The sequence below is a fragment of the Denticeps clupeoides genome, unplaced genomic scaffold (assembly GCF_900700375.1).
Source record: "Denticeps clupeoides unplaced genomic scaffold, fDenClu1.1, whole genome shotgun sequence".
Taxonomy (NCBI): Eukaryota; Metazoa; Chordata; class Actinopteri; order Clupeiformes; family Denticipitidae; genus Denticeps; species Denticeps clupeoides.
This window is the reverse complement of record NW_021630104.1, coordinates 12,397-145,032: the sequence shown is the minus strand read 5'-3', so window position 1 is coordinate 145,032 and position 132,636 is coordinate 12,397. Positions and strand designations below refer to the sequence as shown.

The 132,636-nt window shown below is 42.2% G+C and overlaps 7 protein-coding genes across 16 annotated transcripts in view; 2 read left to right on the top strand and 5 right to left on the bottom strand.

The window, feature by feature from the left end:
- Window positions 1-5,855: 5,855 nt before the first annotated feature.
- Window positions 5,856-26,022, bottom strand: LOC114783602 (PQ-loop repeat-containing protein 1-like). 2 transcript variants are annotated; one of them, XM_028969109.1, is made up of 5 exons: window positions 25,418-26,022; window positions 25,099-25,232; window positions 23,671-23,721; window positions 14,553-14,769; window positions 5,856-7,987 (listed from the first exon to the last, which is right to left on the bottom strand). In XM_028969109.1, the coding sequence occupies exons 1-5, from the start codon at window positions 25,618-25,620 to the stop codon at window positions 7,780-7,782; spliced, it is 813 nt and encodes a 270-aa protein (XP_028824942.1). In that variant the 5' UTR covers window positions 25,621-26,022; the 3' UTR covers window positions 5,856-7,779. The 2 variants fall into 2 exon arrangements, with proteins under 2 accessions (XP_028824942.1, XP_028824943.1); XM_028969110.1 differs by lacking the exon at window positions 23,671-23,721.
- A 16,364-nt stretch (window positions 26,023-42,386) lies between these two features.
- LOC114783604 (tRNA-dihydrouridine(47) synthase [NAD(P)(+)]-like) lies at window positions 42,387-48,272 on the bottom strand. Of its 3 annotated transcripts, XM_028969120.1 has the most exons (15): window positions 48,239-48,272; window positions 48,151-48,157; window positions 47,938-48,022; window positions 47,601-47,844; window positions 46,641-47,132; window positions 46,034-46,075; window positions 45,110-45,262; window positions 44,684-44,800; window positions 44,494-44,559; window positions 44,220-44,330; window positions 44,019-44,115; window positions 43,674-43,749; window positions 43,384-43,572; window positions 43,032-43,160; window positions 42,387-42,893 (listed from the first exon to the last, which is right to left on the bottom strand). In XM_028969120.1, the coding sequence occupies exons 3-15, from the start codon at window positions 48,015-48,017 to the stop codon at window positions 42,821-42,823; spliced, it is 1,869 nt and encodes a 622-aa protein (XP_028824953.1). In that variant the 5' UTR covers window positions 48,018-48,022; window positions 48,151-48,157; window positions 48,239-48,272; the 3' UTR covers window positions 42,387-42,820. The 3 variants fall into 3 exon arrangements, with proteins under 3 accessions (XP_028824953.1, XP_028824952.1, XP_028824951.1); XM_028969119.1 differs by lacking the exon at window positions 48,151-48,157 and having other exon boundaries at window positions 48,239-48,267; XM_028969118.1 differs by lacking the exons at window positions 48,151-48,157; window positions 48,239-48,272 and having other exon boundaries at window positions 47,938-48,134.
- A 734-nt stretch (window positions 48,273-49,006) lies between these two features.
- LOC114783606 (transcription termination factor 1, mitochondrial-like) lies at window positions 49,007-51,851 on the bottom strand. Of its 2 annotated transcripts, none has more exons than XM_028969123.1 (2): window positions 51,814-51,851; window positions 49,007-50,413 (listed from the first exon to the last, which is right to left on the bottom strand). In XM_028969123.1, the coding sequence occupies exon 2, from the start codon at window positions 50,345-50,347 to the stop codon at window positions 49,235-49,237; it is 1,113 nt and encodes a 370-aa protein (XP_028824956.1). In that variant the 5' UTR covers window positions 50,348-50,413; window positions 51,814-51,851; the 3' UTR covers window positions 49,007-49,234. The 2 variants fall into 2 exon arrangements, with proteins under 2 accessions (XP_028824956.1, XP_028824957.1); XM_028969124.1 differs by having other exon boundaries at window positions 51,653-51,832.
- Window positions 51,852-53,965: 2,114 nt separating this feature from the next.
- Window positions 53,966-110,325, top strand: LOC114783603 (A-kinase anchor protein 9-like). 6 transcript variants are annotated; one of them, XM_028969115.1, is made up of 54 exons: window positions 53,966-54,193; window positions 59,967-60,182; window positions 62,571-62,615; window positions 62,937-62,996; window positions 63,370-63,543; window positions 63,933-64,088; window positions 64,174-64,371; window positions 64,492-66,891; window positions 67,590-67,682; window positions 69,052-69,235; window positions 69,351-69,430; window positions 69,671-69,806; window positions 69,918-70,015; window positions 70,229-70,328; window positions 70,658-70,880; window positions 73,964-74,018; window positions 75,168-75,467; window positions 75,768-76,091; window positions 78,131-78,217; window positions 78,601-78,701; window positions 79,908-80,116; window positions 80,578-80,762; window positions 84,823-84,985; window positions 87,152-87,364; window positions 88,505-88,543; window positions 89,357-89,589; window positions 90,576-90,695; window positions 92,246-92,422; window positions 93,254-93,358; window positions 94,043-94,174; window positions 94,507-94,593; window positions 94,855-95,814; window positions 95,994-96,119; window positions 96,522-96,614; window positions 97,070-97,114; window positions 97,189-98,712; window positions 101,862-101,922; window positions 102,104-102,228; window positions 102,343-102,522; window positions 103,176-103,343; window positions 103,742-103,904; window positions 104,143-104,320; window positions 104,438-104,588; window positions 104,706-105,059; window positions 105,217-105,597; window positions 106,358-106,572; window positions 106,683-106,791; window positions 106,936-107,118; window positions 107,214-107,408; window positions 107,972-108,204; window positions 108,300-108,394; window positions 108,499-108,628; window positions 108,937-109,073; window positions 109,805-110,325. In XM_028969115.1, the coding sequence occupies exons 1-54, from the start codon at window positions 54,146-54,148 to the stop codon at window positions 109,846-109,848; spliced, it is 12,591 nt and encodes a 4,196-aa protein (XP_028824948.1). In that variant the 5' UTR covers window positions 53,966-54,145; the 3' UTR covers window positions 109,849-110,325. The 6 variants fall into 6 exon arrangements, with proteins under 6 accessions (XP_028824948.1, XP_028824945.1, XP_028824949.1 ...); XM_028969112.1 differs by having other exon boundaries at window positions 96,477-96,614; XM_028969113.1 differs by lacking the exon at window positions 53,966-54,193 and adding an exon at window positions 59,752-59,852 and having other exon boundaries at window positions 96,477-96,614.
- Window positions 110,326-110,740: 415 nt separating this feature from the next.
- Window positions 110,741-116,087, bottom strand: LOC114783605 (lanosterol 14-alpha demethylase-like). Its single transcript, XM_028969122.1, has 10 exons — window positions 115,878-116,087; window positions 115,469-115,567; window positions 114,667-114,843; window positions 114,454-114,580; window positions 113,994-114,168; window positions 113,406-113,525; window positions 113,023-113,218; window positions 112,314-112,409; window positions 111,996-112,164; window positions 110,741-111,531 (listed from the first exon to the last, which is right to left on the bottom strand). Exons 1-10 carry the CDS (start codon window positions 116,043-116,045, stop codon window positions 111,353-111,355), a joined length of 1,506 nt encoding a protein of 501 aa, XP_028824955.1. The 5' UTR covers window positions 116,046-116,087; the 3' UTR covers window positions 110,741-111,352.
- Window positions 116,088-116,888: 801 nt separating this feature from the next.
- On the bottom strand, window positions 116,889-118,662 carry LOC114783599 (alpha-tectorin-like). The gene is made up of 5 exons (XM_028969107.1): window positions 118,624-118,662; window positions 118,320-118,377; window positions 117,890-118,176; window positions 117,217-117,796; window positions 116,889-117,076 (listed from the first exon to the last, which is right to left on the bottom strand). The coding sequence occupies exons 2-5, from the start codon at window positions 118,360-118,362 to the stop codon at window positions 116,889-116,891; spliced, it is 1,098 nt and encodes a 365-aa protein (XP_028824940.1). The 5' UTR covers window positions 118,363-118,377; window positions 118,624-118,662.
- Window positions 118,663-129,065: 10,403 nt separating this feature from the next.
- The window catches only part of LOC114783608 (collagen alpha-3(VI) chain-like), a gene marked incomplete at its 3' end in the record, with an annotated part of 15,140 nt that continues 11,569 nt past the window's right edge, over window positions 129,066-132,636 (top strand). The window contains 1 exon segment of the mRNA XM_028969129.1: window positions 129,066-129,433.

Here is a 132,636-nt window from a genome sequence, read left to right as displayed (position 1 = left end):
GCATTCTATCACAGACTGGGATGCTCAGAAGAACCTCTCTACCTTTTGTGGGGTAGTTTCACCTCATTTACCACACCGAATTCTAATTCTCACCCAGTTTCTGGGTTGAATCCAGTGTGGTGGGTTGGAGATACCTGCTCCGGGCAAGGCGTCTGTCCAACCTCATGCCCATTTTGCATCAGCAATTTAGGCTGCTGGAAGAAACCAGCGCACCAGCAGGAAAATTGCCTCCTTGTAAAGCAGAGCTGCTACCCTCTGTGCTGCCCTACATTAAAAATTGATAGTAGCAGAGAAAAGAGGAAGCATAATTACATTCTTTTCATTCATTGAATGTGCCACGTTTTATTTGAGGCTCTAATCTGTAAAAAGTAACTACATCCAGTAAAAAGTACTTGATGGTCTTCATAAACCATTCATCACATTCTCCATATACCTATAGTGGTAGCATTTACATTAGCTATTTGTGCACTTCAATACACTTCAACGGAAATGATTTCAGATTCATTCTGTGCACGACTTCATATCTTTGGGGTTAGAGCCAGAGGGACATTTTGTTTTGTACATGTACATCAAATCAAATGATTAACACGTTACACTGCCCAACACATACATTCTCTATCGATTATTGATTTGTACACAAGCTAGGCTCTTTTTTGGTGTGGTGATGGGTTAAAAACAGAGGACACGTTCTAGGATAGCTTAGAGGATAGCTTTCTTATATTCAGGTCTTTGAGGTGTTAAGAGGTCAAAGGAATAAATTGATTTATTGTATTCGTATGTCTTGCCCATGTCTTAGTGTTATTATGAACAGTGTGGTTCCTGCGATAACAGCCCCCGAACACAGTCGAGTGTTGATCATGGACGAGGTGGATTTGACAGGGAACAGAGAGATGAGATCAGATAAGGGCGAGTCAAATAATATCTGTCAGTTCTGAAGGCCAGGTCTTTGAAGGCAGCTGAAAAGCCTCTTTCTCTCTTCAAATCTATTCATAGAGCTTTGAAATGAAGGCATTGGTGAGCAAATTCTATGATGTTACTGCTGCAATTTTTTTTTCCAGGTGGAGCGTCAAGCAAACACACCTTGTCAAAAGGTCTCGTCTCACCTAATTACATTGCATGTAATCATGGTTGTTCTAGTCACCAAGCAGTGGACCAAACAGATGGACCAATCGGAATATTAACTGGGCCATAATTTGGCAGATAAATGATCCTGCAGATGAACTGAGATTCCATCTCAGGACAGTGGAGGCAGAATATTCTATTCAAATTGTACAAATGACCCTGAGCAAAAGACGTGAAGGGACAATTTGCGGCTGCTTGTGTTTGTTTGTGTACTCAGCCGCATTGCGCGAGGAATACCAATGGCGCGCAGCAGGCCGGGGGTGCTCGCTCAAGTTCTGTTGTTGTGCAGGAACTGCGAGGACGCGGGGAGGGGGGCGCTGATTGCTTGTCATACTTCCACATTCCTGCTTTGGACCCAATTCGAGCAGGAAGACAGGCAGAGGCTCAGAACACGGCACAGATGGATGACTGGGGGGTTCGGCTTTTTCACCATCAGAAAGGGGGACACAAGAAAAGCACGTGCGGGTAAAAAGTGGTCTCTCTCCCACCTCAGATACTGCTGAAGACATCATGGAACTACAGCCTAAGGGTAGTTCTGGGCACTGAAGCAATAGCTTTAACTGGTCATTTTTTGTACAATTATGTCTAATGTATGTGATTTATGGCCAGGGACCTATGTCTCAGGTTTTCAGGAAGTCACAAAAAAAACCTGTAGTGAGGAACCTTATCACTTCTGTTGTCCAAGTCTGGATTTAAATTGAGTTTTATTAAAGGTCCCTTATTATGATTTTTTTTTTGCCTTTATATATCAGCCTTAATGGTCCACTAATCTGTAGTGTAATCTGTAATCTTAAATCCAGCCTAGGTGCAGAATTACAGCCACTTTGATCCAGTCCCACAATGATTTTCCCCCAGGACTGTGTCTGTAGCTTTAAATGCTAATGAGAAGGAGAGAGGCGGGACAAGGAGGAGAGTGGCATATAGGAGTTGAGGGGCATTTGTGGAAATTAACAGTCTCGCGTGACGGAACAAAAAAAAATTTTAATTAATTCATGCTCATTTTTACATCCAATCACCAAACAACTGCAATGCTTCGCAAGTTTGGAAGCCATGACGATCGGTGGAGATAATGTATTAGGGGAGGGTTGGGAAATTATCTGGGTGGACAAAGCATGAGAAATGGGAGGTAACCTTTCCCCTTATGATGTCATAAGGGGACAAATTCCAGATCCAACCGTCTGACCTGCTGCTCTCTGTACAGTGAAGCAGAATGTCCAAAGCATTCTTCACACCTATCACCCTTTCTAGCCGCTGTAGGACCATAGACAGGCTCGTATTAATACAAGGAACTCGTATTATTGTTAAATAATCTCACAAAGTGAAATTTTCATGATTGGGTAAACTGAATTAATTTTTCTTTTGAACTATTCTACAGTTATGTGAGAAAAATGGGACACCCCATTAAATAATCAGCTCTTTATTAGGAAATGTTCACATATCAATGTCCAATCAAGTTTTTATGTATGTCTGGAAAAGAAAGTGACTTAATTACAATTAAACAACAAAAATTTACTTTTTTACACATCAAAAAATAGATATGAACAAAAATGTATGTTTTAATGGGAGAAAAAGTTAGGACACCCTAATAACTAATGTTGCCCCCTTTGGCTGATATAACTTCTGTGAGACGCCTTTGGTAGCCTTTTACCAGTCTCTGACATTGATCAGAAGAAAGTTTGCCACACTCAACACTGAATTCTTTCAGCTGCGAGATGTTTGAGGGTTTTCTTGCATGTAGAGCTTGTTTCAAGTCACCCCACAGCATCTCAATGGGATTAAGTTCAGGGCTTTGACTTGGCCATTCCAGGACTCTCCACTTCCTAGTTTTTAGCCAGTCCTTGGTGGATTTACTGGTATGCTTTGGGTCATTGTCATGTTGCAGTATCCAGTTCCGCTTTAGCTTTAAATTATTTTGCAGATGGTTTCACACGGTCTTCAAGCACCCTCTGAGACACAGTAGAATGCATGATGGATTCTATGATGTTGAGCTGGCCAGGTCCTGCTGTAGCAAAGAATCCCCAAACCAAGATACTGCCACCTCCATGCTCCATGTACAATTGGTATGAGGTTCTTTTCTTGGAAGGCTGTATTTGGTTTACACCAAACATGTCTTCTGTTCTGGTGTCCAAATAATTCAATTTTAGACTAATTTGTCCAAAGAACATTATTCCAGAAGTCATTGTCTTTGTCTACATTCGCTCTCACAAACTTCAGTCTGGCCTTAATGTTTCCTCCTTGAACACCTCCCAGGAAATTCAAACTTGTGTAGTCTCGTGCACTTTCACATTGATGGTAGCCAGGGCCTGCAGTAGTTCCTGTGATGACATTTTAGGATTTCTGATGACTTCTTTGAGCATCTTACGGATTGCTCTGAGGGTCAATTTGCTTGGACGGCCAGACCTGGGCATGGTGGCAGTTGTTTTGAATGTCCTCCACTTGTAAACTATTTTTCGGATGGTGGAATGGCTGATGTCAAATTCTTTTGAGATCTTTTAAAGTCATTTACAAGACTCATAAACGGCCACAATCTTCTTTCTGAGGGCATCAGACAGCTCTTTGGATTTTACCCTGACTTCAACTGTCAGGAGCACACCAAACTAATTTGAGGTTTGACCAGGGCAAGGCTCCTTTTCAATGCTGGGTAACAATGTACTGATCATATGCACCTGACGTGGGATTTTAACCATTTTAAGTGGGATAATATGTGGGGGTGTCCTAATTTATTCCTCACCAGAAATTACATTCTTTTTAAATAAAATTTCACAGAAAGTTTTAAAAATACTTTTCTTAATTTTTAATTGTTTAGTTATATTATTTGATATTATATTATTTAAAATTGATATTAAGTATTCACATGTCCAAATATATTTAAAATATACAGGCTTTCATAGGGTGTCCTAATTTTCTCACATGACTGTATAACATTTCTGGGATCATTATTTCATATCAAGTAATTATCACTATTCTTATCATTGTTTTCAAATCTCCCAATTTTTCTTTTTACATTTCTAGTATTCCATTTTCTCCATTTTTTTAAATAATTTTTTAATAATTCTTTTACATTATTTAATCATTTCTGCTTAACCCCTTCACTGCTTCTGGTGTTTCTTCATATAAATTTATGATTGAATTTCTTCAGTTCCTGATCCTTCTGTATTTGTTGCTATGTCTTTATTGCTCATTTTATTGTAATTATTTCAAGTTTGAGTATTCTATTACTATGATTTTTATATACGCACAAAGCACATTGTTTTACATTGAGTTTGTATGAAAAGTGATACATATATAAAGTTTGATTTCTTATTAGTCACAAATATGTACTACAGGTGTATAGTTACCAGAAGTACATTATATAGCACTGTAGGCCTGAGTGGTTTGCCTGAATAGTTCTGAGGCCGTCCGAAAGGTATTTTTCATGGAACAGCCTTCCTCATTTATCTTGATAAACATAATGGATGACTTAGCAAAATAATTGTTTTCTTTTTTTTCCCATTTCTGCCAGAAGTCTGTAATGCTTCTTACTTAAAAGTGGAATAAAGAGCTGGGGGCTTGACAGTAGGGTGCTGTGTTTCTGTGTAACTTTAAAATATAGATAAGTTGAGCTGAGAGATGAAAAACAAACATGTTGTAAAGGAACTGGGCCAGAAGATTACACGTTTTTAAGTATGGCATAATATTTCTAGCATATTTTTCTGCCAAACCTGCACTGCAAATGAAGATTTAGGGGTTAATCAGGTGAAATATTGTAAAGTACATCTTCCAGGTCCTTGCTTTCCTCCTGATTGCTTTGGTCCTACCTCATCATTTACCTGCTTCCTTGTTCTTCACCATCTTGGGTCACTGTTACATGTACAATTTTCAGACCAATTACATACAAAACCACTTTACATTTACCTTTACAATAGTGTCTTCAGCTTTAGTGTCATCCTTGAAACTCATGTACAATGAGTTGGTTTTTTATAAAAAAAAGAAAGAAACAGAGGCAGTATTTAGTGTGGACATTGAAGAGATGGACAATATATAAGGGAGCTAGTATGTAAAGCAGTGAAGGTTTAAAGATTTTAGGTTCTGGTATGGAGGTAAAGTGCAATTTTAAGGAGCTGCTTAATCATGAGGTTAAACTACATTAATAAGGACTGTTTAAAATGCCACAGTGCTCACTGTTCTCTTGATATATAAGAAAAAATATAGGAAAAATGTATGAGTAGCTAAAGCAGAAGGGGGAGGGGGGCTTTGAAGAAACAGCTACCACAGCAGTAAACTGACTTCTGCCTCAGATCTGCACTGCACTACGGCAATGAAATAAATTTAAAAGGACACCCACACAAAGAAACAATACATTCTCCTTTTTAATGAGTCCAGTCGTTCCATATGTCTTTCAAACATTTCTCATTGAAAATAATGAGCTGTGCAAGGAGCATTATAAAAAAAAAAAAAAAAAAACAGGAATTTGTATATTTACTGTATACAACATGATCTGATCGTGGAATAATGACTTTAAACATACAAAGGCAGTGGAATGGCAGTGGGTACTACTACTACTACTACTAATAATGTCAGTCTAGCTGAAGTGTGCATAAGTCATAGTGTAAAAATACAATAATTCTTATAATAAGGTATAAACCAGCAATCAAAATATAAGGCCGCTTGACTCCAAACACACAAACATGAATATAACAGTAAAGGAAAATCACTTACAGCATAAAAAAAAAAAAAAAAATATTTTTGTGGAAAAAGAGAATGGAAATAATAATAATTATTATTATTATTATTATTTGTTTTCTCCCATGCACACACACACCAAATAACACAGCGGGATTTGGCCTCATAAAATAAACATGCATTGACTAAGTGCATGTGTGCAAGAAGCAACAAAAAAACATTATTATTATTATTATTACTACTATTATTATTGTTATTATATGCAATGGTTTTGAAAGCATGCCCATTAGACATACCATGTGCAGGAATTCAGAAGGGCAATTGAGCTGCCAAATTCCATGAAAACATCCTTGACTCAAAAGTAATGGATGTGTGAGATGGGGTTTTAACAAACAAGCCATTTAGCAATACCAAAAAGGAACGTCAAAAATACAAGGTATCAGATGCACATAAAATGTAAACATGATTCACAAGACAATCAACAAAAACAATAAAAAAAAATACAACAATACAAATAATAAAAGGAAAAATAAGAAAAAAATATATATTTTTTCAAATCACATACATATAAAGACTTGCCCATAACAAATCACATTACATTTGAGGAAATATTTATCAGTATATTTCTTCAGTGGCCACCATTTATGAGCAACTCTCTTCATGTGTCTCTTCATGCCAGTACTGAACATGGTTATATGACAAAGCCAAAAACTGGTAATAATACAAAGGCTGAGCAATAGAAACACAAAATAACAAGAATGGATATAAAAAAAAAAACGTAAAAATGTACTGTGATTGGAGTACCTAAAGCTAGATTTGTTCCTGAATGGGTGCCACTCACCCAAACACAATCCCTGACCTACAACCACTCAGACAAAATATCTACTGTACCTCATGTACCGATGAGTCGAACTTGTGGGGACCTGGGATTTCCCAGATAATCATTCCAACACTTTTTTTTTTTGTTTGGTTTGTTTTAATACTGGCCACTATTACCTTTTGCCTAATCACCTGTATTTCCAAACGTAACATTTAAATAAAAAAATAGTCAGTCCCATATGACACATACAGTGGAGTGTAAATTTAAAGCGAAAGAATAAATACCATAAAAACATCTTATAAACGGCAGGGTCTCCATAAAACAACAATTTTTCTGACAACAAAGTAGTCACGAAAGAATAAATGTAGTACGCTGTTTGGGCATATTTTTTTCATAACTTCTAAATAGGAAAAGTTTTTGGATTTATGCCAAGGAATCTTTATACCTTTGTAAGCATTATTTGGGACATTGGCACCCAATTACTAAACTAAACTAAAACTAAAATAAAATTAATTAATAAATGTTTGCCAAATTAATGTTGGTCCAGTTTGTTCATTATTCGACGCTTTACGATATAAAATTTTAATAGTGTACATTTCACTGAGGGTTGCTGGGACAAGCTTGTGTGGACATACATTTCTTCCTCTGAAAGCGGAAGGAGCCCTTGTCAGAATGTCTCTAAGGCAAAGATTTCCACGCAACAATAGTCAGTCCTGAGCCCACATTTGTAATAACAAGTATTTTCTCTTTCATAATTACATAGAATAAGAATAGTGTTTTTGTCGAGTACTAAGACTGTTGCTGCCACCAGCTCAATAACGGATATCATTCATGCAATATGTCCTTAAAACCAGTGTGCATGCTCAGGTGCATAAATATATGCACACACATATTTATTTGATGCCCACTTTAATGCGCATTACAAATATAGATGCATGCGCAGTCCAGTAAATATCAGACTATATTCACTTGTGGCAAATATGTTTTTAAAAAAAATTATAAAAAAATAGTAACAAGTAGTCCACGAGGTCATCCTTGAGGGACAGTCCTGCTGACCTTTGACACCATTCAGGTGCAGGCGGACTGTGTGTGCCCATACCTGCTGAGCGTTGTGTGGTGTGTGTGTGTGTGTGTGTGTGTGTGTGTGTGTGTGTGTGTGTGTGCGCAAGTGCGTGTCAGAGAGCCTTGGCACTGGTGGGGTGTGTGGTGTGGGACACGGGCTTCTGGGGGTAGCGGCTGTAGTAGTAGACCTGGAAGAGGATGGTGACGTCCACGCACACCTGCAGCAGGCCACAGATCCAGAACTGCACGGGTGCCTGGGTCAGCAGGAAGTAGCCAGTCTTGAAGGTGTCGCCGCTTGTCCACATCAACACCATCTTTATGCTGTGGGGTCGCACAGAACGCAAGACGTCAAAAACACTGGTGCTGGCGTGTTATTCCACACAGCGGCAGAGGAGCAGGACTGGAGAAGATCTGCTCTCCTTCCTCAACACGTTTACAGCAACATAGTCAGTGACCCCCATACTCAAGATTCTTAAACGAGTGTTCAAGAAGGGATTAAAATGAAGACACACAACAATGCATGTGCAGCACAAGCCTCTCTGCCAACCACTATGGCCATAAAAAATAGTCTGCGGATCGCGCTCGTCCCCTAAGCGCATCTATTTGTATGCATATTTTACAATGGCTGTGTCAGAGCAATTTAGCTTCCGAATTCTCTGCAAAGTGGCTCTGGCTTCTTTCACAAAAGCTCACGGGACACGGCGGAGGCCAAACCGCCCAAGGATGGAGGAGGAAACCTCTTTTACGTTGCCGCTGTGGGCAGAGGACGTGCCAGTCGGGGCGGCACTCCGAAGCGTTCTGAAACAGGCGGGATGGGGGCGGGGTTTCCTGCAGCTCCTACAGGAGCAGAAGACGGCACGCTGCCACCAAGGCGTCCGTTTCAGAGCCAGGCGTGCGGCAGGCCGCAATTTTGGAAAAATGGAGCTCGGACGCCTCTGCGCAGCCACAGGCGCCCACAGCTGTCCGACGGGGAGCCTGCAGTAATATAAAACATCGCGTGCGTTCGGTTGTACAATAAACCATATTTGGCCAAGCATGAAATAACATGCTAATGGAGAACAATAAATAGTGGAGTGGAGCGGAGGCTTTTCAATGCTAATGTCCATCGGAAGACAAGCGCATAGCGGTGATTTGTACCAGAGAGATCATAAAATACCTAAATATTGATTGGTGATTGGCACAGTAATATTTTCACCAAAAACGTGATTGGTTATTGGTTCAGGAACTTCTGGCCCATCTTGCAGATGAAGCTTTGTCTCTGATGAACCCTGTCTCTGCTGCACACGCCCCGCAGATGGCTGCGGTTCAGTGAGTGCTAATCCATACCCACAAGTGGTAATTCTCTGGCCAGACAGTGAGCAGTTGTCTTGACTCACCTGAGGGAAGAGCACGGGGAAGAAGGATTTTGAGTACCAGCTCATTTCAGGAAACTTTTTTTTTTTTTTTTTAAATGTAAAACCAACCACATAAAATATTTAAATGCTATGCATATTATATAAAAATGGTTAAAATAATTTGTTCCAAGCAATAGATGAAAATGCCGCATAACATCCAACATTTTTCCCCCCCCAAACACTTTTTGACGTCAAATTCATCTACTGTCATGTTATGAATGTTGCACAGGCCTAATTTTCAGACGAATTTATGTATTACAATGAGCTGATAAATCATTATTAGATGCTCACATCCCAAGAATTTACAGATGAAACAATATCAAATCAATCATATACAAATCATATTTTTTTGCCAAGGACTACCCAGAAACACAGAAAGGCATCGGCATCACAGGAAGCCGAAATGGTCAGCGGCTGGTAAAAAGAGCGGCAGCAAAGGCCAAGGCGTTCCTATGGATACAGTCTTGTGACACAAGGCCTTTGGCAGATGGACGTTTCTATGGCTACGTGGCTCGGCGTGTAAACAAAGTCAAACTCGCAGCCCATCTTTCCATGACACTCCGGGGCATCTGCCCAACGCAGCAAGCGGTTGCTACAGAGACCTATGCACCATGACAACCAGGAAAATCATGACAGCCAGTGATAAAAGGCTTACGTAAGGTTGGCCACGGTGGTTGTGAAGAGACGGAAGCGGCAGCCGCTGCGGTGCCCGAATTCTGGAGAGTGGGCTCTCTGGAGGTGGATGTGACAGCACAAGCACATCTCCAAAAAAAAAAAAAAAGGAAAAAATTCCCAAATTCTTTTATTGTAACCTGATTAAATGGAATATGAGAAGGTTGCTAAGAGACCGTTTTTAAGGAACACATCGAGGGCAGCTTTAGGCGTTTTACACATATAAAAGGACTTTACCTGGGAGAAGCCCAATGATTTACCGCTCTCCCACACATCACTTCCTCGTTCTGGATTAATTGAACTTGTGACCACCCCTTCAGCAATGTCTGTCTGTGTAACTTTGGTATGGAGGGTTAATTCCATGCCTTCTTCACATCACACCACCGTCGAATTTCACTTTTTTCCAATTTTGCCCAGTCTCCCTGCTCTAAAATCACTGGATCGCTCTCTATGCGACTGCTCCCATTCAAACATGGAATAAATCACAGGTATAACCTTGTTTGGACCTTGACTCTGGCTAGATTATCCCAGATGTGTTTTTTGTAAACCTTCAATATTCATTTGAATTCCCATATTCATATTTGCACTCCATGAGACAGCAGGACTAAATTTACAAAAATTCACAGATACAAACAAGAAAGGACATCTTAATAGTTGTCTGCACCTCGAAGTGGTGGAACTAATGTTGCATTTAAACTCAGAAGATGAAATTCACTCAAGTTACCAGTTGGGGAAAAAAAAAAATAAAAATCGGGTTAACAGCCAAGAATTCCACAAGTTGGATTGGTTCCACCATCCCTGACCTCATAACCCAAGATGGCTGCCATTCTGTAATATATGTCTCTCCAAAGGAGACCTGTGATTTAAGAGTTCGTTATGTTTTGGTTGACCTCTTTTAATGGCCTAGTCATGAACGTTGCCTTGTGTGCTGTGCACTGATTTAGGTAATAAAGCCTGCCGTTGGACTTGAAAGTCCTGTGTCTTTTTGCCTGACCGTTTCCCTGCCTCTCTACAAACTGACTGCCTAAACAGAAGGTCTAATGATGAACGAGGATTTGATGCAGCTGCAATTGAGAATTACAGCGCAGTACTGAAGTAATGAGCTGAAAACATGGATAAAATAATTTGTTAATTGAAATAAATAACAATTGGGCCTTATTTGGATTCTAGCAAATGCCTCCATGTTGCATCTTCACAGCAATTTGTCAGCTGAGTTGCTTGGCCTGCCAGAAGCTCCTCTCTATATCCGAAAGAAACAGTAAGCAGGGCAAACCAACGTAACACACCGACCTCTGTGACTTGCCTCAGCACAGACATGCATGTCCAATTACTGATCATTATAGCTGGATAATAAAAGGGAGCTTGAGGTCCTACATGACCAACAATTTCTAAGATGTAAGAGCAAAACGCCACCCTACAACCTTCTATGGACATGAATATCATAACAAATGTGCATAACGAGTAAGAACTGTAATATACATGATATTACGGTACATTTACATTTAGAGCATTTATCAGATGCCCTGTATGGTACATTATGTTAACATTTACTAAATTGATAAAGTCCATCTATTATTTAAAATGACATATGCTGATACTGTAGAGTGATCTGTATCAAACTAATTTGACGTGAATGACTCCAGCTGTACAGAGCCACACCTACTCCCTCAGCTCCTCCCACATTTTTTTCGCGCTGTGGGTCGATCTAAGCTCCTTTTTTTTTTATTGTGGGGATAAAACATAATTAACTGATTGTGGTGCAGTGATGAAACGAGGACGTTCACATCACTCAAGAAGTTTAAATGTACGCTGCATTTCAAGGGTGCAGGGTCAGTGTTTACATCACACAAAAAAGAACCGAGGCCCACTTTTACTTTAGAGGACAATGGAAAAACTACATAAAAAATATTTTAAATTATTACCACATAAAAAAATAAATAAATGTAATAAATAAGCATATTTGTCAGCAAAATGTCCTTACTTTCACATTTTCCATCCAATTCTTGATACAACACACACACACACAACACAAATGCAGAACAGATCAGAGAATTTCTTCTACCAACACACACCCACACACACTTCTTTCTGCAGCACTTTAAGAGATGACATGTTGGAACACAGTGGGCACCTGTCCCCATCTCCTTTGCCTGTCACTGTCCCAGTCGCCCCAATAGCCTATGTCCCACGCAGTCAGCTGGCAGGAGGGCACAGAGCACGCGCGCACGCGCACACACACACACACACACACACACACACACACACACACACACACACACACACACACACAGGAATTCTGCATTATCTAATGCAAGGGACATGCTCTGGCTTTATATATCCCTCATTTTGGTATATATCTAACTAAAAAAAAAAAAAAAAAAAAAGTTATATACAATAATTAAATCAATTTTGAAAGTCAATCTTAATTATTTTCAAAACTCTGCAGTCGAATTCAATTAATTTATTTATAACCCACTACTGCAGTGCATGATATTGGACTACATTGAAATCTAGATCAATGTTCTAATCTATAGCTGGGCCCCTTCCTCCCACTGCATGCTGGGAACAACCCACAAGACCTGCTGTTCTGGAGATGGTCAAATAGAATCACAATTTGGTCAAACCTGGACATAACGATCTTCTTTCTAGCTCTAACCTGCTTGAAGAAACTTCCCGAAATGCTACCAATCAGACATAAAAACCTGACGCAAAGTTGTTTAACAACTCTCCAGCAGCAGACCAAAACTCTTCAGCCCCCAGAGGAGAGGAACTTTAATGAGGAAAAAGTGTGTGAAGTGTTTTAAAAAAAATGGGTGCGCATTTGGTATGATTGCAATCTACCATAGTATTTGGAAGCCGTGAAACCCCTGGCTTAGATCCTGCTAATTCTTTGAAGGTGCGTTTCCTAATAAATGCATGTTTTCACAGTTCCAGGTTCTGGAAGAAGCTGGATGTGACAAAGTAGCGGCAGAGGTGGAAAGGCGGCCTGCTGCTGGTTGGCCTGAGGGCAGAGGTGGATGAGTATTGGCTGTGAAAGCCCAGAGAGGGACCTGTCCTGAGAGATTACAGACACACAGTACATCAACATGGCACTACAATATTGTTTATGGCACACTGAGAAAAAATCCTATTTGGTCATCTGCGGCCTTAGCAGTGCCAGATCCCGAGAGAACGACCTGATGCTCGGACAAAAACAATATTTCACATGGTATATTTAAACTTACTGCATTACAAGGGAAATTTCATGACTCAAGGAAGGGGAGACTTATGTGCCATAAATGGAAAGATGTGGAGGAGGCAATGGCCAATGGAAACATGTTTATGAAGGGGAAAAAAATTATAAATATGTTTAGAATGTCAAACGAACAAACAAAATTGCCAGAACCTAAAACTGTCAGGCAGAAATGGGTGTAAATTTAAACTACCAGTCAAAGGTTTGGACACACCTACACATTTCTACGTTATAAAACACAACTGAAGTCACAGGACTATAAAACACCACGTAAGGTTATGTAAAAATAGCAAACAAGGCAAAAAGTCTCTCTTTTGCTGTGATGGCAGCATTTCACACTCTTGTCTTCTCTCCACCCCTTAAATTGGACAACGGGGACAGTTTCCATCAGTCCTGAAGGTAAACACTTTCTTATCATTCACTCATGTTAATGAACATCTCATCAAGCTGCTTTTAATTATTACAATAGTGAACAAAGCAGCCATGAAGGTAAAAAGAGGAGACTCTGAAACAACAGATTCTAACATACTTCACTTTCTCCTGATACGACAAATACTAAATATGTTTCTTGCATTGGTATCTTCAATATGGCTTTAACTACTACATAGAGATGTATCCAAATTTTGACTTGTAGTGCATACAATCTATTGGCCCTGAATTATGAATGTACGAAGGAATCAATGCAGGTCATAATACATTAGGAGTATAAAATTAAATACAACTAAAATAATGTACACACATAATAGCAGATTACATATTAATCAAGTGCTGAGTAATGGCATAAGTTTAAAAATTACTAATTCAAAAGAGGATTAAACTAATATATCTGGCCCCCAAAATTGTATGCAAAAGCTCTGAAGTTCTGAAGCACATAACTAATGCATTGAACTAATAGCAGCACATAATAACTATGAATATTTATTACAACACAAACTTTGCATTAAATGGGTGTTAACTAATTTGTATGTTTTTAACCAAATGATTGAGCACGTCATTTAATTTAATATCTTAATTGCTTGCATAATTCGTTTTATATAATAAGGATACGGACTAGGGCTGTTGGCATTCTAATGGTAGGTGAAAAGGATAATTAAAAGAGCAGAATTAAATGAGCAGAAACGTAAAAAATGTAATACTTTCATTAACCTACTCTTAAAATCAATTCAGTTAATATTGTTCTTGGCTAATGGAAAATAAATATTCACCCCTGCGTGTTATGGGCTATATGAGAACCTCATCCTCAACCTCAGTTGACAAATCACAGCAGCGGGAGAAAAATCTATACATCTGATATGCGATACCAATATGTAAAATAAAGTAGGCAAGTATTGTGACTGTAAGGTTATCAATATATAAACATTTAAACACAATGTTGATTCATGCAATTGGCCTCCATTACCATGACACTGAAGAAGCAAGTCTTTGAAATAGATATTAATAGGCAGATATATATATGTACACAACATAATGGCATTTTTATTTCTCTGGTTAACTTTCATTAAATGAGAATTATGTGCAGTAATGATGAGAGATGAATTATTCTGGAGGTTGCTTTGTTCGATTCTATGACTGGTTCTCCAAACCTCACCTCATGCCTTCTGTGGACTTGTTCTGGTAGTTGCAGAAGAGTTGTGGTGTGCCCAGCATGGCCTCGGTGAACACAGCCAGGAAGCCCAGGCTCTCCACAAACAGGACCGAGTCCAACAGCAGGTAGGTAAGGTAGGCGGCCACCGCTGTGAAGGCCAAGACGCACTGCAGGTAGTCCACGAACCTGCTCCATGACCAGAAGTAGTTCCAGTCAAAGTCTGAGATGAGAGGGGAGAGCAAGTAATAAGTTACATTTCTGGTGCTAAATGGCCCATCGAAAAATAAAGCACTGTTTAAAACCAAACCAACTTGACTTGTAATTTACACTGTCGATTTCTCTTAACATGTAAAGAGTGTTACTGGTGTGTGAGTGAATCTCATTTTTCCGAAAGCTGTACTGTACTTACATCAACAGTACAGAATATGTGAAGTAATCGGTTTTGCGCGCCATGAGATTATGGGTAGAAAAAAAAAGGAAAAACTCTTGCATATTAAGAGTAAGGAACATTTACAAGAATATACAGGGTGGGCAATTTCTATGGTTACACCTTGACAATCCAACACAATGGGCAGCACATTGAACACATTTTATAAGTGGTCAGAAAACTCATGAAAGAATAAAGTTACATTAAAACCATTGTTTTTCTTGTGAAATTACCAATACATTTTATGTGTCACATGACCATCTTCCTATTGAAAAAACAAAAGTTGGATCCATATAAATGGCCCACCCTGCAGAGTTGTATGGTTAATTCTTTCAGTTAAACCACACGTCAAACATTCGTGGCCCTTGGGCCACATCCCACAAGATGGGATGGTGAAACACTGACAACACACAAACTAAAGATCCCAATATGCAGTGCGCACTTTGCTAACAAACTGAGTGCCGGCACTTTGGTGACTTTGAAGCATGAAAAAAAATGTTGAGCTGCTTCATAACCCATTTGCAGTCAATGTGGAAACTGCTCATGTACAGATTGAGCTGCAGTGTAAAGATCACAGCATGGCAACTGAAGCACTGCATTATGGGATCTGTAGTTTGTGTGTTATCAGTGCTACTTATCACCGGGCCATAATAATCGATCTATATAAAATGGTCCCGCGGGATGTGGCCCGTGAGCCGCAAGCTTTACCCACCTGATGTAAACAAATGAAATTCTGACACGCTGTCACTTACTGGTCACAAGTTCCACTTTAAGTTCAGTTGAGCTTTATACTCATTTCAGCTGAATAACATTTCATGTTATTCAGTACATAGTGAAACGAAACAATGTTTCTGCTACATGTGACATTTAAACAAAGATACATACTGACAAAGTGCACATATGCAACATCGAAAACCGGCTACATAAAAAAACATGTTGACAACAAAGACAGCTAGACAGCGCAAATAAACTGAAATTGGTAATTAAGGTGCAGAGTAACAATGTGCAAATGCTGCTGGAATTCAAATGTAATAGAGATATATTCTGAACATAGGAGGCAGGTTCTACCAATCACTTGCTTGATAACTGCTACAACAGCAATAGAAACTAGTCGGTCATTCTAGTTGCTTTTTGGAGATTTGAACACACCAACCTTGAAATGTCCTTTTACACACCAAACATAGACTTCATTAAAGAACTCGGACCCGAGAATCGCTCATTCCTGAAAATATGTAATGATGTATGCAGCCCATCCAAAATATGCCCCCCCCCCCCCCCCCAATGATAATCATTAATTTCCACAAATATGCATTCACACAGCAAACGCCTGTCAGTTGTGCAGCAAACAGACCTTCCTTCACGTCAGGTGCTCACGGCACCAGGACAGACACCCAGGCTAAACCCTGGAGTGAGGGCTGGGTTGAACCAACCTGACCCAGAATAATCCTTTCGGCCAATTAGCTTTGCTCCTTTGTGCGCAGGGCCATGACAAGTACAGGAAATAAGCCTCATCAGCCCAGTCCTTGAGTGCGGGGAAAGAGGACGAGAGACCATTAGCCCCTCGCGCAATTCAGCCGCAAACATCACGTTACATTTTTACGCAGCAGCATCAGCTTACAAAAGTTTCCAACTATTCAAATGTAAGGAACGAACATGGATGAGAGAAACCCAACCGCTGCATTTTCACAAACATTAACGCCAAAGCAAGGATCCCAGGAAGTACACATACATGATCAGGTCATAGATGGGTCACAGAACACACATGGACAATTTTACAAGAACATGGTACTCGTAAATACTTCATTAAACATAAGGCTAGAACCTACTGTAAAACAATGATTAATGTCCCTGCACAATCAAGTGGGACCCTGAGGTCACATGGTGACTGAACGGGAGACATAAATGATGCTGCATCACTTAACCACCCAAATCTATGTTTGGCCTCATTTGGACAAGAGTACCCACTGCTTACTACTACTTACCAAGGGTAATGGGTTAAATGCAGAGGGCAAATTTCACTGTGTGCACCATGTGCTGTGCTGCTGTGTATCACTTCTTCACGAGATGCTCCTTGAAGAGTGAGTGAAGGAAAGTGGTAAATGTAGGAACTCCGATTTCAAAGGAGTGTTGGGAAAAACATCCTGTGGTTTTTAAGCCTTAAATTTGAAACATTCATCTTAGTTTACAATTTTTGGTTTCCCCACATAACTTCATGTGTGTTATTTCATAGTTTTGTTTGTGTGAGGTTAAAAAAAAATAAATAAAAATGGTCAAAAGAAATTGCAAAAGGATACAACATGTAACAGCAAATCACCACAACTTTCTACTGTACTCGCAAAACAATTCAAATGCAAGCCGCCTGGAGCTCCTGACAACAAAGTAATTTACTTTTCATTAAAGTCTGACTTTATTATCTTTACTGATGCTTTACAGCCATTAGCGCTGTAATGCTGCTTCAAATGTTCAATATTTTAGAACTTACAGAGAGCAGGAGAGAGATGACATGCAGCTCAAAATTACATTAACGGAGAGATAATAAATGGAGCGAACACAGTCAGCACTAAAACAGAGAGGCACTGCTGCACGAAAAAAAAACAAAAAACATGACTTGTTCTCGAACTCTGAAATTATATTACTATGAGTATTAATCCACAACTCTTTTCTTTCTTAAAGACTCACCTTTCCCCCCCATACGCATTCAAAAAAACTGGATAATTGTCTTATACTTGCCCAAACTGTATATTGAATATCTCTAGCTAGTATTTTTTATTGCTCTATTCAGCATCTTCCACACTGGAAATGTGCTTTATAAACTAACCTAACCTGACCTGCAGTGTGACTGCAGCAACTGTAATATAATACGGATTTATTGAATTACTGACTGTAAATGCTACCGACATTTCAGTGGACTTCAATTAGAGTGTGTGTGCACGCATATCCAGTTATCACCCTGGAACTTGTGCTCAGATCTCACAACTCGCCTTGCAAAAACCCTCATCCTGCTGCACATACAGGACAAGATAAGATAAGACATAAGAAAGACAGAGAGGAACGTGGCTTTAAACCCGCAACGTCTGCTGTCTCCACTATCACGAACAGGGAAGCAGGGGGGAAATAAAGGCCTTCTGCTGGACCTGCGTTTGTGACAAGGCTCCCTTCACGCTGCCAGAGCCACTGAATGGCAGGTTCTCGGCAGCCAGGACCTCCTGCTGTTAAGCAATCCCTCATTTACCTCGGCCAGAACGCGAGTCGCACACGCCGGACCGGGCTAGGGGACTGCAAATCGTACCCAGGATTATGGCGGAATGGCAGCGAGTAAGTGCATCTGGCTGGGCTGTCTGCGCCAGGCCGATAACAGCTCCAGAGCATGATGGGAAGGGGGCGCCACCAGGCTGATGTGAGGCAAGGGCAGCCAGACCCGGCTGCACTTTTATCAACACAAGAATGATACTTGCCATCCAAAAGACCAGCCTCTTCATTTTCACGTCAATTTCACTAAATCACACAACCAAGCAGGTCATGTGATAGGAGAAGGGAAAGGCACAAATAAGGGCGTAATAATGCCAATTCGGCATTCTCGCCCCATGCTCTTGTAAAAACACATGAAGACCATGTGGTGTTGGAGAAGAGAATAGAGAAAAAAACTCTTTCTCCCTCCACACAAAGCACTGTATTCAACCACTCCAATTTGATGTTACCTGGCAGAAAGAGGCATGGCACAATAGAGGTTAAAAATGAACAGTTTCTAATTTATTAACACGGTAGATAATTATTGTAGTTACATGTGAATATTGAATGTAAAAAGGTACCAAGGTTGCAGAGAAAATAAACATGAGAAGAAAGAGTAAAGAGGGAGAAGAGAAAAAGAGGGGGAGAGAAAGACTCAGAAACCTTCCGGTTTCCGATGGAAAACCCTCTGAGCAAGAGAGCCCAAAAGTCCCTCTTTCCACATGTGTGCAGACTTTTATACCCCTGGCCTACAGGAAGTTGTCACTGGCCTACAGGAAGTTGTCACTGACCAATCAGAACCTGTTGTTTCTGATGTCACGCCCCCCCGGTGCCTCCCATTTGGGGAAGACAAAGAGGGTGGGCGGTCCTGACGGCTGATACTTCACACGTTGATGTCGGACAAAAGGCATGTAAAAACCGGGGTGTCGAATCTTCACCCACAACCATCGACACAGGAATGTCACACTTCCCCCTGCAGACATCTGTTATGCAAGACAAAAACAGGCTCCCACGATGTCCATTCTTACACTCTCTCATCACGGACATCAGTTACAGACAGTTAATGTGAAAGGTTGTTGCAGCATAGCTGCAGATGCAGAGCTGCTTACCCTGCCTCTCCCCAGATGCCAGAGATGATGATGAATTGCCCTTTTTATGCAAGTAGTACATATATTAAATGATCTTTTCTGTAATGTACAGCAAAAAACTACTTTAACTGTATAATCCATTTCAGAAATCGATTATATGTGTACAAATAAGAAAAAAAAAAAAAGTACACAAAATGATAAATGTTTTATAAGCCAATGTAAAATATAACACGTTCTTTACATTCCTCACTAATCTGCTGGTCACATTTGAATCAAATATTCTAGATGACTTAATAAAAACTATTTCTGAAGTTAATCCAAATCAGAAGCTCATCATGTTGAATGTTGTTGCTACTAACAATATTAATAAGAGAGCTCTGTATAATGTTGATTACTTAATTATAAGATAAATGGAACAAAACTGAAATAAGCATTGTGCTTGTTTGCCAGTGTTTAAACCATGTATAAAAGCAGCATAAATCTCACACACACACACACACACACAAAAAAGGATAATTTGTTTCTCTTCTTTAAAATACAGATAAGTAAGATTTCTTAGTCTATTTATTAAGGTTCCAAGGTTTTAGAATCATGTTCATTTCAGACAGATGCAAAAGTGCATGGATTACCAATTTATGGCTCTTCTATAGCAATGGAGGTTGATCGAGCCTTGAAAGTTGGTGCTATCAATTCCTACAGATGTCCCACGTTATGTGGCAGTGGTGGCCTAGTGGTTAAGGAAGCGGCCACTTAATCGGAAGGGTGCCGGTTCGAATCCCAATCCGCCAAGGTGCCACTGAGCAACACACCGTCCCCACACACTGCTCCCTGGGCGCCTGTCATGGCTGCCTGCTGCAGAGGACACATTTCGCTGTGTGTCACAATGACAATCACTTCAATTTCACTGGATTTTTGTTCGCCATTCAGGCGCCCTGAAACGAAACCGCTACCAACTTCGGCAGTGACGTGAAGCATGCACCTAGCTGGTTGATTCTATAGCAAGATAATGACCAAAAACATAAATTCACAGCTATGCCAGAACCACCTAATGAAAAAGAATAAGACGGTAAACTTAAAAACATGGAGTGGCCAGTAGGGTCTCCAGACTCCAGTCTCCAGAGGAATTTTCAAGGTATTGAAATACATATTGTGTTTTGTGACCTAGGATTAAAATATTGTGAATTTTGTGAAATACATTTTGGACATATCAGCAAAGACCTAGCTCAAGGTCTAAACTTTGCAGGTAGCATAGAAACAACCTATACATTATAAGCCTTAAGCTGCATTTATGGCATTTATCATACGGCCTTATCCAGAGCCACTAACAATCACTAGTTACGGGGACAGTCCCCCTGGGGACTCTCAGGGTTAAGTGTCCTGCTCAGTGACACAATGGTAGTAAGTGGGGTTTGAACCTGGGTCTTCTGGTTCTTAGGCGAGTGTGTTACCCCCTACCTACTCACACACACACACTCCGACAACCATTTATCCAGCCATCTCTGCCCCCCTCTCCTCTGTGATCCATTCATTCCATCCCAGTAAGCTGGGCAGCATGTGGGCACTGAGCTGGCGCGGGCTTCAAACGGGTCCTCCCCACGGCGCTGTACTCCCTGTTATTGAGCTCGCAGCAGACGTTTCCACCTCGCTACACCGCTGGCGGTGTGTAGGCCCAGGACTGGCACCGCGGCGGGTTCGGCTTTTCAGATTTCCTCGTTTGGCGTGGGCTGTTATTACACATGCTTATTTAATTGCAGGGTTGCCTTCTTGGAATATACAGATATGAAGCAAATACAGCTGGCATCTGCTGATATATTTAGGGGAAAAAAGGTTGCTGAAGGGCATAGCGCATTTCTCATCATGAGGGCAGGATGGAAGTGCGAAATATTAGGGGGGGGTGAAGGAAAGAGTTTGATCTCACTTCTGAAAAGACTAATGAACACCGACCCATCGTTCTGCCCTTGAGGTCTGTGTTCATTCTCAAGACGTTCTCATACAAAGAATTCTGTGACCACCGTGACCAATGGATTCCTGCAGCTGAGGTATGGATGGACAACCTGCTAATCTCCTTTCTCACATTTAAAGACTTCCTCGTAGCAGGTTGACACCATAAGTCAGATGATTGAGATGTTATTCAAATTCAGAAACACGCACATACACGCACACATATACAGAAAAAGGAGCTGCCTCCTGCCTTGTATCACAACTTGGAATAATAAAATGTCCTCGAACTGCAGAGCTCAAGGCAGTCGATGCAAACCATTCAAATCATTAAACTCACGGCAAAGTGGGGGGAAACAGGCTGCTATAAACTTGCGGAAGTTGCCATTTTCCAGCAATCAAAAGCTGATTGTGGCTGCCATTGGAAACCCGCGGCGATAATGTGGCATGGGCTTTTAGCTACGTGGGAGGACCCGGCCGTTTAGGTCCATTACTGCATGTCAGATGGGAAGGGAGCGGGGGCGGGGGTCTGTGGGACATCCTGTCCTGCTGGGTTGGGTCTGCCAAAAATATCGGCATGGGATTCATCATGCAGCATAAGGGAAGGGTGGAAAGCTCTCCTGTATTATTAGTGAGCAACTTGTTTTAGACGCTTGTGCAACGCAGACATTTCCGTTTTATTTGCTGAAAGGTGTCATTACCGTAATGCTTGTTGTTACGGTTTTACGTCTTTTTCTTAAGTAACAGGAGAAAATCTGCATTTTTGCGGGGGAATTATCATTTTCCAGAAGGAATAAAACCCCACTGGAAAGGGGTGATGCTTAATGATGCAAAAGTTATATCTGGAAACGCTGTAATTTTGTCCATTAAGACCAAGCCTATGAAGACCATGTCCACTAAATGAGCTGGCCCAAGGGTTATAGGCCATGAGTACTAGCCTCGTGATACTAGAGGTTATGCATAATAGTCACACTAAATAATTGTCCTCTAAGGGCTGGTACAGAATAAAGATTCATCAGCAACAATAGACCCGGAGGAACTCATTCCCAGATCCTAGATCTATTGGCAGAGGTTCACCCTAAATAAATAAATTAGTAATATCTTCAATACATTCACTGTGTTTGGTCTTGTTGGAAGGTCCAGAACCTCCAAACTGTCCTGTAGTAAATGTACTGCTTAACATCAACACCGGTAGAAATGACGAATGGAATTACGTGGATGGGACGTCATAAAATGAGCATAAATACGTCCTAACTTGTGACACACCACACATGTGACACCACGGCAAATAACCCAATGCACACAGAGAAAAGATGAGCAGTGGCACCTTGGCAGCCTTCTGATTACAGGTCTGTTTCCTTGGGCCAACTGCTATGCCAACCACTGAGCCTTCTGGGTACGGTCTTGAACCTTTACACTAGGAACTAACAGTGAAAACGAAAAAAAATCACACTTTTTTTTTTTATCAAATCAAGACTATTAAAATAAGGATTATTAGTAATCTGACTGCAATATTTTCATGCTTTCAATAAAACTAATTGGTTCGACATTAAAAAAGACTGAGAATGGGAAACAAACAAACAAGTACTGTGCATACTTGCAGCGCCTTTCATGCCAACTGGACAAAACCTGTCTTCCCACACCATCTACTGTTCAAAGAGCAAACAACACTCCTATTCCACATTTTTACCAGAATTAGGTTACTGAATATAGAGAAAAAAAATATTAAATGCTAATCTATTTGCCTTATACAGCATCATTACAGGACTAGTAGTGAAACAGAAAGCCAGAGAAAATGTTGTGAGATTTCAGAAACCAGTGAATTCTAGCATTCAAATGTTAAAGCATCACCAGACCAAACTAGAAGACCATAATGTCGTGATTAGTTTCTTACATTGAAATCCTAACACATTATTTGAATGCATTTGAAAACTGTAGTTAATGCACAAATCATGAGCAACAGACTGAGCGACTAGTAAACAACAGTTGACATGAAAGATTGTTATTGAAAAGAGTCACAGTGTCACTGAAAACCATGCATTCATTTTCCATGCGCGCCCCAAAAGCCTCTTCTACTTACTGAGATGGGTCTCGGATTAGAGGATTAAAAACATCTGATGGTTCACACCAAGCAACACACAAATGTTCACTGCATAACCATTTCCATGCGATTCAACACTGTTTAACAAGTGTTGAATCCTGAACGCATGCATTCTAACAAGAACATGCATTCTCTGGATGGAAAGTAACAAAAAAAAATACAATTATGCATGTTTCACACACAGAGAGACATGCACGGTGTGCATGAAGGGTTAGTGAAAAGCACTGGTTAGTCATCGGGGTTCTGAGCAGGACGTCTCTTTCACTCCAGTGGGATGAAGCACAGGAGGATGGATGAAGACTAAGAACAATACTGGATGCTGGCAGAAATGGTACATACCCAAAAAGAGCTTCTTAGGAATTTTGACCTCCTCATCCTTACTGTCTGAAGCTACAGACAAAAAAAATGGAAAGACAGAAGGAGGTGGGACAAAAAAAAAAAAAAAAAAAAAAAAAAAAGAAGAAGAGCTTGTTTTTCACATTTCCCCTCAGAGTGAACCTACAGCACAGTTATATTGGCACATTTTATGACAAACACATTTTGAAAGACCAATACATCTAATTTTAAATAGTTCAGCTGGTCATTCATTCAATGCTGTTTGGGGAAAATGACTTTGGGAAATGATATATACTAAAAAAGTACTTTCTGACATTAGTCATTTAAATCACATATCTGATTCACCCCTGAATGGTCTGTTGGGTTCCAACTTTGTCATGGAATGATGAGCAAGAAGTAGCCCAGCAAAAAACAGGTCAAGAACTGGATGTCTTATCTAGACATGGCACAATAAGAGATTTGGCGCAAGAGTGAGATTCAAATTTGGGTTTAAATCGAGCAGTCTGAACTAACCTTGATTTGTACTGATCTAATACCTACTTACTCATTTCTCAATGTTTGATCTCTATGGCCTAAAATGGCCTTAAGATGACATTTAGACTTGATGGATGAGGATTTGAAGAATGGCATAAGTAGCAGCTATTCTAAAATCATAGGATATAAAAGAATACACCACCAGAATTGGAACTTTGTTGGAAAGTATATAATCACTCCATCTGTCAGAGAAGAGAAATTACAGAAAGGGTTGAATCCGTAATTCAGCCTGCGGACGGTCACAAAGCCCCTAAAAAAAAAAAAAAAAAAAAAAAACAAGCCTGAGACCGTCCGATGGACTATTATATTGTAAATATAGACACGGCTGCTGCCATAGGACGGGTGGATCTTCTCACTAGAAGTTCCTGAATGGCCAGTCACGTGAAACTCGGATGGAGGTACTGATACGCCCTGAAGCCAGATCCAATTCCAGTAACAACACAGTCTTTCCATTCAGAGTCAAACAGAAGCGTCAGGAATCAGACTCCACCATTGCTATTTCTGGAATTTTGAGGGGATGAAATAACAGTACTTAGAGCTCTTTGAGCTTGATCAGGGATGAATTTATATCACCACCTTTACAGCATTTGTAGAATGGTCAAGTTTGAACACATGGAACGACATTATCTTGCAGGTTTCATAGACATACCTTTCAGTTCAACATACTACCTACAAACTCATCAGTTGGGAGGCTTGAGCTCCAACACATTAGGAATGAGCTCAGCACATACTCATGTATAAACGATGCTGGAGAACTGCTGTTATTTAAAAGCACAAGGAGTGGGGGGATATACCAAAAAAAAAAGGCCCATTATCATATATGTCTATATAAATGTGTGGTTAAACATGATACAAATGGATATAGAGCCGGAGCGGGCATGAATGCCTGCGACAGACCTGTGAATAAGCGCCGCTTGGTGTTGATTTCCGTGGCCAGGCGGACACTGGTGCACAGATTCAGCATGACGAGCATGGTGACGATCATGACTATGCTCTGCCATAACAGAGGAGTCTCAAAGTAGCGCCCAAACCTAGCAAGAAGAAGCACATCAATGCATTTTTTTTTCCACAAAATAAGATACAAAATTTATGATACAAAAAAATTGAGGATTTAATTTTTAAATCTTAACCGTGACCATCACGTTTAGAATGAAAGATCCACCCGATGTGCAGAAACTTCTCATCCCATAGAAGCCTTGGTGTCTACGAGCCTCACCTGAAGAGTATTCTTAAAATGTTGGCCACCAGCAGCACCAGACAGACGTAGGTGGAGAAGCCCTCTGCGTTCTGGGTCTGTCTGATGTCCCTGTACTGGGGGATGTAGGGGACCACTCCGCCGAAGATGATGGCAGTGGCGGCGATCCACGTGACCAGCTGGTTGAAAAAATACGTGATTTGCTCGGAAATCTCATCTTCCATCTTCGAAACGAACGCCAAGTGTGAGTTGACTCCCGCCAAGTGTGAGTCGACTCCCGACTAAAGACCGCGTAACTTCAAGCACACAACGTCTATTTCAACTAGTTTCAGTTTTTTTTTTTATTTTAAAGTTTTTAATTGTCCATTGACAATATACACCGCGTGTGTATGTTAATGTTAATGCTAATGTTAACAGAAATGCTTTTTGCTGCTGAACCGGACCTTTCTCCAGCTACCACCCAGATGAAAAGCAGTGGCTGCTAATGCTAGCTGCTGAACTAAGACGCATCTTGCGCTCCGTCTGTGCAGACGCATCGGCCAGCGACCGTCGAACACAAATTCCCCGTTTCTGAGTTCAAAATGTTGCTGCCATCCTTAGAATGAAGAGTAAAAGACGTCCGTGCGGTAAACCGAACTGGCAGTCATTCTAACAGCTGGCTTGGCAGCGCTTCCGCGTCGTGACGTCACATTCTTCCCGGAAAACGCCTTCCGGGTCCTAAAGCGAGCCCGGTAACTTCATGTTGAGCAAGTATCGATCGGCCTTTAAAAACAAGCCAGTGGGGTTCAGTCAACCAGACCGGATGGTCCGCTATGGTGACCCCTATATCGGCAATATATTTGAATCTGAATCAAAATATTTGAATTGCACAAAATGAATTTGAGTCGTTCAATCTGCACCTGAATGTATTCATTAGAATCTGAATTCCAATGAAATTGAAACTACATTTTTACATTCCTAAAAATGTGATGCAAGTGGGAGGACAACAGAGCTCATTTCCTCGACAGCCCTGCAAGTGGCTGGAGTATTCTGTCAGTGCCCAATCCGTGCTGCTTGCTCCATTCGTACCGCACCTGCGCAACGGTTAGGGTTAAGTTTAGGCCGTAACATTACTCATGGAACCGATCGGGCGAATGGTTCAGATTGGCCTCTGACATTTTCTATGGGACAAGCGTGTGCCAACTGGCATTATGTTAAACACAAATCTTGAATGGGGCTAAATATCTGTGATTTTTTTTTTTTTTAAGTGTCAAAGCAGCGATTTGTACCGCTGTGCCACAGACTGGCCGATAAAGAAATGAACAAATCTGGGCTGTGTGGACAGATCCTACTTCTGTCAGGACATGTTAACTTGTCTCGGTCACATTTCAGTCTGGTCTAACAGCATACACAGACACAGAATCCTGGAAGAATCCATGTAATAAGTTGTATGTCTTTGAAAAAATGTTCATATGATTTCTACTTGTGTTCTTGTACACTTTATATTGCGTATCAGATTCAAATATTTTTTATTTGTTTCTACTGACACAAATACCAGCCCATCCCCCTAACCATTAACGTGAGACAACATGGGTCACATGGCACTAGGATGCACTGCACGTTGGGCAATGTTCTGCTGGGAAACCTTGGGTACTACATTCATGTGTAACTTAGTGACCAGTGACCAATGATAAAGTTTGAGTTATTAAACTAAAGGTATTTGCAGACAGTGAACCAAAGGGATTACAATGACATTGTAAAACACTTATGTAAATTAATCTGGATTAACATTGGTAGCATGTGTGCCAAATGCTGTAAATGTAAAAAGTGAGAATGTTACTTTGTCATGTAATGCTGAGCTAAACATTGTTACTCACCAAGTACACTCCTTCATGAAAATGATGGAAAAGTTGCTTCAAGAATGGTTTGAGTAAAACTACAAACAGTTTGAGGTCTGTGGGATGTGCTGGAAATGAACTCGTCTCCAGTATCTGATGCTAACACCACATCACACCTTCAGAACAGCATCCTACTCAGAACCCTAACCCTGCTCAGCGTTATAGTATACCGTACATCGAATGTGAAAATATTCCACTGGTGCGTCATTGTTTTTATTACATCTTCTTACATTTTACATTACATTTTATTCAATCTTCACGTGTACTTTGTTCTCATGAAGTAACCTTAAAGTTGGGTTAATTTCCGGAAGATTCCTAAACACCAGCAAATTACTGCTGGACCGTGGTGCATTTGTCCGTATACATTTTTAATCTGCAGTATTGGCAGTTACATACTCTAGGGGGCAGACATGTCTGAAATCATTTTTTCACCTCTTGAAATTTACTGAAGAAGGAACAATTGTTTGGGTTTTTTTTTATGTGTGGGACAAAAGACATTTTGATGAGTCTTGTAGACATTAATACATAAATCAGCAATCATCCTACACCTTTGTGTGAATGAACAATGTAAATCTGTTGTTGATGGGCCATGGTCCATGTGTCTGAAGTGTGTTATGAGTGATGCACAAACCATCTCAGGTATTTCTGTAATTGCGCTAGTTGCCTGTGACAATATGTGACAAACCAACATCATGTTAAGACAATTCATCTTAAAGCTTGCATGGCCCGTGAGTTCATATCTATGTTATATTATACAACACCCATCAACGAGTGTGACGTTCATTTGTCCTCATTAATGTCAGATACACCCCAAAGAGAAATAGCTGTGTCATAATGCAAACTGTACTTGGTCACAGTACTAGCACAGAGGCCAATCTATATGTTGATGGCACCAAGAGCAAAAAAAAAAGTAGACAGAAACGTTGCCCATATCTTTAATACTTCCATTACATTATTTCACATATAAGCTCAATAAACGTCATATCAAAGCAGTTCTACGACCGTGGTGTTTTCCTCTCGGACGTTCTGTAAAAACACCGTAAAACACCACATCTATTTGCACTGGGCCTCATACATCCAAATCAAAGCAGGAAAATTAATGGTCAAGTCTCACACGCACAAAATGTGGTTCCATTAGATAATTATACCCCAGCACTGCGATAAATGCTGCTGGTTTGGGTTCGTCTCATTTTTCGGGTGAGGTTGCGCTCGGTGGCCATGCTCCCTCCTATAGATTAACTATCAACAATCAATGAATTGGTAATACCTATCGTTGGTGGGTGTGCTCATCCTGCACCTGCATGTCTCCTGCTTTCTTGGTTCCTGGCATAAGCCTCTTCAAAACCGTAAATGAGACACATTCAGCAAACTGACTGGCATTCCAGAAAAGCCTGTTTTATTACATGGAAGTCAACACTGTCTTAAGAAGTCACCCTCTTGTCTAAATAAATATGCTCTTGCAATTCTCATGCAGCTCAGCCTCGTAAAACATGACAAAACGAAGAAAGTCAAGTTGCCGTCACACTGGAGCAATGGGTAAATTTAAGCCAGTTGCGTACTTTCCGGAGTTGGACTTCCATCATTTGGGTTGCATTGTTTACTGTAAAGAGAAAAGTGTCAATGTGAAAAACAAGAATAAGTAATATTCCAGGTGTCACTGAACAATGTTAAACATGCTGCCACACGTGTCATTTATCTCAGTGTCACGCCCTCAATTCTTCGGTCCTGTCGGCCCTCGCCGTTTGTCACGCCCTCGGCTCTCCTGATCCCTCTGTCTTTGCCTGTATTCTGTCTCAGCTCACAGGTATCATCACCTGCACTGCCCCTGAGTTACCCTGCAGCACCGCGGTGTATTTAAGGGCTTGGTTTTGTTCATGGCGGGGCTGGGGCTCTTTGTCTGTAGCTCAGAACTCTTTTTATTGTTATGGAAATGTTCTTCTCGTTGAGATGTTCGACCAGAGCTGAGAAAGCTCTGGTCTTCTTGTACAAGGAGACAAGTCAGCACGGCGGTACAGGCTTGTCTGAAGAGGAACAGGCTGTCTGTACCTTTTATACAGTAGATATTAGATTAGTACAGAGAGGGGAACTTTCCATCATGCGTCAGTGTTCATATCTGTCAACAAGTTCAGTTGTATCAGTTGAGACCTTCGGCGTCGCCTGTCTGCAATAATACACTCCTGAAATCTTCAGAAGTTCAGACTGACCCAGATACAGTTAATGTGACTCTCATATATGAAAAGATGCTTAATTAAGATTATATTCTGATTAGTTAAATATAGTGGAATAAAATGAGTAAAGGACAACAGCAAATGAATAACTGGTTATATATGGATATAAATGAATAAAGTATTAAATAATTCTAAGTTGTGCATAACTGCTCTTGGGTCCTCCATCCCCCAACATGACACTCATGTGTCTCTGTCCTCAATAAAGAAGAAGCAGTGTGCACACCCTCCCACGGGACAAAGGCACATCATGAGAGAAGCTTGTCGGCACACCAAAGATGTTTCTTGGGTGTGTCAACCACTGTACGGTGATTGCAAAACTCAACGCTGTTAACTTTTTGACCTTGTCCTCCTGTCCTGCCCTGCGTCTGAGAGTGAAATCTGGGATGAATGTTCACTTACTATCCATCAGAGTCCTTCTTCACAAAGTCACATATTTTACTGCGCTGCTCCATCTGCTGTTTAAGTGTACTGATATCCCCACTCAGCTGGGTCTTCAAGGAACCGAAGTTTGCTGCAAGTTGCAAAAAAACACACATAGTTCACACTGCATACTTGAAATATCAGCAGTATAAGACCATAGAGTTTTTGTCTGAAAATTCTATAAAATATCTGGAACTATTTCCAAAACCTTACCATAAAAAGAATGCATAGCAAACGTATAGAGAAACCGTAAATCTGACGCTCAGTTTGGGGGCTTAGATGGTTGATTGTTGCAGTCTTTTATTAATAATTCCTTAAAAATTAACGGCAATTCGAGCTTTAGTGGAATGTGAAAACGTTTGACTGACAATTTTGGTCTGGTCTGTGTGTCGAATCAAATCTAAAATTAATGACATTTTCTGTCACATGACCAATGTCACTACCAAAACCATGTGCAAAACTCCTAGAGGGACTGGTAAATATATCCATGCGTTCTCTATGGTGAGGCTCTTCAGTAAATTCATGACATGTCCATACCCTTTAGTGGAGCATTTCTTTAAGGAACTTTAAGGATTCATACCTTCAGCATCCGATTTCTCCTTTTCCATAGTCTGAACTTCTTCTCCCAGTTTTCCCTGTGTTAGAAGAATCAAGATGTCTTACCTGTTTATGCCAGTCTTGCATATATACCTGCACACTCCACTTGCTTACGGCTGTGTATTCCCATGAACGTGTATGTTGGTGTGCTATTTAAACATTGCTCCTCTTGACAGGACACGATTTGCACCTCACCTGTTCCCCTTGACAGTCCGACGCTTCCTTAACCTTCGTGTCTTTTTCTGAAACCACCGATTTCAGTTCCTCCTCCCTCTGCGCCACGGCATTTGTTTTGCCCTCCAGTTGCTTGATGAGAAGATGCTGGAGGAATGTCTGTTCCTTGGCAAACTGCTCCCGCGCCTTCAGCTTTATGTCCAGACTCAAGCCATCCTGTTTCAGCCTGTCCATCATTGACCGTTGGCCAAAAACGATGAGAGTCAGTCCCATTGTCAGTAGCAAAGAGAGACCCACCCAGACTGCAGATTTCATGGTCGAGAATGAGAATTCGGAGGAATAATAAAAAAAAAAAACAGATATATATTCCGGCTTCTCTTATCTCATGAAGATAACTGCTCAAGGCTTTTTTTTTGTTTTAAACACCTCACAGCTGCTCACTCCATCACCACATGCTGCACCAACGAACAAAATGGAAATTTTGAAAGAAGGGCCGCCTCACCCTTGCTGTGCATAACCAGTATAACTGGTCCAGTATTGAAAGATTCACGTCACAAGCAAATGGTTTTGAGGAATGGCATGAGTGAAACTGTCAATGTCAAAAATAAGGAAATTAAACAGAAAACTACAGAGGGAAAAATGTTTCGTAAATGAAGAGAAAAGAAAACAGCCTGTTTTTCAAATCTGGCCATTATCAGCTAAACAGGTTTACCCTGTTCTGGCACTGTGACTCATAATTGGCTCCATCTTGGTCGTTTCATTTGAATTTAACAGCAGGGACCTACTGAATTGTGTGTGTATGTATGTGTGTATATATGTGTGTGTGTGTGTGTGTGTGTGTGTGTGTATATATATATACACACACACACACACACACACATACATACAAACAATTTTTCATGGAACCATAATGCTCCTGGTGCTGTATGTGCTTCCAACTTGGACAGGGGTCAGAATGCAGTCAAATCACCTGAAGCGTATCATTCGCCCGGCATTATCAGGTGTTGAAGAACCTGTAGGATGAGGCAGCATCATTACTTCCTCCCACGCTAATCACGGAGACACCCCGCCACCTAACCTGTCCTGCCACATGTAACCAGTAATGACGTTTTTTAGTGAGTATGGTGTGTTCATATCATGAAGTGATTGTCACTTGTGATGTATGTATAGCACACGGTGCACACAGTGAAATTTGTCCTCTGCATTTAATCATCATCCTGAGTGAGCAGTGGGTAGCCACGACTGGCGCCCGGGGAGCAGTTTGTGGTGCTTTGCTCAGTGGCACCTTGGCGGCAACCTTCTGATTACGGGGCCACTTTCCTTCTGATTATGGGGCCGCTTCCTTAACTGCTAGGCCACCACTGCCTAGTGAACTGCGGAGTGAACAATTTATAGGATTAATGAAAATGATTGTTTTTGTCATTGTGATACAGTGCAGCAAATGTGTCCTCTGCATTTAAACCCATCACCATTTTTGTAAGCAGTGGGCAGCCATGAAAGCCGCCCGGGGAGCAGTGAGTGGGGACGGTACCTTGCTCAAGGGGACCTCAGTGGCACCTTTCGCTTACGAGTCCATTTCCTTACCCACTAGGCCACCACTGGCCCAAAAGTTGCCCACTGTTGTGCCAGGGATGGATCCCTGCCGTGACCCGTATCGCCACAACGCAGAGTGCTAACCACTATACGATCACGGTGAGCTACTGGGCCGGTTGAAGGATGGATGTGTTTCAGGTGAGACTCAAAACCGGGGCTGCCTGTGCCAAAGACAAGTAACGTAAGCGCTCGGCTATGGGGTACTTTTAGGTAAATGTAGTTGTAAGGTTTTTTACTTTTGTAAGCAGACACTTCTATACAGATTCCACATTGTGCCAGGTCACGGGAGACACAAGAAAAGAAAAAACTTGCAGCGATGGTCAGTGAAGAACAGGTTCAGATTTATCTTCCCATAAACATATTTTATCACCATGAAAGCCTCTTCAATGTGCTTGAGGTGTTGCCTCCACATGTATTCAAAATCGGCCTCCATGGCCAGCAGCTGCTGCCTTCCTTCCACTGGAAGAACCCAGGTCTTCAACATCTTTTCTGAGAAGCTGCTGCTTCACCTTTAAAACCTCAGATAAGAACCTGCCTTTGCACAATTTGGCAATGTCTGGTTCCATGATGTTGATGCTGAGTGCTGCCTGCTGACCTGTTTCATAAAAATGCATCAAATGGAGTATTGAGAAAAAAAAAACTAGAAAAAGAGTCTGGAAATGATTGTTATGACAGGCGCCCGGGGAGCAGTGTGTGGGGACGGTACTTTGCTCTGTGGCACCTTGACAGCTCGAGATTCAAACCAGCAACCTTCTGATTATGGGTTCGTTTCCTTACCCGCTAGGCCACCATTGCCCGGTATTCAAGTATTTTTGCCCTGTTTGCCATTAATGAATTAATTCAAGTTTTTAATCATTCAAACTTTGCATGTCCTACAAGCTGCATTGCATGAAATTGGTTTTGAATGTTATCCATTAATCATCACATCAAATGGTTTCTTGCAGTCTCATGATTAGGCGTGTGCCTGTATTTCAGTGTCTGGTTATCTGATTGTGATTGTATGTAATGAATAGTGCAACTGTTGGCCTATAATGACAGCGTTTTAATTACTCACGTGCCCAATGGAGGTGCTTTTAGTGGTGGACACGAGTCGGCATGGGCACCTGGACCAGCCTTTTTTTTTTTTTAAATCAGACCCAGCATTACAACATTTATTTCTTATATAGGCCAAAATCACAAACAGTATATCTCAATGGGCTAAAGGGCCTTACCATTTATCAGCAATTTGTGCTACAGAAGCTCTTTCTTTGAACTTAACAAACACCCTGCTGCAGGTTCGCTGTGGTTCCTCGGATCTCTTAATATTCCAGATCAGGAACCTCCCACAAGTTTAGGAGATTTTATGACTCTTTTAGTTTGTACAGTTTAGCCCCTGTTAAAGTGAAATCCATACGCTTTTTTCTGCTTCCAACAACTTTTCACTTGCTGCCTAATATATATCACCACTTTCATGTGCCACTGTAACAGGATAATCAACAATGCTCACTTAACCTGAAGTAACTAGAACCATTTCTACACGCTTCTGTTATCAAAGGTTTGAACCACAATGGGACAAGGAACATGTTCAAAACCAAATGCAAATTCAACGCATACAGCTGTACACATATACAGTCTTTCTGTTTTGCCTCTGCAAATGTAACTCCCATAAGAAATCAGAAATAACCCCACCATCGCCTACATAATGACTAAATATGTACTAATACTCAAAAGTCACCAGAACTGGAACAAGGACAAATGTATACAAGGAGCAGAGGATGAAAAACGGGGCTTGGCTGCAGAAACTGAGTGGTTATGACCACTTAATCCTACAGGGAGTAGAATGGCCTTAAGCAACAAAGCAAGGTGAATATATTCTGATATGATATAATTGTGTGTGACCACTTGACATTTTAGGCGTGACTGTTTCTTGCATGCAGTACACTCTAGTTTCTTAACCTTTGGGGAGGTGACATGTAAACCTATTGATGAGTCAACGGTCTAATCTTAAGAGATCCGAGGGGTTTTATGGATCACATGGATTCAGAACAAGATGTGATTTAAAAAGATCAAATCAAATAATTAAAATCATAATAAAAAAGGCTTATTTTGATGGTTAGGTAGTAAGGTAGCTGTTTATTCAAAAGCTTCACTCTCACATGCACCACATACAATTGCAGCCTTGACAATGAGATAAACACCTGCAATTCTGATTTGTCATTAGCCATATAATTCTATAAATAATTTAGCCCTCTTATGAATTATTGAATTAATTGGACAGCAATGAAACACATGTTGTGCAAACACACCCGTGTTTGCCTATTTCAAAAAAGTATTTACCATGCATGGGTGTAGTTGGCCATGGGGTAAACCAAAAAAGGTGCCACCTGGCACTTGGTTGATAAGGGGAAGGCCAGCTGAATTTAAAGCCTGACCACTGGACATCCCTTCAGTCCCCATGCCAGGCTCAGGTAAGTCCTGATGGATCATCAGCTTTCTGTTGTACTGGAACACTAATACTATAGGCAGTAACTCTCTGTTTCCTTTGCTTGTAGTCATGGAGGTGAGAGGGATTCTGTGCTGTTTTGCAGCTATGCTCCTGTGTGGTAAGTTTTTTGTTTTTAAAAATTCCTTTAGACAGTGATTTAATAGATTAATATAGTAGTATTATACCACATCAGCAGTGCATATCTTAAAATATCATACCGACTAACTTATTTTGTTTTACTATCATAATATATAGTAACACCTACCAAATTGTTTCTAATTGTTAAGTTTCTAATAAGGGCTTTAAAATGTTGATATTATAACAATTTGAGTGTCAGTTTGAGTTTCAGTGAGGTATACTAACAATAATGCACAATAATGTTCTAATTTAACACTAATACATTAGAAGTTGGCTCATACCATGAACTATCAGAAGAGAAGATCAGTGCATAAGTACTGATCACAATAATCACAAGCCTAATTCTCCATGATCAAACTGTTAATCTTAGAATTAACCATCAAATTCAGATTTTAGTTGTCACGTACACAGTCATACACGTTATAATATGCAGTGAAATGCTTGTGTGACTGCCATTGACCTCAATATTACAAATGTTGCAAATATTCAAGTGTTACAAATATGCAAATATTGCAAATATAAACAAATATTACAAATGTACGTTTTAAAACATAAATTAAATGTAACGAGTAATCATTACATCATTCCATTCAGGCAACAAAACTGAAAGGTCCATTCAGTGTAAGCATCAATGATGATGACCTTAAATGGTTTAATATTTATTTTAGTATATTACGTTAATATTACATCAGCATAACAAATGCGGCTTGGGAAGATAAAATATGTTCAGTAAAATTAAATAGCACAGACTTTGCATTATTTTATGAAACAAAAGGATTGTACTGATTTGTTCTCATTAATTACCTGACTATCATGTAGTATTGATTTTTACTTTTTAAAAGATGTGTATTTGCATACATTATATAGAAAATATTCAAATGGAGGCGAATAAATGAAAAATGATCTGGAATTAATTCAAAATGTTTAGTTAAAATCAGCATTCCACACAATTACCAGAGGGGGAAAAAAAACAGTAACATTTGTGCACATTGGTTTGGAGCAGACAGGGCGAATTTCTTTTCTCAGAAATGTAGAACAATGGTGTCTATTTTAAAGACAGGTATGGGGCCCGTTTAGCAAGTCGTTCCTTCAACAATAGTCATCCGATCCGGATCTGGCAGTGAATACCTTCCCATTCTGATGGACAAACTTTTGTGATATACTTTACTATTTCTGTGCCAGAAAATCACAATGTATGCTTCAGAATCTTCACAAGTGCATTGCATGATCAGACTGGGTGTTCAAGTGCATTAAGTGTAACAAAGACTGTAGCCATTATGCAGTTCACATATATAGAATGACTGTAACACACCCATTTGTCAAAGTGCAACACAAAGAGCCTGTGCAGGCCGTGCATGACTGTTATTAAATATATAATTTCTCTTTATCAGTGGCATGCAATTACATTGATAATGGTTTATTTGCAATGCAAACACAGAACACTGATAAGACGATAGGTGTGCTTTTTTGAAGCATGACACTTAATCAATTGACCATTTTAGGGCTGAGCTCAGCAGGGTCACCAATTGCTCCTACGGATACGGGCAAATGCTGGGCCATGGGCGACCCTCACTACCACACATTTGACGGCCTGTACTACAACTTCATGGGCAACTGCAGCTACATCTTGGCGAAAAACTGCCACGAGGACGCCACCCATCCTGCCTTTGAAGTGGATGCAAGGAACTACAAAGATACAAGTTCAATGCTCACTGCAGTTGGTGAAGTGACCATCAAGGTCTATGGCTATGTCATCCAAATGGTGCGCTCTGAGTTCAGCATGGTCAGGGTGAGTTCATTCACTGCACTGTATTGTAAATTAGCAGCAATTGCTCATTGTTCAAAACTTTTTTTTTTAATTATTATTATTGTTTCCTTGATTTATTGTTCTGTGTAATTGTCAGGTCAACTATGATGTCTGGTCCCTGCCTGTTACCCTGAAAAGTGGTCAAGGGCAAATTAACATGATCCAGAGTGGTCTGTCTGTAGTCTTGTGGACAGACTTTGGGTTGACAGTCCAGTATGACTGGGAGGAATACGTCTTGGTCACAGTGCCCAGCAGCTTCATGGGAATGATGTGTGGTCTGTGCGGGAACTTCAACGGCCAGCAGACAGATGACATCCCCTCGTCCAATGTGGATGACTTTGGCCATAGCTGGAGGGTGCCAGGTCAGCCCGGTGAAGCCTACTGCAGCGATGAGTGCAGCGGCGAGTGTGGAGGCTGCAACTTCATTAAGCGCCTGGCAGCCGACGTTTTCTGCAGTGTCCTGACGCCCATTGTGGATTTCCAGTTCAGAAACTGCCACTCCCTCATCAACTCAAAGACCCTTCTGGAGATGTGCAAGTTTGACTACTGCAGGGGTGCAAGTATGAAGAACTACATTTGCGACACCTTGCAGGTCTACACAGACGCCTGCCAGCGAGCTGGTGTCAAAGTTTTTGACTGGAGACACCTTGCACACTGTCGTAAGTAAAACTGCAACTCAAAAAATAAAATGGCTGTAACATAGATTCCATCGAAGTGTATTAACTCGAGCCTCGAAGAGCCACTGAATTAATCTAACTTTATTCCTTCAATCCATAGCCAATCCCACTTGCCCAGACAACAGCCACTATGAACAGTGTGGGAATGCCTGCCCTAGTACTTGTGGCAACCCAGTTGCACCGTCTTCATGCACTTACCCATGCGTCGAGACCTGCACCTGTGACACCGGCTATGTGCGCAGTGGAAAGAAATGTGTCCACCAGGACGAGTGTGGCTGCCAGTACAACGGCCGCTACCTCCAGGTCGGACAGTCCTTCTGGGGCGATGACCAGTGCACCGTCAAGATGACATGTACCACAGGGGCCAAACTCCAGAGCCAGCAGACCAGTTGCCCATTGGGTCAAACCTGTGAGGTGATTAATGGGATCCGGGACTGCTACCCATTAACATACGCCACCTGCATGGTGTCTGGTGATCCCCACTACATGACGTTTGATGGGGAAACGTACAGCTTCCAGGGCACATGCGTGTACCAAATGGCCGGGGTCTGCACAAAGAAAGCTGGCCTGGAGCCCTTTAACGTGCTTGTCCAAAATGATGGCCGAGATAAGAAGATAGGATCCGTTACAAAGCTGGTGGAGTTCCAGGTCTACGGAAACACCTTTGTGATCACCAAAGAGCACCCTGGATTGGTTATGGTAGGTTCCATGTAATTTGTCACTCTGGAAAAATATGTTGTGGTTGTTTTTTTAACGTTCTAACCTCTTTTGTAGATAAACGGTGAACTGACCAACATGCCTGTAACAGCAGTTTCCGGCAAGGTGAAAATCTATGCCAGCGGCTTCTTTGCGGTCATTGAGACTGATTTTGGGGTGAAAGTGTCCTATGACTGGAATGCTGTGGCCTATGTGGTGGTTCCCAACACGTACATGGGCGCTATGTGTGGCATGTGTGGGAACTTTAACCACAATGCCACTGACGACTTGCGTATGAAGGATGGGACGGAAGCAAACACCGCCCAGGAGCTGGGTCAAAGCTGGCGCGTGGCCGAAATCCCCGGCTGCGTCGATGGGTGCAAGGGTCCTTGCCCCGATTGTGACATTACCCAGAAAATTCAGTACGAGACCAACGAGTTCTGTGGCATGCTGAAAGATCCTTCCGGTCCTTTCCGCGACTGCGTCTCCAGGATTGATCCGAGCGCCTTCTTCCAAAACTGCCTCTATGATGTTTGTCTGTACCAGGGCAAAGGAAGCATGCAGTGCAAGAGCCTTACTGCTTACACCACTGCCTGCCAAGCTAAAGGCATCACTGTGTACCCCTGGAGAACATCTTCATTCTGCAGTAAGAGCACTACAGCTGAAAAGCTATTAGAGTTGTACTCCTTAAAGGTCCCCCATTATGCTTTTATATCGGCCTTATTGGTCCCCTAATACTGTATCTGAAGTCTCTTTCCTAAATTTAGCCGTGGTGCAGAATTACAGACTCTTTGATCCAGTCCCACAATGAGATTTCCCCAGGATGCACTGTTTCTGTGTCTGTGGCTTTAAATGTAAATGAGGAGGAGAGAGGCGGGACGAGGAGGAGACAATTTCCTAGCATGTTCTATTCTGACAAGTTAGGCCTTATCAGGGCTCTTAGTTTTGTAACTCAAAATCTATCGAAACTGAACGAGAATTGCTGGTGTCTTCCTCTTGTAAGTCGTTTTGGGTAAAAGCGTCTGCTAAGTAAAGTAAAGTAAAGTACAGTAAAGTAAAGAGCAGCCTATAGAAGTTGAGATGGCATTCGCCATCCAGATTCGACCATCTGAGCTCGTAGTAGCCTAGTGGGTAACACACTCGCCTATGAACCAGAAGACCCAGGTTCGAATCCCACTGACTACCATTGTGTCCCTGAGCAAGACCCTCTGGATAAGGGCGTCTGATAAATGCTGTAAATGTAAATGTAAATCTGAGCTGCTGCTCTCTGTGAAACAGAATGGCCAGAGCACACTTTACCATTTACCTATCACCATTTCTAGCAGCTGCAGACTAGGGGATCTTATTTTAATATTAAATAATCTCACAAAGTCCATTTTTCAGAATAAGGGACCTTTAACGCAGCAGCATGCAAAAAGAAAATTCTTTTCACTCAGTGGTCCACATAAATTTTTAACTTCTTCCTCATCATTTGTGCAATGTGTACTAGCAATCAACCATGAATAAAGAACACAAAGAAATCCATAATAATTTTCAACTGTTTTCCCCATAGGCATCCAGTGCCCAGCCAACAGCCACTATGACATTTGTGTTAGTGGATGTCCCACTAACTGCCAGAATCTTACTATATATGAAAGCTGCAATGCTCCATGCCAGGAAGGTTGCACCTGTGACAGTGGCTACGTTGTCAGTGGGGTCCAGTGTGTCCCATTGTCACAGTGTGGCTGCCAGTATAAAGACAGATACTACAAAATCGGGCAGGTTTTCTATCCAGACGGCCTATGTGCGGAGGAGTGTGTCTGTAATGGAAAAGATGGGGTAAGAGGATACTTCAAAGCCTATACCCAGAATTACAGTCCTGCCAGTCCTAGAAAGGTCATGTCTTTGATCTTTGATGTTTTTCAGGTGTCATGTAAGCAGTTCACCTGTGGCCCCCAGGAGAAGTGTGAAGTGAAGAACGGCGTCAGATCCTGCCAGCCCACTGCCAAGGGCGTGTGCTCCATATCTGGAGACCCCCACTACAATACTTTCGACAATGACACCTTCACTTTCCAGGGCACCTGTACGTACATAGCCGCCGAAGGCTGTCACCTGGAAGGCACTCACCTCAGTCCCTTTTCCGTGGTGGTCGAAAACGAGAAGTGGTATGCCATGTCTGACGACCCAAATGTTTCCGTTGCCAAGCTGGTGGCAGTGGAGGTTTACGGCATGATCATTATCCTGCGTAGGAATCAAATTGGACTGGTTATGGTTGGTATTCCGTGTCCTACTATGTCCTAGCTATGACATTAACAGTAAATCTATGGTGCAGATTCTTGAGGCATTATGGGTCCCGGTTTTCTTCCTCAGGTCAATGGTGCAATGACAAACCTGCCTCTCAACCTGAATAATGGACAAATTAAGGTCTTCCAGGATGGAACCAATGATGTCATTTTGACTGACTTTGGGCTGAAAGTGACTTATGACCTTGTGTACCATGTCACCATCACTGTGCCCAGTAACTACTATGGCAAAACGTGCGGCCTTTGTGGCAACTTCAATGGTAAAAAGGGTGACGAGTTTCAGCTGCCTGATGGCAAAACTACCAAAGACCTAAATGCCTTTGGGGCAGCATGGAAAGTAAGTGTGCCAGGAGTTGTGTGTGACAATGGCTGCAGTGGTGATGTGTGCCCCAAGTGCGACCCGAGCAAGCAGCCCACAATCGAGTCCGACTGCTCTATCATCACAAACCCCAACGGTCCCTTTGCCGCCTGCCAGTCCATTATAGACCCTGCACCATATTTCAGAGATTGCGTCTATGATGTATGCATTGTGGGATCAACAGGAAACACCAAGATGCTCTGCCATAGTATAGCAGCCTACATGATCGATTGCCAGAACGTTGGAGTGCAAGTTCAGAACTGGAGGTCTGCCAACTTCTGTCGTAAGTATTCAAAGGCCCAAAAGGTCCGCCAAACCAACTATTCATTCAATAAGGTCCGAAAGCAGATTACTGGCTAAACATCTCTCTCTGGTCCTCAGCTTTAACCTGCCCAGCCAACAGCCACTATGAAACCTGTGCTGAGACCTGTGCAACACCCTGCCCAGGCCTCTCTGGCATTGCCTGCACCGAAACCTGTGCTGAAGGCTGCGCCTGCAACACTGGCTACTACTTCAACGGGAGTGCCTGTGTTGCACTGGATCAATGCAGCTGCTACATCAACGGATACTCCGTCAAGGTAAACGCCAAAGAATCCTGATGTTCTGGAGAATATGCCAGGCAGCATGCTTTCAGTGTCAGGTAGGCTTTGAAGGTAACCATGTTATAATAATTTGACCTCTTTTCTCAGCTTGGACAAGCTATTGTGTCCGAAGATTGCCACTTCATTTACATCTGCCAGGCATCCGGGGTAGGCCTGATCGAGCCCTTAATTTGTAGCGACAACGAGGTCTGCCAAGTTAGGAACGAAGTCCGTGGCTGCTTCCCTAAAGAGTGCGTAGTGAGCACCAATGGAATGGTCACCACATTTAATGGGCTGGATAGCGAAGTCAACCTTAGCGGGGCATATGAGATAGTGAAAGTGTGCAACGAGAGCCAGGATGACTTGTACTTCCGGGTCGTGGTGAAGCTGCAGTCCTGTAAGGACACCGGCAAGATGAAAGCTGTGGCTATTTATGCCTTCTTCCAAGACCACATCATCACCGTGAATGACAAGTTTGAGAGCTGGGTAAACGTGTTTACAGACATTACATTATTAAGCTCAGGTTTCTTAGACCATGTTTGTTAACCAGCATTCCCCTCTTTTACTGGTAGGTCAATGGCAAGAAGGTTTCCCTACCCAGCCAACTGGAAAAAGACATCTCAGTACAAGTCTCTGAGAAAAAAGTAGTAATTGAGAAGAAGAATGGCCTTAAGATGACTTACAGCCAGTCGCTTGAGCTCACAGTAACAGTCAGTGAGAAGGTTGCAGACAAAGTGTGCGGCGCTTGTGGAAAAACCGCCAAGGCCAATCTGCTCAGCTACCTTCCTCAGGCTGGCTTCAGCCAGAAGTACATGGATAAGTGGCTGGCACCTGACTTTCCAACCTGGTACGTTCAAGAATAATATTATCCTCTGTAGTTGGTCTTGGTCACATGCTTGTTTTATAATAAAAATATTAAAATGCAATTTTTTCCCTCCTTTACAGCTATTGAGAAATGCTGTTCAAAATGGACCTTTTGATCAGACTACATTCTATTTAAATCACACTAAAAAGGAGTAAAACAGTAGTTAGACTTAGAATGTCAAATATGGTAGTTAAGCAGATCAAATAATCTGTTAACAAATGACAGTTACAGGGTGCAATAAAATCTGTTTTATTTAAGTCATATTAATCTGTTTATGTAGTATACTTTTTACATTTTGGACAATTATGTGCATTTCATTAAACAATGTAAATATGGCTTGTCCCCAATATTGTATGGTTATTTCAAACACATTTCATGTTAAAATGACACTTGCTTCCTCTCACAGTTCTCACCTAATTTCCAACAAAACCACAAAAGGCCCCACTTCCTTTCACCAATCCAAGGTTTTTAATTACAGAACAAAAATTACCTGATGCATCATATTAAAATATGTAGCCTTAAGCAATTTAGTGATTTCCTGATACAATTTCAAATTCATTGCAGGAGGATGGGCTTATGGTCCATTTAAAAATATTTAATTAAAATAAACTAGAACAAAAAAAAAAACATAACACTACAATTTATTGCCACTCTGATACTTAATAGGTTACTTATATGCATTGGCTTTGTGTTTTGGAAGAAAGCTGAAGTTCTTGGGGACAGGTCCAAGCAGCATTTCACTGCAAAAAAAAAAAAAAAAAAAGATTTTCTTAAAAAAAGCAAGCAATGCACATAAAATGTATATGGCAAATGTTCATTTGCCACTTAATTATTATGATATTAGTTTACAATTGTAAAGGTGGGTGTCTTGTGTTCACCTTATCTTCACCCAGTCGTCCACATGCTGACTGGCCATAAGGGACTCCATGTGGTCTCTACCCATGTAGAATGGTGGTCGCTCATTAATCTTCTGGGGCACTCTCTCTAACAGTCCTACAGGAATATATCTGGGGGAAAATTATAGTGAGGGGAAAAAATAAAAAATCAACCACAGAGGTTTTATGGAAGGATTTTTCCTGTTTGACATACAAACTTTAATGTGCATCACTACATAGGCAATTTACTCATTACATAAAACACACAAAAACATTTTTCTTCAAATAAGGAGATGTTTCCAGTGCCAGTGTAGTGAAACAATGGAAGGTGTGCACTCTCAAGTCAAAAATCCACCTGCACGTGAAGGACAGCCACTCCAGCAGGAAGGTCCTGGTCTTCTCGATACCCTGCGTGTCAGACCCCCAGTGCTCCATGCCAAAATGGGTGAAGTCGCGAAGGATGTCCAGGCGCTCGCTGGAGGAAATGTCCCAGTGCCTCTGCTCCTTAATCTCAGTGAAAATCCAGGGTTTGATCAGGGCACCTCTGAGAGGCAGAAAAGGGGAAACGGCCATGTTTCCTTGATGTGTGTACTCTTTATATATTTTTTTATATTTTAAGTCATTTTTTATATTTTAAAAACAAACCTTGCCACCATAAGCCCTGATACTCCAGTTTCTCTAGCTCGCATTGCATCCTCCCAAGAAAGTATGTCTCCATTACCTACGTGAAAAGTAAGAAAACAGCAATAAGAACAAAAATAAAAAAGTAGATACAGGGACTACACAATGGTAGTAAGTGGTTCATTAGTACGCAACTACAACCTCTCTGCACTAATTAGAAAATTATTTGAAAAGTACAATAGATTGTTAAACAGCTGAATTCGACACGTCATACAGGGCACGCCAGTGCTAATAAGATAAAGCACAGCGAGAGCGAAAGCACACAAGTGTATTGGCACTCAGCAGAGATAATACAACAGGTCTGTTTACCAAAGAGTGGGATGGGGCTGGCGATTTTAGAGCACACGTCGATATACTCCCAGTCAGCCAGCTTGGTGTAGCGCTGTTCACGCGACCTGCCATGTAACTGGGCAACACACCGAATGGAACGGAACAGACAACAACAGTAAAGGCCCATTTTATTTGTGAACGTTCACACTGGTAGATAATTACACGTCAGAACAGTCATACCGTGATGAGCGATACACCCCACTTCTTCATTTCTGGAATGAGTTTGTGGGCAATGTTGGTTTTGTCCTGGACACCGGTACGGATCTTCACAGTTACCGGCACGTCCAGGACCTGTGGAATAGAACAAGTTCCATGATAATCTGCACCATCTTGATGTAAACCTAGGAATTCTCTGTAAGATAGAGATGTTGAAAGCTGATATTTAAGATCTTTACACTTCCTGTCAGTTAATTAAAAGCATAAAATTCTGTAATAGTGTTATGTGTGTACATACAGAGTTCATTCCTCTAACGATCTTCTCAAACTTGTTGGTACGCATCATCAGTCCACAGCCTGCACCCTAGGAAGAGGCCAACAAACATAACAAAATGTAAATGAGCACACGGGTCATCATACTTGTCGTTTGCTGCAAACTGTAAGATTTTTTATAGGATCCTGTTCAGCCAAAACATCACACCAATTACCTTCTTGAAGACCAGGTCAATTGGACAGCCAGAGTTGATGTCCACAAAGTCCACCTCAATGTTGTCATTCAGCAGCTCAGCACATCTGGTCATGGTGTCTGGAAAACAGCCTTCGAGCTAAAGAAAGGAAACAAATGCACAATAATAATTATTGAATAAGGGATATAACCTATGAAAATCCCACAGTATGCCGTATTACAATTAAAAAAAAAAAGTTATATAAATAATGTTATAAAAATAGTTTCTAAGTTGTATTGATTGTAAGTGTTGTCTGCTTCCCCCTGGTGATTAATAAAGGTACTACAGGGCAGGGGTTAATTAATTGTGTTTATGTTAATAGAACAATTACAGCACTTGTATGTAATTTTGCTTATTCATCTGATCTATTGTGGGTTTCCGATGCATCTTGCAGGCCAATGGTCTGACCTGAACTCCGAAAAGATCCTCGCTCTCATGCCTCTTCAGCAGAGCCCACTCTGAGGCCTGGCCCTGCAGCAGGTTGGTGCACATGGCCATCTCCCCACATGTGATGTCAGCACCAAAGCGTTTGCAAATGCGCCGAAAAGGCAGATTTCCACACTGCAGCAATAAAGTGAAGTAAAGACTGTGGGTGCAGAATGAAGGTGCATCAAGTTCTTTCGTGAACCGAATTCTGTGTGATCATCATTTTTATATCAAGCAGGTTCGCTTTCATGTTTCAGACGACCCATTTATATTACAGTAAGATTGGGGTCACCGTTGATACAGAACTGTCATATATTACCCTCATTCAGTTTTGAAGTTAAGGCTGAACACTTGTGTATATCAAAAAAAAATTTTTATTGCTATAAAAGCAAAGTAATTGAAGAAATTTTTAGTGATGTTAAATATTTTCCCCTTTACACAAAAATGCAATGACTTATGAAAGTTCATGAAAGGTTTTTCAAATAATCATCCGTTACAAATATATCATGATTGTATTGTAGAATTGACAGTATTTCAATAACATAGTTATTGCTGATAACTTTTTTTTTTGTATCACATGATTCTCTGTGATTACCAGCCCTTATTATAAAAGGTGAACGGTCAAGAAAGACCAGTGTGATCAGAGCATAAAAAAACAGAACGAGTTGAACAATAAGACTTGGAATGTGATTGCTATTCCTACAAATCAGCAGTCAGCAATCCTCATGGCTCTCCCTCACTGCACACCGCAAACGCAGCACTATACGCAGAACCCCGTTCATTGTTTTCTACGGCATACCCTGCTCCAGGGTGTGGTTTTTACTCTGGGGCCTAGCATTATACTAACGCAGGGCCACGTCGCAGATTGCAAAATAGAGGTCAATGTGTTTAACCTTACACACCTACCGTTGTCAAGGGAGCCAGATACAGCTTGTCTCTAAAATCCACCTGGTTTAAAAAAAAAAAAAAAAACAGAACAATGAACATTTAAATAACCGGAAGTGAAGAGCCAAACAAGAAGTTCGAATTTATGTTCGCAAATGAGACGACTAAACACACTAAGGGTGTTAAATATGGATACAGAAATATATTGCAATTTTTTTTACGTGATGATATTGTGTCGATACAGGGACATCATTCAGTTCTGACTTATGTTGCTTGGGCTGAATTATTAATGTAATGTGATCCACCCAGATCGTACACAGCATCTATATCAGCTCTGTTTTTTCCGCAATAGGTACGGTATATATCGTGATATAATTCTATCGTGATTCGTATCATATCGAGGATATCATATCCTTGCCAATGCACACCCCTTGAACACACGATTCAGAAATATAGTCAAACTGATCTGCTACAGCCAATGGGAGCAGCAATAACCAGGCAGACATTGTTGTGGGTGGGGCTTTGTGCACTTGTGACATGATTTTATCTGCGATCAGATTTACAAAAATCCTAATCCTAATAATAAATGGTGGGTTAAACGTGTTCAGAGAGCTGAAGTTATCCTCACCTGCTTCTTCTCGCAAGGACGCAATTTGACGAGATCGGCATCGGTCAGAGCGCCGACGGTTTTCACCGCAGCTTCCACGTGCAAGTCTGTCTGCTGCGCTTCAGTCGGCGTCTCCGCTGGTTTGTCCTCAGTGGAAGTGCTTTTGCCACGTTTCTCCCCGCCGTTTTCTCGTTCCATGCTCTTCAGATAGGCTTCGGAGGCTTTGAACGGCACCTGTCTTTTCCGCAGACGCCACTGCAGCTCTTTGTCCAGGGTGTTCTTGACCGTCGTCCGGCCTCCGTTCGCTCTCAGCACCTCCTCGTTCACCAGGTTCTTGAAGTCAGCGTCTGTGTGGGCTTTGGCAAAGCGGCAGGACACCCCGTAGGGACACTTTCCGAGGGTGTCAAAGAGGTAGCACTGGTCCCCGAGGTCCGGTGGCTTTGAGGCCATATACTCGGCAACATTATGGAAGAACTTGCACTTATCGCCATAAAAACATTTGGACTGTTTTTCCTGGACACAGAGCAAGAAAGAAAAAAAGCATAATCTCTATTAGTCTATTATGGGAGGTAGTAGCCTAGTGGGTAACACACTCGCCTATGAACCAGAAGAACCAGGTTCAAACCCCACTTCCTACCATCGTGTCCCTGAGCAAGACACTTAACCCTGAGCGTATCCAGTTGGGGACTGTCCCTGTTACTACTGATTGTAATTCGCTCTGGATAAGGGCGTCTGATGAATGCTGTAAATGTAAATGAGACATAGCACGTGGGGAGTGTTCAAGAAGCTACAAAATTCCCAAACCAAGCATGATTTCAGTATACGAAGTAGTTCTAACCGTCTGTGACACACGGACGGAGGGGGTTTGGAAAAGAGCTCGCTGTTAGATCTCCTTATTTCAAAGCTCTCCCAGATACGTGTCATTTCTCGTTTGTGTCTTTTTATTTCTCTCGATAATACGGCGCTCCGCCGTCCTCCCACCTTGATTATTGACGGGCAGAGTCTCTTGCCGTCGTAAGTGTGAGGTTTCATGTGCGGCCTCGACTTGTTCTGGCCGCGCATCTTCTTCTTCTCGCTCGCATCTTCCAGCTTTATTCTCTTCCCCGCCGGCTCCTCGCTTTTTTCCTCCTCCGGGGCATCTCTTCCCTCTTCTTCAGTTTCCTTGTTCCTCTCTTTCCACCCCGAGCTGACAATCTCGTTGAACTTCTCTTTGGATGTGAGGTATCTACAAAAAAAATATTTAAATCATATTCCTGGTAGTAATGGAGAGACGTTTTAACTGGGAAGCCGTCGTTTAGATCATTCATGCTCCACTCACTGCGACTTGATGGCGGCGGCTCCCTTTTCGGCTCCGTTCTCTTCGGGGCTCTCGGCAGCCTTTTCCACGCGGGTCTCCATCCCCACTGCAGCACCACACGCATTCATCAATACACAGAGCAAACAAACGCACGCATTTCACCTAGTAAACGCGCAACTCCATTTTTAACAACAACCTGTAACGTAAACAACGAAATCAAGCTGCACAACTTACGCTCAGTCTAAAAAAAAAAGACGTCAACTAAAGACACAACTGGGCGATTAAAAATAGAGACGGGCACGACGGAACGAATAATCCTGACCAGGGGCGAGAAAAACCGAGAAACCGACTTCACCACCACATCCAGCACGCCAGCGTGACAGCCCGGCGTGCAGCGCGATAAATCGTCCGGCCGGCGGAACCGGCGTATACTCTGCAGTTCCTGCACGGACGACTTACAACAGCACACCCACACCTGCTTAATAAACAGCCTGAAATAATCCGCAATATTCTTTCGCCAAATGTGGCATCAAAACTATGAATGAACACAGTTATGTACTTAAAAAAAAAAAAGGTGAAATAACTGAAAACATGTTTTATATTCTAGTTTCTTTGCTCTGATTACTGCTTTGCACACTCTTGGTATTCTCTCGATGAGCTTCAAGAGGTCGTCACCTGAAATGCTTCTCCAACAGTCTTGAAGGAGTTCCCAGAGGTGTTTAGCACTTGTTGGTCCAGCTCACCCCAAACCATCTGGATTGGGTTCAGGTCCGGTGACTGTGGAGGTCAGGTCTCTACTTTTTGTTAAGTACATAACTCCACATGTGTTCATTCATAGTTTTGATGCCTTCAGTGAGAATCTACCAACGTAAATGGTCATGAAAACAAAGAAAACACTTTGAATGAGAAGGCGTGTCCAAACTTTTTGTACATATTTTTGTACATATTAATTAGCCACGGCCCAAGTTGTAAGACTTAAATGAATAATAGAAAGCATTTGTAATTACGTAATTTTAGCTTATATAAACATGTTATTTAGAAATATGTTTCTAAAGTTATGAATGTAACAAAACTGAAATGTTCATTGACATGAACTGATGTGTTTTATTGTTTGTTTTCCTCAGGCACACACAGCTTGATTGAAAATGTTCAATCTTTTAATAAATGGTGAAGGGTTGTAAAGTATATATAGAGTATTAAACTGGGCATGAAATATTTTTTTACTTCTTGGTGGGAACAAAAAGAGAGAGCGAACAGCTGACATGAGGTTAATGCAAATCAAGCAACAATACAATGCATTAATATAGGCACAACAAACTCATTCTTCACAAGCACTTAGTTTCTCCAATTTAGCTTCAAAACGTTTGCGACTAGTGTCCAAAATGTTAATGCCACTCTTGCCAAAATCATAATCAATCTTGCTTAACTCGTTTAACCGCCACCTCAGGTTCTCAACGCTGAAGTCGAGGACCTTTGGTTTGTGCAGGATCTGTTTGACTTGAATCCCTGCCTTTGTCAAGCAGTCGAGTTTATTACTGATCCGGGCTGGAGACACGAAGAGCACCTGTGAGTAGGTGAGGATCAGCCTCCTCGTGTCGTTCTCGCCGCACCCGAGCATCAGCAGCTTGTCTTGTAACGTGCTGAAGTTCCTTTTCAGGTTCTCATGTGAGAGGTCCAGGATCTCAGCTCCGTGGCCCTGCAGAAGATTCAGCAGCTCTGAGTCGCTCAACTTGAGGGACACCTGGAGAAACTCGATGTTGGCCTTGACCCGCTTGGTGCTGCGGATCAGGATGTACGCGTTTCTGGAAATGATGGCCTTGGCGAACTGATTCGGATGGGCTCCGCCAAGGCTGATGCACACATCCTCTAGAAACTCCACCATCTGCCGGTTGAGCTCCACGCTGTTGGAGAAGGTCCGAGGTGCTGTGGTAAGCAGCCGGTGGAGGTCCTTGGCTTCAATTCCAATCGAACTGAGGAAGACAATGTTCATCTCCAGGTTGTCATTGTCACTGGATCGAAAGAAGGACTCTGGTGAACGATGCAGAATGCTGATGATCTCGCTGTCGCTCTGGAAGATACTTCGCCACAGACTCCAGCGCTCTTTCAGGTGGTCCTCGGTGCGGGTGATGGACCGGGGGAACCTTGAGATGATGCTGGCGATCATCGCCTGGCTGGCTCCTTTGTCCTGCAGGAAACGGACGAGGCCGTGTTCATTGGTGACTGACTTCCTCAAGACACCTGGCTGCCTTTTCCGCGCCATCTTCAGGTCGACGCCCAGCATTCTGAGGTTTCTGAGCAAGCACTCGTTCTCTGGCCTTGCGAGGCTGTCATCGCTGGACAGTCTAGTAAAGAACGCAGGCAGACTCCGGAGGGTCACCAACCACCCCAGGTGAATCGGCCTTCCCTGGACCTTCAGAAGAAGCAGTGGCATTGTTGCCAGATGAAACCAGTCTCTACGCTGCACATGGCAGACCTATTTTTCCAACAAGGAGCCCACCTGAGAACAAAGAACCAACACTGCAAATTAACTAGTGGTAACAGCATTCCAGCATAAAGTCTAACGCAATCTTCTAGTTTAAGGTCATCTAGCAATACAAGACACCCCAGCACTTTCTTGGGTTGTCAGTAACAAAAAACACCTCTTTCATGTTAGAATATATAATCTGTTATTCCACTGTTCCATTTTGCACAGCAGTATTTGGCACCTTCTGTTATTCGTTTCACTGGTTTAGCGCTGTCTGTCTTCTTTGTTGTCTACATGTTTTTACCGTATAGGTCCCCTATGGTGGTAGTAGTAGCCTAGTGGGTAAGACACTCGCCTGTGAACCAGTAGACCCAGGTTCAAATCCCACTTACTACCATTGTGTCCCTGAGCAAGACACTTAACCCTAAGTTGCTCCAGGGAGACTGTCCCTGTAACTGCTGATTGGAAGTCGCTCTGGATAAGGGCGTCTGATAAATAACGTAAATGTAAAATGTAAATGTCTATTATGAAAACTTGACTTTGTGAGATTATTTAACATTAATATGAGTTGTAAACCATCTATGGTCCTGCAGTGGCTAGAAATGGTGATAGGTGTAAAGAGTGCTCTTTGAATGTTGCTGTGTTCCATGTTTGCACCCCAGCCTCCACTCCTGCAGGTGGCGCAGTACAGCTGGGAACTCTGAATTCCTGCTCGGCATTTCGGGCAGAGTGAAATCTCAAAACATGACAGATCGAACACAGCATCTTGTATTTTTTTCAGCGAACTGTAGAATATCGCAGAATGTACAGTATCACAATATATCGTGATATAATCGTATCGTGAGATCCTAGTGCATACCTGCATTTTATGTCAGTCTAACCTTGTTTAAATGTTACGTGTAGCACCTGGTTCCAGAGAAACGTTGTTTTGTGTAACTATGTACCATCTAACATGCACGAAGCGGAGTGTGTTGGTGTTCAAATTGAACAGTGGACATGGAACGGCCGTCATGGAAACAGAAAGCAATGTAACCAGAGCAAGTTCACGAATTCTCTCCGCTGTGAGAGCAACGCTACTCTGATTTTACATAACAGACCATGAGCACTGTTATTCTGAAAATCTGAGGTGAGGCAGCGGGCATCATTTCTAAAGCGCATTCATTACATAAACATGCACACATACATTATGCACATACAGGTTCATCTGTGCACAAGACTGCTTTACATGGTTATATTGGAGACGATGAGTGAAAATAAAGTTAAGGAACAAACCTCAGGGTCTAACGTTACATGTATTGGACAATTATCAAAAAAGGAATAAGTCGTTCGCCCATTAACGAATCAAGTAACTGCTGCAAATGCATTGTCACTACTTTTTATTTTATATTTGTATATATACGTGAAAGACGACTGGCTGTCGCTGCGCTACTCACGTGGGTGCCAACCGAGCGCGTCCCCTCGGCTCTCGCCCTTTGAACTGCAAACGATGCGACCTCGTTGTGGGTGTGTGGCGACACCTAGCGTTCCGGAGTAAAAACTGCATCGTTAAAAATGCAATTGCACTCACTACCAATAGATGGCAGCGCACGATTTGCCATAAAATGCTTGTTCTGACCAAGAAGGCGAGTAATAAAAACCCCGTGTACCGTTTTTACCGTTTTAATGTAATCCTGCGCAGCGTATTCAATCAATAAAGATGACGTTACAGCTAACATTCATGGCTCTGTGGGCCACTCTGTCCAAGGCTGTAATCCTACATATGCAGGTGTGGTTTTGGTTTGCAGCCCATTTAAACCCAATGAAGATCTTTTTCCATAAAAATGCCATTAATATCCAAATATGCTGCATGACAAGTACATTTGACATTATTCCTTTTAAATATAAAAAAAACATCAGTTTTTGAACAATTTTTTTCTTGGCACGACCTCCAGCTGACACCTATACCACATAGCAGTTTCCCTGTTTTCCCTGGTCTATGCATAATTAAAGAGCCCATAGACTTTAACACAGTCTCCAGTATTTTATTTTAATTTGCTCTAGTGCTTTGTAGAGCAGGGGATGGGCTGTCGATTTACACGATGAATGTTCCCCTAAATAGCACATTTTAGGATAAATAAAATATGAAAATGATGGCAAGGTTTCGACATCAACATCATCTTTTTAAGGCAAATGTATTCAAGTGACAGGGTCACATGTTCCTGTTTTGCAATAAAATATTTAGACATGTCCTTGCAGCAGACTTTAATGCAAGCCATGAATAAATGCAGACAATAAATGGAAATAGATAATAGAAGGGACAATGCATTCCAAAAATGTTTCTTTTCTCAAACTTTAAGTCAGTTTTGTATGACTTCACCTTGATGGTGATAAACAATTCTGGTTTTGCCCTCTGTGCTTCTAGGACAAGGACAGCAGTCAGAATCGATGCAACACAACAGCCTATTTCCACCAGTTGAAGATGCTCATAAACAACAGGCATCTCCTCCCATTTTAAACTGCTACTCCAATTTCCAACACATACACCTCCCAGTAATACACTGTACGTGAAACGAACACATCCACGTTGTAATGACAGGAAGGAAATACATGGATGGCAATGCAAATTGCTGTCACCTGAATGCTGATAACTACAGCAATGCTGTGCATGTGCTGCTTGAGTTACTGTAGCTGACACCTTATGCATCAATAATACATGGCTTAGACTTGCAGATGGCCAGTGGGACTCAGGCTGCTGCTAGTGCTTTCAAGGCAGCGTGAGTCCACAGGTGGGCTCGGAACACCTCACACTCAGACCAGGTAAGGATGTCCAAAAAACGATGGGTGGAATTCAAAATCTGCCAGACCATAAGCTGCACGGCTCCTGTCAGCCGAAGGCCAGGACCTTCATCTTCTGCTGGTAGGTGCATCGAGCTCACATGAAACCACTGTAATTACACCATGTCCTTCCACAGGCCTTGAGGCGCTAGATGTTTCGCATAAATTTCGACGACTCTCACATGATAAGGTGTGAAAACGGCGCCGGGGATCTATAAAAAGTAAAAAGTCAGCCGGGGGACCTGTTCAGAAGAGAACTGAGCGCAACACTTTCCCTGCTGTAATAAGCTGCGTTGAGAAGACTTTCAATTTGTAGAAGCCTTGGATTTATTTTCATTTGTATCAGCATGAATTCTTTTGACACTCACAACTTTTAATGATAAATGTCATTCTGTGCAGTCCCGGGGTACTTTTTGAGTTTAATTACTTTTCATACTGAATAGAATATTTAATAAATGCACATCCTCCAGAAAACACTCTTAATAGAAACATAAATACAGAAATATAAAGAAAACCATTTAGATGCAACCACTTTAAAACTGGCCCTTAAATGAATTTTTACGTGATTTAAGCAAATCTAAATTGGTCATTGTTAAAATTGCACAGTCTAAAAGGTACATCTGTATGTCTATACTTGTGACAAGTAAACTGAACTGGAACGAAGCTTTGCCTTGTTCAGGAGCGAAAAGTCGCTTATTTGTCACCGTATCTGGCAACCCAGCCGAACAGGCGACGCGGACCACGTGATGCCACTTCGGCCCGCTTCGTGTGTTTACGTGGAGAACATGGCGGCCACTATGCCGTCCGTGGGAGCGACTCAGCCGTAGCGCGGCAGCTCAGTGGCGGTTTATTCACAGTTGGTTAATAAAAAAAACGCTTCGTGTTCACGTCGCGCCCGACCACCGCGCATGAAGCAATCTTCTCCCTCTTCCAGCCACCGGGACCGCGGTTATGGAAGACGAGGAGCGACAGAAGAAGCTGGAGGCCGGCAAAGCCAAGGTAAAAAAAAAACACGAAAAAAACAAGCAACCATCTGTTCTCTCGAGAAACACCTCGTCTCTCATTTTAAAATGTGGAGCCTGTCACGCGTGTACAAGAGGGTCGCTTCCGCGTCCCCCCGCCGTCCAGTGACAGCTCCGCGTCAGCGACTAGCAGTAATAACCACTCCACAAAAAGCAACAACACACGAAACCAACACCGTCTTCTTTTAACATATTGTGTCGCGTTTTCCTTCACACACACACACACACACACACACACACAAAGAAAGAAATTGCGACGGGACAGGATTTTCAGCTCAAACAGCTCGAGCATTCTTGCGCCTGAGCCTCGTGTGGCCTGTTCAGCACATTATACATTTCACTAGCAAAACCCTCTAATAAAGAGAGAATACTTTAACGAAACATCAAATAAAGGCTCATGGCTGCATACTGACACGTTCATTTGATGAAAGAAGTGTTCACGTGTTGGAACTAAGGTGTCACTTTTCTATTGGGACCAAGTTGCCATGTAATAAGTAATAATATGCCATTATTCTCTTAAGTAATTCTATTTATCTTTTTAATAATGTGTTATTTCAGGTTTGCTGTAAGTGGTCGATGCCCACAGGCACACTGGTGACCTGATTATTCAGAAGATAACCCGGGCGCGAGGGACGCCCGGGACGCGTAAAAATAGGTGCTTGGCAGCCGAGCTTGAAAACTGCGAAGTGCTTGCAGAGGCAGGGCAGGCAGGGGCGTCCGGGTCTCTATTAAAACGGTTTTTAGTTCGTTCTTTCCCTTTTGGCGCGATTTACGTGCGTGCAGCAGGATGGCCGGCCAGGATATGACCTTTGCAGAGGCGATCTGTGCAATCCCTTGACAAGCTTACTCCGCTTCAAAGCTGGATCCCGTCTGATCAGAGATGAATCATGAGCCGGACCTGCCCTGCCAATTAATACAGTTTATAAGCAGGGCTCCTACGGTCATTAAAAACCGGGAAAAGTCATGGAATTTTCCATATAACGAAATAACTATAAAAAGTTCTGGAAAAGTAATTGAAATCTGACTAACATGTGAACGTACAACATGAAGTACATCATTCCCGTAAGACTGTGCGAGAAACGTTATTTCGTCATTAACAACTGCAACGTTTAAAACTAGTTCAGGTCTGTAGTATCTTTGCTGGCTTTGCGTAGTGATGGTTGGTAGTAGCCTAGCACACTCGCCTATGAACCAGAAGACCCAGGTTCAAACCCCACTTACTTACATTGTGTCCTTGAGCAGGACACTTAACCCTGAGTGTCTTGGAGGGGGGAAGGACTGTCCCTGTACCTACTGACTATATGTCACTCTGGATAAGGGCGTCTGATAAATGCCGTAAATGTAGAGAACCACTATGTACTCGGGCTGCGCCAACTTGGAGGACGAAACATGTTCGATTAAGTTCAGCTCTTCAGGGTTGTCATAAATTTACTTTAACAATATTTTGGTAAATTTGACCTTTTGCAATATTTTTTTTCACATTTCAAATGGTCATTGAAAAGTAGTTTGTAGAAATGTGTAAGAACCTCGAATAAATCCCCATGATTCTTTTTGGCTAGTGCTCATTTTAGCCACAGCAAGCATTGACTCTCATTGACTGACACTCATATTATCAGCACTGGTCGAGTCATTAGACAGAGGTGACAAAGCATTTTTTTATAATTCAATTAAGTTGTGGCAGCATGTAAAACCGCAGCTTCTTACTCTTGTCTTTCCCCTGCCTGCATTTCGTTGTCCGGATGCATGTGCGTTTTGATCCGATTTTAGAGGAAATCGGGCCGTGTTGAAATACCCATTGGATGAATTTTAGTTTATTTGTGAAGGCATAAGTGGTGCTGACAGAATATATAATCCTGAATGGCCCTGTGAATTATGCTGTTTTGTTGGACATGCTCAGCCAGTGGTTATTATATAAGGTGTTGCGTGGGCACTTAATAGAATATGTAAATGTTTGCAATTTTGAGCTACAGCATAAAATACATTTTTCCTGTTTTATAATAGTGCATTTCAAAATTTCACATGGCTTCAAATTGCTTGACCCTGCGCAGCGTAAAAACGTGGATGTTTATTCAGCACCCACTCTCCCCGAGCTGCAGTGCAGAGGACGTCCCTGTGTGCACAATTCAAATACTCGGATGGCAAAATGCTCTCTGACTGTAATAATTATTTTGCCGCCGACGTCACTGATCATTTCTAGGATGCTGGGGCAGAAAGTTACAAATGGTAATGATTTACAGTACAAATCTCATTTCTGTCATGCTCTGAGATTATATTTGATGTGAATAAACCCTGTTTGGTGATTTGAATTTTCTCAACGCTGCTGTGCTTGTATTTATTTCATTCGTTGAATTTTTTATTTTGTCAATTTTAGGCCGCCAGATCACACACCCGCTAAATTCATATTTGCGGGTCGCACTGGGTTGCCTAGCAGCAAAGCTTAGTTGCATAAAAAAAACACCGTCCAGGAGAAACAAGGGGCATCGAGATCGTGACCTCACACCTCCGAGGTTGTCTGCAAGGTGTTCCGGTGTTGGTTTTCTATGGGTCCTCCGCCCAAGGGATTGATTCTAACTTGGCCACAGGTGTGGGCTTGTGTGTGTGTGTGTGTGTGTGTGTGTGTGTGTGTGTGTGTATCCCCTGGGTCAGAGGGTTTTCTGTGAATGAGTAGCCTTGCCTTCTGCAGTGCGTACATCTCTGTGCCTTCACAACATCTGACACATGAGACTCTGGTTACCATGACAACCAGCAGATTTTTTTTTTTTATAATTCTTTTAAACTGCATTCTTCCCCAGCTTTCTCTCCAGCCAGTTGCCCTTGTGTTATATAACGTATTGCGCTTATATATCAGCGTCACACCTTCAATTGATTCTGAACAGAATTGATTCTGTTATTTAGGGTTAAAATGCTCAATAGATGAAGAATTTCACGCTCCCATGAGGTTACTCTGGGTGTGTGTGTGTGTGTTACATGCCTCCCCACTTGGCTCGGCTCTTGAATGTGTACGCTGAAGTGCCAACTGTTGATCGTCTCAGCAGCTGCCACAGGCCCATGTGTCTGAGTCAGTAAACTGCTTACAGGGGACCTGATTTCCCGCTGTGTAGGTGCCAACATAAGGCGTGATTCTCACCCACGCCCGCTCTAACAGCTGACGTTCAAGCTATTCTGCCTTTGCAGCAAACACTGAGTGTCTTCCACACTGAACTTTTAATATCCTACCTGTATATTGCTAAAACGCCGTAAATATCACTCTCACTCTCTTGTCACCATACTGAAATGTCAAACTCGATACTGATACCAAGGATGCTTTTCGAAACTGCAGGGGGAGGAAAAACAAACACAGGAACGCTTTAGTGATTTTTTTTTTTATTTTTTTATTTTTAGGATATTTAAAAAGTCAGAACACAGGTATATACTACATAAAGAAATAAATTAATACATAAATTGCTCAACAAATTAATAAACCAATACACAAATGAATGAATTAATGAATAAAAAACAAAAACACTCGCCGCTTCTCATGCTGCAGAAGTGAAAAATATCCGCATGTCGAGCTGTAATCAGGTCTGAAAAAGCCTGACCCGTGTTTGCAGACTGAACATTTACCTAAATCTAGGAACCTTTGAAATCTGTAATTTTTTGTCTTATATTCAGCATATTTTTCTTTTTAATTCTTCTGAATTCCATTTTTTTTGTTCTAAATGTATTTATTCACCTAAAAACTGATTATAGAGTGGATGACGGAAACAGAACAAATGCAATATGGCAAATCATATTTAATCGCTGTTCAAGTGCTTGGGCATTTACTGTTCCCTTTTGTAAACCATCTACATGTAAATAATATCTGCATTTCATGCAAAGAACTATTTCACAATATTACACATTCTTCCATTTGTAAAATAAGTCCTTTACCTTTGAAATCAACATAAAACCGTATCAAATAAAATAAACATTAGGAAGACCTGGAATACAAAAAATATTGTTGGAACCATGTTAATAAAATCACATTTTGAATCCTCTGATTTGTTTGCATGACCAAGAGTTTGCTAAACCGCACGTTCACGTTGCGTTGGTGAGCGAACGTCCTGTCTCAATCATATGCAATTCAAAGTTTGACAAAAGATTCATTTTTATTGGATTCCACGATTCTGGCCATGTTTTCCACGTCACAGAAATCAGAGGTATAAAATGATTTGAATTGATCCCGAATGGTTATAATGGTTATAATAACCAATGCAAGTGTCCCTTTTAGCTTTGTGAGAGGGACAGTTGGTAAATTAGTTTATTCAGAAGGCTTTCTGAGTCTTAATTTATAGAAATAAACACTGAGAGTTCACACTTATTTCTTTATTTCTTCTTGTGTTTAACTGTCTGAGTAGTGAGTAGCATCATTTCTGATATCCTATAAGGATACCCTGATATCTTTTTTTTCCTCTCCTGCTTTCAGCAAGAGGACTCGTGAGCAGGATGCAACAAGATAATAACCATATTACAAAGGCAAAAAAAACATAAGCTGTTTTTTTATTTATATGTTCCAGGGCGTGTGTTATTAAACTATTATTAGGCATAATCAGAAATAATGGTAGGATGACTAAGAGAAATTATTTGTATGACTAACCATCACCTAAAATCGTGACAGCCCTGACTACCTAGAGTTATAACTTGACATCTTATTTGCTCTCAGTTGCCCTGACCCGAGAGAGGCTTCATCTGCACAATTATTCATTTCTAGATGACCACATCCACACAAGATTATGGCTTTGCCTCCTTTTCATGCAGCTTTTTGGGCCAGGCTGGACCATAATATGTAGCATTGTCATCACAAAGAAGTCTGCATGCACCAACTCGCCAAAATCATGGCCAAGGGCACGTTCTTGAGGCAGTGGTGGCCTAGCGGGTAAAGAAGTGGACCCGTGATCGGAAGGTCGCCGGTTCGAATCCTGAACCGCCAAGGTGCCAATGAGCAAGGCCACTGAGCAGTGGCTGCTCACCAAGGGCGATTGTTAAATACATTTCGTTGTGTCACCATGTGCAGTGCATCACAATGACAATCACTTCACTTCAAGCTCTGTCAATCGCCATGGTTACGGAAGCAACTACAAAGCAGCCTTTTCTTTGCCAGCAAATCACATTCTTCTCGCTGAATTTGAAGTGATTTTATTTTTTGGAGCCATTAATCCCAGTGATCAACATTGATTATGAATTCACTGTTCAGATGGACTGGCATCAGTGATCCCTAATCTGTCACTCTGACCTAAACCTGTCTTCTGCATTTTGGCATTTTGCCCTTTTGCCTGTCAGAGCCAGAAGTCGAATCCACTTTTCTTCTTCTCCTTCTTCTTTGTTCTGTTGCGTTGAGTATGTGACACAAACTCCTGGTGAACCTTGAAAAGCCGTTCGCCGCTGTCTTTCCGCGTGTCTGTGTCAATTAAAAAAAAAAAAAAGAAAAGCGTGAAATAATGGTGATGTGGGGTTCCGTCCGGGAGTTTTAACGTTTAATCCGTTCAGGAGGTATTTGGAAGATTAGCGCCGTGATTGCGGCCGTGAACGCAGCGTGTTGAGTGAGTAGTTGTGTGCCAGCCGGGGAGCACGCTGGCATCATGCTTCGTATCAGCTTTTCTAAGCTTTTTGGAATCACTGTAGGTTTTACATACAACTTAATTTTTCATTTTTTTAAGAAATAAAAGTTGTTTTTGGTGTTTTTATCATTTGTGTGACTGCTGCTTTTAGTAACGGTTTTGTTCCCTTCCCAGCTCGCCGAGTACCGGCAGAGGAAAGCCCATGCTGACCGGCAGAAGAAGCAGAAGAAGAAGAAAAAGAGAGAAGGCGCGGAGGACGCTCCGTCAGACGAGCAACGCGGGGATGAGGTGGGCGGCGGCAGGACCGAGGCGGCGCCCGCCGAGTTCACCTTCGCTCGGACACTGCGCAGCGGCGAGACTGTGAAGCACGACCAAACCTACACCATAGAGGTTAGTCCGAAGCCAATGTGTGGTGGAATGAATTATTACCCCAAAAGCGTGTGTGTTCATCAACTTCGTTCATTTGGTTTCAATGATCTAATGCTGATTTAAATCAAATTTAGAGGCAAGTAAGGTAATAAAATGCCTTACCCCAGTAGGGACTAGGGAGAGTGGAAATAATTCCTGCTGTAGCAGCAAGGATTTGAAACGATGCGTACAGCATTCCCATAAAGAGGGTAATAAAATGTAAGGTGACTCCTGTGATGGTGGGGAAACAGTTTCATATGTTCAACAATGGTCGTATGAATGAAAGCGTCCTGTTGCACTGCTTAATGCAGACCGGCGTATTTTCATGTATAAAGATCAGGATTAACAATGGTCGGACCATTTTCCTTCATGATCCATGTTTTAAATGTTCTAGCGAACTGAAGGAAAAGTGCTCCTCTCTCCTTGTGCTAATTAATGTCAATCCATTTAATATCACCGTGACACGAAGGAAGACGGTCCAGAGCTCGATTGCTTTGAATGATGTGCCATGCCCACACTGAAGCTCAACTCCTCTTAAATATGACCGTGTTGCCAATAAAAGTAAATCCGAATAAAGGGTTTAAGTTAATGAGGTCCTGTGATGACCTTTTTTTTTTTTTTTTTTTCTAGCCAATCTGCAAGCACAAAAACCACACATACATGCACACATACATACATACATCAGCACATAGACGTATACAGGCATAAAACCAAAGGGCTAGCACTGTTATTTTCTTAACCATGATTTGTCAGTATTTGTAAGCCTCTGGGTTCATGCAAAACAGTCATCTTTGGAGTTTTTGTTAATGTGTATTGATTTTTACTTTGAGTCCGCTTATTGAGTATTTTACTGTGTTGATGAACACGGGGATGGGGACGGTTTTGAGCATACCTTGTCTGGATTATTGCTTCATAAATTGTCCGTGAATTCAGGGTCTCGTTTCTCTGTGTGGGTGTAGAAGGACAAAAAGCTTTTTGCATTCTGCGGAAAATATATATATATTTTTTCCAGCTTTTGACCAACAATATCAGAGCCTCCACAGCCTTGAGTTCATACGCAGGTTTATTCAGCTGAAAGGTCTGCGTCTGCTTCTGCATCTGCCATTAAGCACAGGAATGGGGCCATGGTGGCCTAGTGGTTAAGGAAGCGGCCTCGTAATCAGAAGGTTGCCGGTTTGAATGCTGATCTGCCGTGGTGCCACTGAGCAGAGCACCGTCCCCACACACTGCTCACTCAGGGTGATGGGTTAAATGCAGAGGACAAATTTCACTGTGTGCACCGTGTGCTCTGCTGCTGTGTATCAAATGTGACAATCACTTCACTTTCACTTTAAAGGTGCAATAAATATGCAAGCTTAATCAGCAGCTAGAGTTTTGGCCTGTGACTTTGCTGTTATAGATGACTGCAAAATCAGCGGTTGCCTCGGCAACAGACGACTATGTCTTTAACTGGTCGGGCTGCCCGCTGCCTTCGTCTGTATGGAGAATTCTCCCAGCTTTGCAGCAAATGAATGAGATTCTACCACGTATTGCTTCGGAAATGCTTCAAAATTCCTTCTTTATGAGGCCTGAGACTTTGCTGCTCCTGGAATTTCTTTTTTTTTTTTTTTTTTATTTGATGTCCCCAGGTCTTGTAATTTGGTTTTCTGAGAAGAAAACAGAAGATTGGGTGGGAAAAGGTCGGCGCCGGCACACAATTAAATTACCACCAGAGATGGTCCTAAGTAGCCGTGCAACTTTACGCCGGCTGTGGTTGCTGTGGTAACGCGGTTTGAGAGTGCTCCTGCTCTCCAGCGCACATGCCGCAGTGAAAGCCTTTGCAAGCGTGTTTTGCTGTCCGTTTCCACCACGAAAGGCTCACCTGTAGATTATTATTATTATTTTTAACCTCTTTTACCGTCTGACCACTAAATGCCGTAGCACGCCCCCTTGCTTTTATCTGCATGTCCTCACCACACACAGATCATTGGGATTCCGATGTTGGGGCCGTTTTGACTTCTGCTGCCTCCTCACTGCAGAGTCATATGCAGGATCTGATATCATGCGTGCTATAAATTATTCATCAGCACAGGGAGACACAGTTCCCCCGAAGGCTTCTACATAGCATGCTAATCATATACGTTGTAATTATTCACAATTTAATAGCTGGAGTGTAACAGTACTGATCATTCACCCACTACTAAGCGAAGTCGTACGTCTGTTGTGGTCTAAAAAATTCAGCACTGCTGGATGTAGGTCAGTGGGGTAGATGCCATTTACACTCTACATTTCCTTAACGCTGGCCTCTTGTATTTGTCTTTACAAACCCAGAGGTACTGAAGAGTTTAGATTAGATGACTGACACCCCTCTCAAATGTTCCCTTATTTCAGCCTGAAAGCGAAGTGTCCACCACGGCAGAAGACTACTCGTCGGAGGTAAGCGTCAGAAACATATGTAACCGTGTCACTAATGCAGATGCAGAGCGTGCAGAAGCAAATGGGGATTTCATTTCCCTTAGGAGGCATTAAGCATCCTCCTCTGTACGCGTGTGTCCAATTTATGGTAATCATTGTCATAGTGATGCTAATGTGAGTGCCAACCCCAGTCCCTTCTATTGAATCCTGTTCACTCTTCACACATTTTATTATTTTTTTATTCAGATAATCTTTCCTTGCTTCCTTTTTTTTTTTTTTTAATAAAACACTAAGAAATTCTAAATAGATGAGTTGCGAATGTTAAATGTTGTGAATTAACAGGTTAATGGGTGCCATGAGATGACAGAAAAAGCACTGGAGTCCTCTGAAGACTTTTACAGGGTACAGTAATGTGAGAAAATGAAAGAAAACGATGCACTCGGGATTTGCATTTAGGCTGGCTGCTGTGCAAACTCGCCTCTCTTTTTATGTCCCGCACACATCACCTCCTGCTCTTCGTGTCTGTGATTTACTAATCTGGGGCTTTTGCTTACTAATGTGAGGGCGGCGCATTGCAGTGCTGTGTTAACTTCGCTCATCACTCACAGCGAGTTTCGGGGTAGAGTGGGGCTTCTTGACATTTTATAGGCGTAGATTATGCTGAGACAGCGGGTGGGAGAGGACATAACCAGGCAATTACAAAAGCGTTTATAACCAGTAAGAGAAGGACTATTGCACCTTGTTCTGGGTCTAAGTACGCGCCGCTTTCTCTCAGGAGGAGGGCGTCCAGCAGTCTGAAGCCCAGCTTGAAGACGAGTTGCTAGGAGGCGCTCCTGACAAGCTGCAAGACATGGAGGATGAGCTGAACGCCAAGAACCAGGCGCTGGAGGACCTGACCAGAGAATTGGAAGGGATCAGAGCCGCATTTGGGAAAGAGGGAGTGCAACAGGTATTGCTCCTCTCCTTCCATCTTCTGCGGTCCCACTCGCTATAAGATGAATCACCTTTACAGAGCCTCTGAATTCTGAGTCATGAGTCGTGGGTGACGAGAACGTCCTTGATCTTTTGATATGATTCATTAATTTTATATGCTGTCATGACCCTGGTTTTGTGGTTCTGTTGGAGGATTATTGTTTGATGAGCAACCATGAAGAGTGGAGCTTGCGTTATGCTTGCTTTCTTTTTGTCTCCTCAGAAACAGTAAAACATTTCCACAAATTCATTAGTGGAACTGAACATTAAAACTCTAGACAGAAAATACCATTCTGTAATTATTTCTGTTAAAAGTTGAGGAGCCATGGCAACCTGACTGGTCTAATAGATGTGACGTCTCCAAAGTTGCAGGACTTTGAGGCGGCTTTGAAACAGAGAGATGGCATCATCACCAAGCTCACGGCCAACCTACAGCTGGCCCGTCAAGAGAAGGATGAGGTCATGAGGGAATTCTTGGAGTTGACCGAACAGAGCCACAAGCTTCAGATTCAGTTCCAGCAGGTTCCGCTGCCGTCCTGTCACTACATCTTTTTAGCGGAGATTTTTCATTATAAGAATGTTTGTTTTTTTCTTCTTTCTGCCATAGCTTCAGGCTGGAGAGTCTCTCAGGAACACCAGCCACAGCAGTACAGCCGCAGACCTGCTGCAGGCCAGGCAGCAGATCTTGCACTGCCAGCAGCAGCTTGAGGAGAAGGATCAAGAGGTCAGAGATCACCAGAAGCACGGCGAGGAGCATCTGTTACAGCTCACACAGACTCGGCACCAGCTGAGTGAAGCCTACAGGGTACATCGCAAGTCACTTTTTAAATGATTCTGTGCTCCATAGAAGTAAAGTCTACCTTCAGTGTTTCGTTATTCCTTATTAGTACGTTTGGACAAATTAATAGGGATTTGCTCTTTGCAGGTGAGCGAGAACATGGAACAATCGTTTGCAATGAAATTGCAAGAAAAGGAGCTTGTGATTACAGAGCAAAAGCAGCAGATTTCTGAGCATCAGCAGACCCTAGTACGACTGCAAGCGGAGCTTTTGGTCTCCGAGGAGCAACTGAAAAACCTGAACCTGCAACTGGCCTCCAAAGCGAAGGAGCTGGAGGGTGTAAAAGTAGAGCTGGAGAGCAGCAGGAACCATAGAGAAGAACTGGATAGTAACGTGGCTGAACTTGATGCTAAGAAAGTGGAAGTAGATTCCTTGAGGATCGAGCTTGAGAGCTGCAGGACAGAACTGTCAGCATCGAAGCAGAAGGAGAGGATGTCTTCTGGGGAGATTCAGCAGCTGATGGGCACTGTGGAGGACCTGCAGAAGCGTTGCCACCAGGGCAGTTTGTCAGAGAGCGAAGCCTTGCGGCATGTCGAGGAGGACGCCACGCGCAAACTGGACCATCTTCGGGCTGAGCTTGATGAGATGTACGGCGAGCAAATTGTCCACATGAAGCAGGAACTGCGATCTCAGCAGATAGCAGAAATGGAACGATTGGTTGAGAATCACACTGCCGACATGGCGCATCTAGTTGATCAGCACAACGCTGAGACAGAACGACTGCGCAGCCAATCAGCACAGAGCTGTGGTGAGGTGAATCAGCTAAATGCCCGCATCATCGATCTTCAGCAGAAGCTCCAGGAGGCCCAGGTGCTACGCGAGAGGGCCAGACAAGACCTCACACTGGTATCCGAAGAGAAGCTCAACCTACAGAACCAAGTGGAGGACCTCCTCCATACCATTAGTTCTTCAAATGGCAGGGGGGATCTGGTCCCTCAAGGGTTTGGAGATGCTCAGGAGCAACATCAGGAAGAGATGAAACGTCTCCACGTTGCCATCAGCGATCTCCAGGCTAAACTGGCCGCAGCACAGTTGACTACAGGAGAGCTGGAGGCCAAGCACGAGTCAGAGGTGACCAACTACAAGATTAAGCTGGACATGCTGGAACGAGAGAAGGACGCGGTTTTAGACCGCATGGCCGAATCTCAGGAGGCCGAGTTGGAGAGGCTGAGGACACAGCTCCTCTTTAGCCACGAGGAGGAGCTCAGTAGGCTGCGGGACGACCTGCAGAGAGAGAGCCAGCTCAATGTGCAGAACCTGCGGGATGAGCTGGAACGAAGGCACACCGAGGCTCTGGACAAGCTGCAGAAGACCTTCCAGGGTAATCTGTGTCTGACGGCCAGCGAAAAAGAGGCACTGGCTGAGGAGAGGGATGTGCTTCTGGGTGAGATTGCAGCACTTAAAGATGCTCTCAGCCAATCAGTGGAGAGCTTGAAAATGGAAGAGCTGGTGATGCAGTTGAAGGAACTGCAGTTTGAAGTAAAGCAACTTCGGGAGAAAGAGAGTGAAAGGTTCGACGTGGAGGAAGAGACCAAAAAGATACGAAGCGAGTATGAACTGCTGCTGAAAGAGACGAAAGAAAGAGAGCAAGGCTGGGAAAATGAACGGAAAGATCTGGAGTCTGAAAACGGCGCTCTCGAAGAATCAATCTCGTCAATGAGAGAGGAGATCGGGTTCCTCAGTAAGGACAGGGACGAGCTCGGCATGAAATTGGACTCCGTTGTGACCAAGAATGAACAGCTGCAAAAATGCATCGACAAGTTAGAAGAAGACATTGAATGGCAGAAGAACACGTTCTCGTTAGCTGAGAAGGAGTTTGAGGCGAACTACCAGGAGCTGAAGGAGGAGCATTCTTCCCTTCTGAACGAAAAGCTGCTCGGTGAGAAAATGGAGTTCAACGTCTCGCGTCATGAGATCGTCGAACAACAGCAACAAGATGGTGACCAGGGCAGACCAGCCGTAGAGAAGGACACCACAGAGCTGATGGAGAAGCTGCAGACGTCAGAGCAGGAGAAGGAGATCCTGGCACTTCGACTGTCGGAAGTCACAGCCCGTCTGGAGCAAAGCCAGGCTGAGCTTGTGCACCTGGAAGAGGAGCTGAGGCGCGGCCATCAGGACCTGGCGAGGGCCGCGGTGACCCAAGCCGGACCCGAGGAGGACCCGCCCCTCCACGTCGCGGGAAAGGAGGCGGAGTCCGAGCCGCGCCAGCGCAGCAACGCACCTGTTGAAGGTCCGTCCGCCGCCTCCTCCTCCTCCTCCTCTCCATCCTCGTCCCCCCCTCCACCCCCCACCGTTCCGCCAGAGCCGCGCCAGCGGAGACCGAAGCGGCGGCGGCAGCAGCTGCAGCAGCAGCAGCGATCGCAGGGAAGCTCTCGTCTGCCGGAGGACGGAATAACAGGTGGAGGAGGGGAAGACGCGCAGGCGCCTAGCGGGGGGATGCGGCACACGCCACTGCGCCGCCACGGAGTCGCCAGCGTGGGGAAGCAGGTGAGTGGCAGCTGGGAGACGCGGTCCGTGAAATCGGGTGAATAAGCGGCCCGGAACTTTCCGGCCGTCCCGCGGTGAATTGATCCCACGGTGAATTGATCCCACGGGCCTGAAGGGTTCGATGTAGCTCAGTTGCCTGGCGGAGTTTACCATACTTTGCATTTCTGGAGGCACCGTCCACAGTGTTTGCGATCTGACTAATCTGTTGCTCACCTTCCAGAAATGGGCTTGACTGCAGAGAGGCTCCATTCGGCTTTTTCCTGCCGGAATTAGGACCGGGGGGGTTGATTGGCTTGAGGCGGCCACTTGTGCTCTTTAACGCGGCCACTTGTGCTGTTTAACGCGAGCAGTGTTGGGTCCGTGGTTGCATAGGTGTCGGGTCGTTGTGCCAGAAGAAGATTCTCTCTGATTTGTAATGGCAGCTCTCACACTGTAGAGAATGACGTGAATTCTGAATCCTCCATTGATTTGCTTGCATACCAGGGAATAAATTGCCTCAAGCATTAAATGTTTGGTTATTTTTGCTTTAGAACATTGATAAAGGTTGTAGTCAGTATTCTAATACATTAAGATATATATTTTTTCTTTTTATAAATATAAAAACCCAAAATATTTCACTTTCGTTATAGGTGCTGGTTCTTTCTTTTTTTTTTTTTTTTTTTTTTTGCTGAGAATGTTACCTGTTACCTTCTCCGTAGGATGGGGGAATTGAAAGCTGTGATGTTGAAACCCAGACAGTGATCCAAGGGGATGCAGAGGCTGGCCATGGAATCGCAGGCACCATCGACCATGTAAATATTCAGATTTGCCCATTTTCCACATGTTTACCGCTAGACTCCTGAACAGAAGTTCTCAGCTGGGGGTTTGATGTGTCCCTTGGTTTTGACAAGGAGATCTAACAGGTCCTCCAGCAAAAGTCGATTTTGCAAGCAAGATTTGTTATTTCTTAATTTGCCAAAACTTGATTGATTAGTCTAATCTTTTCATAATCACCTGCCATTTTGATTATGGTTTATTGTGGTGTCACATGAACATCTACTGCCTTCGGTTAAGGAACAAATTGTTCTAGTTCATCGCCGGAATCAAATCTGTAGTCTTTGTTGGTACAACAGTGATTCATAATGTGCTTAAGGTGCTGCTGTAATTATCTTGGTTATATTCCCCATTACCAGGAATTTTACTGTAATATATAAAGACCAATTAATGTTGAGTAGAAGCTGTGCATTAGATGTTTTTTAAATTTTAAGTTATCTAATTTTATAAAATTAATTATATTTAATTTGACCTATTTACACCCTGTGTATAGTACTTTGCTGTATTTTTTTTTATTCATGGTAACATTTTCAGGCAACCTCATTAGCACCTGCAAAATGTGTTGTCAGGTTTAAGTGTAGCATGTCTGTCCTTAAACGACTAAGGTGGACCACATTTAAACAACTTGCAGTGTTCAACGGATTAATAAATTCATGCTGCTGCGGGGAACTGTGTTAACACTTCAGATAGGAGGCATGGCTTGTTTCTCTGCTCCCTTTGTAATTATGTATAATAGTCCTCTCTCCAACCCATGGAATATTCTGGAGACCAGGTGTTCATTCCTGCTTTCCTTGATGTGTGCGTGTCTCTTTCTCTCCATGTACTTCAGCTAGGCCTCTTCACTTATTCACACACACACGTCAGTCCCTGCAGAATTTCGCCATCAACACAATTTATGTATTACATATCCATCAAATTTGCCAAAATGTTGCAGCTTGACAGATTTGCAAAGGTCTCAATGAATTCATAAGGTTGAATTTGGTAATTGCAACATTGATTCATTTTAAAAAAGTGACCTACCACATTCATACTTTACAATGAAGTGGAAAAGAAAAACGTACGTGTGGTTATGAAACGGGTTTGACTTAAAGAAAATGTTGTTTTTGTCTGTTCTACTAGGTGCTTGTACTATTGACTGGGTCACATAGAATATTAAATAGAGATTAAAATACAATTTTCATTGACAAATTAGACTAAAATATTCAGACGTAGTTGACTAATAAAGACTAAAAAGACAGCTTGATGCAAAGACTAGCCTTAAACTAAAATTAAGACAGGCATCAAAATCACCAGTATCCACCCTGCAGTTTTCCTCAAATTTGCCCCACTATCCCGCTTATCCGGCAGGAGGAGTTCATGCTTCAGATGGAGGCCCAGCGAATCAGCCTGTCTCAGATCCATGCTGCGCAGCTGGAGCTGCAGAGAGAGCAGCTGCAGGCAGAGGCCGAGTCTCATCTGCGCAGGCTGGGCCAGGAGCTGCAGGAGAGCCATGCTCTGGAGGGTCACCGGTGGGAGAAGATGGGTGGGAAAGGTCAGCGGGCTCACATGGACAGGGGACCACATCAAACCTCACAACTAGTGCTCAGAGAAGAGAATTCACCTTTTCATGCGGAAAGCCAGTTCAATTATGTTGCTTTATTTTTTAGATCACAAAGAAGAAACCAAATCCCAAAAAATTGCAAATGTATTTCAAGCAGTTTCTGAAGAATGCAATGAAGTTGTACAGGTAAAATATATATTTTTTTGCATATTTGTATTTGTCCCTGTTAGCAATTTAAAGGGCACAGTGGAGCAGTGTAAAATGTTTTTGAAACAAACGCTGATCAGCAATAAGATACCAGTGCAACTGGATTTAAATGGCATAAACTGTGTATGTATGAACATTCTGTACATTTTATATGAAATAAATAATATTAAAAGACAGACAATGAAGGTGCCATAATTGTTTGTTAACTTTTGTTTTCAGTCCTTTGTCAAACTTCTCGGCCAGGAGCTTATTGAATCCCTTCCAACCAGAGCGCAAGGTGAAGAGGGCGAGCGGAGTCCTGCTGCCCACTCAGACGAACCCACAGATCCTGTGTCAATGTTGCATGAAGCTAGAGGTATAGGATTAGATTATCAGAAGAATTGGCAAAACACTGCAATCTTTAAAAATGAAAATCATGATCGGACATTGTATGTATTTAATGAAGATCGGTTGATTCTTGTTTCAGAAGTGTGCTGCAGTCTCAAGGAACTCAAGGAAGAGGTTGAACTGGAGTACCGTCGGCTCACAATGGTACATTCGGCGCTGAAAGCAGATGGGGATAAGGTAGGACAAGGAGTTTTCCCTTCAATGTTTATTTACATGCATATGTATTAGTATGAAATTGCTGTAAAAATATATAAAAAATATTCATCCAAAAAAAATTGTGTTTAGAATAGCGTACTTTTTGGCTGACTCGGTGGGCATAGATGATGATGGTGATGGAGGTGACTACATGGCAAAAGCACAAAATCGGCCCTTTTCTCTGTTGACTGACAGGTGGAGATGCTGCAGTTGGCCTACGAGGAGCTGAAGCTCAGCAGTGAGGAGGAGATCGCCGGCCTGCGGACACAGATCCACGCCTCAGGATCAGCTTCCGGTGATCTGAAATGCCCCGTTTAATAAGCCACTTCCACCAAGACACTCATTTCTGGTGGAAACTTTTGTGCTTATCGTTCATTTAATGTTTTTAGTACCACTTGATTTTGTTCTTATTCAACATGCATTTGCCTGTGTGTGTATATGTCTTTCTGACGTATTTGAAACATTTCAGTTTGTTAGTCTTGATTGAAGGTTATTTAGCATTGAGTTCAGTGATTTCACTGGAATGTGAACATTTTTAGTTTCAGATTTGTTATTATTACAGGCAGCAATATTTCCATGTTTGAGCTTCATTAACATTGCCTAACGTTGTTTCTGCGTCGTTAGAGCCGCTGAAGGCAATCTCGTTACGCCTGCCTGAAAGTGAGAGGCTGAAGGCAGAGTTTGAGGAGCAGAAAGCTCACCTGGAGGAGCGCCACCGACAGGAGATCGAACACCTGCGTGCCTACTACCAGCAGCAGGCCAAAGAGACGGAGGAGCGTTACACCACCGAGCTGATACTACTACAGCAGCGTCTGGAGGAAACCACCAGCTCTCAGGCCCAGTACAGGTACAGCTCAGACAGACAGGCGTCCTGGAACAAGAGCTGCTAGAATTCTGTCATAGATTTTTTATGCTGTTGAATGGCCTTGAATCAACTTTTATTGCCAGCTTTGCCTTTGACAGTAAGGTCAGTTATGACGTAGTAAATATCTCCATAGGTTACATGCAATGGCCTTCCAGGATTTCACCATCTAGCATACACACTTTTGTTTGGTCAGTACACAGTTCAGGAGAAAGCCATTGAATGCTTCATTTGATGAATGGCTTTCTTTTGACTGTTTTATTATTTTTATTAATAGGCCTGCATGTATTGGTTCTCATGATTTTGAACATTGTTTTAAATTGACAAATTTTGTACACCCAGATTTTAAGATCTATATATTGCTTAATAACATACTATACAATTACATAAAAACAATGATTATTATTATTATTATTTTAATGTCAAATTTCTGCCCCAACCATATTATTTGTATAAATGTAGACACCTTTCAGTAATAGTGTTTAATTGGTATTTCAGAACAACATAAAGAAAATAAAGACATAATCAACATAAAGCAAACAACATTTAGTTATATTAATTATATGAACTTTTACCTTTTTTAAATAAATTACCCCAAAGAATGACTCTTTTCACTACTCTATAACATAAATTACTTTTTAAATTCTTATTCTAAGTTCCACTTTGTGTGCTTTGTTAGGATAAGGATTAATAATTAATAACAGAAAATGAATGCTTCATTTCCCACTCATGACTTTAGACTGACTACATATGGCATGATGTAGGCGTAATGGGACACAGAGAAAACACTGGATTTACCATAATCTTCATAACTTGAGTTTCATAAGAGACTTTCAGTACATTAATATATTCAGTATATTAATAATAATTCTAAACTGACGGTCCGAAAGTATATTTTTCCATGTCCTTTTACATATTTTACATAAGCACGTGTGCAGACATCAAACGCCAATGGATCTAAGCGTTTGAAAGGCAAGCTCTGTACCCCAGCCGTCCTGCTGCGCGAGCGTCTGAAACATTGATGAGGGCGCTGGCTGCATGGCGGCTGCTTTGTAACTAGGCTGAAAGAGAGCAGCAGGGCCTGTTGGAGATGTGCGACATGAAATGATGGCCTTAATGACAGAGTGATGTTCGCCGTTACCGAGTTGCTTCCTAAATCTGTTTGCTTTCATGTTTTTCTGTGGCTGGTTGGAAAGGCACTTACATTTTCTGAAATGTGTTTTGTAATTGTTTTCAAGGGCCATTTGAAGTCATTTTGTCTGTGTTAATGCTTTTCTGAGAACCAATGTTAAATTTCAAAGAAACATTTTCAAATGAAATCTATGCCCCAGTCATACCTTTTATCAGGTATTAAACTATTTGGGATATCTCAGGCAATTTTTACTAATAAAACAACCTGCCGACATATAAATAAAGTAATTTATTCTGGTGCTTCGGGCTGCTTAATCTCAGCATATGGAGGATAGCTTGTGTCTGGGACAGCTGTTGCTGCGGGGGGTCTGGTGAAAACGTCTGCCTCGTGGTTCACCTGTCGACTGACCGACGCAACTAGAAGAACCGTTCTGACCAGCAGGAGTTGAGAGTGTTTACAATACCCGCCTCTCTGCATACCATGCTTAAGTGCGATTATGCATTAGGATCTGCAGATGAAGATTGGACTCAGTGTCCCACAAAACCTTAACCTTTTTTTAGGTTCATGTCACTCAATGATTGTTGCCACCTACTGGTAGCATGTGGGGTAACCAGAAACCTCTTTTGTTCCAGGTCGATTTTGCATGTGAGGTTCAGAAAGGCATAATCAGACACCTCTGGAATTATTTATATAACCATAGATATTGGGCAATTTGGGCAATAATGTGCTAATTCTCTTTATACTGCTTTGTCATGTATATAATAAGTCATTAGAGTACCCTAGGCATTAATAGGAATTGGAATAGTATTTTTGGCAATCGAATTGCAATTGTTTAAAGAGTGTGGTCAATTTTATAAAAACAGCTTTTGTCAAATGGAAATCCAGATTAAAGGTTAAGTACTAGAATAACTAATAATTTGCCAATTATTGCATTTACACTAAAGTGCATTAATACGTTTGGCCTATATATAAACCTATTTGAGTAAATTAAGTAAATTGAGTAAAATTGGGACTATGTGAAATATAAATTGGAATTTAAAAATATAGTTAGGTTGCATATTAACAAATTAAATGAAGGCAAAACACACTATATAATTTATTCATACTGTCTGCAATAAAATCTGCAGTAAGTCAAAGTAGAATTGTTACTGCAACCAAAAATGAGGACTAACACGCAATTTATTCAAATACCTATTGTACATTAAGCTGTACAGAGGATTGTCACATTATGTTTTATTTATTTATTATTTACTTTATAAAGTTTGTGCACAAAGGACAGCACAAAAAAATTATTTGCCGCTTCTCCCCTCACCTGGCATGACCAGGCATCCTGCTTCGTCTAACATCCTCCATGTTTGGACAATAACATATTTTGTAGGCCATCTTTTTATCGTAGTAGACACAATATCTGCATGTACCATTCAGCAATTAAAAATGACCTCACACAGCCGCAATCACATTCACACCCAGGAGCTCATTCCATTGGTTTAAGCTACTGGAAAAGCTCGAGTACATTTGCATGTGGGTGTAGGTTGAAAAAGGTGGTAGTAGCTTAGTGGGCAACACATTCACCTATGAACCAGAAGACCCAGGTTCAAACCCCACTTACTACCATCGTGTCCCTGAGCAAGACACTTAACCCTGAGTGTCCCCAGGGGGTCTGTCCCTGTAACTACTGACTGTAAGAATGTGAAAGTAGTGGTCAATCATCAGACTCTTCCCACTTTAAACTGTTTACCATTTAAGATCATGTTTTAAACTTTGATTATATGCCAAAAATTGTAATTTCTACACCGATTCATTTGTTTAATTTATTTCTGTAAATCCCGAGGTTGCCTTGCCTTACACTAACAAACCAGTAAATTGCCAGTTTGTGGTCAGCCTGGCAGGGCCTGACTTGTCGCTGCTTAACATTCATCCTCCTCTTGTTTTGCAGCACGTCAGACTCCATGCAGATCTCAATGCAGAGAGGAGCAGGAGAGGAGCTCGAGGTTTGTGGTTTTTCTCTCTCGCTCTCTCACTCTCTCTCTGAATCCTCGCCTTCCCCTGCTGACCCTCTTTTGTGAGGGAGGAACACTAATTTAAATTAAGTGACTCAACGGAGCGTCAGAGAGAGAGAGAGGGTGAGCACTGCCCCCGGCCAGAGCCTGCCCCAGATCCCGCTCCGGAATATTCCGCGCAGTCAAGGCCTCAATCACACGTGCTGATACGGTTGGAGAGGAGAGAGAGCGAAGGTGCTGCTTTTTTTTCTTTGTTGCGTAAGACATCACACTAGTAGCAGAATGCGTCGTGATGAAAAGCCGATTTCCCCGCCCCAGCTAGAGTGACCTGCTTCATTTTTATTCTTTGCTGATCCTTGCTTGGCAGAAGGACATGGCGATGAGATGAGAGAGAGACTTAAACTGAGGCATGAACAAGGACGAATAGAGAGAGAAGGGTGGGGGAGGGAATGAATGACATGAAATTGAGAGCTGGTGGGCCTGAAAGATGTAAATGGAGGAGCGAGGGTGGTAGTGTTGTCATCACAGGCGCTTCGAGACAGATATATAAAACATATCACAGAACTATTTCTAATTTTGTTAAAAGTTAAAATTTGTCTGTGGGTTTTCTCCTCCAGCTGACATTATTTCTATCAAAAGTGAAGTGATTGTCATTGATTGTCAACACTCCATCACAGCACACGGTGACACAATGAAATGTGTCCTCTGTATTTAACCCATCACCCTTGGTGAGCAGTTGGCAGCCATGACATGCACCCGGGGTGTGGGGACGGTGCTCTGCTCAGTGGCGCCTAGGCGGTTCGGGATTCGTCTGTTGCCGGACCTGCTAAACTTTTGAATGGCTTTGTGTATGTAAAAGACAGAATGAAACCAAATATGACTTAATGAAATATAAATATGACTTAATGAAACAGTCATTTGACTTTGACTGTAGGACAGAGATGTCTGTGATGTTAGGGTTACTTTGTCTTGTTGTCCTGAAGGCACAAACACACTCATTTTTTTGTAGTGAAGGAAGGCGGGGGGTTAGTTGGTGACCGTGGCGGCTGCTACTGATTTTAACAAAAAAGAATAAAGCTCTCTCTTCAGACCCCCTGAACAAATGGGACTGAACTGTGACTCTTCTATGTTCGTCTTCAGCTGTGGGGCGAGGAAGACACGGAATTGGGTCTGGACAAGGAGCTCCACCCCCCCACCAAGTCCGTGGGCCTGACCCAGCAGCTGCAGGCGCTGCGCAAAGCGCTCTACCACAAGTACCTGCAGGAGGTTACAGCCCTGAAGGAGCAGCACCGCACAGAGCTGGAGAAGCTGAGAGCGGAGCGGCGGCAGACCGAGGGAGAGGAGGTGGAGGAGGAGCAGTCCAGCATTAACGGAGGGGTGGCCGTGGCGAACAGACACAAAGAGACGTCATCATCCTCGATGGAGGAGGAGGTTGCCAGGGTATGGGACGTTGAACTAATGCTCAGTTATGAACGGAAAATCAATCAGAATCAGGCTAAACAATGCAATAGCAGAAAACCCAAAACATTTTAATAAAATGTCATTTAAATAAAAATATAAGTCAATCAAGTTATTCATCTGGATTTGTGATTCAGGTAAAGCCTCTTGTGCATTAATTCCAGAATGCAGCACTTTTTTTTTTTTTTTTTTTAACTTGTTACTGGGACAGTAACCCCAGGAGACACCCAAGATTAAAAGTTGTTTATATTAATCCCAAAAAAATTCATTTTGGTTCTTCAGGTCATAGTACAGATGTCTGTGGAGTTTGCTCAGCAGACTGAACTGGCCCGCATCGCCAAGCAGTCGCGGGAGACCACGTCCGCCGTACAGACCCAGCGCGAGGTGAAGGAACAGGGTGGGGTGTTGGAGGACCGTCCCCCCTCCAGCTCCGACGAGGAGCTGCAGAGGAGGTGGAGAGGGGAGGTGGTGAGACTGAAGGAGCAGTTGGAGGAGAGGACTGAGGAGCTGTCCCACCTCAGAGAACAGCTGCGTCTCTCTGAGTTAAGAGGAGCGGACGCCACCGACTCTGGTGCCAGGGGACGGGAGGAGCATGCAGAGACAAAGGTGAGCTCTGTCCCTCCTGTCTGCTGGCTCTCATGTGGTTTGGAATCTAGGATTCATCTTAAAATCCCAACACTGCGATGAAAAAGACACCATGTTTTGAAGGTCCATATCTAGACACTTCGGTGTTATAATCTTTTAAAAACGTACTGTAAAGATAGTGTATAATTGTTTAATCCATCTGTATATGTTACCTACAGTTTACTACACTTGTACTTTGGTTTTAGGTCTGCGTAATAGCAGCAATTTGCTATTTATGCTGCAAGGGTTTTAATTCTGGACACCCATCAAAGTGTAATGAACCACACATGCAGAAAAATAGTCAAAGTGTGTTATAAGACACATGAAAATGGTCACAAGGAATAGCAGTGGGAATATTTTGAATATATAAAGCAAACACATGTTTCATCAATAAGATGTCATTTAAGATTATTTAAATTATTTTAGGATTAATGTTTCTCCTAGCTAATTTAATTTTTATGTTGTTTATTATGTGGATAACAAAGTTGAATCCCATTTCAGTAGTGTTGAATACCATTACTGTGTGAGAGAGAGTTTTTAACAATGATGGTCTAATTCTTTCCCCTGTGCTGTGGACTGATACAGTATCTCCATTCACATTTTGCATCAACTACAAGACAGGTGATGGATGGATAATTGATTTGATATGACATTTACATGTACAGCATTTGGCAGACACTCTTATCCAGAGCGATTTACATGAGTGCTTTAAAATGTCCATCCTTGTAATCCCTCATGTGGTCCACTAGGACCTGATCTGTAGATATCATTCACCTAACTCACAACCCAATTGCCTATAAGGGGATTTTTTTTTAGTTTGCATTAGAAAAGACAGAGAAAAGTCTAGATGAATGCTTTCCTAGAGCCTTGAGATGGTGATGCCAGTCAAGCAGTGCTGGAGGATCGGAGAGATCGAGGTGCAGAGCGAGGAGTGTATGAGAGCTGAAAATATGCTCATTTTTTACTGCTCCAATATCTGATCATTTGTGGCCAGTTGGTTTTGGATCCTTGAGCAGTTATTGTCTTGGCCATTTGAATACTATGACCGGTGTCACACAGTAAAAACCCTCATTTTCGTACCTTGTTATCTGTTTTTACAGCAGGTACATGGTAAGCAGGCTAAATTTCCGTCTGCTCCTTGTGGTCAGTTCTGCCCTGACATTCTGAGACTTTGATGTAGAGGTGCTCCATTTTCAGAACATTATCTTCCCTGTCGTGTTGTCGGAGGTGCTCTAGTGTGAGTGTACTCAGGGCAGGGAAAGACCATTTCGACAGTCGTTGTAGTGAATTTTGGGCAGGGCAGAGCAAATTCTAAATGATTTACCAGTCTTTTGAAAAGACAAATAAATGAACATTAAAATAATACAATTAACATAATCAAGTCAATGATCTCACTGAACTCATTAGACAATTTCAAACACATTCCATCCACAGGTTTATGGACCTGTATCAACCAGTGACTGGAATCAATTGTGTAGTGTCTTAAGATCTGGAGTGAGTTGTTTTTTTGTGGCTGTGAAGGTTTAACCCTGATAAAGAGAAGAGAACCCATTTTATGGGTTGTTTTTTCCACTCTTGACAAAAAGCCTCCTGGTTAAGGTTGTGATCTGCTGGTCGGATGCTGAAATTGCAAGTCTAGGATTTTGGGAATGGGTTTAGGCTATGAAGTGAAAGTGTCAGGTTACATGTAGGAATGACATCGCATTCTGAGGTAATGCAGTGTGTTCTACATTCACTCCAACTCACACTGCTCACAGACACAGGTCTGCAATCCAAAATGAGACCAATTGACCACAGGGAAGTGTGATGTGGGCTGATTCAAAAACTGCTCAAAATTATTAAATGTAAAAAAAAAAAAATGGAAATCATTGTCTGTCTTACCCCTATGGCATGTTTCTACAATTTTAAATTAGGCTCATGTTTGGGTTTTAGTAAAGTTGGGAGGATGGTACTTTAAAATGGCCCTGCGGAATGCTTAAATCCTTTATTAATTTTTTTTTTTTTTAATCTCCTTCTAAAAGAGTGACGAAGAAGTGGAAGAGAGAGGAGGAAAAGCCGCAGCGGTGATGAAGCCGAGCATGCAGTGTGCTTCTATGCAGACAGAGCTGGTAACTACATCACTGGGTTTCATGTGGTCGTAATTGTGTGGAATTTTATTTTGTGTAGTATGCGGTTTCCTTGTCTCTTTTTGGTTCGCAACTTCCTCTGAAGTTTTTATTCTTCTTTTTGGCCAAAAGGTGGCGCTGGTTTGCTACAGCAGGCGGGCACAGGTGCACGCGTTGCCATAGCAGCCCAGCTGATGGCAATGTTTGTGCCCTTTGTGACTCTTGTGAGCGTGGCCGCAGTCTGAATTTGAATACGCTTTTATTATCGGCCCGTCTCCGTCTGTTGAAGTGCAGTTAAAGTGGCGTGTGGGCGAGTTCGGTTCGAAGCCTCCTCAATGACAGGGCTGCTGTCTGTGCTTTCCCTCCTGCCTGTGCTCAACCTACAGCTGAGCACAAGGGGGGAAGAGGACGAGGTGGGACGGCTGGCTGCAGTGGGAGCAGCAACATCATCACAGGACCCGGACCACTCAGATGATCTCACTGAATGGTAACAGCAGACATTTTGATATTAAAAAGCCACAAAAACTTTCATTACAGTATTAATGTTCTGTATTTCAATATGATATGTGATTCTTATTTTACCTGGATCATCATTTTTTAAATTATTTATATTATTTATGCAGTACCCCTGTACCAATACCTCCTTCCTGCCACATAGCAAGTCAGGTTAAAGGATCCGTTGACTGATATGCATGGCGAATTGGCTTACCAGATGTAAACAGACCAAATATTGGAGCAGCATAGGACAAATTCAAGAGACAAATACAGAGCTGTACAAAATTGCAATCAGGTAGATAAGACCAGAATAAATTTGTAGAAGGGGGGGGATTAGTAGTGGACTTGGTGGGGTCAAGGACTGTATGAGGGACAAGTGCAGGGATGCGGGATGGAAGAGAAGTCGAAAATGGTTGCTCTCCTTCCCTGTGTCCTGCAACCGGGACAGCGAAGCGTCGTCCCGAAGAAAGCCACTCGTACTCCGGGGCTGCAGTTCAAACATGAAAGTGCTCCAATGAAGTTCTTTTTGTGCAGAAGGTTGCATGTTACCAGCAGACGATGGGAAGACAGAGTTAAAAACACTATTAACGTGCGAGAAATAAAAAGTGGGACAGTGTGGGACGGGTGATCAAAATGTGACATGATATTGATCTATCACCTGGGTTGTGCTCTGTATTAGTCCCCAGTTAGACCATACATGGGACCCTACTGCTGGCTAGTCTAGGTCATAGCAGGTTGGGCCACACAGTCTGGTTTTAATGCTATTTAATTAGTGGTCATTTCACCAGTTGAGCTGCGGTGAATGAAATCCTTGTACTTGTACACAGCTGAAATGTGACTATTGTCATAATATCTATCATAAAACAAGTTCTAGAAACCTTCTTAATTTTTTGCAGACACATTTCTTAAACCGAGAGTTTTCTCTCAGCTACAGGATGTCAGTGCAGTTTTCGGAAATTGCTGTGCTGTGCTGCATTTGTGTGAAGTTTTGACATTGAATTATTACATAAAGAAGAAACTGTATAGGCAACTAATGACTGAGATAAAGAAATGACCAATAAAATTGCTAGACATTAGGGCAAAGGGTTGAAATGTGACGGAAGGGAGACCTGGGTTTTTCCAAGAACAGAGCTGACTGGTGCATTTCTTTTCATTGTAGGTTGGAAAACTTATACATGTTTATGTTGTTTGAATATAGCAACCTGTTGCGGAAGGCGAACGAGAGCCTCCTGCAGGTCCTCCGTGACGTGTTGAAGACCACTGCTGCAGCGGAGGAGACCATTGGTCGTCATGTGGAAGGCATTCTTGAGGCCTCCAGCCGCCGGGGTCTGTCCGTTCCTCACGGGGACACCTGGCAGGAAGAAGCTGCTGAGCCTTTAAGGCTGTATGGCGCTCAACCCAGAGGGGGTCAGTAGGGTATTTTTATATTTATTTTTAACTACACTAGGGACTACACAATTTATTTAAATAATGTATTGTGTGGATATTAGATACATATCTTCATAAACGGAACACTAATGCTGTCGTGCAGTGTAGACTTGCTTGTCAGGTTATAAATATGAGGAGCTTTCTGATTAAGCTCATAAACAAATGTCAGTGAATTAATTAAAACATCCATTATGAATTTTGGGACCAACACACCATGGCAAATAGGAAATTGTAAAAGGCAGAAAAGCATTTTTGTGGATAACAATAAGGGGCTTATTCTTTTTTTTAATCATTTGCCGTATGCATATGGTAAATGGTTTGTGGTCTTCCACATTTATGCTGCTCTGCCGTTTTCATGAGGAATTTTAAAGATAATATTTTATTTCTTGAACCTAAGAACAGTATATGAATAAATGTATTTGTATTTGACCGTGCTGCAGATGGCTCTTTGGAGAGTGAAACCGGCCCGGATGACGTGAGCTTGTGGTCAGGGGAAACGGACGAAGGTCTGGAAATGTCCCATCAGCTGCTGGTGGAGAATGAAGAGGGCCTAACAACCGTCGGCACACGTCTGCAGGCAGCCGTGGAGAAGCTGTTGGTAGCCATTACAGAGACATCCAGCCAGGTACAGCAGTGGCTCTGGATCCAACATTGCACACTGTTGTTGCTAATTCATTTTTTTTGTGTGTGTGTGTGTGTGTGTGCAGAGGTGGGATGTCTCTTACAACTATGCTGGTTTCCAATCTATATCAGTGTTTAGAAGGAATACTTGAACACTTACACCTGAGTGTAAGAAACTTACCCCCCCACCCCACCTAACTTACACTCATACAAAACATTGTATAGATCTATTAAACAATCACTACAGTACTGGAGACTTGATGGTATTGTAATATTTTATTGCAGGATTCTTTGCAATTTGTAAAGCAAAGAATGAGCTGCAATGTGATAGCAATAAGATATTTTCAGTAGTACTCTGTTGTCCATGACATGATCTTCAATCATACAGAACTCCAGAATTTCATACAATTCCATTTTATTTTTTATACAGCAGAAATTGTCATTGTTGATTCATTGACTTCAGTTTTTAACACCATAGCAACAATCTTCTTGACGCACCAGCACTTAATTCCATTACATTAATAAATGAGAACATCATTCGTCTCAGCAAGCACATGAGTCCAATCTTCCAATCTATAGAATTGATTAATAAAATGGTTGCCAACTCATTTACTAATTGATTTGTTAGTGTGATGACGTCATGACACAATTTATGTCTTTTCAAAATTGGCCATCTTCTTGGACACCGACCGATCTGTAGTCTAAGTGGTCATTTCTCACAGAAAAAAAAAACTGTGATTAATAACAGGTAATATTATTATTGAGGATTCACCCATATTTATTAACGTGCTCTCTCTGTGATCCTCTAATTGTCTTTAAATGTTAATCTTGATTTTTCAAATTGATTATTGGGGGGGGGGGGGTGTTAGCTGATTTATAAAAAACAATCGACAGTTGCAACAAATAATTATCCTCAGAAAACAATGTTATGGTAGCATAAAAAAAGGCTTTCTAAAGTAAAACTTCATTTTGGGATTTGTGGGTCCTAAATTGCCCTTTTTACGGTTATCTCTGCTTACACTAAATACATAATAATACTTAAAAAATGCAAAAAACAAATAGAAAATTCATTGTCTGCAGAGACCCTCTTCCTATTCTTTGGTGCTCCCCAGCCACTGCTGTGATGAGTGTTTGTGTTACCTAGACAGCCACAATAAATGGCCACAATGGCCTAGCACATTCCCCCTGGTTGCCGTTAGATACGAGCAGATTTGCATAAAGCTTTGTTAGCACCGTCTGCTCCTTTTAGGCATGTTCTGCTAAAACCCTCATCGATTTGTGCATGTTAATGCACTTTTTTTGTGTTTTTTTCTGGTTTCTGTAATTCACTTTTTTCTTCTCCTGGCCCCTTTGGGTTCTTATAGAACTTGGAATTTTAAATGTAACCAAATACACCAACCTCTGTTAAAATGTCATTCATTGTTATTGCGTGCCGTTTGGCAGATTAGACATCAGGCCAATTGCCGTTTAACTGCCGTGAGAACCGCTCTGTATCTTCTGGATTAATTATTTACGCTTCAATTAGATGTGAATCTCTGGACAAGGATTGATGTAATGAGACGCACGGCCGGGGTTCTGCACACCACTCGCTGCAACGAGCGTTTAAATTAATGGCTGATCAATAACCTTCCACCATAGATCACAGGAAGAAGCAGCGACATGCCATGTTGATAGAGCTAATCGGTGTGTGTTTGTGTGTGTGTGTGTGTGTCTGTGGTTAGCGCGTGGGGAAAAATGTGATCAGCTGCTGAGTTGTACCAACACCTCGGCTCATCTTCAGTGACGTGGAATACAAATCCAGTTTGACCAGCTCTTGAGCACAGGGCGTGTACTCTCTGTGTGTGTGTGTGTGTGTGTGTGTGTCTGCTACACCTGCCCTCTAGCCTACGGGTCCCAGCCTACCAGGCCCCGCCCACTATGCACATGCTCAGTGAGCAGGAAGTGGAGGAATCGCTCAGTCGGGTGAGCGCCGCTCCTGCTGCTCCTGCTTTCCCAGTGAGACGGGATTTTTTAGAGAAATGGAGACGTCGTGAGAGGGAGGACGTCAGAGGAGGCAGGATTGGAAAGCCGTGACCTCACGCTCTGGTTGCCCTGGTCTGGTTTGTTGTTGTGTAGAGCGGTTAATGAGCCTGCGAGTTCTCGTTGCCGTGGAAGCGCGGAGTCGTTAATGAGTTTCCAGCGGGACCCGGCGGGGGGGGACGGAGGAGCGCTGAATGGACGGCTGAACAAGCGCTCAGAAGTGTGTTATGAAGGGTCTCAGGGCTGGAAGAGCACAGTTCAGGAGTTCACGGATCTTCGGTTTCTTGAAGGACTGGGATCCTCCCACTTTCCACCCGGACCTTGTCGCCCACGTGTGGAAGCAGTAACAGGTCCCTAGAGCGTGTCGGTGCGGCAACACCTCCGGCGATGTTGCCTGCCCCACTTCCAGGACTTTCCGCTCCCTGAGAACCACTCGCGAAGCCAACATGGACTCGTTCCGGAATTACTGCAAGGCCAGCATGCTGGGCAACGGCTGGGTGGAAGGTCAGGACGAGGACGTGTACGAGGTGGAGTCTCGCATCCCGCTGCCCCGGCCGTTCTCCTTCACCAGCAGCCTGAACGAGAAGAACGCCGTGGTGGTGCAGACCCAGATCTCCCATGTTAGCCACAGGGTCAATGGGCATCTTTTGAAGGTGGTTTCAAAGATTTCTTTGCCCACGCCCCCCTACACGGTAAGCACATTTAGGAGGTAGACGTGAGATGCTTTGGCCAGACGTTGGGAGTTTTACCGTGAAATAATAATGGCAGCCGTGTGTACACAGCTTCTGAGGATTATATCACCACGACCTTTGTTTTCACAGACTGAGGTGTGGTGTTTAGTAATATCATTTTTTTTTAAACTGCTGTTAGGTGTCAGTCATTTTTTAGCAGTAATAATTAGTTCTGTAAAGGTTTCTGAGAGAAAGTGAAAGATTTGCCTATAAAAGCCTATAGATAAAATAAGCTCAGTAACTAAATAAAGTTCTCTTCCCGGATACTACCCCAGCAAGCAGAACTACGTCTCCAATCTGTAATTAACGAATCAGTATTAATACAGTATTAAAGCAGAAACGTTCAGGGAAAACGGGACTTTCATTTGATACGACTTGGAGAGAAAACCTGTTGCTGAAGAGAACCGTTGAATAGTTAAATAAAAATGTAAAAGACTCGCACCTCCAGGAATACTTCTGTGCTTCACACTTTTCACCTGTCATGCTAATGTACTACTGTAACTGAAGACAACCCACAAAGTCCGTGTTAAAAATGCTGCCAGCGCGCCCCCGAGCAAGACTATTACTGGGCGGGGCTTCAAAGACCTTCTACATCAGCAAACTTACTGATGACCTTCAAATAGATGAAATCATTTCATTGTTATATTTAGTATTTAAAGTTTTTTGTTTGGAAGGCTTAGTGTGATATGATCAAAATCATAGTTAGAAAAAATGGTCCAATCAGTACAATCATGTGAGCACTTTAAAAAGATGGCAGCAGTTAGTGACCCACCCAAACAGCGAAGATAGCTGAGGCCTAGCAAAGCATGAGAAATAAGGCCAGAACACAGTAGATCAGTCTCCTCCTCCTCCTGCAAATGAACAGCAGCTTTAACGTGGATCGTGAATCCTTCAACAGACAGACCAGCCCTGCGTTAGCAAACTTAATTCGGTTTGGGAGGATTGTCAGAACATGGGTGTACCGAAATGCAGTTATTCATATAGAACGTTTTTTTTCTTTTTCAATAAAACTGCAAATGAGGGGTTTCAAAACCAGAATTCATAAAAATGGCCAGTGTGGTAGCCATGGGCTAGAATCCTAATTGTCATACCTGTCAAGTCTCAGACCTTATGTTCAAACCCAAAAATTGGGTTGCCTGACACTGACTCTGTGATCTCAAAATATTTTACGGCCATTATTCCAGATGTTTCCGTACAGCACCTGTTTACCCTGCCAGTCACATTCCCGCCCTTCATCGTTCTCTCCCCCTCATTAATTTAAACTTCACATTAAGCGTGATTTTTTTTTTTTTTTCCTTGTCCCTCTGTTCGTAGTTGGAGCATGCGCGTGTGACCCAGACGGAGTTGATGCGCGAGTCGTTCCGACACAACGAGGAGATGCAGGAGCTCCTGAGGAAGCAGGAGGAGCTGCAAGAGCGGCTGGGGGAGGAGGCCCGCGCCCGGGAGCAGCTGGCACTGGAGCTCCACAAAGCTGAAGGTGCGTGAACAAAGGCCACATTATGCACCCCACTGTGGGAGCTGTGGTGGCGAAAAAAACCACACACACACACAGAGATAATACCACTCAATATACGTTAGTGTCTGATCTTTTTTATGTATCATGTCATCAGTGCTAAAAAAATATATATATTCGCACATAAGTTGTTGTGACCTGGGTGTGGTGGACTTTTATTTGATCATTTTTTTTATGTCTTGTGTTTCTTGTGCCGAGTGTGTTTGCTCACCGTCGTTTACCTTTCTTGGTTGTCAGTTCCATCAAACATATGTTCAAATATTTGAAGCCAAATAAGTTCAGAAGGAGATAATCAGCTGTCCTTTTGGAGCTGGTTCCAATTGCTCTGGGTGTGTAGGGCGTCATGCCATCGTTGCTTATGTTTCAGGACATCCAGTAAAATTGGTTCTCTGGTTGCCATGCAACAGACTTGGTTTATTGAATATACTTGAACTTATTCAATGATGAATGAGTATCATATATTAATGAATATATGAAGTTCTAGAGGAATTCTAACCCCTGCACTGATATATGTATGGTATAGTCGGAGTCAAGGATTAATCTGAAAGTTCCATGATCAGTAAAAGTCCCCCTTTATGGAAATAAACTCTGACTTTTTTCTGTTCTGTCTCAACAGTCATTGTTTATAGCGGAATTATTCAAAGCAACATAAGATTTAAAAACCTCAGACAGGCTCTAATGTAAAATAGCTTTTTGCCACTGAACCAGAAAAATCAAATGCAACAGATCTATACTAATGTAAACGCAGAGGTGGCGCATTGCAGCATCACTGTAAAAAGCCTTGGCATCGAACCGCAGCAACATTTCAACACTTTTTCAAGGCTGTAATTTTCCACATTGATACTGACACCTAACAGCGTTTAACAACAAGCATCCAATATCTCTGATTAACGCAAATCACTGCCTTGATGTGGTTTCCAGCAGCAGGTCCCATTGTATGCACGGTAAAAGCACACCTTTTTATTATGAAGGACTGTGTGTGGGAGAGATTTATCTGGGCCTGTTTGACTGACAGCTTCAGCTTTTTCTACAGTGTCTGGAGGTGTCCTTTTTCACACAAATGTGTTTGGCACAAATTCTGCTAATTGTGGTAACCCAGTAAATATAGAAGATATTACTGAACCTCCACCTCATAAAAAGAAGGCTTCATGGCTTGTGGCTGACATCATAAATTTGATCCCTGTTATAGACAACTCATGCATGCAGTTTTAATAAAGAATTCTTTCCCATCCAATGTGCAACATCTTAAATCATGCCTCAGAATTATACCCTGGTATATCCACGGGCACAAGCCCATCTGTTTAGAAAGAAGTGTTGCTATGGTCATCTGTAGTAAACTTTTTGTATGTACATTCATAAATGATCATCATTGTTTAAATGCCATAGTTTACGGCCTTTGGGTTAAAAAAAATTGTAAATGTAATGAATGGTGTGCAGCGTGGTGTCTACTGACCTGTAATGAATGAGGGCCAGCAGCTAAACTAGGCCTGAATGTGGCTCCTCAGTGGGCAGCTGATTTGTTTCTTTTTACTGGGGTATGTTGCATAAGGCACACTGGGGTAGCATTTAGTTTCAAAATGTTGAAGATTTGCGTCTCTCCAAATCAGGGATGGCAGCATTTCACATTTGTGTCTTCTCCCCGCCACCTTCAGTTGGACCACGGGGACAGTGAACACTTTCTTATCATTCACTCACGTTAATGAGCATCTCACAAAGCAGCATTCGATGATTACAATAGGGAACGAAGCAGCCATGAAGGTAAAAAGAGGCGACATCCACCTGATTTTCAAATTTGGATTCTGTGCCGTAGAGGTGAGATTCGATGTTGGCTACACCTTCCACATGATGCAGGAGCGGTAGCTCGGCTCCTCCAGCCAAGGCTGTCAATCACTTCATTCCCAAGCTTAACCATGCCCTTTTATGACAATGTGTGTTCATCTGACGTCTGCATGGTTGAGAGATCAGCCAGCGGCTGAGCTTGAACTCCCACAATGCTGTGTTTTAAGGGGAAGTGCTAACTGGGAAAAAAATCATTTGCTGTAATAATTGAGGTATGCATCTTCAGCGAGTCTTTATTCACGACAGTGGTTCTGTTCTTTTTTTTTTTTTTTTTTTTTTTCTTGTTGTCAGGTGTGATTGATGGCTATACAGATGAGCGAGCCATGCTGGAGGCACAGGTGCACCTGAAGGAGGAGCTTCGTATGCAGTTGGAGCTGGAGCTCCAGGTCACCAGCAGCCGCCTGCAGGAGCTGGAGCAGGAGAGGCAGCACATGCAGCACGAGAAGGAGCTGCTGTCACGGCAACAGGGCGCCATGAAGGACGAGGCAGGCCCTCGTGAGTTGTGTATGTATCAAGGTTGTTCTTGTTGACTGCAAAACAGACACCCTTTAGAACCACCAACGAATAGTAATACAGATTTATGAAAACATAAATTCTAAACTAACTAAGCGAATTCTAACTAAACTAAGTTTTTTACATGCTATGTTTCAGAATGTATTATCATATGCTTATATTGTACAAACACGTACTTAAGGGCTGAAAATAATGTAAAATATACATGGTATTTTAACTCCAACAGTAAATTAGCTAAAACAGAACATGTCTAGAATCCATTGAATGTGTAGAAATGTTTCTATTTCTGGGAAGTGTGCCTGCTCAGCCTGGTGAACTGTGCCGTAGTGACCCAGGATCGTTGCCCTTGTTATCAGCTAAGTGCAGTAAACCATGGTTTCAGTTCACTGAGGCGGAAAATAAAACTGGCAACCCCTCCAACTAGGTTGGCAGTTGAAATAGCTGGGTAATAAACTGTGCCTGGACTCTAGCAAGGACGTTAAAAAACTGCATGGAACAATGGTGGCTTGAACAGGTTTGTCCTCCACTATCAGTGAGGCACATTGACCTAAAGTCAAGACGTCTGCCCGATGTGCCCAATCCACACAAGATGAAAGCAAATTTTATTTATTGTGGTTGCATGTCCTCATTCATTATTCGAGCAATTGCTATAATTATTACTGTAATAAAATTGTCAGTTAATTATAATAAATATTTGAAATCATTAAAAATTAAAATAACTTAATACAAACATTAGGAACATGTAAAAATTTATTTTTACTTTTTTTTTTTTATCAACAGACTCTTACTCTTAGTGAAAACAATATTAGTCATTACAAACTGTGATGTTCATTTTCAGGCTCGTTCCACAGCTTTTGCAGGTTTATGATGCATGAAAATACTAAAAAGAATCTCTATTGGCTAAAAGCTTCCTTATGTTTAAAAGGCCTGACTCCCCCAGCAGAGTAAGTCTGCATGCATCTGGATTGATCTTCAGTTCACTTAACCGAGACTTCTGCACATTGGCCATCTTTCTTCAGACTCCCTTTACCTTCCTTTACCGTCACTCCTTTTGAAGATTAGAATGACTTGATTTGTACACCTATGCCCTCTCAGAGAGCATGTATGAACTGTGCTGTCTTATTTTCCTAGGCCTAGTTGAAGCTGCAGTCGTTGCAGCACCTGAAGCAGGTGTGTTCACGGTCCAGCATGGCCAGTGCATTCTCTTCTCATTAACATTTTTAATCGTCTCTGACAACGTGGCCGATTCACTGCAGCACCCAGACGTCTCACAGTGGCTTTCAGCTTGCTTGCTCTTCGCACCTCATTCACTAACATCCTGGCTTGAGCTCGCTTATTAATTCCATAATTTATTTGCATATTTGATGTTGCATATACATAATTGGTGTGATACAAAACCCAATTGCTAGCTAGATTGCAAATGACATTTAAGATCAATTTATCTGTGTAGGATGATTGATCCAGTAAACTTCCCTCTGCCAACGAATGCTTTTTTGTTTTTATGTTTAGGCATGAATACTTTACTGTTGCATTATAATTAAGTTTGGTTGCACCTTGGTTACGTGGCGGTTTATTCGTTTTTGATTGATCTCTGTTACACTAATTCTTTTTTTTTATTCAGTGGGAGTATTGTGGATTGATTTATTTGGTGATTGGTACACTGGAAATTGATGGGAAAATGGGAATCAGATTGCATGAACTTCTTTGAGGATATAGAAATGGGTGAAGATTGTGGTGGTCTGCCAGTTTCAAGTATTATGGCAAAAATATCAAGACATGACATATCCTGTTAAAAGTGGCATTGAAGTGTGTGTGTTGTGTGCATCCATTGATTTTTAACCCAACAAACCTCTGAACTAATTCATCAGTCAACTATAGATGGTTCTTGGTTAGACCACCACAAACTGCACCATCTCTGTATCCTGAGCTGTGATCGGATGAGATGCAAGCAAAGTGTCCTGACGTCGTTCTTGGGTATCTCAGACCTCCTTGAAGAGACAGAGAAACTGATGAAGGAGAAGGTGGAGGTGCAGCGGCAGGCAGCCAAAGAGAGCAGCGACCTGCAGAAGCAGCTGAAGGACCTGGAGGCCGAGCTGGAGGAGCAGGTGAGCCGAAGCACAGAGATGGAGCAGGCTCACGGCGTAGAGACTGCCGACTTCAGTCAGCAGATACAGGCCCTGGAGAAACAGCTGGAGAAGAACAGGAGGTTTCTTGATGTGAGTGCTCACTTTTTTAATTCACCCTGCCCACTACCAAACCTCCACATAGTCATTCAACTATTCAATTAGTGAATTTGACATTCTTAAATATGCTATTTGCAAGTACAGTCACCTTCAGTACTAGGACTGTGTTACAATAACTTTTTAACTTGACACGATCACATGGAATTTATTTTTATAATCCTTGAACTTGTGGTCAAGTTGCAAAGCAAGGCTTTTTAATGATCATTAAAAACCTGGAAAAGTCATGGAATTTGAAAAGAGAATTTTCCAGGCCTTGAAAAGTTGGAATGAACATGTAAAGTTCTGGAAAGTTCATTGAAATTCTGAACACATGAATGTATAATGAAGTACATAATTCCGTAAGACTGGGCAAGAAACGTTTTTTCTTCCTTTAAAGCTACAATGTTTAAAACTAGAGCAAGCCTGTAGTGTCTTTGCTGGCTTTATGTAGTGAACCACGTCACCTGGTGCGGTGCTTCAATCAAGTAACTGAGAAGTCATGGAAAATCTTTTGTAAAAATGTGTAAGAACCCCACAGCTAGCAATCTATCACTTTTTATCCTATTTTTGTAATTATCAGAGGAAAGTAAGTCAGTTAATACACAGCAAGTAACCAGCTAACACTTCCATTACAGTACTGTTTCCAGTGGTGCTATCTCTGGCTCTATTGTGTCTTGACATTGATGCATTGCAAAATCCACTGGGTTCCTCACCTAGGGAGTGTATTCTTATTTCTATCTATTATATGGCTGTACAAAGGTTAAAGCTGATTAGCTTAATATGTGTCAGGCTGCTTTCAGGTTTTTTAATGTAAAGTCTTGCCAGCAACATGCATTCCAAAGGTTACCATTTATCGTTGTACTTTATTGGTGGAGCTACTGCTACTTGAATAATGTTCAATTTTCAGATCCCTTGAAGCATTATAGAAATTATATCACATGCTCAGATTGTATTGCTCTTTGCCTGTCTCACATACACAGGAGCAGGCAATGGACCGGGAGCATGAGAGAGACGTCTTCCAACAGGAGATACTCAAACTGGAGGAGCAGCTGAAGAGCCTCCCTAAGCAGCAGCTCAGCAGCGAGCAAAGAAATCAACAGGTAGATCTCAAGAGTTCTCATCAGCCATTACAGCGAGATACGTGAGACAGAGAGAGACATTTATTACTCCAGATTTACACAGGCGTTATACCTAGAGGAACAAGAACCCCGGTAGCTGACGCCTTTCAGCGAATTAATTGGTGCGAGATGCACTCATAAACATGAAGGAATGGCCACAGGAGGAAACACCTGAGTTGCCTAAGGGAACCAAAAGCTAGTTTCTTCCCTCTTTTGTGTACTCTCGCAATAGAAGGATCATCTAATGGGCTCCTCACCCTGCACAAATATTCTTAATAACCTCTTTCAACAAGAGGCTGGGTGTCTTAGTGAACAATACAGAGATAAAGTTACTTGTGCAAACAGAATATGATATCCGACTTGTTTAACAGGAACTGGTGGTAAGGATGTGTATCACTTAATAAAAGAAACCTATTTATATTATATTCTATAACCTTTATTTATGGTTTCATTCCCTTGGGGTAACTCATTTGGATCCCCACACCTTTTTATAGGTTTATTTTGAGGAACTCACAGTATGCGGACTGGTTCTGCCCATTAGACAAACAACCTTTAAAATCTGAACACGTACGGCGTTGTATTAGACAGATCTCGGATCAATAAAGTCTACGATTTACAGTAACAAACAAACCAAAACAAGGGTGGACCGCTCGATAGTTAAATGTTTCATCTAGTGGTGGAACTAACTACCCACCTAGACCTTTTTACTGGCATGTCCTTTATAGTCAATTCGGGACCACGCCCACTTCCAAGGCAATCATGAACATAGATAGATATCAGATTATGACTTATAAATTATGAGCAATTCTGATGGACAATCTAGTTAATCCAACATCCCCGGGTGCTGTGTCTTAACTGCCACCTGATATTTCCCCCATACTATACTCTGTGTATTAGTGGACATTGCAGTCTTCAAACCATTATGGCATTAATCAGATGTCCTTATCCTGAGTGCCTTAGTCAGTAGTGACAGGGACAGTACCCCGGAGCAAAAGTGTCTTGGTCAGGGCCACGAATGGTATTAGGTGGGGTTTGAACCTGGAACTTCTATTTCATATCCAAGTTGTTGCCTTGACCACATTTCTTTATATATTCACTTCTAGTGATGCTTCTTTATATGACAGAGTACTGACTGATCATCCTTTTGCAATTACAATAATGTTCAATAATACAATAATAATTACAAACTGATTTTTTTTTTTACTTTAGCAGCCATTTACTCAATTCATAAATAAAATTGCTTTCTACCACAAAAATTTGATTAATTTAAATACACAAAACAAAGTCTCCTATTGCTTTTAGGGGAATTCTTACTAATTTACACCTCGCTTGCTGTAAATAGATAATGTAAATTCTCTATAATGATCTCTTATATTAAGAGAATACATGCTTTTATTAATCACTATACTAAAATATTAGTCAACATAATGTCTTGGTGTGTAGTTGGTATGTGACATTTGGTGCTGCAGCTAGCAATGCGAGCCACTCTCTCCACTCTGACGTCACAAGGCCGCTCCCTTTTTTGTGCGCAGGTGGAACAGCTGACCAGCCAGCTGAGGGAGAAATCTGATTGGTGCAGCGAGCTGCAGCTGGGCTCCGAGCAGCTAAGGAGAGAGGTGGCGGAGCGCAACGAGGAGATCGAGAAGCTGGAGGAGCGTGCGAGAGAACTGGAACGGGCACTGCTTCTCAGCTCAGAATCACTGCAGAGGGTGAGGGTCCTCCACCTCCTCCTCCACATCCTCTCGCCTAACCATGTGATCGTGTCTGTTGCCGGGGCCGCTGCAAGGTTATTCCACAGGGGAGGCATGGTTTTTGTGTGTGAGGTGGGAGGAGGGGTCTGTGCGCATGGGTGTGATGATGATGATGGCATGGTCTGCTCTGCGCTGCCTTTGTGGAGCTCCCTGTCTGTCTGCAGGCATGGCTACGGTCCCCTTGTTTTTCTGTTAATGTGTCACCATCGGAGTGGTTGGGGGTTTGTGTTTTTCAAGCATGTTTTATGAGGTATGTGTCTATGTTCTTAAGCTTTTTTCTGTGGCTAGAGATTGCTGCAGCTATTAACAATGATTACTTCATCTCATGATTGCAATGATGAAATTTATACAAAAGTTTTTTTGATACCTTAAAATGCACTAAAATTGGTCAACTTTCTAATTTAGACATCTGAATTGTGCACTTTAAAATAATTTTAATTGGCTTTTCATTTAATACATTTTTATTTACTCATTTGAGACCTTGTACACAAACTTGACAACTAATGTTGACATTCAGGCTGCACCTTCTAGTGGTTCATCCTTATATGACAAATTGCTGATAATACACAAATTACTGATAATAATGACTGATTTGTTTATTAATGTGTTATATATATTACACATGTAGAACAGATATGTATGCATAAATATATTGATAAAAAAATATACATTTTAGACATAAAATAGATATAGGTATATTACAAAGACATTGATCCAATATATTTCCTTATGTGTGAGCATCTGAAGTCAGAATTAAATATAAGATGTCATATTTTTTGTCTGTGCCAGGTGGAGGAGACTCGACAGGATGCCCCCATGGCTGCAGCAGAGAGTGGCATGCTGGAGGCACAGCTCCAGACAGAGAGGGAAGCGCTGGACAGAAAAGAGAAGGAGGTAGTTCAATCCCTTCATCCCTTTTAATGTGAATTAGAGCCGTAATCAGGCCTAAAAAGAATCCGACTGACAAGTACAGCTTTTTAAAAGCCCGGCTTTCTTTTCATGCTACAAGCATTAGATTTAAGGGCAAAGGAACTGTATGACGAAATGAGTGGGTTTTAAAGTCTAACCTCAGTTTCACCTTCTCAGCATCCATTAAAGACGCAGTACTTAATGGTGGCTGAGAATTACGAATCAAATGAACATTTAATAAAAAAAAAAAAATCAACATTTAATAAAACAAATTTACAACAGGCTAAACACTTACAAATCTCTGCAACAAATGTACAAGCAATGAATCATCCGGAAAGGATAATGTACTATAGACTGGAAATTTGTGTTTGCTGATCGCTCATTTACCGCGCAAGCCTACCCGAACTGACTAGACCCAAGCCCAACTAAAATAAAAAATCAAGCCCAAACCTGACCTGAGCCAGCTCGGACCAAGAATTACAGCTCTAATGTGAATACCAGTATTTAGCTATTTTGAGTAATAATTTACTAGCAAGCAAAAGAGCTATAGAGCTACTGAACTTTTCATACATGAAGTTATCAGATGTACATGAGACATCTGCCTCTGCGTTGTGTATTCATTTAAATAAGCCTGCTCTTTACTCTGTTCCACCTCTCTCTCCATTACAGATCTGTAACCTGGAGGAGCAGCTGGAACAGTTCAGAGAAGAACTGGAAAACAAGAGCGAGGAGGTGCAGCAGCTTCACATGCAGCTGGAGATCCAGCGTAAGGAACTTGAAGCCAAGGCTGGCCTGTTACAGGTAAGACTCTTGCCTAGTCTGTACCTTGCTGGAGAAAAATATGGATTTGAAAGGCTAACCTGTGGCAGGCACATATGTTCTTTGGTTTCTTTTTTGAGACATACTCAAATCGCTTCATCGCTTGTTAATAAGATGCTAATGTCTTATGTACTTTTTCAACCATCTTATACATGTGGATTCGTTTGACCTTATAATATGTCTTAAGTATAATAAAGAAGAGTAATAAGAAATTGATTTAGTAATTGCAATCTGTCATGCGTCTACTTTGAACCATAAAAGCCCATCTAAAACACAGGAATACAACGTTTTACATTGTCTTACAACTTTTGAAGGTGATGGAGGAGAAGGACAGGGAGATAGCACTACTTAAAGAACAACTCACTAAGCTTCAACACAGCGAAGCAACACCTGACAACAAGGTAAAATTGAATACATATACACGCCGTGACAGGCACCGTGCAGGTGTTTGCCCTGTCATGAGTGTATATGTATGGCTAAATCCGTGGCTGTGAAGTGACCCTGGTGTGACATCCGTCTCCTTTGTGCGTGCTTCGTTAAGGGACCCGTGCAACTTGTTGCGGTTTTGTGTTTTTTGTTCATGGTGTGTACGCCTTTGTGTGTCTGTGTAAAGATCGTGTCTGAAGTTTAAGGCTATAAGCTCATGCCCTTACCTCCTGTAGGACATGGAGGAGAAGAGTGAGCAACTACGAGAACTGGAGTCTCAGGTGGAGTACCTTCGGAGTGAGCAGCAAAGGCTGAAGCACAACAGCGAGGAGGAGGTGGAGCAGCTTCACGCCGTCATTGAGAAGCTTCAACAGGAGCTTACAAACATTGAGCACAAGCAGGACAATGCAGACCTTCACAGGGAGGACTTTGATGAGCTGAAGCAACATCTTGACGAGGTTACCCAGGAGCTTGACACTCTGAAGGAAGAACATGGGTCTCTCATGGAGAGGTTTGAGTGTGTTCGGGAAGAAGGGGTGTATGCTGAGAAAGTGTCCTCCGATCTCCAGGAGGCCCTAAGTGAGAAGGTTGCTGCCCTTTTGGTGGCTCAAGCACAGGTGCAGGCCCTGGAGCAGAGTGCCAGCTCCCAAATGGAGGTCCTCAGCCAGAGGGTGGAGCAGCTGCAAACCTGTGTGGAGGAGAAGGACTCTGAGCTCTCCACCTGTCGCCTCAGGGTGGAGCAGGTCCAGGCTGATGCCACAGATCTCCATCATAAGGTTGCTGAGCTAGAGGACAAACTCAGGGAGAATGTGGCAGCTGCACTGGTCAGCCAGGCCCAACTTGGAGCTGTCCAGACCCAAACCAAAGAGCTCCAGCATGGAGCCTCTGTAGATGAGCAAGGCGAACTAACATTAGTGGACCTCTCCATGGAACTAAAGGCTCATGGCCTCACCACAGAGGAGAGGGGGGTCAAGCATGAAGTTCCAACTGGAAAAGTTGGCCTTCTGACTGAGAAGCTCTGGGAGCTAGAGGAAGGCCTGAGCAGCATGCAGAAGGATCAAGAACTCCAGAAGCAACTGCTATCCAGTTCAGAGGAAGAGGTGATTGAGTATGAGAGGCGGCTGGCTGTCTTGATGGACTTGCTCAACCAGATGAGGACCAAACCAGTCCTGCAGAGAGCTCTGTTTTCAGCTGATGTGAGGTTACACTTAAAATAGAATATTTTAAAACAGTTCTGTCTATTATGAATTATTGTTAATTATCTAGCAAGCAAGGTCATGTTGTAATTAATCATCATACAAGGAAGCACCAGTAGGTGGAGCTGCTTCATTGACAACAGTTTACATGATTTTGGATTTGTAATGTTTCACCTCAGGCACCCAGAACTGAGGTTTCTGAGCTCTACCATGAGCTGCAGCAGGCAAGAGATCAGGCAGCCGCTGCCGAGGAGGAGTTGGTTAGCTACCGGGAGCGCAGCATCAAATTAGCGCAGGAGATGCAGGTACGGATGCTTTCATCTGGATCATCATGTTTTTCCCAGGATGTGGGCAGTGCTTATGTAATTGGAACATGACCATTTAAATTGGGACAGTTAAATAAATGTAAATACATAGTGAACTTTCAATTATTTATCTGTAAAGGTGATTTGCTGTATCAGGTATTTTCTCTTTTCTTCAATCTTATACATTTTTTAATATGCCGATCAAAGAGTTATCAATTGCTCAGTTGCAGAGAACCTCCTAAAGATTAACAGTCATTTTTTTTTATTAAGTCAGACAAAGCTTTGTGGCTTTTTCATCAGAGGTTCTGTAAACTTTAGAACTGATTAATAATTACCTTGACCCTTGAACTTGGCTAGGCTTCATCTGGCAGCAGCATTGAGGCTCATGCTTCCTTGTCTCAGATGCTGCAGGAATCACAAGAGGAGCTGGCCTCCACCCAAGAGGAGCTGAACAGTTTCAAGGAGCGCAGCGCCAAGCTTCAGGAGGAAGTGTTGGTACGTACCCGGTCAAGGCCCTATGGGTCAGTAGGTCACTGGAATTACACAGCCAGTAATCTGAAACCATAGGATCAGCATAGAGCTGCCGAGATCTTGTCTGTGCTTCTCTCTGCTATCTTAGGACAAGGGCTTCTTTAAACAGGAAGGGAAAGATTACTTTGGCATATTGATGCACACCTTTTTAATTCTTATTAAAGGCCCTACAACATGGTGCAGAATTACAGTCGCTTTGATCCAGTCCCACAATGATTTTTCCCCAGGACGCACCATTTCTGTGTCTGTAGTTCACAGCCCCAGGTTACTACCATTGTGTCCCTGAGCAAGACCGCTTGGTCTGCATCCACCAACTTTCCAAATATGTCCAACAAATATGCAAGGAATGTATAAAAAAAACAAATGTGGAGTGATTTGTGCTAAAGTAAACTTTTTTTTTTTTTTCCCCACTAATGCAGGCCAGGGAGATGACAATTGCTCAGCTCAAGGACAAACTCCACCGGGTAAGTTGTCCTTCTTGCTATAATTGCAAAGCAGAACTGCAGTTTACTCTTCTTCTTCACCTCCTTATGCACAGACTGCAGGTGGCAATGGTGAGAGCTCACTGTCAGAACTCCTGCAGGAGTTGCAAGAAGCACGAGATGTTGCGGCCTCCACCAAAGAGGAGCTGAGCTGCTACCAAGAACGTAGCGAGAAGCTACAAGAGGAGCTTCAGATACGTGATGACTCCATCAGCCAGCTGCAGGAGGAGCTACAAAAACTCCGCTCTGCTCTGGAGAGGCCTGGGGATGAGCAGGACCCATCTGTGGATCATAACACCTCACTGTCGGAACTCCTGCAGGAGTTGCAGGAAGCACGAGATGTTGCGGCCTCCACCGAAGAGGAGCTGAGCTGCTACCAAGAACGTAGCGAGAAGCTACAAGAGGAGCTTCAGATACGTGATGACTCCATCAGCCAGCTGCAGGAGGAGCTACAAAAACTCCGCTCTGCTCTGGAGAGGCCTGGGGATGAGCAGGACCCATCTGTTGATGGTGAGAGCTCACTGTCAGAACTCCTGCAGGAGTTGCAGGAAGCACGAGATGTTGCTGCCTCCACCAAAGAGGAGCTGAGCTGCTACAGAGAACGTAGCGAGAAGCTACAAGAGGACCTTCAGATGCGTGATGACTCCATCAGCCAGCTGCAGGAGGAGCTACAAAAACTCCGCTCTGCTCTGGAGAGGCCTGGGGATGAGCAGGACCCATCGGTCGATGGTGACACCTCACTGTCGGAACTCCTGCAGGAGTTGCAGGAAGCACGAGATGTTGCGGCCTCCACCAAAGAGGAGCTGAGCTCCTACCGAGAACATACCGAGAAGCTACGAGAGGAGCTTCAGATGCGTGACGTCTCCATCAGCCAGCTGCAGGAGGAGCTACAAAAACTCCGCTCTGCTCTGGAGAGACCTGGGGATGAGCAGGACCCATCGGTCGATGGTGACACCTCACTGTCGGAACTCCTGCAGGAGTTGCAGGAAGCACGAGATGTTGCGGCCTCCACCAAAGAGGAGCTGAGCTCCTACCGAGAACATACCGAGAAGCTACGAGAGGAGCTTCAGATGCGTGACGTCTCCATCAGCCAGCTGCAGGTGGAGCTACAAAAACTCCGCTCTGCTCTAGAGAGACCTGGGGATGAGCAGGACCCATCTCAGCCAAAAAAGAAAGGAAAGCAGGAACACCATGTGGGTAAAAACAAGGGAGGTGGAGGTAAAGAGAAACCCTCTCTGTCCAGAAAGAATTCCAGTGCCCAGTCAGATAAATCCTCCTCCTCTTCATTCAACGGGAATGGAGGCGGACGGACTCAGGTTGTGGGTTGCAGTGATGTGGCGACGCAGGTAGAACTGGGAACTCTGTTGCCGGGGTCAGCAGAAACCTCAGAAGACATGGCAGAGTTGATCGGGGAGTACCAGGAGAAGATTGGGCAAATGCAGGACCTCCATGCTGCAGAGATCTTGGACATGGAGGCCAGGCACATCTCAGAGAGCGAGGGACTGAGGAGAGACGTGCAGTTGCTGGAAGACGAATGCAAGTCCCTTAAAGCGGTCATCGACAAACTGAGGCGATCAGAGGTGAGTCACATGACAACATGATTATACATGAATCACTCATTTTAATACAAAGCAATTTAACAAGGGAGTCATAATCATTATAATCATTACAGCATAAAGAGAGGTCCTGCATGCTTTATCATTACCCTAAGACAGGGGTGTCGAACTCACGATTATTATGGCCCGGCGAAATGAAGCGCTGAAAACACAAACTGTGCTCAGTTTCCTTGCCGAACACGATCTTTACACTGCAGGGAAAATTTTTACAGGAGCGGTTTCCATGTTGACGGCAAATGAGTTGTGAAGCAGCTCGAAATTCTTTTTCTGTGCTTCAAAGTCACCAAAGCGCTGTGCAAAGGTTGCTCAGTTTGTCAGCAAAGTGTGCACTGCATTATGGGATCTGTAGTTTGTGTGTTGTCGCCAGGACATAATAACAGATCTATATAAAGTGATCTCGCGAGATGTTTGACACGTGCCCTGAAGCCTACACTGTCAGGTACTGTTGTATTTGCATGGATTAATAAATCCCTAACAGATTACTGACAGCACATCCATATCCATCCAGGGATTGTGAAGTTTTTTTGGAAAACATTCAAGTTAATATGACCTAAAGCGTCACGCAGATCCTCAAATAGACTAGAAATACCAGTAGTACCATGCGGCACACTGCTCACACTGTCTTTTGCATCGTCTGAATCAGCCCTTGGAAATAGTGGGGATTAAAAAAAATGTTTAAAAAAACTGATAAATTGACAGAACCAACTTAATTTGCACTTAATTCCCATTTTGTATATATATATATATGACCAGGTCAATCTATTATGTAATAGTTTTTTTATTATCAATTACTGCACACAGTCATGATTATTGTTAGTAATTCTTTGCAAAATGTGCTTTTTTGTTGTTGACAGCCCTACAATTTACAGTACAATATTGCAATATTGCATAACTATGACCTAGTTGCCTTCAAACCATAAGACCACAAAATCACAGGTTGAAACCCCACTTACTACCGTTGTGTCCTTGAACAAGACTCTGAGTCCTGAGTGTCTCCATGGGGACTGTCCCTGTAACTACAGTTGCTCTGGATAAGCACTTTTCAAGCACTTTGAAGAAGCAGATTAAGATTCCTGACTACGCCCAATTTTCTGTGTTTTCTTAGGTCATTGTTGTGCACTGTACATCACCAGTCACTGATTGTAGGTTTCACACTTCACTTCCATTCTCTTCCCTACAGAAACAATTGCAACAACTTGTGTGGTAAACCTTGTTGAAAATTTCTGCCGGTCTTTGAGATGCAAAACAATAGACTTTGACTTTCTTTAAAGTAACCTCTGTGGCTGGATCTACACAAAATACAGAGTATAACAATTCTCTTTATTGACATCAGAAAGATGCCAGTTTGCATTTTTTCCCCTACCAGGGCTCTAGACTAACTTGTTGCACTGGTGAGCCTAATTTTTTTAAAATTCACTAATGCTGGATGGTTGCTGAGGTGGTGAAATGGAAATGTGACCTAGGGCTGTGTTCTTTGATATAAAATTCATATTGCGATATAAATTGAGCCATAGTTAGTATATATTGCAGTATATAAAATGATAAGTTAATTTAAGTTACATTTAAATGTTATTTTTGAAAATGTAACATGTCCATAGCAAAGGCACTGCAGCAGGAAGTTTTACAATAAACTCTTTACAGATACATCAACATATAGCAGATAAAACAATATCTGGGCAATTCTACTGAAAGTTGACTTTCTGTCACACCTGTAAGGCCAGTGAAATACCAGGTCTTTGTATGATGTGAGTGATTATAGAAAAATTTTGGATCTTCTGTATTCAGCTGTAGAGTTTATACCATCCCACTACCATCCTGTTGACCCACTACCATCCTGCTACCCACTACCATCCTGTTGAACTTTTACCGCTCTACAATAGAGAGCATCCTTACCAGCTGTCTCACAGTGTGGTATGGAAGCTGCACTGTTGCTGAGCGTAAGGCGATGCAGCGGGTGGTGAAAACTGCCCAGCGCATCACAGGGACTCCACTTCCATCCATTGAGGAAATCCAGAGGAAGCACTGTCTGCGTCGAGCTCGCAGTATTCTTAAGGACTCCTCCCACCCGGCCCACGAACTGTTCTCTCTCCTGCCTTCAGGCAGACGGTTCAGGCTACCACGGACAAGAACCAGCAGACTTAGGAACAGCTTTTTTCCCAGAGCTGTTTCCTTGCTGAACTCCTCTGCCCCCCCCATTCACTCTTGATAATCACTGCACTGCACATATCACTTTGTACTGCACATATCACTTTGTACTGCACATATCACTTTGTACTGCACATATCACCTTATGTATAGCACATATCACTTTATGTATATATATATAACTTAACTTATTTGAACTGTATCCTGCACTTGCTGCTTATTGCACTTCTGGTTAGACCTAAACTACATTTCGTTGCCCTGTACTTGTACATGTGTAATGACAATAAAGTTGAATCTAATCTAATCTAATCTTATATTAACAATATTTTCAAAAAATACTTAAATAACGCTATGCTTGCTCATATTTTATCATGCAGTCCCTCCAATTTTGCAAATAGTACAGATTGGGCCTGATAAACACGCAGTACACAGTGACCGGGAGATTACCGACAGATAAAAGGCTTGATTTATTTTATCTATTGGGTCTGCAGTATTTTAAGACCATGCTCATGCTGCAAGTAGGCGTGGTTTTGCGAGGCTGATAAGACTCATGGGTGATCCACATTTTGACGAGCGGCAGATATCTCTGTGGCAGGCTTTCTGAAAATCTCTCCCGTTGCCCAAATTTTTATTACATATTGTTTAAACCATACAGTGAACCACAGGGAGTTTATGGAGAATTATTTTGCATCCTGGGACATTTCTTAAAGCACCGTAATCTGCTAATGGTCACATTTTCCTTTCGATCAGATGGTTATGCAGATGGCATATTTGTCATAGCCATAGGTGCCATGATAACACTCATTACAAACAAAACACATGACCAAAAAGTGTAGATATGTATGTAGTCTACCTCATTCCAACGAGTTAAAAAATTATTGACACCCGCTATCATGCTGCGCCCCTACTTGTGTCTCACCCTGTGTCACCCTGTGCTTTGTGGCTAATAAACTGTCAATCTCTTTCAGGCTGTGTCGTCCAGGATGGAACATCCTCCAGGTTCTCAGTTCAGAGATGACTATGCGAGTGGTGAGCTGCACTGATTATACACTCATATGTCAAGGTGTCCAGTGAGGTGTCATAGCTGTATTAAGCAGAGAAGCATGACTGGAAATAATCGTTTTATTATGGAGTACTGCGACCATATATGAAAGAATAAACCAAACATCATTCTATTGTGTGTACATTTCTTTATTTATTTCCCATACAGACAGCAGCTCAGATTGGAGCCAGCGCACTGGATATGACCTGCCTCACCAGCACCTGGACTACAGAACCACGCCGGAGGGGGCCAGACGGGACACAGATACAGATGTGCTTCCGGACAGAATTAAGGTGGCACTTCCACTTTCCAGTGATCCCAAGTCATATTCAGATCGAAACTATTAAGCAATCTAATTTATTGGTTGTAATGTTTTTTTTTTTTTTTTTCTTCTCTCAAACCAACAGTCCTTGTTAAGGGAGGTGCATCAGGAAGGAATGCAGGTCCTTTCCCTTTCTGAACTCCCTTTTGGTGAGGAGCCTGAGACTAACCTCCAGCCGCCTGCTCAGGGCTGGGCCAAAGAGAGAGAGGCACTGATGGCCACAGTGGAGTCCCTGAAGACTCTTATCAGGAAGCTGGAGACGAAGGTGGTCCTCTCATCCGATAAAATTCAGATTTAATTTAATCACCACTATGATATACATGTCTGGTGTATATTGAGCACAGCAGGTGTCCAAAAATATCTGCATCTGTCTGTTTGTCTGAGTGCATAGTTGCTTCTGTGTATGTGAGAGTTTTGAGGTCAAATGATTAAAATTATTCTATGATCGTGCCGTGAAAAAGTGGTAAACAAAGTGAGACGGAAGGGAGGAGATGCTCAGTGTTGCCAGGTGGTTTTGAATCTAGTATTTCAGGAAATGCTTGTTGAGAATACATATTGATTAATCTAGTTCACATTTAACTATGTTGTTGCAGATTTTTTTTATGTGGGTTCTGGGTAATTTGGGGATGAAACAGTTATCTATCTGGCATCATTGCTTGCCTTACACTTGACATGGATAGGAGGGGGTTTATTTATGTTGAATAAGTAAGTATGGTACATTAGAAGAGTCATTGCTATGGGTTCCTCATATATTTAAGTTAATAATGTCATTAGTCTTTTCTGAAAAGATTCTGATGAGTAATCGGTTCTTTCTTTCTATTTTTTTGTGGCACAAGGCATAATTGACATTAGCGAACACTCCCTGTGCCTTAGTCACAGACACGTCCCTGTGGTTTAATTATTTTTCCCTGTCAACAGACGGAGGCCGTTTCCGACTGGCGTGTGGAGCTTCTGGGTGCAGTTCGGCAGGTATTCCAGCATGAGCGGGATGTGCTCAGGAGCGCCCTCTACAGTCGCCTGGAGCTGTTGGACACCAGCGACGCAGTCATACACCTAAATCAACTGGAGCAAAGGCTCAGAGAGCAGGTTAGTACACACACACACACACACACACACACACACACACACACACATAAACACACACGTTTGCTGTACATTCTCTGTAGTCAGCCAGTGAGTTTCATGTAAGTAGGCTTTGTAATAATAATGATAACAGATGTCATGGCCAATATCAGCACAGATAAAGGATGTTTGTTTGGGAATATTGACATCATGCCAACAACATTACTTAATAAAGACATCATAAATAAAGGCTGGATATCATACATGATGTACTGTCATGCAGTTATATATCTTAGTGTGGGTTTAATTTCCATTTGTCATTGAATTCTGAGTAGCTCTGGTTTTCTTGTATTAAATTTTTTTAGATTTTATAATGACCCCCCTGAAACAAATGAAACTAAGAAAATATCATTTATTTTCAGGATGCACTGCATAGGGAGGCCCTTGGTACGCTGCACACCGCAGACAGGAACAGTCTTCTGATGGAGGTGCAGCAGCTTCGAGTGCAGCTAGAGCATCTGCAGACGGAGACGGGTGTCAAGGAGACCTTGTCTCCACGGCAGCAGCGGGATTGTCATAGCCCAGGTACAACACCATCCTGAGATATTGAGCTCTAAACCGCTTCACAGGGATTAAACAGATGTAAATATTTCTAGATTATAAACAGATACATTCCGGGAATGAATTACTTGATATATTAAGGTATGAACATAGCTGTATTTCCAAAACCAGCATATCTTATGCTTAGTAGCATTTTTGCTGTTGATGCTTATGGTTAATCGAAGATTTGAGAGGATCTTTCTCACTGTGGATTAATCTGTAGTTATAGCCCCATGTTCAATGGAGCAGGGGAGAGCTGGCAACCCTCAGGAGCCAAAAACTTCGAGTTCGGATCAACTGTTACTGGAGGATCTAAAGAGCGAGTTATCCCAAACCAAACTGGAGCTGGAGACGACACTGAAGGCCCAACACAAACATCTGAAAGAGCTGGAGACCCTCAGGTACAAAATGCTGACGCTGCTAATGATGACCATTAGCAGTCACGGAAAGATTTCTTTTTACAGAGAATCTCAATTCAATTTCAATAAAGACGTGGATGTGTGTGTTCCTTGTGGCAGGACTGAGGTCACACAGAAGGTCACAGAAGTGGACGTGCTGACAGACAAACTTGCAGATGAACAACGGAGAGTGAGGGAGCTGCAGCATGCACTTGAAAAAGAGAAATGCAAATCAGAGAAAAAGGATGAGGGAGAGAGAGAAGAAATTGAGGTAGGTTGGTTCAACTGAATTTAGAAACATTTTCCACAGTCAACGTTTTTAGAGGATTCTAGATTATAGGCATGTATATGCTGTACTGTAATATTTCTTACCTCTCTTCTAACACAGGATCTAAAACTGGCCCTAGTGGAGCAGCAGGCCCTGGTATCCGAGCTCAACTCCAGGCTGGACCAGGAGAAGCTCGAGTCATCCCAGCTTCGAGTGGAGGCCCAGGACGAGCAGAGGCAGCAGCACGGCCAACTCTCCCGGCAGCAGAGCCTTGTGGCGGAGCTCCGTGTGCAGCTGGAGACCCAGCACGCTCGAGCACTGGAGCTGCAGAGCGCCCTGGAACGTGAGAGGGAGCTCAGTAGCCAGTTTAGGCAGAAAACGGCTTCATCCAGCCTCACGCTTACCACTGGACATTCGCCAGAATCTGGAGGCCAAGTAACTGGGGTCGGACAGGCTGAGCAGGAATGCAGCCAGGTAATTTTATATCTACACTACTGAAAATGATTTAGAAATAGCAATTAATCATGATGTAACGATGATCACATGATAGACTCATTGAAAAGTCATGGAAATTCTTTGGCAAAAGAAATGTATTATTGCTGATTATTTACAAGTTGTGTATGTGATTCAGGTGGAGGAGGCTGTTGGCTCCATGGAGACTCTGCTGCAATCCTTGCAGAAGCAGCTGGAACAGAAACACACGCAGGTGGTGCAGCTGCTTGGGGAGGTGGAGGCGCAGAAGCTGGAGGCGGTTCAGCGCCTTCGGCAGTGGGAGGAAGAGAGGAGCACGCTCACCAGCCGCTCAGCCCATGACCACCATGAGCTGGGCGTGGCGAAGGCTCAGCTGGAGAGTCTGCAGCATAGGCTGGAGGGGATTCAGGACCAGCTGAAGGTGGAGAAGGAGAGGGCGGAGAGGCTAGAACAGGAACGGGATGGGCTACAGGAGAGGGTCGGCGAGCTCAGCAAGTCATTTGCTGACAGGGAGGCCATTGCACTGTCTGCCAACCAAACAGTGAGTCGCAACGTAACTACCAGCTCCATTAAGTATTCAGTATTTCAGCAGCCACAGGCAAATGTTACCTGAAAAGTCGACCCACACATCCAGTCCATACACAGTACAGCTCAGAAGTTTGGGCTTGGTTATTTTTGAGCATAGACGTCCTTTGTAAAGAAACATGATATTTAATGACACTTGCACATGGTGTGTTGAAGCGTGTAGGTTGAAATGGTCTAGAATGAGAAAAGGAATCCCCACCAAGAAACACACGGTCACCTGCATTTTATATTCTGTCAAAAAAGAAGATGCACTACACGATGAAACAAGCCCCACACTCAGGATGTAGCACTGCGCTCAGGAGCATTTAAAATTAATACATACATTTGCCTTGGGTCCAACCTTCAGAACGGCTATTTTTTTTTATTTTTTATTTTTTTAAATCAATGAACAATGTGAACTGCACTAGAACATTAATTCATGAATAGTTGTAACGGATTGGTAACATATCAAGTGTGTGTTTGGTATTTGATATATTAGTTTTCAAACCTGGTCACTTGCATTTGTTTTACGTATTTATAATGTTTTCTTGTAATAACATAAACTTCTGGCCTGTATGGGTTTCAATTAATTAATTAATTACTGTATAAAAATGGGTATCTGTCTATGGTACTTATTCCTGTTGAGGTAATGGGTTAATATAGATTAATGTCTGAATTGTTTGACTCACATTTTTCTGGATCTTAACGACTGTGTCTTGCTGATGTAACCACCCCAGACGCTGTGGAGGGAAGCCCAAGGAGGTGACCGCACCAGGGACTGGGTGCTGCAGCAGAAGAGCGCAGAGGGTCTCGCGCTGAACTCCAGCATGGCCTCACTGCATGAGACGCCTGTCACCGCAACAACGGACCCCAGACAGATGGATAATGTCATCCAGCGGCTGCAGCTTATTGCAGCCAGAATCAAAAACATGACCAGCGGCACCTCCAGCAGGTGTGCATGCTCTCTTTCTTGTCATGTGACATAATGTAAGATTTGTTTGATATAGATTTCTATTTATTTTTAAAATTATTTTAAATAATCCCTGATTGTACTGTGTGCAGTTTGCCAGAAGCTGTGTTGGACAGGGAGGGTCTGGCATGGCTGCAGACGAACGTAGATGATGTAGTGTCTCTTCTTCAGCAGACTCCACAGATGCCATCTTCTCATGAGGTGGGAACTGCTTCAACATTTTTAACTTTTCCCAGAGATAGATGCATATAGGGGTGTATTTATTTTACACCCCATTGTACTTTGACACTGGACAAGAAATAGAATAAAATGTTTGATAAAATTGATGAAATGTTTGTGTGTTAGAGCGCCGCCCTGCTGGGTGGAGGCTCCTCCAGTGTGCTGACTGACCGGCTGCTGCGGCAGAACGCCGAGCTTACAGGCTTCGTCAGCCGCCTGACCGAGGAGAAGAATGATCTGCGCAACCAGCTGTTGAAGCTGGAGGCGGAGCTACGGCACCACAGGCAGAGAGGCCTGGGCTCTGACAGCGTGAGCAACCTTCTTCTCCTGTTTCTTCAACTCCACCGCGGTGAGCACCTTGACCCAATGCTCACCGCTCGTCCCGTTTGTCCCGGCCTGTGTAGTCCAGCAGGAAGTATGTGGATCGGCAGGAGCTGGGGCTGCTCTCTACGGAGCGCGAGGCATGGGCCAGAGAGAGGAGCCGGCTGGAGAAGAGCCTGAGGCAGGCGGAGACTGAGCTCTCACACCTGAGAGAAGAGGTCCGCACCAGCGCCCTCCGAGAGATGGGCGGCCCCGAACCTGACAACGCCGCACTCAAGGTATTTGAAAATGTTGTCATGCTGGTATAGCACAGTACATTCACATTGCAGACCTGGCATTTTGATTGGCTGAGAGGAACCTTGGCAGAGACCGTAATCCCTCAATAATTGCATTATGGTTTTATGAAACATCAGTCTGAGGTTTAGTGATGTTCGAAGCCACTTCTTTCCTCTCCAATTTGATACCAAGTAAAATGCAGCCTGCTGTTACTTTTGATACTTTTTTAAGGACAAATATTCTGACTGAGAAGTAAAACATAGCGTCACAGTTTAACACCTACGGACCATGTATCTATTTATTCTCAGTGATTTAGGAGTTTACTGTGAGACAGGCTGGTGCAGGTATTTCTACTGTCTCCAGGCCTTGACCCTAAATGACTAATTTTAGTTTATTTTTTAATTAGATATTTAAGTTTTGGACTTGATGTTACAGGCTCAATCGGGTCATGCTATTCAGTACAGAGGTGCCTCATTATAGCACTCCCCGACGTGTGTCACTGTTTAAACCAAAGGCCGAGCCTCATTTACATATTAAATCAAGTTTTTTTTCACCCACCTCACAGAGGATGTATGGGAAATATCTGAGAGCCGAGAGCTTCCGGAAAGCTCTAATCTACCAAAAGAAGTACCTGCTGCTGTTACTGGGCGGATTCCAGGAATGTGAAGAGGCCACACTGGCCTTGATCGCAAGGATGGGAGGTCACCCCACACACACCTGCCTGGAGTCCATCACACACCGGCGAAGAGGCTTCACTCGTTTCCGGTCTGCTGTCAGAGTGTCTATTGCACTTTCAAGGTGTGTGAGTGGCTATACTCCTGTACACACACACACACACACACACGCACACATATATACAGGTAGCCTTATGAGTAACTTTGCTCTGTCATTAGAATGAGGTTCCTGGTAAGGAGGTGGCAGAAGGCTGCCAGCATTGGTTCCATCACCACTACCTCTGTGAACAGAAATGGCATGGGCCAGATCACAGGTCAGCCATATTCATTTACTTATGTTCCAGCAACATTTCCCTAAACATGCATCTTTAAAATATGTCTATTTAATTCTCTGCCCATTTGGCCTTGCCTGACTCAGCTGGCGAAGGGAGGAACGAGTCTCCATACCTACATCCCAGCAGTGCGGAGATGTACGGGGAGAGGAGGGGGACAAGTCGAGGGCGAACAGGCAGAGACTCCCCTCGATCCAGCCTTTCTGTCCAGCACAGGTACGAGCAACCAAGAATCAAGGTTCTTCACTTTATCATGGAAATGCTTCAGTATTATTCAGTTACAGGTTTCATTATTATAACTGTGGGTTATAACATAATATTTCTGAGATGTGTTTGGATGTGCAGGTAAAGTGCACAGTATGGCCTGAGTGGGACCAAGACTTTAGTTAAACTGGACAACAGTCAGTACTATACGAGATGACTGAAGCTTTATCATTTGTATTTTTGGTGGTGCACATATTTAGCCGCCTGATGTGCAGGGGCTGCTGGCCAGGCGTGTGACTGGTCTCTCTGTGCTCCTGCAGATACCACAGTGTGGCTGGAGATCCTGGAGGCCTGTCGCCCTGCTCACACCTACAGAACTACGACCCTGACCGCGCACTCACCGACTACATCTCCAGGCTGGAGGCTCTTCAGAGGAGACTTGGCAGCGTGCAGTCAGGTATTTTATGCCGTTCCTGTATTTTAATGGCGTACGGTGCGCATGGTGCAAATTCTAGGAAATTAGGGAATGCATACATGTGAACGAGGAAAGGCCGGTTTGCTTGTAAGAGTTGAGGAGAGAATGAGGCCGAAAATATTCCGGTTCTGCATTCCACTAAAAGATTCGGTGGTATGCATATGGTGTAGTGGTTAGGATTCCAGGCGGCCCAGGTTCGGCCCTGTGAATTAATCAATTTATGGGGCAGTGGTGGCCTAGCGGTTAAGGAAGCGGCCACGTAATCAGAAGGTTGCCGGTTCGAATCCCGATCCACCAAAGATGCCACTGAGCAAAGCCCCGTCCCCACACGCTGCTCCCCGGGCGCCTGTCATGGCTGCCCACTGCTCACCAAGGGTGCTGGTTAAAAGCAGAGGACACATTTCGTTTGCGACACCGCATGCTGTGCTGTGTATCACAATGACAGTCACTTCACTTTCACTTATTTCCTCTCTTTTAATAGGTATTTTAATACAATATTTTTGCTGCTCCCAGCACTACAGAACATGAAACAATCTGAATAGTACAAGTCAACATTAAAATCTCTGTTCCGACAGCCTGTCTATTCGCAACTATTTCCAATGCCTTGTGCATGATATCTTCATTTATTTCCAGCCTGCTGTCTGCCAGTTTATCGGTCTAATGAATTTATGGGAGGGGGGTGATGCTTCAATAATGTTCTGTTCTCTCTCCAGGTTCTTCATCGTATGCTCAATTGCACTTTGGAGTACGAAGATAAACGTCTTAACATTTGAACTGGCTTGGAGAAACAAAGACAAACTAACTTGGTTGCCTTCCTCATGCTGAGCTTGAAGCGTTCAGTCTGTGGGACCAAAATGGATTTTATTTTTTCTTCATCCGTCGTCCGCCAGCGCCTGAACTTGCTTTTGCATTGGATGTATATTAGTTCCAGCTTATCTGTTTTAGATGAATTACAATCACATTTCGAAATGTATATTTGTGGAATGCTAATTTAACTTGATCTTATTTATACACTGTCTGCTGTATGTTTTGTGTGGGTGGGCGATTATTAAAGGTAGGGAATGTCAGAAGGCTGCTACTGAACACACAACACTGTGGTTTTACCCGTGCGGGTTCTCAGACTGACAACAGAGGAACCTTTGTAGTAGAAGACATATTTTTGTAAAGGTAGGAGCTTTGAATTTTATGGGTATTTTGTCAATATTGAAATAAAGATTAATATAATATTTGAAAACCTTTGCATTCTGGGTGTTGCGTTTCTATGGAATCAGATTTGTGGCAAAATATCAAATGAAAATACAACGTTGAAATGTAAAATAAGAGGTTGGGATTTTGACAACATACGTTTTTGCTTGTGAAAGCAGTGAAACTGTAAAAACGAGCAGCGTAACTGGAAGTCTCACAAGGGAAAATGGAAAAAGAGCGAGATGTAAGCAGAAATGAATGCTGTCAAAATTCCGACCTCTCAGTTTACATTTCAACCGCGGATGTTCGTTTGATATTGGCAAAGTTTTGTTTAAACAATTTGGCACAAATCTGATTCATATTTTACAAGTACAGTAGAAACTATGTGAACAGAATAGCACAGCAAGTTTTCCTTTTTTTAACAGCATTTATTACAGAAAAATGTATTTACAAAGGTTCTCACATATTAGATTATACTGTAGGTCACTGAATGTTGACAGAAGAGCGAGAGTATCATCATTCTACCTCATTTCACTGTTTATGGTAACATAATCACAGGACCAGCGGCTGCTTAATGACATTATTATTGAGCAGCCATAAATAATTGTTAATTGGTGAACTGTGGTATAATATTTCCACGTTAAAAGTTGCAACGCAATGCCACAAGCAGAGCTGACTCTCAAAAAAGCAGCTTTCTCTGTTGGCAAATTACAAAAATATCTATAATACTCAATATTACTCCTCACTCACCTCATAATTAGCATCCAGCGAACTGTCAATGTCACCATTTTCAGGTGCCATTCACTCTTTTCATCACTTTCCGTTTATAACTGAGCAATGTTCTTAATGTGATCTGTGTATATATTGGAATTATGTAGTTGAAACAGATGTTTCAACTATGAAAACATTAGCAAGTGTCCCCTGCTCAACTTTTTTTGCACAATAACCATAGTATACATAATCATACAATATGAGTATGATGCATGAACGCTCTCGCATTCGCTGCACATGCATGTTTGTGAACAGGGTAGCCTTTTTCTGTGGGGGGGCTTTAAAAAAAAAAAAAAAAAAAAAAATTAGTGCTTCCTCCTCCTGTATCTTATGATCGGATTGTTTGGCGTGTGGATCATCGTTGTGTAGTTGATTGTAGGAAAGTAGCCATCAACAAGTTCGAATTCAAATAGGCGGAGCAATGTGGACCAGATGGTTTTGATCTGTACGTAGGCAAAATTCTCCCCGATGCAACGGTGACGGCCTAAAGGAAAACAAGTGGGAATACTTCAATTATTAAAGACCTAATGGTCACCATAGAAAATGTATTTTAGCCAGGGTGCCCATTTTTCTCAGCAAAATTCTTGTTTTGCCCATTACTGCCCCACACTCATCAGCCATGGACAAATGAAATGAAAAAGGACATTGCTGCTCTAGATGGGATTCAAGACAGGCCTACAAAAAGGTTACAAAGGGAGTCGCATGATCATGACATACAAGATTCCAGCAGGTCTATTTCCAAATACTCATTTTATGAGTTTAAACTCAAGTACCCTTGGCCACAGTGGGAAACAAGAGGACCACTTTCATTATTTAGAAGGTATCTGGAAATAACTTTGCCCAATTGCTTAACCAATCAGCGTACGTTTTATTGAATTTGAGCTCATCTTTTTCTAAAGACACCTTGCTTGACATTTTTATTCATGTTCGTGGACGTTCATGGCTCACCTGCTCCAAAAGGGATGTAGGCGAATTTCTCCCCTGCTGCAGGGTTTTCGGTCAGGTAGCGGCCAGGGTTGAACTGCATTCTCTCTGACCAGGTGTCCTGCAGGCGATGGTTCACCGTTGGGGACACGCATACCTGGTGGCCGGCTGGAATGGTGTAGCCTGCAGCCGTCTACATTTCAGAGCAATTTGAATCAATGGTGAACAAATACTTCAAATGCCTCACAGATAACAGGCCAGCATGACTCATCTAGATGTATAAAATCTTTTAGATCAGCATGAAGTGTGTCTTATTTATTTCTAATTAAGGTTATTAATTACCTGAGGAGACCTGGCCATTCTCATCATTGTCATGATGGGTGGGCGGAGTCTTAGTGTCTCTCTCAAACAGCGTTCGAGTAGGTTAAGGTCCTTCAGCTAACAGCCATAGATCGGAAAAAACAAGTAAATCACAGAGTAACTAAACAAATAGTCAGAAAAAATGATGAATAGCAGGAATAACAAAAGCTTTAAAACAAAAAAGTGATACACAATGAAATGTGTCTTCTGCATTTAACATGAATTGAGATTAATTTATTACAATACAATACATGGGTCACAATACGTTTATATCACAATATATTTTGATATTCTACAATTCAATGAAAATGTAAAAATGGAGCTGAAATACAAGATGCTGTGATCGGTCTGTCACTCTGCTCGAAATGGCAAGCAGGAATTCAGAGTACCCAGCTGTACAGCGCCACCTACAGGTGTGGAGGTTGTAGTTGCACACTGACTTTCATCTCTTCTGACCTCGCTGAAGAAAGCGCTTGATATCACCACCCAGTGGACTAAATTTCTATACAAAATTTTTGATACAATGTCACCACGTAAAATATTGGTATATATTGCTGTATCGATATTTCCTAACACCCCTGTTTTGTATTTATATTAAAAGCTGAAGTCAGTCAGTCAATGGGTCAGTAAATCGGTCAGCCAATTTCGGTCAACCAAATGAGTTTATTTTTCCTGTTTTTCCTGGTCTCACCTGGTCATAGACGAGAGGGGGGAGCTCCTTTCCGCACACATTCTTCTGTTCTGTGTAGCATTGGTCCTGCAGTGGCTTATCTCGAGCTAGAAAGAAGCCCAGCCACGCGCTGGTGGTGGACGAGGTGTGCTGGCCTGCCAGAAGCAAGCCAATCAGCATCCCTGCTATCTCATCGTCTGTCAGCGGTCGCCCGTCTCTGTGGACATTCCAGTTCTATTATAAATAGTTTACAATATATTGCCGTTTTCTTTATAGTTAACCGTCTTAGTATTCTTAACAGTGGGTTTACTAATTGTAAACCATGTAATAATATATGATGATGCATCAGACGTTTTGGCAGATGAGAACTGTTCTAGGTATTGTGATCTATCACAAAGACCTACTTGTAAGTAGCCTCCATGAGTGTCTGCAGAATGTCATCTTCTTTCTCGCTGGACTCTCTGCGCTTCTGGATCACTTTGTAGAAAATGTTCTTGATTTCCAAGTGTGCTCGGTCCCTTCGCCTGTGAATAAGCAACAGTAATACATTATTCAAATGCTATTAGCATGCTTCTTTTTGGTTGTAGGTTATCATTAAATAACACAAGGATTTCATCCCTCATGACATGCTGCTCCCTCTTTCTAGTTATGTCACTTGTTGAAATTAATGTCACTTTACTACAGATGCCATAGTGGTTTATTATTTAGGGTTATTTTTCAGATTACATTGCACTATTAGTACTGTTCTGTTCTACAACTGTACTGTCTACCGTTATTTCCTCTTATGGCATTGAGCATGTTTTTAAGACAAAAGAATTTCCCTCTGGTTAAATATTTTTTAAATTAAGCCCTGTGACTGATCCTTCACATGTATGTCTTGCTTGATGCACACTGGATTGATATTTAGTCATATTTAATATCCCTACATACATAAAGCAGATAAACAGCTTTCATGTCAGTATCCTGTACATTGCGACAGTGGTTTATGGCACCTGAAGCTTGGGAGGGGCAACCAGCCCGGCAACAGCCAGGCAGCATGAGTGAAGCCCCCATCCAGGTCAGCATAGAGTTGGGCCACCTTCTCGTCCAGCATGCTGCGGATCTCCTTACCATGCAGACAGCGGCTGGCCGTCAGTATGATCAGCTCCGACAGAGCATCAAACAGGTCTGCGGGTCGACAGGCCAACATGGAGATGAGCTACAGATCCACCCGCATAACTTTTTGCAGATCTGACAGTCTTGCGTTTACATGATTTTCAACAATCATGCCCCCAAATGTCAGTATCCCCATTGCACCACATATATACAATTAAATGAAATTCTGGCTCAATGAGCAATTTTAAACAGCATCTATGTACATTTCAGTACTCCAGTGAAGAATGGATTTCACCACTGATGTGACATGGGTCAATAAAATAAACCTTATTCGTACTATATGAAACCGATCATTACTTTTCTCTCCACTTTCACCCCATCGGGAGAAGTACTCCTTTGTCTCTTCCTCGATGACTTCCACGTGCTTTCTGAAATGGGCAATGTTTAGTCCAGTCTTTAGCATCTTCTTCTGTTCCAGAAATATCTGCAGGAGCAAAAGAGGTTTCACCGTGAAAACAATAATCAGCTTTATCACATCAGTTTGGCTGGAGAACTGTTTCGGGAACTTACCGGATTGGGAACGTCATAGGCAACTCCTCTGCCGAAGACAGGAGTGGTGAGCTTGGAGTAGACGTCTTCTGCATTGAGGTCTTCGTTTTTACTGTTAAACATTAAGGTTGCAGCATCGCTTCCGAGCAAATACGTGAACGTCTTGCCAACCATAGTGAAGCTGAATACTGGTCCATACTAAATTCAAATGATAATATAAAAAAGAAGAAAAAAAAAAGATCAGACACTTGTTACGGGGTTTTCCCTGTATGTTCAAAGTACCATAAAGATACCGCAGAACTAGGTTCGCCTAGAGAGGTGAAAACGGAGGCGCAACCGGGTACGAATGAAGAAAAATGAACTTTTACTGAAGTATTATTATTCATTTTTTCTCAGCACTCACACCCAGATTATCCCTTTGCTTGAATTCAATGTCGACGTAATTCGATGTAATGGCAAAAAGCATGAACCCACATGCAATAATGGTAGTGTAACAAGACAGGAATAATTCAACATTTATGAACCAAAATGTTGAGAATGAGTCCAGTGTGAAAAATGAGAAGATCAAAAAGTGAGAAGAAAGAACGTGTCCATCCTAATTGTCTTCTGGAAAGTGTCTTCTACTGGACGATCGCCTATCCAGCGAAGTTAGAAAAGGTATGATGAAGTTAACCCCTCACTTGCTGAATCTAATTAAAGCGAACTTTCTCTACTAATCATAGGAAGCGTAAATCCTACGGGTTACATGCTGATCGTCATCATTTTAGACTTGAACTGGTCTACACAGAGGCCAGACAATGTGATGTTAACGGAGATGTCTCACCTTCTCGTATGCATTCTCCAAAAATTCAATTGGACTTTTCCCAAAAGCAATAGCATGGCCAAGGAACGGTATACTGGACGGAATGTACGGGGGATATTTCTGGATGAACGAGGGAAAAAAAGGATATATCACTGGTTAAAATTTTATAATTTAAAACAACAAATTCTATATATAATTTTTTTAAATAATGAACTAATACAATCGTATTTTATGAGTAACTGACCTATGGACTTGAACTTTCATCAGTTAGTACATACTCCATACTATGAATACATGTATACTATACTATATTTTTTAATTCATTTCCTGACACTCTGCACTATACGTTCTTGTACATTATATGCATTTCACATCAAGTCCCAGTTGAGTGACACCTGTCAACACGTAAAATATCAACATCAGAACTTACAGCCTCCCTGCCGCCGCTCTTGCTCGGTTTCAGGACCAGCTTGGAGAAATATCCCAGCGCCAGGGTGAACACTGACGCCCCGAGCACCAGCGACGTCAGGCTGCCGCTCATTCGGCCCACCGTGTTCTCCAGCAGCAGGCTGCTGGCTTCAGATATTCCGCTCAGCATCTTCCAGCCGTGACCGAAGACCGACGTTCGTCTACCTGTGTATTTATTATGCCGCTGTGCCAGCCCCCGCCTGACGGGAGGACGGCTGCTCATTGGCTGTCGTGGCGTGTCAATCAAATAACTCCATGTTCCGCGCTCGCCCTCCTCGGTGCTCATTGGCTGCGGTGCGACGTCAATCAAATAACTCCATGTTCCGCTCTCGCCTTCCTCGGTGCTCATTGGCTGTCGCCCACTCAACTGATGTCTGCCTATATGATGTCATATAGTCATACAGGCCCACTTTTTTAACTGTTAAAACACTCAGAAATCAGTGATTATTTTTTTTGTTCGTTATTTGAACAAATATGTATGATGTCTTTTTAGTATGTTTTTTTCTTTATCTGTGCACCTCCAATATTGCTACAGTGAACATTTTGAGAGTGTAAATGTTGTATTTATCAAGATCAACTGATGGTTGAAGATTTGAAAATTAATTCCCAAGCATAGCTGATGCAATGGTGAAGAACATAGCAGATGTTATGAACATATTTATTTGAAATGCGTTCACTTCACTTTTACTAATGCCCTTCACCTAATGCCCTTATGGTTTAGTGTTCGTTTTTTTAATATTGAAATATTTTCAGTGTTCTCTCTTGTTGCCAACTAATACACCCATATATAGGTTAATATAGACACACATTCCATACATATAAGAATATAATGTATACACGTATATATATGTGTGTGTGTGTGTGTGTGTGAGTGAGTGTGTACAACAGTAAAAACCAAGGGTGATAAAATGAATGAAATATTTTATTCAGCATGCCCAGATGTGATCTGAAATAAGCAACTGCTGCAAGATGATCAGTAGATTTGGTTGTTCAAGCAGAGCTGGGCTTTGGGAACGCACTTGTTTCCGCTGCGCATGTAGCCTTCATTGCAGGTGCAGGTCTGCACGCAGGGGCTTTTGCACGTGGGGCTGCCATCACAAGTGGAAGGACAGGCGTTCCCGCATTGTTCAAAGTGGCTGTTCTCAGGGCACTTGGGATTGGCTGAGAGGTGAAAAGAAGAACCAGCAAAACCAATGGTTAACTCAACCTGTCACAACATAACCACGATTATCTAATATATCCTTCCACAAAGATCTATTATTCTGCTATATAAACCTAATGATTTCGTAATGATAACTCACAACAGCGTGCAATGCTCCTCCAGTCGTGGACCTTGACGCCAGCACGTTGGCAGGCATCAGTATAGACCTCCAGCATCCTGCACAAGTAGTTCTCCAGCCCGCCACCCCTGCAGTGGTCGTACTTGCACATTTGGAAGAAGACGCTTGGATCAATGACGTTGTGGCAGTCTCGGAACTGGAGGTCCAAGATGGGCGTGAGAACCCCGCAGAACATGTCAGCCTCCAGGCGCTTGCCGAAGCTGCACTCCTGGCACTCCCCTGTGCACTCGTCTTTGCAGTTGGCTTCGCCGGCCACGTTAGGGACTCTCCAGCTCTTGCCTAAAGCATCCACGTTCCTTGCTAGGGAACCGTTGCGCATGGATAAGTCGTCTTGCTGGTTTCCATTGAAGTTCCCACACATGCCGCACACCCTGCCCATGAAGTTGCTAGGCACAGTCACCAGCACGTACTCAACCCAGTCATACTGCACCGTCAACCCAAAGTCTGTCGACAAGATGACGGAGAGACCACTCTGCATCAGCTGGATTTGTCCCAGGCCATTGTTAATGGTGATCGGGAGGTTCCATACCTTGTTATTGAGCTAAAATTCAAATAATCAAGAATGATCAGTAATCACTAAGGAGAACGTTCTAATTTTGAATGGACAGAGACATCAGAAAGAGGCCAAACTTACCTTGACCATGCCAAATTCTGACCGAGTGAACTGAATGTTAATACCATAGACGTTAACGGTCACCTCGCTGACGGCTGTCAACTTGGAGTTGGGCAGGGCCTTGTTCTTTACATTGACCTCAAAGGGAGGGTGATGGTAATCAACATCGCAGTTCATGGCCATGGTGTACGTGCAGTCCCCCATGAAGTTGTAGAAGTAGCCATCAAAAGTACGGTAGTGAGGGTCACCCATGGCCCAGCATGATCCCGGAGCTGTGGGTGCAACTGGGGGTCCTGCAGAGCTGTACCCTTGGTATAAGCATTTGCGTAGAGTTATTAAACTAGATTCAATACGTATACATATAACAACAGATTGAGTTTTATTTCCTTTAGAAAATAATAAAACCTAATTTACTACAAAACATTTAAAAATGTGTGATTGAGAGACTTACCACACACGAGCAAAGCAGCAAGGCTCAACAGTGGTCCTCTCATCTTGGTCAACACAACCTTATAGAACAGAAGTATTGCATTAGAAACTTAGCTTGAACTGAATAAGATTAAATATATAAATAAATATTTATATAAAAAATGTTTTAAATTAAATAATACTACAATATAACATACAATGAGAAGATTCTAAAACTACATAATGTTTCTTACACCTTCAAATCTAGTTAAGTCCAATGTAAAGGTAATGAAGCTACTTTTTTACTTTCTGGCTTGGTAAGGTTTCATTTTTTGAGATGTTCTTACCTCAGCCCAGTTGATGGTGCGGCTCTGGCATAGATGAGGTTTGCCTTAAATTGTTTGGGGCATCCAGGGAACAGCCAATCACTAGTAGGCTCATGTGATTATGTAAGATTTGAGTGAAACGTCTGCTCTTGTTTGATTGCATTGTTGACTTGACTGTGAGGCACCACCCATAAAAAATTGCTGAAACAACAATAGAAATGACTCATATTAAGTAGTCTCAATGGCATGAACCGATGTATCATATCAGTTTACAAACAAAGATATGATTATAACTGTGTTCTAGAAGTCTGATTAGCTCATTTTTGACAACCAGGGTTGCCATAACTGAACCTGTTCCCTAGGATTTTGAGTACTTCAAATATACCTTATAATATAACTTATAGATATTGTAGTTGTATTTGTGTGATCTGTGACTGAATCCAACATTAGAATCTTTTAGAGCTAAATCAGCTAATCCATTCAAATTGGCAATGAATAAGAGGTAATTGCTGAGTGCATACTTGCTGTACAGCTATACGTACTAATTATTACGGGTGAAAGTTTAATTGGATACTTTAGTTGTCTTTGATATCTTTGCGGCTATATGATTAAGGGGCCGTAACAAACTTTAAATAACAGTCATATAAGTGCACCAACCTATTTTCTAACAGGTCTACAGTGTGTGCTGTGAAAGGAGGTCACCTCTTGGGTACACTGTAACCACAGTGTGACCAAATTTTCCATTCATCAATCATGGTTGAGATTAAAGTTGTCCTTTCTGTCAATTCTGTCTGGCATTTTAGGCAGCACAGATAATTTGATTCAAATTTCCTGTGGCAATTAATCTAACTGATTACCTTTGTCTGATGAAGGTTCAAACAGAAATCAACCACAGCATTAAAAGCACTGAGAGGTAAAATGAATAAAACTGATTTGGATCTGGTTGCAATTGGCACAGGTTACATGATGCATTAAGTGAGCAGTCAGGCCTTTCAAGTGGACTTGGCCAGGTTACAGTCAGGGTAGGTGTAAAATTGGCTTAATTTAGAACTTTCTTTGTTCTGCTGGGAAACCCTCCATTCTCCATTGTTACTTTACACGTACCACCTACAGTACATGCTGACCAAGTACACCCGTTTTCGGCACCGTGCCACACTGAAAAAATAGGTTAGGAATGGTTTGAGGAACAGAGGAACAGAACAGAATGGGTTTGAGATGGTGACTCAAACTCAGTTCAAATTTCAGTCCAATTCTGCATGGGTGGGATGTGCTGGAAAATTTCAAATCCAAGGAAACACCACCTCACAGCATACCTTCTGAAGACCATGCTTTGTTGGATCAAGGCTCTTTAGGTGGCAAAAGGGGGGGGTCTGTAAAATATTATGTGGGTGGTTGTAGTATACTGATCTAACTGTATCTCTGGAGCAGATGCAAGCAAATTTCTTGTACATTGCTTGTGCTTGGTGAAGAAGAACTTCTCCATCTACTACTATAAAATACTTATGCTGGCCTACAGAGCCAAACATGGAGTAGCACCATCCTACCTCACAGCCCTTATTACACCTCGCACTGCACCTCGTTTACTCCGAGCCTCCAGTACTGCTCGCCTGGTCCCTCCATCTCTGAAGGTAAAATGAAGACAATCATCTAGACTCTTCTCCGTCTTGGCCCCTCGGTGGTGGAATGAACTTCCCCTCGTTGTCAGAACAGCTCAGTCACTGAGTATTTTCAAACTGCAGCTCAAGACCTTCCTCTTTAGAGAACATTTAGATTAACTTGTAACCTTCTTATTGTCTGATTTATGTATAGAAACTACAACATAGTGAATAGAAAGATTGTATTCAGCGTTGGGGGTTCTAATGAACCAGAACTGATCATTTCATCGATGGTAACATGGAAGAACATTGTAAGTTGCTCTGGATAAGGGCGTCTGCCAAATGCCTTAAATGTAAATGTAATTCTGTAGCCCTTCCTGTCCTTCCCAGGCTGTGCCCTTCCTCGCTATCAATAAAAAACTTGTCAGAGGGTGTGGTCTGAACTTAAGAACGTTGGGTTGGATGTTGGAAGTTTTACATATACAGTGTGGAAAATAAGTAAGTTAAGTTTCAAAGGTTTCCACTTGCAAAGAATTGTAAATGTGTAATTTCCATAGATACAGAGATTCCATAAATAGATTCCATAGATAATTTTAGTTTTTCTTTGTTTTGTGAATATGTCTAGCTCTGACTTGTGTTGAAACAAAATTTTATGTTGAAAGCAAATTTTATGTGTGGAATATGTTTCATTATGCGGGCCAGATAAAAATAAATCACAGGCCATAGTTGGCCCACGGTTCATCGTTTGGATACCCCTGAAGCACAATTGTATGAACCAGCTTTTCTGCACCATGCCGGTCTTTGCCTGCCTCTGACCTTACAGGTCCAGTGGGGTTGCCAGGTTCTGCACCATGCAGCTCCATCTCCACATTGCCTGGCCCCACCTTCCTCTGTTCCTCCAGATCAAGTGAGGTTGCTAGGTTCAGCACCAGAGGACCCGGAGGAGAAATACAAAGGGCTCATTGAAGCCATGTCACTAACTTCATGACACAGTGCAGCCCTATAATGTAAATAATAGTTTTGTCACTATGCAGTCTAGTATGCAGGGAGGATTTTACAGTGTGCGAGTCCATTGGGGTGATTAGGCTGAAGGTGTCCAAGCTATCATGGGTATAACTTGTAACATTAAACATATGCTTCCATTGCTATTAGTCACATTGTTTTAATAGAATTGTATTTTGTCACTGAAGAATTTCATGAAATCATCAGTAGTAAATGTTGGTGGAATAGGACTCCTAGTTCATTTTGATGTTGTGCTAAATAAAAGTCTTCTGTTGCTCTCATTGCTGTGAATTAGGTTTGATATAACTTCTTTTTGTACTCCATCCTTTGGGGATCAAGTTTCATTTAATCTATGATTTTCTGAATTGGTGCCATGCTATCAAACTTTTTGCAAAGATTGTAATCATTTATGTGGTCCAGCTACGAATGTGTCATTTTAGTTTATCTATAAGGTCTTTGTAACAATGAGAGAGTTTTATTTCACATATGAAAGAAAGTAGTCAAACAAGTCAAATGTTTGTGTTAAAATTATTAACTTTGATGTAGAAATAACTATTTCAAATAAAAAGTCAGCAAATTCTTTCAGGTCCAGGTTGTCTGTAAAGGAGCCATGTTTCAGTGAGGCAGAATGGTGTCAATATTTGGCTGATTAGGATCAAATAACAGAAGATTATTTGAAAATGAACACACAGTATTTAATTTGAGATTTATGCACATCTCAGTGTGCATGAGAATCAAACACCTTGCTGGAAGTTAGAATATGTTGACGCAAACTGGAAGTTCCGACATCTGTCATGACATCAGTGAACATTATGGCTGCATTATGAGTTCATGAAACTATTCATGACACAACTGCTCCTGCAAGGGGCGACAAAGGCCTGAAAATGAGAAAAAAAGCCTGGAACCGTGACAGATCCTTTAAATAAATCGCACCCATTTCTAAGTCTGTGAAAATATGGAAAAAAACATCAATGCACAATAAAGCATTTTTATGTGTAAAAAGAGAGGCCAATGACGCTCATGTTCATGTTTGTTGTGTGGCTAAAATACATTCATATATGTTTCGATTATTTCTCTGTTTAATAAAATCAAACACTAGCGACTTACTTAATAGAGGTAATTTATTGTCAAAATTCTGAAGCATTAACAAAGGTTGCAGGAGAGCTTTTGTGAACTAAGCATGAAAACTAAACGGCATAACAGGAAAATGTACCCTTCTACATTAGGTTCTCCACGTCTAATTAGTCTTCTGCTTGATTGTCTTTGATCCTTGTAAATGAAGCAGCAGGCTGAGGGATTTGGGAGGTGGTTTTCCTCTTCCTGATGACTTGCACCCTCGATTATTGTTGATATAAGAACGATAAATTCTGTTGAGAACACCCACCTCCCTTTTAGCAGCAGCTGCCATGTAGAATTTATTGCTTGTGAAGCCGGCAGAGCATTTGGCGGGGGGCATTAGAACCGGCCCTGTAACAGGATGTTCTAGTCACAAGAGGGGTTTGTAGGGAGGCAGAAGGGTGCAGTGCCCTCCAAATGCCTGAATTGAATTTGCATTTAATTAGCTATATATATATATATAGTGTGTGGAATTGTATTAGATAGTTTGTTAAATTATGATTATGGTAAGTTATAACAGAATTGGTTTTTGGATGATTGTTATTATACATAGGTTTAGCAGAAGTGTGAAATCTCAGAGTCATGTAGAATAAAACCACTCTCACACATGACAATTTACATAGCAGTTTGTTGAAGGATAATTATCTAAATGTGGAAAGAACAAATATTCTGAACTATAAAAAATGGCTCATTAAAATGAGACTGTTTAATGTTTTGGCCCTTCTGCTGTAGACATTGATCGGAACTCTAACTGGACTCATGTGCATCCTCCAACTCTAACTGGACTCAGAGAGCATGCCTCCAAGCATGCCTTAAGTTTTTCCCATTTACTTTTTTACTCTGAGTCATACTTTGCACACGATTCTCCAACAGTGCTCTTGTAGTGAAGAGCCTGATGCGTGGAGTGCCAATATGGCTGCAGGATTTTTGGAATGATTGTTCTCCTGCATGGAAAAAGGCTTCTTCCACACTCTTTCTTATTGGCTGAAGTGAGAGGTCCTATGCCAAGTCCTGTGTAGCAGCTAAAGGCCAAAGCAGGAAATCAACTCTGCTTCCTGCAACACTAAGAAAATCTGAAAATGTTAAAAGCAAATTATTTGCCACTGTTTCCACAGAAGAGAAGAAGGATCCCAAAGTTTGAATGCATTATGTTGGCATTATGGTTTATGCATGATGAGCTTGTTTAATTTTATTAATCGGATCTATACAAAAATACAATAACATTTTATAATGTAAAACACTCATTTAAAATGGGTTGGGTTTTTTTTTGTAAATATAATGAATGTCACCAGAGCAGTCGTTTGGTGTATACCACTAATCGCTTTGATTAGACAGAAAGGCTATTTGAAAAGCATCATGTTCTGACAGCTGTATCTCTGATAAAATAAAATCTCTGATTTTACAGTCTTTACCCTCTTATTTTTCTCCATTTGAAGATGGTTTTCATTGGGTTTATGGTGTTATTAGCTTGCTGGAGTACATATAGACACACCCATAATTGTTTGATATGTGTTTAGCTGTTCCTCATTCCCCCTACATATTAAAAATTGTCATTTTCTTTCTTGCACTTGCATAGACCCCACTGTTCTATCTGACAGCAATGTAAGATTGACATTGTTGTGAAGTTTATACACACACACACACACACACACACACACACACACACACACACACACACACACACACACACACACCATGTACACCATATATAAATATAAAAAAAAAAAGTGTCTGTGCAAATGGGTGGAGGTGAGTCATTTTAAGGCAGGGGTCACCAACCTTGGTCCTGGAGGGCACCAACCCAGCACATCTTAGCTCTTTCCATGTTCCAACAAACCTGAGTCGTTTCATGAACTGTAAGTAAGGCTAAACTAAAATATATGCCGGATTTACATTTACAGCATTTATCAGAGGATGAGTACCCTTCAGGACCAGGGTTGGTCCCCAGTGTCCGCATTTGTCATGACTCGGGGTGAAAAAGAGAATGAGGCTCAGAAGCGGGACATGAGGATAAGGGGATTTTAATAATCACAAGAAAAACAGCGAGTGGGCCAGAGAGCGATAAATAAAAACCAACCCGAATGTGTGTGTCTGAAACAACAACTGTTGCACTGCTTTTAAAGGAGTCCTGAGTAATCATCTTAAATTCCTCTGGGCTCCTTAATCAGGTTCCGCCGCACCGGCTGTGTGTGCCCAGAGGTCACTGGGCATCAGAGTATTCCTCCTCAAGGGCTCTGGCACTGCAAGCACTGCTGGTCCTCCGTGGCTCTGGAGGACCAGAACCGCTCTGTCATCAGGCATGGCGCTGGCTCAGGCCCCTCTGGCAACCTGCACACATGAGTCAGGGCGGATCTCTCCCAGCTTGTGGGTCTTCATCCACCACGGGCGCACTGAGGTGACCAGGTTGCTTGTACTGCTCCGACCTTGGCGAGCTGTGTCTGCTGGTAATGGTGGGCAACGATGGTCTCTGAGCAGGGGAGCTAGGGATGGTGTCCATCAGATGGGTAGAGCGGTTGTCAAACACCCAGCCCGAGGTGTTCCCCATGTGCTCCCATGTTCCCCTGAAGTCCTGACCTGTGTTGTGAGTGTGTGTTTTCCCCATGTGAGCTGGGACTTTCATCAACTCTACGACTGCATAGGACTTGTGAAGATTGACAAGAAAGAAGCCGTGTCCGGCAGCCTGGGCTGACACACACCAGCAGCTACGAGAACTTGATTCAGTGCGAGGCTGAATGTGTTCCAAATAAACAGTGTGACTTTTCCTCTACCTCGGTGTCCATCGTGTCCCACACATCAGTGAGAGTACTGAGAACTTTGGAACATGCAGTACTGAGACAAGGTTAAGCAAAGCCAAAATGATTTAAAATGCCATAGGAATATATTTCCCAATTTAGTATGTGTAAACAAGGTGTTAAGTATTTGGTGAGTTGAGGAAAGTTTTACCACGCTCTTACTCATTCATTTACTTAAGTCTTGTGAGGTCCCTGAGTGTGTTCCAGTGGCCCCTGTGGTGAACATTAAAATCAATTCGCTTTTTCTCCTGTAAACATGGAAGCGCGCTGCTTTCTAAAGCAACCGTTGTAATAAGACTTCTGGTGCCCTGTCTCTACGCGTCTTGTGCAGCACATCTCTGCTCTCCTTCATCCAAGCCGCATCAGCAGCTTCACTGAGTCACACATCTTACTAAAACAATGGCCGCCATTGAAACTTTAGCGAAGACTCAGCTGTTGTTTATTAGTTCTTTGCCTTGTAACCATAGTCACAGCCCATGCAGACTCCATCAAGCACATTTCTTTCCTGGGAACATGGTAAACTACGCTCATAGTGACAGAACAACCCACATTTATTGGACTTAGAAAGAAGCTTTATTAAGCGGACTGATGTTGGGAAAAATCGAATGTTGAACTGAGTCATGGAGCTGTGGCGTTTCCCCCCCTACTGTTCCATGTGCTAAAGGTTCAGAGTCAGAATTTCCATGTGAATAAACGAGGGGCTTTGGGTCCATCTGGAAAAGATTTGGTTCTTTCCTCCTTGTCTGTTTCAAAAAATGTTAATAGATTGCATGAGAATATAAAAGGACCATATTAAATTGAACTTCTGCCATTAGTCTCAAGAGCGCATTATGAACTCCCACAATCACACCAGCTCGGACCAAGAAGAGAACTGAGGACACCTCTTGCAGTTTAATGTTTTTATTGTTGGGGTTTGGGTGGGAGGGTTGATTGAGCTTATAATACTGTTATCACTCATGCTCTAATAATCTCAATAAAAAAGTGAGAAAACAAAAAAGCACATCATTATTTGCCTTTACTACCCTTAAATCCAGCATCATTTCTTAAAGGTAACACAGTCAGGAATAGGACGCTAACAAAATATTGGGGAACAGCCAAACTCTAGCAAGGACAGTTGTGGAGGACAGTTCCATGACACAGGTCATACACCAAGGTAACAAGGTAACAGTACAAGGTGATTATACTACATCTTACCCAGACAAAGATTTCAAAAAATGCTGGGGTTTCAAGCTCTTTTAAAGGAGCCAAAGAAATGGGCGATGTTGAGGATTGCAGACGCAGTGGTTGGCAGGAACCAGTGGAACCCAGGTACGCCTGTCTACTGTCCAGGAAAGTCTAGTAAGAACAAGGCCAAGGGACTCAACTATGCGCAGAGAAATAGGAACTGGATTGTGTAATTGTTTTTGGCAGCCTGTCTTAATTTTCATAGCTGTCAAGCTGTCATTTTAATCTTTATTAGTCACTTTTAGACTCAGTTTAGTCTAGTCAAGTTTCAGTCGACTAGAATTATGAGCTCTGGTCATCTAATTAACCTACATGAAAGTGAGGGGGAAGGACAACCCACAGGTGACCACCAATTACAACCTTCAGGATTCCACAGGGTTTATAAGATTTGATTGACATTCTTCAATGTATTCTTGACAGCATGGAATTTACACCCTGATTATTACCAAAATATAAAAATGTTTCCATCAGCTTCATCAACAGCCCTTCCAGTTCAAGTCACTGAATGCTGTCCATTTTCTAAAACTAAGGTGACTTTGTTGTACAGGAAGGAGGGATGCAGAAGCAAATACAACAGAATAAAAAGAGGCACACAGAGAGAAGAGGAAACTGAATTGATCACTTCATTGATTGTAAGCATGGAAGCACGTTGTAATTCGCTCTGGATAACCAAGGTGAGAATTTTTAAATGAAAAGACTTTGTCTGTGATATTAGTATAAATGTATCCTTGTTGTGTCCCATCCCCGTTCAGATATTTGTCATTTTACCTTGTTTTGTGTGTGGGCCCATGTGCCCGTTTTTTTTTTATTTTTTACTTTTTATGAAATCTCCTTTTTGTGAGTGGAGCATTGGACCAGATGTCTGACCAAGGCGGAGCAATCGTTCAGGAGCAGGATGGGACTTCTGGAGGTTCTGGACTGGGTCATCATGGACTTTTGCTGCCCTGTCGGTGTCCACTTGTTTGCTGTCACAATTAAATTCAGAATAAGGTTGTAAGGCCTATGAAAGCTCTATTTATTTATGTCTATTTATTTATATTTGTTTGTTTTATATCAAATATTTTTAATTGTATCTGAATTACATATTATAATGGCAAATAAAATTTTGGAGCTTCAGTATAGAATATAGAACAATTTAATATAAAAAGCATCATTTAGCTCATAATTTCACATTCCTTTCACCAATAAAAACAGCACAGTTAATAATATTAAATTCCATCTGCAAAGGACAGGTTTTCAGATTTAATTGATTCAAAATTCGAATATTTCGAATTGGAATATTTTTTTAATGTGTGGTGCTTTAAGAACATGTTGCATGATGCATGAAGGTCAGTGAATTTGCACTCACATCACAAACTCACATCTGGACCTTGGCATGCTTTTGCAAACTTCAAACTCAATTCTCCTGAGACTCACGGTTAAGCTTGCAGAGAAGGCAAGAGTGGCACATTTAAGCATGCATGGGCCAGTGTCTGTGCTCACAATTTATAAGATATGCACAGTATTCTTCCCTTATCAGTTGCATCATGCTCACCTAGAACAAAAAGTGCACATAAGAAGGACAAAGAAAACTGGCAAAAACTTGCACTAAATGTTTGCACTTAAAATGCATTATGTGCATCATAACACAGCATGTATGTGATTCGCTGGAACGTTAACTTTCTCAGAATCACATGGCAATCCAGCCTTTACATTTATGGTACACAAATGTGAATTTATTGATAAGACAAATCAATGTGTGACTGCATTTTATGTACATATTTAAACCATCTCAGGAACATCTGCAATTTATCCAGGTACCAGCTACCATTTAGGGAAACCACTAAATAAAGTTTATGAAAATGTAATCTGCTGATTCTCAGTGCGCAATACAGAAGGTTATCCGACAATCCTTCAAATGGCTCGGACTCAAGTTCTAAAGCCCTCACCACATGCTTCATGGATTCTTCATGGAGACAGTTTGCTGTAGGAAATGAGTTTCTATTCTTTGTTACCAACTCTAAATAATACATTATTCTAGAAAAAAAAAACCCAGACTATTCATTAACAGGATTTTACGATACATTACAACAAATGTATTTTACCATTGTGTTTACCAAAATGAAGAATTACTTTTTACATTAGCATTGTCTAAATATATTTTTTAAACACTCTGGTCTGTTTTAGAAGAAAATAGCCTGAGGGATTTAGTTCTTTAGTCATTTGATATTGATGGATGGTGTAAAGCCTCCAGATTCTGGTCTTAAACTTGTGTTAGAAATTGTATGTAAATACACTGTTTACTTACTGGGAACATACTGTATGTAACTTTTGGCCATGAAAGGCGCTAATATAGGTTACCGAGGGTACATCAGCCTTTGGGGGACAATTCAGTTTAAATAGAATTTTGGATAAATTTATTCAGCCTAAGTTTGTTTTGCTACAACTGCCTGGCAGTGCAAGTCTAATAATATGAAAACCATATAAATAGAATTATACTCGCATTACCTGAACTGCATGGACATTATGACATAAAAAGTATAATTGTGCTTTAAAAAAAAGTGCTTTTATTTTTTTTTAAAAACCCCTGACAACCACCCTCTGGAAGCGAATTTTTTAATTTTTACATTTTTATTCTTCAATAAAGCATGCCATTCAGTTGTCCTTTGAATATGCCTTTCTTTGGATGGACTGGAAAAGTGGAAGGAGAGGAGAAGAAAACTCATGACATCATCTTTCCCAGTGCCGACTTCCAGAGCAAACAGCGCTCTGTGTGTCTGGTTTTCATTTAGAACTCCATCCCTTTCTTTTTCCTTTTTTCTACTTCTCCTTCTTCTTCTTCTCAGAGGAAAGTGGGAGGTGGAAAGTAAGTGTGGCAGCTCTCCAGGAGTTTCTGAGTTTGTCCTGCTCCAGCCTTTGAGACCATGCCACAGCTCCTTTGGTGAGCTAACGGAAGGGTGTCTGTGAAGAGTCTCCGACTTACTTCTCGGCGCACCTTTTTCTTTGGGCCGAAAACATTTGACACGACTGTTCAGTGGAGTTACCAGCAGGATAATGCCCCACGGGACAGAGTGTTATCGAGCAGATTTTTAAGTTGTGGAATACATTGCCTTTACACACAGGGTAAGAGAACTATGAATATTTTAACTGGAATGTTTCTTTTTCTAATGCATAATGCAGACACTGCAGTGTCTTTGGACACTGAAGATGTTGGTAACGGGGGGGGGGGTTGAGCTTTGTCATTTATAGCATTTTTTAGTGCTGAGCAGAACACACAGGCCAAAGTTTAGGTGTAGAAGAATGCTTGGTATTACAGCCTGTAGGGGAGAGGGGAAAGAGAGATAAGTGGGATGGGATAAGGTCAGAGATGTGCGCCTTCTGCAACTGAAAGGACGGGAAAGTCTCGAAAGGACGGGAAAACCTCAGCGGCGTACCCAACATTTTCTGGACTTTTTGTAAGATAGCAGAACACTCAAGAGTTAGAGGTATTTCTGTTCACTTCTGGGCAATACTGGGAGACCGTACCCTCCCACAGAGGGAGCTGAGGAAGGTTTTCCACATTTATGGCCAACCTGGACAAATGTGCTCGCAGGTAAAAGCCATTCTACTTCTCCTCCGAGCCAGAGGGTTCCAGGACAAGACTGGTTGTGACATGTGTCTGTGACTTTCTTTCTTTCATACCCACTAGGCAGAAAATTGAGCAAAAAATGCATTTATAATTAGCAACAAATGGAGCCAATCAATTAAGCACTGGATTGATGGATTTGGCTCATTTCTGACTCATTGGTCTCAACATCTGCAGCACATTATGCAGTATTATTTTTGCACCAGCAGGTGGAGACCTACTCTAGATTACAAGATGCAACAGCATACAGAGAAACAGAGAACCGTTATATAGAGAACCGGCACAGAGAAACGTTATATCCGGAACAATTACAATAATATGACAATTAATAATTTGACCACCAAATACCATATTACATATCATAACAGTTATGGCATTTATCAGACACCATTGTCCAGAGAGTTTTTTCTAGTCAGTAATGAGAGGGACAGTCTCCCTGGAGACACTTAAGTGTCTTGCTTAAGACAATGTGGGGTTTGAACTTGGGACTTTGTGGTCTCCTGGTTCATCTCTAACCCATCAGGCCCATTAAACATTATGACTCTATTTGAAGCATAGAAATAAATCAAGCAGAAGTGAGAATGATTGGAATTAACAAACTATACTTTGAATGCATCAGAGAACATTTAGAATGGCCTGAAACAACATCAGTCATTAACCTTTTTTTGTGTAAGCCAAATGGGGCATTGCACTGTTTGCATAATTTTGTTAAGTTTGATTAAGTGAACCTGAATTTTTTTAATCAGGTATATTGGTGTATTAGATAATATTGTATTCCATTGTGTTTGATTGATTACATCCAGATATGATCCAACAATTGTGGACAGGAAACAAAGTCAAGGCACAAATCGTGAGCAGTTACAGATTAATGAACTGTTCCTAAACGAACTGTGAGTTTTATGAATTATGTCACTACATAAAAAAAGCTGTTCACCTCTACCTTTCTCTGTACAGTCATGTTAAAGAAGAAGAGAAAATGCCATTAAGTTAACAGCCTATGGCAATGAAGTGTACTATAGCATATCATAGTAATCATATCAGCAGGCAGGTCAAATGTGGGTCTTGGGTGGTAGATTCAAACATCACTTACTACCATTGTGTCCCTGAGCAAGACACTTAACCCTGAGTGTCACTACTGACTTTAAGTCACTCTGGATAAGGGCGTCTGCTAAATGCTGTAAATGTAAATAAGTTCAGGGGTGCGGGTTATGAAAGATTTTGGAATTATGAGGAAGCCCGTGGTTGATACCAGCATAAGCTGAAAGAGTCATTTTGCAGAAGAGGTTTTAGGGTTACACATATTTTTCTTGTTATAGGTTAGTGTTAGAATTAGGGTTGCCCTCAAAATAAAGAAGAGACACAATGCACAGCAAATTTTACAAAATTGAAAATTTTAATTATTCTACATGCCCTAACCCTTATTTTCTATTTTAACTGATTTTTAATTTTTTTACACAGAAACAAAAATGTCAGTGACCTTTGTGAATTAGGGGTGATTGACCTTCACATACCTTTCATTTAAGACCTCTCTCCTCCTGTCACGTGCTGTCTATCAGTTGTCCCGTTTTAAATTTAAGAGAACATATTTTGCAATTTCAGTTCTGGTGAATTTTTTAATGCATGTGCATTTTGTAATGCATGTTGGCCTCTTTGGATTGGATTTCAGTGAAGCATTTATACACTTTTCCTCCCAGTTTTTACAAAGTAAAGATCTAATCAGCTTTTACAAATGAAGTATGCAGGGGCGGTCCTAGCCTGTTTGGTGCCCTGGGCGAACTTCCCCTCTGGCACTCCCCGCAAGACCAAACACACACATAGCAATATAAAACATATTTAGAACATTTAGAAATATTTTACTGTAAACCAAGGATCACCCGAATGTAAATCAATACACATTTAGAAGTATAGAATTTAGAGTATACAAAGACGCCGAAGTTAGCCCGTTATTTACAGCTCCTTATTCAAAACTAGTTTTGCTGGCCGCAATACTAGTTATTTTACACTGAATTGTCCATATTCATCATAAATCCATGTGCATATTCATAACATGCATCACAAATATATGTTCCCAGGTCAATTTTACAGTGAAAAATGTTTTGAGCCAGGAAGGTATTAGTTGATACTCTTTCTACCCATCCTATTTTACCCTTAAGTGCAACAGTGTTGGGCCTGACAGGTGACACTTGATACCATTTCTAATAGTTCAGGATGTGGAGTGGGCACAGAGATCATCACCATATACAGATTTAAAACATTCTTTATTTCTGAAACAGATTTCCTGGCTGTAAGCCTCACTGAACTTTACCCCCTACAGGCGCAATACAGCTATTGCAGCCTGCCGAGCAGTATTTAAGGTGGAACTGATATTGGAATAAGGAGCTAAATTCCTCATTGTATTTTACTTTGTGAGCGCCAGCCAGTCCTTAGGCGCCCTTACTCCCCGCAAACAGGGGATAGAAAACCGATCAGTGGCCATGCAATCGTGATAGCAGGGCAGCATGGGCGCCCTGCCACAATGCTGCCCTGGGACAACCACCCATGTCGCCCATAGCCACTGGAAGTATATCAAGTGTTTGTGTTTTTTCGAAGACATTTCTGGTGATGTAACATTACCAAAAAGGTGTAGTAAGGTAACAAGAAAGGAATGGTGCAATATTTAACACAGTATTAAACAATTTGTGATACTGCAGGTCTGGATATT

What these genes read in the sequence shown, in the direction of transcription:
- LOC114783602 (XM_028969109.1), bottom strand. Translation starts at nt 25,620, where the DNA reads ATGGAAGATGAGATTTCCGAGCAAATCACGTATTTTTTCAACCAGCTG. An exon ending in ATTTTAAGAATACTCTTCAG is followed by an intron (nt 25,233 to 25,417) that starts GTGAGGCTCGTA and finishes TCTTCTTGCTAG; the next exon opens with GTTTGGGCGCTACTTTGAGA. An exon ending in CAAGCGGCGCTTATTCACAG is followed by an intron (nt 23,722 to 25,098) that starts GTCTGTCGCAGG and finishes TTTTGTCTGTAG; the next exon opens with CTTCAGACAGTAAGGATGAG.
- LOC114783604 (XM_028969118.1), bottom strand. Translation starts at nt 48,044, where the DNA reads ATGAATGCGTGTGGTGCTGCAGTGGGGATGGAGACCCGCGTGGAAAAG. An exon ending in TCTGCCCGTCAATAATCAAG is followed by an intron (nt 47,133 to 47,600) that starts GTGGGAGGACGG and finishes CTCTGTGTCCAG; the next exon opens with GAAAAACAGTCCAAATGTTT. An exon ending in AGGATCTTTTCGGAGTTCAG is followed by an intron (nt 44,801 to 45,109) that starts GTCAGACCATTG and finishes TCCTTTCTTTAG; the next exon opens with CTCGAAGGCTGTTTTCCAGA.
- LOC114783606 (XM_028969123.1), bottom strand. Translation starts at nt 50,347, where the DNA reads ATGCCACTGCTTCTTCTGAAGGTCCAGGGAAGGCCGATTCACCTGGGG.
- LOC114783603 (XM_028969112.1), top strand. Translation starts at nt 54,146, where the DNA reads ATGGAAGACGAGGAGCGACAGAAGAAGCTGGAGGCCGGCAAAGCCAAG. An exon ending in CTTCTATGCAGACAGAGCTG is followed by an intron (nt 78,218 to 78,600) that starts GTAACTACATCA and finishes CTCAACCTACAG; the next exon opens with CTGAGCACAAGGGGGGAAGA. An exon ending in CCAAGGCTGGCCTGTTACAG is followed by an intron (nt 94,175 to 94,506) that starts GTAAGACTCTTG and finishes CAACTTTTGAAG; the next exon opens with GTGATGGAGGAGAAGGACAG.
- LOC114783605 (XM_028969122.1), bottom strand. Translation starts at nt 116,045, where the DNA reads ATGCTGAGCGGAATATCTGAAGCCAGCAGCCTGCTGCTGGAGAACACG. An exon ending in AGAGCGGCGGCAGGGAGGCT is followed by an intron (nt 115,568 to 115,877) that starts GTAAGTTCTGAT and finishes TCGTTCATCCAG; the next exon opens with AAATATCCCCCGTACATTCC. An exon ending in TGGAGAATGCATACGAGAAG is followed by an intron (nt 114,844 to 115,468) that starts GTGAGACATCTC and finishes ATTTGAATTTAG; the next exon opens with TATGGACCAGTATTCAGCTT.
- LOC114783599 (XM_028969107.1), bottom strand. Translation starts at nt 118,362, where the DNA reads ATGAGAGGACCACTGTTGAGCCTTGCTGCTTTGCTCGTGTGTG. An exon ending in CAGAATTTGGCATGGTCAAG is followed by an intron (nt 117,797 to 117,889) that starts GTAAGTTTGGCC and finishes TTTGAATTTTAG; the next exon opens with CTCAATAACAAGGTATGGAA. An exon ending in GAGGAGCATTGCACGCTGTT is followed by an intron (nt 117,077 to 117,216) that starts GTGAGTTATCAT and finishes TTCACCTCTCAG; the next exon opens with CCAATCCCAAGTGCCCTGAG.